The sequence below is a fragment of the Cupressus sempervirens genome, chromosome 2, assembly GCF_028749045.1.
Source record: "Cupressus sempervirens isolate cs-2001-9-10 chromosome 2, ASM2874904v1, whole genome shotgun sequence".
Taxonomy (NCBI): domain Eukaryota; kingdom Viridiplantae; phylum Streptophyta; class Pinopsida; order Cupressales; family Cupressaceae; genus Cupressus; species Cupressus sempervirens.
The window spans coordinates 377,403,472-377,537,049 of record NC_143119.1 but is presented as its reverse complement, the minus strand read 5'-3'; the positions used below and the strand labels follow the sequence as shown (position 1 = coordinate 377,537,049).

Genomic DNA, 133,578 nt, shown 5'->3' with positions numbered 1-133,578 from the left:
TTACATCATTTCCTAGTCTATAGAGATCAAGTTTACCTACACTTGTAATCATTGACAAGGATGGAAATGAAGAAGCAAAGAGTAAGGAAGCTAGTCCTACATCTAGCTTACTGAAACTCATTGAAGATCAAGAGAAGGATGATCAAACAAAAGAGCATAATAAAACTATTGAGATAGAGGAATAGGTAGCTATATAGACATTGGTCACTTTACCAGTCTCTATACTGATTCTCAATAGCCAAACTCTTTAGAGGTTGAGTACATAAGAGACTCCATTGTAGATATCAAGGTCGGGCACTAGCACACCACCAAGTGTTGAAAATACATCGTTTGGATTGTTTTACCCAACTTTGATCTAACAACAATCACCCTTGAAGAAATGAGTTTTCTTCAACAGGCCCTACAAAGGAAGAAAACACAAGAAATTCGAAGGAGGGAGCACAAGAAAAAGTAGGTTCTACATGAAATTAGAGATATTTTTGTAGATGCTTTTGATATTTCAGATTTGATTTCCAATAAGCCTATTATAGAAAAAGTTGTACATATAGTTTATAAGATAAATGATGAGGACTTAGAGTCAAATGTTAAATTATTGGAATGATCTGAGAGAAAATTTCACACTAAGGTTATGGACAATATATCTAGTGCCATTGCACTAAGACAAGTTGATTTGTCAACTAAGATGGAGAGCATGAAGAAATTTTTGGAGAACATTTACTCTTTGTACAGTAAATTATGCAATGTTGAATTACTTACTCAAGAAACTCAATGGTAAATTAATTTTTTCAAGGAGATCTTATGTCTACAGGATCTCAATTAAAGACATCTCTTGGCACCAATCAAACACATTTTCAAAAGTTATTGCATACACAGAGTGGGCTTGCCAAGTTGCAATCAAAGGATGCTAATATAAGATCAACTTTGATTAGTATATAGTCCATGTTGACCCCTCACATAGAAGTTTTGCATAAGGAACTAACCTTTTCCGAGACATTGTTAAAGAAAGATTCTCATCTTTCTACACAAGAAGGTCTAGTAGATATGGCAGCAAATCTTGAAATACAGATTCACTCTTTAAATGCAGCCAGTGATAATTGGGATTTTGCATTGGGAATCATACTAGAATTACATAAGCCATTTTTGGATAAATACACTATAAGTGTACCACCCAAATGACATAAGTGTCAAAAAAGGGGGATATTGAAGATTTTGGAAAATTTTGTCAAGGCAAATCCACTTAGGAGTCATAGAAATGAAATGAAGAATTTACTTGGGGGAGAAACATGTTAAGGTAATAACATCATTTTTCCAAATTTTGAAGATTTTGAAATTTTGTATTGAAGCCAAGCTAAGATGATATATTGTCTGACTTATGCATGAGATAAGATTGTATATGCCATGACAAAAAAATTTTGCCTCTCATGTCAAAGGGGAAGATTGTTTATCTCATTTTGGTTTTGACAAGGCAGTGATAAAACACTTAGTCATTATCTAGCAAAGAATGGTGCAAGCCAAGTGCATAGCATATGCTGAGCATAATCCCCCAGACAATGCATGCCAAGTAATATGACAACCAGTGTCGAGCACTAGTTAGTACGGAGCAATCAGTGTGTGTAGTGTCACTCTAGTGTCGAGTAAACAGTATGTGTCAAGTGATTCAAGTGTCAAGTAGAGTAAGTGTTGAGCTATTTAGAAGCCGAATATCAGTATAAAGAGCACAGTGAAGGTCAAGCATCAAATTCTATTGATGTCAAGTTACCAGTCTTTGACATAGATGTTCGTTATGGCACAAACTTCTATGTAAACCATTTTTGGTCAACATAAACGTGATTTTTTGATATTAAGAGATAAAGAGCCAGTCATATTACACATCCCTATGCAATGCATGTAGCCAATCAAATTAAGGGAAGCATTAGGCGGCAGTAGGGATCAACCACAATCGTTGATTATGACCTAGCCCATTTCCACAATTTCCTATTTAAAGAGGTAAAGCCTAAGGGGTAGGTAGAGATTGTGAAGGAGATGAATTCTAAGAGTATAGAGGGCATTCATTGTGGAAATGATGGCTAAGTTGTGGAACTACAATGCAGAATCAATTTGATAAGAGCAAAGTAAGCAGTGAAAGGATAGAGAAGATAGATCTGGTCAGGAGGATCAAGAAGATCAAGTGATAACCAATAAAGAGGATATCTAACATCAAGCAGCAAGGTACTAATCAAAGGATTAGGGGTTAAATCAGTTTAACAAATGATACAAAGTAAATCTCTTAACAGAGTACTCCTAATAGATTGTTGTAAATCTCCTAATAGAGTTCTTACTTAATTGTGAGTTTGAAATCCTTTAGTCAAGGTGAGACCTAACAGTCTTGTAACCCTTTAATAGGACAGACCTTTCATAGGGTAGATCATAGTATATGATCAAAAAAAATTAGCCATAATAGGCCACACTTTATAACTGTAGTATTGAAGATTTGTGAGTGTCATCCCACCCTAGTTTTACCCTCTCTTTGGAGGGTTTATGGGTAACCAAAATCTTATGTGTTATGTGTTGATTTACATTATTCCTTAGTGTGATGCATGGTTACTTACTTTACTTTACATGTTAAGTTATGAGATGGATGTATGATGAATTATGTTTATGGTAAAAATTTTAAGTGTTGATTCACCCCCTCCCACCCACCCCTCTCTCATAACTTACTTTCCCATTTACATTTCCAACGGAAGATGTTAGTAATCTAGATAGAGAGAGAGGTTAGCATAGACTAAGTTGAAGGGTCGTGTTGTCTTATGATGGAAAGAACTAGAGACAAATATGTAAGATTAATGGTGAACCTAAGATAACTAGATGGAGGGTTAAGGTTTCTAGACTTAAAATTAAGCTTATATCAGAGGATTGTGAACTTTTTTATGAGGTTAGAGAATCTAAAGAAAAAAGATTTGACACTTAAGGAGTATATCAAGGATTTCTACAAGATGACATTTAGTTTCCAGCACCAAGAGACATCCAAGGAAAAGGTGGCTAGATATGTTAATGGTATAAGAATCAACATTTAGGATATTAGTACATTTGAAGATGCTTATTAGTATGCTCCGAAGGAAGAAGATAATTCGAAGAGAAAATAAGGGGTTAAGGATAAATCAATGGTTGATAAAGGGAAATATCATCTTGTGAGTGAAGATGAACTTGATCATAAGATTCAGGCAAGAAGTAGAAGCAATGGAGATTCAAAGGCACTTCTATCAAATTTGGGAATGTTGGTCATAAAGATTTCTAATGTTCAATTGGTTTCAAAAAAGGAAAACAGAACATAGTGGCACACGGAAAACAAGCAAAGAAGGATGAACTTGTTTAGAGAGATGCACCTGAAATGGGAGAATCTCTAATGTTCAGAAGACTTATGTTAATTAAAAAGGAACCATCCTATGCATAGAAGGAAATTATTTTGAACTATTTTCAAGTCTGGTGAAAAATTTTGCAAAGTGGTAATGGATGGTGGAAGTTTGTATAACCTTGTATCTAAGGAAATGTTACAAAAGTTGGGACGAAGAAGGCTCAAGCATCCTTGTCTTTATTGGGTAAGATGGTTTTAGGATGATTGCATGATGAAAGTGAAATAACAGTGTTGGATTATTTTCAACATTGAACCTTTACTAAGATAAGATACTTTGTGATGTGGTTAATATGAGCACTTACCATTTTTGGGGGGTAGATCTTGGCAATACAATGTTAATTATATTTATTATTGTTGAAGTTATTTTCTTTCTATCATCAAAGATGGAAATTTATTTACTTTACTTCCTTTGAAGGATGGAGTGAAAGCTAAGAACTTAAGTATGAGGACTTATGCATTAGTTGATTAGGTTGTTTTGGATCAGAAGGTGATTGATCAACTTGGTAGAGTTGTTATTCACAATATGCCTCGAATTTGATAACCCTAAGAACTTTTTTAATCATTTTAGCGTATAAATTGACATGCAATATTTTTTGTAAAGCCATAAATATTACACTTCAAATTATTAATAATTCATTAAAATTGATTATAGATGATATTATTTTTAAACTATATAATATTATATATATTTATATATTTATAATAAAATATAAATTTATTTAGATATTTTAAAATGGTACATATGAATGTTTCAAAATTTTATAGTTTTAACATTTAAAATTTCCTATTATTAATCATTATTTAATATTAATATATAATATATATGTTTCTATTTTGTTCATTATATATTCTTATTATTTTTCCTTTTTTAAATATATTATATAATTTTCAAAAAAAAAATTAGTAAATTTAAGATTTATGAATATATTACTAACATGTGATTATCGATATTGTAATATTTCATTATTGTTTATTATATATTTATATTAATTTTTAAAAATAAAATAAAATAAAACATATAAACTTTTAATTATTATTTTTTTAAATGTATATATTAGTAATTTATAATTGAGGACATTATTATTAATTTAGAATTTTTTAATTTCAAAACTATCATAAATTATTAGAAAATAATATCAAAATAACAAGACATCATAAAAAAAAAATTATGTCAAATATAGGTAAAAATTTTGACCAAAAATTTCTAAAACTAATTCAAATTGAAATTTCTACCGATCTACTAGTAAAATTGAAAAGTAACAAGGCTCCAAAATCAAAAAAGGGATGAAATGAAGATCATGCCCCAAGTGAATTTGGCATAATATATAGCCCTTACTCCTTAGCGCTTAACCGAAGAGGTTGAACCATCATGAATGACCTCCATTAAAAAATAACCTACTACCCATTGTGGTTATTTTTTTGTCCTTCAGAAATTAAGTAATTATATTTACTTTCTTGAGAATATTTGTCCAAAAGGCAATTGGTTTTTCCATTTATATTATATTGTTTTGAGATGTACAACCTTTTGTCATCTAGATTTTGATCTATAGGGTGAGTGTAATATCCCCACCCTATAGGCATAATTAGTTCATATGGGTTGGGAAAGTTCATATGAACAGGCAAGCTCTATAATAATTCCTTATGATAATCTTAAATAGAGATTCTATGCGCATCTCTCTGTGCATGGGATATATGCACAAGAGAGTTAATATAAGGAATCAAAGACAATCCTTACAATGACCATAGAAAAATACAAGAAGATAAGGACAATGCTCAAAAAGATAACACATTTGAATTAAATGAAAAAATTGGTTTGGATGAGAGGATAATTTAATTTAATGTAGTTTCTAAGGTAGCTTAGAACTAGATTTCAAAGGGAATGTAAATGTAGTAAAAGCTTTACTAAACTTGAAGGGATTTTACAGCAACATTATGTGTGTGCGTGTGTGTCTATATATATATGAGAAAATTATTTAGTTCAAAACCTTATAAAATCATATATATATATATATATATATATATATATATATATATATATATATATATATATATATATATATATATATATATATATATATATATATATATATATCAAAAAGAGAAAATCACTCAATTCAAAACCCTATAAAAATAAATATGCATATGAAAAACAATGTTCAAGTCTTGGCATGTATATATTCATTTGATAAGGGCACAAACCCTAAGGGACTGACCATTTTCATGGAGTGAAGTGGGTACCCTCTCCGCATGCAACTAGTATTATCCAATTATAAATAGTTGCAAGCTTTTATACTTGCAACTTTTCAAATTGTTTGAAAAAAGTCAGATAATATAAAATAATTAATTGAAGGAAAGATGATTTAAACAATATATAGTAAAAATATTAAATTAAAATTATTTTTAAAATATAATTTCATGCTAATAAATTAAATTTTTAATTTATGCAAAATACTTTTTAAACCTTATTTTAAATAAACTAAGAAATATCATTTTATATTAAAATTATTATAACCAATTAAAATGATTAAGACTTAATTTTTCTTTTCTCCAAACATTCCACAAATTACAAACTCCTTATTTTGAAACACAATCATAGACTTGTGTCATCAAAGCCCTACATCATGCATCCTAACCCTGTTTCACATTATGATGAACATTATTACAATTTTATTTTAGAATAGATGCGGCTAAATATGTAATTGTCTCCAACTATCTCTCAAGAACAAACCTTTAACAAATGTGACTATGCAATATTTTCAAAGATCTTGACAAAGATAAACATACTTTTATTGCCAATCATTTTAAAAGAATAGAAAGAGAGAAACACAATCTTGAAAAGCAATGTATTGGAAGAAATAAATCAATATACTAAAGCTTAGAATGGAAATTATAGAAAAACAACTTACAAAAAAAATTATGTAAGATAAATGAACAAGCTTGACACCTTCCCAAAAATAAAACTATGCCTATGGATTTAAATTGCCTTAAATATTGTAAAATTCTTTAAACAGTTTATATTAATGTAGAATTAGAAAAACATTTCTTCTCCCCCAACCGAAATTTGAAATTTTCTAATCAGATCATGCATCAAAAGAAACCATCTTATAGTCAATTGGATAATGAGCATAGAGAGACCAAATGTGAGATCTTGTATTTTGTTAGATATTGGTTGTGTCTTAATATTAAAAATAAAAATAAAAAATCCAATAAATTGTCTTTTACAAACAAATTAGTGATTATCATCCAACAATGATACTGCTTGTTAATAGAAATTAGATTAGACATAATGTTGAGTAAGAAAGAACTAAAGATAGAACAGTAAATTTGGTGGATCATTTTTCCTTTCCTATAAAAATAAAAATATTGAAGAACATAACTACAATAATAACTATTTGAGATGAAGGCTAATTTTTGTAAGCAAACCACATTAGACACAATGTTAGGTAACAAAAAAAAAATTAAAGATGTGATTCAACTAAAAATTGTAAATTTCATTAATAAATTTTGTTAGAATACTCATCGACCTTTGATAAATAAGCCTACAACATAGCAATATTCAATATGCTTAAAACAAAGAAGCATCAAAAATTTCAGCCAAGAATAGAGATTTGTGTTTCAAATAAATACAAAGATATAATGAAAAAATATTAATCTACACAATTTTTTGATAACCAACATCCAAAAAAACCATCATCTACATAATTATCAAAAGAACATAATGTTCAAATATCAAGACATCAAAAGGGAATCATAAACAAATAATCCTAAATAAATATATAATTTTGAAAATGTTTTATTTCTTTGAAAAATCTTTATAATATTAGATGTTGCAATTCCTCATATATAAGTTGTTAAGATTGTAGATAAATCATAGACCGCCTAAAAAATAGAGAATACCATAAGGGCAAAAAATTTGAGGTTGCCAAAAAAACAATGAGGATATTGAAGGGAAACAATAAAGTAAAAGGAAACTATGAGAGATATACAGGTTGAAAAATGAGGGAAAAAATAGAACAAAAAAGAATGTGTACTAAAGGGGAAAAAAATCAAAATAACCAAAAATATATTTTTACACCTGGGTATTCAGAAAAAATAAAGTAAATAATATTCTAAATAGGCTAGGCATGCGGAAAACATCTTAATAATCAAAATGTGTTCCCCTCAACCCCTAGACCATATTTAGTTGTTATACTTTAATCCTCCAAAAATGCTTTAATATAATCACACAAACTACAAGAGAATACTCTTAGTGAATATTTATTGTTCAACACTAATTTGATACACTTTAGCTGGAATTGTATACTTCATAAATAGATTAGATCCTAGATTTAAAGCCTCTATGTACAATTTAGAGGCTAAATATATATTATTGAGTTAATTTTGGGCATATGATAGAAAATTTTGACAATTTGCAAATCGAGTGGAGCTCACTAAATTGAAATTATTTTCTATGGTGTTCTTTCCATATAGAATATTGTCTTAGGTTACTTTATTGGCACATTACATCTTTGGAGCCAAAGAGTTTCTACTGAAAATTATCATGATAGAATTGATTCATAATCAGTTAGAAGGATACATAGGATATGAGGAGGATAAGTACATTACTTTATAGTAGCATAGGGACACATCGCTGGCATTTTTTTCTCGTCACACCTGAGACGGGGATGCACTCGAGACAGGGGAACAACATTACCTCGTCCCTAGCGGTGCCACCAATTTGTCACCAGCAAGGGAATGTCCCCACTAGGGGGGACGAGAATGCACCCTCAACCCAGTTGGGGACAACCGATAGTCCCCCTTTTTGGGACATTAAAAAATACAAAAACTAATAAAAAGAAATAAAGGTTTTATTATATTGTTTGTTAACCGTAGGGTATGTGGCACTAATTTAGAGGTTGAAAACCCATTAAACCTCTATGTTTTCTCAATTTCTATTCATTTCATAATTTTCCATTTTTTGCAATAGCAGCAGCAAGAAAAGTGAAGAGCTCATAAAAGGGTGATTATTTGAGTGAAGACAATGTGTGGAAGGAAAAGAGCAGTAACAAGGAGCAAGAAGAAGAGAAGAAGGAATGCTTTTCAGCTTATTCAAGAGATTTTTGAAGCAAAAGGTAAGGTTTTTCATGGTTTTTTTAATTTTATTTTATGATTTTTCAAATCAAGGTCATTGATATTTTGTTTCTAGTTTGTAGTTTTAGTTTCTAGTTGAATTTTATTTATAGACTTTAGTAGATGTTTCTTGTTCCATTTCCAATTTTTTGTTTCCTAAATTTTAATTTTAAAAATTTTTGATTTTGAAGAAGGGCATCAACTAAAAGTGTGTATTTATTTTATATATTTTTCATTTTGTGAAAATTCCAATGTGGAAATGAGCTCCCAAGGTCATGACTCAAATGGATCAAATCACAATAATAATGAGATGGATTTAGAGGCCCATTCACGTAGCAGCCAAGAAGATTATAACCCTAAGGCTAAGCATGATGAAATGAATGAGGAAACAAATTCACTATTAGCAAATAATTGGCCACCCAGTCCATAGCTACAGATTGCCCCTCCACTCTTTTGGTAAAGTGGGCAAGGGGAAATTATGACCCTAAATATCCTCTTGCACAGTTTTCAATAAGGATAACTGCATGAACAACTACAGGTGGTGGTACAAGAAAGTGGAAATGCAATATTTTTGGGATAGAATGGTTTGGCAGCATCACTACAATGTGCACATTTCCTCTTTTGGGTAGGAAAAAGTGTGGGTTCATGCAAGTTCTTGATGAGAGAAATATTTGCATTACATGATTGAGTTCACCAAGCTTTGCGGTGTTCCATATGACTTGGGAGTTGAGGTACCTACCAACTTGACCTCATACTCAATATGTATAGAGTCTTCAACAGGCTTATGAGCAAGGGAAGCCACATTTTTCTACTCCTAGATCATAGCAAAGAGCTACATCATTTGGAGGGGCACCCTCAAGCCCTCTTTCTACATCTAGTGCTATGCCTAAAGCACAATCGAATAGGGGAAAAGAAAGGTGTCATCTAAAAGTAACCCCATTGTTGATATATTTAATGCTTGTCTAAGAGAGGAGATAGAGGATGTCATTAGTGGATTTCTTTTTTCCAATGGCATACCTCTTCATGTAACGTTCTAATTATTATAAGGAGATGATGTAGCTAGTGACAAGGGGAGCAGGATCGTCATCTATGCCACCAGGTGAGCACAAATTACAGACTACAATCTTGGATAAAGAGTATGCCAAGAATGGTATAGAGAATGAGAACTTGAGGCCACTTTCAAAGGAGTATGGCTATAGCATCATCATGGATGGGTGGACAGACATTAGGAAACGTCCACTCATCAAAAGGGGCCATTTTTTCTCGAGATGCATCAAAAGGACATTGATTTTCAATTTAATGTACTTTGGGATGTTATTGAGGAGGTTGGGCCACAAAATGTGGTCCAAGTAGTGACAAATGTAGCACTTGTGTGTACAGCTATAAGGAGACTTGTTGAGACAGCTTACAGACATGTTGTGTCCATGTCATGAACAATGCACTAAAGGACATGGGGAAGATACTCTGGAATAAGGGAGTAGTGAGAGATGCTAGAGATGTGCAATTTTTTACCTGTAATCACCACACATCACACGCCCTTTTTAGGAATTTTGAAAGGAAGGAGTTCTTAAAACGAATTGAGACCTAATATGCATTTGACTTCATTCTTTTGGAGAGAATGATTGAGTTGCAGGAACCATTACAACTCATGGTTATGACGAATAAGTGGAATAGGTGGGATGGGTTCAGGATAGAGTAGGGGATGAGAGTGAAGGAGATAGTGAAGAGCAATGTATTTTGGAGTGATGCAAAATACATTGTCTCTATCATCACTCCAATTTTCCAAGTCATCAAATATGGGGATGGGGATGCACCTACCTTTGGAGAGGTGTATGAGTGCATTGATGTTATGCTTGGCCGGATGAGGGCAGTTGTGCGAGGGACCCCATTTTAGCATTTTACAGTAAGCATATTAAACTTATTATGCAGTGTAGATGGGATATCCTCAACACTCCCTTACTCATGATTGCTTATGCATTAAATCCAAAGTCGGACATGTCTAGGCCTAGGAGAGTTGCACCATTGAATGGTGATGAGGTAACATATTATCAATTTAATAATTTAATAAATTTATCAATTATCATGAAATTGTAATTCCAATCAATGCTTTTGTCTTAGAAATTTAGAACAAAGTTAGAAGTTAGTACACTTGCACTTATGAATGTTTAATTTTTTTAATTTACTAATTTTAAAGTTTGAATTTCAAGTGAAGGAAGGATTCTTCAAGTGCATTGATATGATGCATGACATTAAAAGGGATGGCTCTCACTAAGTGGACCAAATTTGCTACTCTTAGGAGCTATCTAGTTAGAGCAAAGGCCAACATAAAAATAATAGCACAAGAGGATCATATTTTGTGGTGGAACTGTCATGGACCCACATCAACAAGCACCACACTAGCCATATGTCTCCTATCTCAAGTTTCTTAGTCTTCAACTTTAGAACCTTTACTTTTCACTTTCAATTTCACTTATACTTTTACTTATGAATTTCAATTTTCTGATTCTAAAGCAAAGAAGCTAGTGGTTGTACACTATGTCTTGTGTATCAAAGATCACAAACAACATGTGTATAAGGAGGGCTTTGCAGCATGATGGGATGTAGAGCCAAAGGAGCCATCACAAGTGAATGAGGATGTAGATACTTTTGACACAAGGTTGGTTGGTGTTCCTCTTGTCATTCTTACCCTTGAGGAGGTCGAGAGTTCAGATGATGAGTTTGTTGAGTTTGAGCCTCAGCTTGACATGGATGATTAGAGGCCTCTAGGTAGCCTCTACTGCATTTTGGCAACCCTTGGGCCTTGAGTACTTGTAATTTTGCCTTTTGATTTTGTAGTTCATACTTGATTTTTATATTGAGACTTGAATATGTGAAGTTTAAAATATTGAACACTGAATATTGTGATCATATCATGGTTGGTGCTACTTGATGTAATTAAGTTTATGATGACATTGAATGATTGATGAGATAATGATACTCATACTTTTGCTAAATTGATAATAAATATCTATGGCTTTTGAATTTTAATCTTCAACCTTTGATTATTTAATTTACTAGTGTTTTCAATAAAATAACAATTAATTTTTTGAAAAGCAAATATGTTACATTCTAAAGTTGAAAATTTATTTATTTTTAAAAATTGTATATGTTCACTAATTCCTAAATTCTTATTGGTTACTATTATTTTTCCTAGGGTTCAAATTATTTTTCAGACTCAAAAAAAAGGAAAAATACAGATCATCTTTACTTTAGAAGCTTCTCTTGAATTTTAGGAGTTTTATGGCCTCGTGACTGTCCATTCAAGTAAAAACCTCTAGCTTCATGTTTCTTGCTATCTAAGAATTAATAAATTAAAATATTCAAAATATTCAGCCATTCTGTCAGTTGCATAGCCAATTCGTTATCATCCCACTGATTTAAGCGCACGTCAACGCTAGGACGTTGCCCCTGCAAGTACCGTGGGCATTGGAACCAATCTGCAAGTCACCAGAACAAAATTGTCGTAATCTTTAACATTGCTACCAATCCTGCAATAACGCTTCCCTAGTAACCCTCCAGAAGTTAGTTTGTGTTAATGTTACCCAGATACAGAAACCTATTCTTCAATTTCATCAACTTCTGTCGTAACCTAATGTCATGTTTTTCGAAAAGCTTTCATAGTCTTACGAACAAGGCTCCATGTTAGAGATGATGGTGCTACAATACGGAAGGATTCAATGAAAGGGATTCCGGATTCGGTGGAAGAGTATCTATGAAGATTGCAGCCAAAAGATTCCAAAACCTTGTTAAAATGTTGTTCGCAGAAGTAATTTTTTCAAATATTCATGAATTTCCAAAATATTAGTTCAACTTAAATAGCTTATCAGAAACTTGAGAAATTCAATGAAAAACAAATAACAAAAGCTATGAAAGATAGTTGATTTGCCTTGTCCATGCTTATCTCACAATTTTTTTTAAAAGGAAAGTAGTCTCATGAATTAGTCATTTTTGTACCATACAATTATCTTTAACATTTTAAAATTATATAATTTATTATTTTCATGTTTGTACCATTTAGTTATTTTAATATTTTAAAAATATCTAATGTAATATTTTAAAACAAATGAACTTGTAGATAGAAATTTCTATAGAATACATTAAATTGGATTTATAACCAATCTTAGGTTTCCATTATTTTTGTGTAGCATTAATTAATTAGAATACAAAATTAATTTGTATTATTTTTTTTTTAAACTTTTGATATTTCGAAAACAATTATTGAATATAAATAATAAGATTAGCGTTATAACTTCACAAATTACTTCAAAACGAATAATACAATGATTATTAAGACTTAATAAATCAAATAATATTCTAACATAAAACATAATTTTAAAAATAATATATTTAGTAAAAAATAATATTTTTATAAGAACAAATATCTAAATTTAAATTTTACTAATAATATAGGAAAGCGATTTCCATCAATTAGTATAATTATTCTTAACAAACAAAGCAATTCAATTATCCTAATTCTTATTTTACATTATGAATGCAACTATTAAATATTGATGAATAATTATGTAATTAAAAAATATATTTAGAAATTTTAAAATATTATAATCACAATCTAATTTGATTTTATCACTTAATCAAATATTCAAATTCCTTCTCAGTATTACATACTAGATTTCCACTATCAAATATTATTTCAATAATTTAGGTTGTGTAGTATAAATGGCTTATAATAATTATATTTTTTTACAATTCAGTAAAACAATAGATTTCTAACAATCAGACATCAACTATAAGATATAATTGATTTAATATAATATTTATAATAGAATTAAGTATCATTTATTATTATTTTGGACTATACTTTGAAATGACCACTTTTTAGATTTAGACATAATTTCAACCTTATCTAAGTGACTAAACCATTGATGATCAGAATTGTGTTATTGTCCCATATTCTTTTAACTATTTAAAAGTTATGATTTAACCATTACACCAAATCTATCTTTCATTTTTAACAAAAGGCAGGGACTCAAGCTCTATCAAAGTTCCTGTTCAATGTTCAATGCAAATGTAAAACTAAACTAACAATAGTGGTCTTGACGAACTTATACGTAATATTTTTGTCTTACATTGTTATACGTCTTTTCATAATTAGCATTTTAAGTATTATATGTATAGTATATACTATATACACCCCCAAAATTGAGGCCCCTTTGTCCCCCATCCTGGAAACTTGTCCTCCCACCCCCGACCCCCTTAAAAGGAATAATGGGGAATATGAATAAGAAGGCATAAATTTAAAACACTGTATTGAAGTGTATCTATAATGGGACGTCAATGCAGGAACAGATGAAATCCCAGACATGGGTTTAAATCAGAAAGTGAACACCTTCTTTGAGGATAATTAATCATCAACTCGAACTCTTCCTTCGAAAATTTAGATATTAACATAGTCAAATTCTAATAAATGATATTACATATTGATGCACTGCAGAAACACCAAATATAAAGTTACAATTTCTACCTGTAAAATAAATCAATGCTGAGTTTGGACAGCAAGCTTGTGATTCATTTAAGAACTATACAAAATCATAAGCTTGCTGCAAAACTGCCTTTCTGTTACAAGTACAATGGGATTTTTAAAAATTAATATTTGGCTTTGAATCCCACCTGTATCACTCTTCAAAAAAATTGCTTGACCTTTCATTTCAAGGAAGAAAAATGAATGATGCTTCTATTTCAGTGCTATTTTATTAGGAAACCACCAAATATGTTGTGGAAATACAGTGACATCTATTTATAATACATGTGAAGATGAAGGATATGGATGCAGCTTTTCTATCATATCTCCTTATCCAATATATCATCTGATATAGCATTTTCCTCAGGTTCTTGTTCCAGTTCATTAATTAATTGTTCCATCATCCTCTTGTAAACAGGCATGTAGTGATCATTAATCATTGTCCGAGATAACCGCAGTTTACCATAGAGAGCTCTTGACGTAAGGTATATGCCAACCTTTGCCTTGTGCACATCAATGCCATCAGGAACAGTATCAGATGGCAATGTAGCCACAATATGCATTATTTTTCCAGGAGGATAAAAACGAATAGTTTCATTCTCATCAGATACACCAAGGTCAACATCAGTGTTACCATGGCCAGCATTTTCAGCAGCTGCGGCCACAACAGTCTCCTCTTCTTGAATAATTTCCTTTGCTGCTGCAGCCTCCTCTTCACGCTCCTGTTGATTCTCTTCTTTTCGCTTGAGTTCTTGCTCAAGCCGATGCCATATATCGTCTTCACTTATATCTTGGTCTTCAGAATGATCAATAATTGAATCAGAATGAATTATATCGTCTTCTTCCACTTCGTCTAGCTCATGATCTCTGTATTCTTCATCTGTAGCAGAAGAATATGAAATATCTATTCCTCTTCCCCATGTTGATTCTATGTTGCCTTCCCCACTGGATATAGGTAATGTTGGACTTTCCAAATTTGTTACATTGCTTGTGTTCTCACTACTAGACTCAATAAACTTACTGCATTCACCAATAAGAGTCTTCGACTCAGCTTCAACTGATGTGGTGGATGTTACTGCAGATACTGTGCGACGCCGAGCACCCATGCATGACCATCCAGAGATTCCAAGAGATGGTCTTGTCCGAACAACAGCTTGAGCCATAGTTTGAGCTTGTTTCATAACAACCTGCAGCCAACAATAGAAATGTAAAATATTTTAACACTCAATTTAATTTGCCTGAAAATAACAACTTGAATTTTATTACTCATCATACTACTCCTTTGTAGTAAGGTACATGTCCATTTCCACATGACCTAGTTAAAGAATCTTAATATTGTCCAGTACTTAAATGCCTTACTGGTTCAAGATAAAAAGTCTGCTGTCTGAGCACTTTGATGCCTTATCAAAAGATCTGCAGTCTTAACTGCTTTACATAAAAAGCACAATTGCCAATATAATGTTTTAATAATTTTGGATGAAAACTTTATTTGCAGGTGGATTGGATAAGAGAATTGTAAGCAAAAATTTATTTGTACATCAGCATTGGTATCATTATTTCCCCTAAAATGTGACCATTATTTTCACAATTAATTGCACTTACATCATGAAAAACAAACATCTGAAATACACTGGGTATGTCATTTTGAGTACTTCCGACAATTTTTTGACTATCCACAATTTGTTTTGGCACTAGGGTATTAAACACCTTGTAACATTTGTTGAGGGATTCTACTACATTTATTTCACATTTGGAAGCATGTTTCATGTGAAAAGTTTACTATGTTGCCTCTTCTTGCACCAATTTTACCAACACTTTACTGTTACTTCATATGGTGTGACACATTTGCATTTGACCACCACTTCAAAACTACCAAATAACTTAGTTTTTCTTTCATTTTTGCCAAACTGGTCTTTATTTGACTTGTATATGCTTGCCTTTGTTTTTATTGTTAAGTACTGTCATCATGCTACATCAGAAAGTTTGTGTGGCCACAGTGCACATTATTCTTGGATACAACCAAAGGTCAAATGCAGTTTTTGTTTGAAAAATGTTAGGGAGGTATATATTTCTTCAAATGGCATTTGGCAGAGGGGCCAAGACATAACACCACTACTTAATGTACTCTACAAATGTCACACATCAAGCAAAACAAACTCTTCAAACAATTTCTGGTGATAAGGCTAAAGGCTAACTAGGCAAGAACTAGGATTAAAGTAGCTTTAAATTTTCTAAATGATAGCGGGAATCATTTGGATAAGGCAACTATAGCCCAAAACATGTAGAAAAAGCATTAATAGTTTCTTTGCACCTCGTACTACACCAAGATCACAAACCACTTAGAAAAGTACGTGTTAGAAGGCTTAGCGTTTAAGTACACTAGACAATAAACAATATTAAGCATGATGCAGAATAAAAGTGGCAAATTTAACAATTCACAATAATGCACAATTTTAACATGGTACACCCAGTGCGCGCTACATCCCACAGAAAGAGCCGCCCTGTTTCATTTTATTATCCAGCAAAGGGAAAATTACGATCCAATGATTTTTAACATTACACAGCCACTTATTTATCAAGCCCTTCTTAGTGATTTTCGATGGTCACTTACTACCAAAATAATAGCCAACTCATTTATAAATAATGAAAAAAAAATGCTTCAGGAGTGTTGCCCACAGCAACCCCCACACCTCCATTAATTGATTATGGGGCGTGGTCATCAAAGCCACCGCTTAGTAGGCCAGCAGCATGATCAATACCACATACTGACAGGAAAAGCATCCATCACCAAGAAAAGAAGGTAACTAAGATTGTTTGGTTCTACTCTAGTTTGTCCTTCCATGTTTTAGGTCTCCATGTTAGCAAGATATGGTGGATACTACTGTGCTACAATCCCTAGGTTCAAAGCATTGTCATGTGAAAAGTTGAGCGCTGGTATATCCAATGATGCAACAAAGGATTTTCACAGTGTTAACAAACATCAATTAGAGCAGGGAAAGACTAAATGCACCATAATGCCAGACTGGTGTCATAGAACGAACTGAACTCTCATCAACTTCCTTGTCCCTTGATATTGATACAATTATTTTAAAATTTGAGGATGCATCCTATAGATCAAATTTACAACTACACTACTCAAGCAGTTCGAAAAAATGATCTTAGATAAAGGGCCACCAATTGTGGCCCAATTTATTATAGGAAATGCTACTATTTGTCTTACTAATAAGAGACTTCACATTGAAAAGTAACTCTATTGTTTAGCCAATGCACAACACTACCTTGATCTAACCCTATTGAAAATTTTGGATTGGTTAGGGTATTGTGAAAGGCTCCCACTATTACCAAATTCATCTAAATTGCACAAGGTATCATGTATGATGTGTTCAATCGAGGTTGACAAGGACTTCTTGTGGAGGTGAAAAAAAAATCTTTGCACTTCCTTCCATTTTTTAGTAGAGTACTTTTTTCCTATAATTTTCTTTATTTTTTAGGATGCAGAGGCAAACAGTTTGTTGAGTTTTCGAAGCCCCCATGTAAATTTTTGAGTCTTGTCGATGGGGAGAAATCCTCGACATGCAATTTGTATAAATACATGAGTGAGCTCAAGGAGGAGATGAATGGTATAATGACAAAGATCAAGGACAAGTACATGCTGTCGTGTGGCATACTAATTAGGAGATGGGATCAACAATTGCACTCACCTCTCCACATCACTAGATAGTAAATGAAACCAATATTGTTCTATAGCTCCCCATTCAAAGATAATATTGTAGTCACACAAGGCTTCCTTACACGTGTGGAGAGAAAATGTTCAATCGAGGTTGACAAGGACTTCTCATGGAGGTGAAAAAAAATTCTTTGCACTTCCTTCCATTTTTTAGTAGAGTACTTTTTCCCTATAATTTTCTTTATTTTTTAGGATGCAGAGGCAAACAGTTTGTTGAGTTTTTGAAGCCCCCGTGTAAATTTTTGAGTCTTGTCGATGGGGAGAAATCCCCGACATGCAATTTGTATACATGAGTAAGCTCAAGGAGGAGATGAATGGTATAATGACAAAGATCAAGGACAAGTACATGCTGTCGTGTGGCATACTAATTAGGAGATGGGATCAACAACTGCACTCACCTCTCCACATCACTAGATAGTAAATGAAACCAATATTGTTCTATAGCTCCCCATTCAAAGATAATATTGTAGTCACACAAGGCTTCCTTACACGTATGGAGAGAAAATGGTCCGTACCAAATTATGGCAAAGCTGCCAATATACAACCAAGCAAAGAATTTTTCTCTCAAGAATTGTTATCGTGCAAACTAGGAAAACCTTCAAACTAAGTAGACTCCATTAATATTGGACAATCGCTATCTTGAAGACATGCAACAATATTAAATTTTTGACAGATCTTACATGATATCATCTCGAAATTATTTTTGTGTTTTAGCACTATGCTGGCTTTTTGTGGCCAAAAGTATCAAATTCATTAACAGATAGCAATGTGCATATTGAGCCCAATATGTAGCTCATATGCATGCTAGCACACTTGGGAGTGTTTTTGAGCACATACATTCCAAGAAACATAACTAACCAATAGAATAAGGAAAACATGACTTAGTTTTCATTCACTGCAACTTTTTCTTGAAGCCAAAGAAAGCTGAAGGTTATGAAACAGTAGCAAAGGTAACCATTTTTTTAATACACTTTGACTTTGCCAAACCTAATTTCTATGTGGAAAAAACAAAGAATCATCAAAGAACATCAACCAATTGATGCATTTTCAATCTAAATTTGAGTGGATTGCAAAAGACGACATCCTTAATGAGTGCAACTATTTGAAAATGATATGATTGAATGAGAGGCTCTAACCTAGAAGCTTTGTCATTTGGATGTGCAGCCCGCTAGTGTAACTTTCTTCATAGCAACAAGAGTCATTGGCTACGTATGTTTTATTTTTTGAACTAAGTGCTTAGTTTGTATGTTGAATTTGAATGGATTAAATAGTAATTGAAATTTTGTAAAATACTAGCATCTAGTTATCATTTCTGCACTACACAATATGTGCATTGTGCAATGCAATCAGTGATATGGACATAAATGAGAAAACCCTGACATTTTGGAAAACTATGCTTTGGTTTTGCCTATTTAATCCCCAAAAAAAATTGCCGCTATGGGTAAGAGCATAGGACAGTAGTAGGCATTAAAGATTGGAGTCCTTACGCCTTCTAATCCCCTGCATCATGTAGAGAATATAATACAAACAATTTGAAGAATCAAAATATTCATTTGTTATTAAGTCAAATGGATTGAATTCTTTTAAACTTTAATAGGCAGCTGATGCTCACTCTTTTTGTACTTTTTCCAACATAAATACAATTGACAAAAAGAAACTACAAGCTAAAGGAGAAAACCCCTCATTGTACATCTGCTAATATAATGCATCTTAAATATCTATTTCCATATAATGGGAACTACTGTGCAATATATCTAGTTTCCAAGAGACAACTCTGTAATTACAAAGCAGATGTTTCAGGTTAAAATAAAGAAATTATTGATAACGGCAATATAACATTTACTTCACTGACTAATATTTAAAATCACCATACAACTTTGATAGAATGTTTGTATGTGTAACAGATCTACCTGAATTGGAATAATCGCTCTGAAATGGAAGCATATGAAATCATAGAACAAATAAGTTAAAAACCCCAATGGCACATATTTGTCTGTGCACAACTATCATCTACTACATTATTTTGTAAAACGTTTAAAATTAGCATTATTTATCGTGTAACAATCTTTGTCAAGTAAGGTGACACAATACCTAAATGACTTCTCAAGAAAAGTAGAAAGCAGGCAGAATTGAGAGACGGACATATCCTACCACACACATAACCACTTCCCATAAGCCAAAAATTATTTCATGGCTGCCATCTTTGTCATTCCAATCCTTAGATCTCTCTCAGATATAAACCAGATGCCAAAAAGTCTATGAAAAAAACATCATGACATACCTGAGTGCTATTTGAAACTGGACGCAAGATTGCACCAGCCCTTGCAACTTTGTCCCTGGCATTTGCAATTGATGGCAACCGAGATCCCAAGGCAGATGCAGAACGATAAACAGTACTCAGAAATCTTGTCCGTTCAATCTGTTCCCTGAAATCATTGACCCATGCTGATGCTGTAACCTGTCAGAATGCAATTTATGAAAAACTTGCGGTTAAAAGCAGAATTATTAATGCTTCAAATGCCAGAACATGCACCAATATGTACTAATTAGTGCATAACAGAAATGCTGTGAAGAACCAACGTCATCATATGCACTAAAATGTATTCTGTTAACAATATAAACTTCTGTTTATAAATGGATTGTCCATTACTGGTTTTAGTAAACAAAACATGGGTGATATTTCAAAATTTAGTAATATATTATCGAAAATGATTGACAGGCAATGACTGGAGTCCAAGTCTATTAATTCGGAGCTAAATTTAGAATAGTTTCAAAAAAGTCTCATTGCAACCAGCAAACAGCCAATCGTGTTCAATTGGAAAACCAAACTACTACAACAGTAAAATTGCATCTCTATTTTATGAAATTACAACTGAATATGGGTATACTTATGCATCCAAATAAATCAATCTTCTCTAATCTAAAAGTCCACATTCACCTCCAAGTTCATGGATCAGAACAATTCATGAGACATCATACTTTGAGCATATAATTGAAAAAATGCAGTCAATCAAAATCACTGGAAAAGTATGTCGTGTGCATTTTCAAATAGAAATGTCAGAAACCAAATCTTAAGACCACTTGCACATTCTATAACTCAATATTATGGGATGGTCGTAAGTCTGAACAAAAGCTAAGCCTCCTGGGTTTCTAAGAAAAAACAGTAAAATGATATGAAACTATGGGAGAGTCAGTCTTCTCAAATGTGAGACAGAACTTCAGATTGACCATTCACGTCTGTAAATAATATTATGTGTAGATTGCTGCAGTTTCTCCTCAAGGGCAAATGATGTATTCAATGAATTCTTCAGCATGTATAATGTATAGAAAATCATTCTGCAAGAATTAACAAATACAGAAATTGATATATAAAATCCAGAGTAACGAGAATCGCGCTGAAATCGCGTGAATCGCCGATTCAGCGATCAGATTCATGCACCCCGATTTTTTTAGAGTCGGAAATCGTGATCGGCGATTTCATCGGGTGAATCGCCTGAATCACATGTATCGGCGATTCACTCAAAAAATCGCCTGAATCACCATTAGAAATCGCCAAAAATCGGCTGGCAACAGCATGCATGTCAAGTTGGAAATAATAAAAAAATCACTTATGTTTTTTGCTTTCTTTTTTACCTTTCCTCTTTGTTATAACCCTAAAGGGCCTTCTAATTGTTAAGCATGACTAGAAGAGAGGAGAAGAGAAAAGAAGAACCATAGGTTATAAAAAATTTTAAAAAAAAAAAAACGACGACAAATACAAAATGTTTAGAATGCATAACGGATGATGCCCAAGGGAAGGGAAAGACATAATCAGGTAGTAAAACATCAGCGGTTCCTAGAAAGAGTGGGATCAGAAGAAAATCACAAAAACACTGTGTTCCATATAGTTTTGTGTGGGTTTCAGAGTGCAAATTTGGTTTTGGCGACGGGGGCGCTGCCCCTCGACCCCGGCCTGTATCGCGACAGGGAGCGCGCCCGGGGCGCTGCCCCAAGACCCCGCGAGGGCGCTGCCCCTCGACCCCGCTGGGGGCGTTGCCCCCTAGACCCCCAGTCGCTGCGGTTATCAGTCGTGGGAAGTCTCACCAGTTGATGAGACCTGAAGCTGTTGCAGGCATGGAGTGTCTGTGGTGGAGAGAACAATAGAGCAAGCCTTTCGAGAGGGGTGATATGCTTTGAAGCACTTGGAGTAGGTGTTGGATGTGAAGCTGTCTTATAAAAACTCTTTACCCCATGTGGTAAACACAAACTTCCATGTTTATATATGTTAAGTTTCAACTTCTATTTGATGATGTTATAGTGTGTTTAAGTTATATTCAATAAAGGGTGCATGAAATAAGTCTTAAATTGTTAAAATCTCTACATTTAAAGGGTTTTTTCAAATTTGCCGATTCATCGCCAATTCACCGACGATTCACCCCCGATTCACGATTCGATTCGGCCGTGCCGATTCCGATACGATTCCGATTCTCGTTACTTTGATAAAATCCAATAAATTAGGATGCTATAACATTTCCTGCGACTAAATCACATTACAAAGATTGTACACCCTTATTTCCAATTTCTGAAGTCATTGTGACATAGGATTTTACCACTGGTACTTAGAATTATTGTCTTCTGTGTGTAAAAAAATGGACTCCTGAGACAGGGTTGCCTTAAAGCCTCAACGAGGACTGTGACAGGTTTTCGAAAATAACTATAAAGATATCGGTAAAGATAATGTGTCTGATGAAGATAAGAACGTTTCAAATAATACTGATAAAGTTTCTGACTAGATTGCGGGGTTTGAACCCTGCCAGACAGGTCTGGGTGCGGGTTCTCAATGGGTCCAGATTCACACTGGATCACGGACCCTGCGAGGACCTGCCATGGACCCAAGGGTTTTGGCAGGGGCACAGGAGGACCCAGGCCGGCCCTGCACGACCCATGCCATGGGGCCAAAAAGTTTAGAAAAAAAACACACATTAAATAACATTTTTTTATTATTTATTTTTCTTCTAACCCTAAAAGGAGCCTATTAGAATTCATCGCACTCATTTTATTTCTCATTTGGCTCTCTCATTTTGGTGTGTCCATTTTGCAGGCTTGAAGAGAAGGTGCAAGAGATTGATTGTGGAGTCACAAATTCTTGCAAGAATCATATTTGACTGTTCTGGGTATGCATTTGATAATTTTGATCCTTTCTTTTAGTTCCTTGATAGCTTGTTTTATGTTTTCTTAAAGATCTTGAGTTCTTTCAAATTTTTGTATAAGTTTTGAATTTTTTTATTTTCTTTTTTCCTTTTTGTTATATATTCCACTATGTTACCCCGAGTTTCCGGGACGAGGAGACGGGGGGGTGAGGAAACGGATTTCCGAGATGGTTTTTTTTGGCTGAAATAGGGGACGGCTATATATATATTAATATATGCATGAATTTCCGAATTACATAACATTGTCACATTCATTATAGCAACATAGTTTAAAATTATCAATTTCATTCATCAAATCAGCATAGAACATAGCATCAAATCGAACCATTGTCTAAGAATTGGAACATAGGATGACATCAAATGAGAGAATCAATCTGACATAGATTAGACTTTAGAGCCCTTTCTTGTGGGTTTTGGAGGAAAACCGAATTTGTTGTGCCAAATCTTCCTAGGTGGGTAGCAGCCATCTTGTTTGGGCAGTAATCAGCTACAACAATTTATTTCTGGGCAATTATTGCTGCTATTAGAGCATTATCAAAAGGTGAAAACAATCTAAGTATTCCTCAACCCAGCAGCAATCATTTCCACGTCTGCAATATGAATATCGAATAGAAGTTTTCAGATCTAGTTTGTTGAACAAAAGTTGAAGTTTCAATTTTCAGTCATAGTTGGATTCTAAGTTGTAATGGCTTCCAAAAAAAAAAAAATTCTTTCAACATGGGTTATATTAACATATTTTATTATTTTAATGTGGAGCCAGCGAATGGTAGAAAATCACCATTTATTAATGTTTTTTTTTTTTTAAGTTGAGTTTTATTTTAAAATTGGAAACTTCAAGCAATCCCCAGGACGGATGGGAAACGGCTACAAAGTCCCCGAGATGGTCAGCACCCTTTGGAAATGCATTGACCATTTCCGAAGTTTCAATGATGGGTTTCTGATTTTCTTGCTTGGGTGGGAACGGCTTGGAAACATTTCCGACCCTCCCCAAGTCCCCAAAACGAGGACGGTTTCTGAAACTCAAGGCTTGGGGCTGGAAACGAGTCCCCGGGTAACATAGATATTCCAACAATGAGTAATTAAAGCTTAGTGGGTTGGGAGTGGTCCAAAAAATATTAAATTGAAAAAGGTTCTCCTTTGTGCAAGTATACAACAAGACTTCAACAATGTCCTAGGTACGGGGATCTAGCTATGTTGCTACCGCCGGTTCCACTACCCCAATCAAGCTATAACCACCAACGTGTTGAGCATTATTATAATACCCCAACCCCCTAACCCCCACATCATGATGGTTCATAAGAAACATGAGTTGAAGCCTACCCCTGTAGTTAGTGAAGGAATCGACCAAGCGAAGACGCCCCCTACCATTCTATAGTTGGATGGGTGGGAAACTATAGTTCTAGGTGGGTATATGGAAATGCATTTTTTACAGTACCCAATATAGATATTCTTATTACTAAGTAAAACTTCATTTTCTAGGCCCTGGAGATAAAGGGATCAATGTGTGTGAGGGCCCAAAGACAGAAAAGAACGGGTTGTCAGCTTCTCAAATAGCAACAATGTTAAAAGCACAAGATGCTGATAGGTTAGCTTCAATGGGGAACAAGAAAAATCAAAAAACAAAGCACCACCACCACACCCACTCAAATAACCACTAGACATCATCCCTTCTTACCTATGGCTTCTAGGGATGAAGAAGATGTAGAAGCACCCGAAAACACCACTTGCAAGAGAGGCCCACTAGATAGGGCATTTCAAAATAAATTAAGAGACATTGTTGATGCAAAGATTGAATGTTGCCACTTTGTGAATGGTTTTCCATTCAATCTAATTAGATCACCTTATTTGAGAGAGATGGTGCAAGCAATAAATCAAGCGCCTAATGGTTACCAAGGTCCTAGATATGAAAAGGTGAGAACTACCTTATTACATAATGAGAAAAAATGTAGACAACCTTCTCAAACCAATAAGAAATTCTTGGATCCAAACGGGAGTGACTATTATCTTTTATGGATGAAAAGATTGCAAAAACCATCCACTAATAAATGTGATCGTTCTCTCCCCTATGGAGGCAATGTTTTTAAAGGCGGTTGCCTATGAAGGGGAGGTAAAAGATACTAAATTTATTGCCCAGATTTTCACTAAATCCATAGCTCATGGGTGTTGATAATGTTATCCAAGTAGTAACAGAAAATTCAACAGTTTGTAAGGCTGCAGGTGCTTTGGTAGACGCACGATTGGATCACATCTTTTGGACATCTTACGTCGTCCACTACTTAAATTTGGTGATGAAAGCAATTGGCACCCAAATTGAATGGGTGAAATAAGTATATGTGGAGGGTGAGGAGATCCAAATGTTTGTGACAAACCACCACATGTCACAACAATTTTCAGAACTTTCTTCAATATAGAATTATTGAAGGTAAATTTTAAAGTTTAATTTATTTAATTTCATTTATCATTTTGTGTAATGTTTACATAATTGAATAAAATATTTTGTGTTGTTTACATATTTAAAATGTCTTATTAACTTACAATTAACATGTTATTAGGTGGTTGATACTTTCTTTGCTTCACACACAATCGTCGTTAGACGACTTGTGAGGGTGAACAATGCATTGTCCTAGATGCTTATTCGCAACCAATGAGGTGTTTGGAAGCAATCGAATATAACAAAGGCTCGAAAGGTAAATGGCAATGATCTTTTATGATAATTAGTGGGGTCAAGTGGATCTTGCATTAGAATTCACCGAGCTCATCATGTCTATGCTTTTCGGTTTGCTAACATTAATGTGCTAACATTAATGGGCCTTGTTTGGGGAACATCTATGATGCCATGGGCACCATGCCAAAGAGAATAAAATCAGTAAGTTTAATACAAATTATACAATCCTCTATCCTTATTTATTGAGAGATTTAAATTTTTTATTTTATTGTTAACATTACATCAAGATAACTTGCCTGATCTTTTGACATCCCAAGTCATTCATAGGAGAGAGCATGATCCTAAGAACACCTAGTACAAAAAGTGGAGTCAATTGTTCATCACTGGAACAAAATGCCTATACCTTCACACCTCTTGACATGTGCTCTATCTCTCAAGTATCATAGCGCTGAGATACTTGCTATTCTTGGTAGAGTGCCACTACATAGATCCTGAGGTTGCTAGTGGGTATAAGAAGGCGATCAGTAGGCTCTTTAATGATCCTAATGCGGCATCAAATATTAGGAGAGAGACTGCAAAGTTTGTCTGAGGAAAAGATGCAAACCTTGATGATATTAATGACCAAAGTAGAATGGATGGTATTAGATGGTGGTACCTACACAAGCAAGACTATATCTACCTCCAACCTCTTGCCACTAAGATCCTATCACAAGTTTTCAAGTTTTTTTTGTTTTCGCCTAAGGCTGCTCAGCTTGTAGAATTAACACACTTAAGTTATATTGTATTTTTATTTTATTTTTTTATTTTTTGTCAATTGTCTCTTTAGGTTGCGAGCTCTTTTTCTGCTGAGCGCAATCGGAGTACATACTCCTATATCCACTTAGTGAATTGGAACCTGTTGGGTTCCAAGAAAGAAAAGAGCTTGGTATTCCTCCACAACTTGTCCCTCCTGTCATGTAAGGATCTGATATACAAGATGGGGGCAAAGTGTTAGATTTTATTGATCTCTGATAGACAAAACCATTACAATAAATATGAATAACAATAGATATTCTTACTTGAATAACTGCAGAACTAAATTGTTCTTCAAATGGTGAATGGTCTTGAATTGCTGAGATCTAGAATATCCTCCAATGTATGTTGTTGATGACACTTAATGTAGTAGGAATATGGTGATTGTCTTTCAATAAGATTGTAGAGGAGAATGTTGAGAATTTATCCTACAAGATTCATGTGCAGATCATTGGGTCTGTAATGCCTTGTATTGATTACTTTCCCATCGGTCAGCACTTGTTTATATATACATAAGAAGGTTCATGCCCCCATAGAGTCATGACTCTACGTGGCCTTTGGCCATTTATTCAGGGTCATGCCTCTACGGAGGCATAACTAACCAATTGTTAGTTAATCTAATCCAACATGATCGGTAGTAACACAAGACCCCCAATGACATATGTGTTAAGGTGTCCGCCAATAATCTATACATAACACTGCCTGTCGATAATATAATCAAATGTATGTTAAGACAATCATCTAAACATATATGTATGTATGTATGTATGTATGTATGTAAGATACATCAATGAATATAATCAGATGAACTTGGTATAGATTTTGCAAATGTCTAATAAACATAATTTACATAAAAACATCACTTCTACTGATGCTAAACATTAACACTCCCTCTTAGCGAGGTTGTAGTAATACACGTTTAGATTTCAAAATAGAATATTTGAACACTTTATCTGATCTTAACACTCTGAAACAGTGACTAGTCAAATAATTTAAAATCACGATGCTATGACCACTATCATAACATATATTATGATCTCTAATTGTCTGAAACAATATCTAGAGTAATCATAATAAATTCTTATCTATGATCTCTAATTGTCCGAAACAATATCTAGAGATGTCCATGATAACAAGCCTATCATTTGCAAGATCATCACCTTACAAATGATTACCTTCTGAATATATATATGTCAACGAAAAATCGTCACCTTTCATTACATATCTAATGCGGCTAAATAACAATAGAAGCATAAACTCGCATGAATTGAAAACTTAAATTCAATATTCAATATTACAATTTAATCATACCAAGTTTTCCTCTGAAGTAATTCAACTTTACTTTAGCAAGAGGTTTAATAAAGATATCTGTTGTTTGCTCATTAGTACTAATGTACTCCAGTTGAATGACTCATCGATCCACCATATCTTTAATGTAGTGGTAAGGGATTTCAATATGTTTGGATCAATTGTGGAAAAACAGATTAGCTGAAAGCTTGATGCAACTTTGATTATCACAATGAATCACAGTGGGCTTCAAAGGTCTTTTGAACAAATCTACTATCAACTTTCATAGTCATACCGCTTCTCTAGCACCCAAGGAAGAGGCAATGTGTTCTGCTTCGGTAGAACTTAAGGCAACTGAAGATTGTTTTCTGCTAAACCAAGAAACCATTCCAAACCCTAGACTAAAGCAACATCCAGAAGTACTCTTACGTTCAATAGGACTTCCTGCCCAATTGGAATTAGAATATCCATGAAGGTTGATATTGACTTGATCATATTTGATTCCCATGCCAATAATACCTTTTAGATATCTCATAATGTATTTAGTTGCATGTAGATGTATCTTCTTTGGTGTACACATGAACTGACTCAAGGTGTTAGTTGCATAACATATGTCAGAACGAGTATTCACCAAAGACATTAAAGATCCAATGATCTGCCTGTAGTAAGTAGAATTTGTAGGTTCTGATTTGATCATATCATCCTTCAACTTGGGTAGATTGACTTCCATAGGAGTAGAAGTTGGTTTACATTCCATCATTCCAAATTTTGTTAGAATATCGACTGTATATTTTCCTTAATTCAAAAAAATGTAGTTATCTTGTTGCCAGACTTCCAATCCAAGAAAGGAGTGTAGAAGACCTAAATCTTTCATTTCAAACTCTGTTGTAGTTCTTGTTTGCACTTCTTTATGAGATGTTCTTCACCTGTTATTAACAAATCATCAACGTATAACACAAGAATAATCATATCATCACCATCTATTTTGAAGTAAAGTTAGGATCAGCTTAGTTTTTAGAATATCCTAACTTTATTAGATAGTTGTCTATCCTTTCATACCACGCTCTGGAAGCCTATTTGAGACCATATAGTGCTTTCTTTAATTTACAAACATGAATTTTGCTGTCATGAGTGTTGAATCCTTCTGGTTGTTCGATATACACTTCCTCAGTTTTGCCATTTAGGAATGTTGTTTTGACATCCATTTTATGAACCATCCATCCTTTGGATGTTGCAATAGCCAAGATGGTTCTGAGGTATATCTAGCAACTGGTGCAAATGTTTCTCAATAATTGATGCCTTCTTTCTGTGAGAAACCCCGTGCTACAAATCTGGCTTTGTACTTTTCAATGCTGCCATTAGATGCATGCTTAATTTTAAACAACCATTTAGAAGAAACAACTGATTTGTTTTTAGGCCTTGGTACAACATCCCATACATCATTTTTTAGTATGAAATTATATTCTTCAATCATTGCCTCTTTCCAAGACTGACTTGAAAGTGCTTCTTTAACATTTGAAGGTGTTGTTTTTATAAGTGCAGTTAATAATGCAACATAACATGATTGATTTCTCGTTCTTTTACTTTCTCGGATCACTTCATTAGGTTCAACCTGATTTTCTTCTATCATTTTCCTAGCCCAAAGTGGCCTCTTTTAGTTGTTGACATTTTCAGAATCTTCATGATTAAATGTAGCAGTAGAGGATGGTTCAATATCATTATCCCTCTCAATTTCTGCTCGGTGATTTTCATCTACTTCAGGAATAAATTCATCAACATTTCTAGAAATATTAAAGGCGATATCTTCTTAGAATTTCACATCTCTACTAATCTCAATTGTTCTTTAACCTGGAATAAAGACCTTGTAGCCTTTGGTTGTTTCACTATATCCAATGAGTATCCCCTTCTTTCCAGATGGTTCTAGTTTTGTTCTTTTTCTCTTTAGGAATGTGGATATAAACAGGACATCCAAATATTCTTAGATAACTTAGATTTGGTTTAATACCCATAAATACTTCTTCAGGAGTGGTGTTCTCTAATACTGAGTGTGGACATCTATTTTGAATATAGACTACAGTGTTAGATGCTTCAGCCCAAAAGGAAGCATAAAGATTTTTATCGTGCATCATTGCTTTAGCTGACTCAACAATTAATCTATTTTTACGTTTTGCAACTCCATTCTGTTGAGGATTATATGGTACAAAAAACTCCCTCTTAATCCCAACAGCAATGCAAAAAAATTTAAAAATCTCAGAGATGTATTCACCTCCATTGTCTGAACATAGCGTTTTTATTTTCTGTCCTGACTGATTTTCAACTAGGGTTTTGAATTCTTTGAATTTTGATAATACTTCAGCTAATTCTTTCTATTTTAGAGAGTAGATCCAAGTTCTTCTAGAGTAGTCATCAATAAAAATTACATAAAAAGAGGCACCCGTTAAGAGAAGGTACATAGGGCCGCAAAGATCAGTGTGAATCAGTTCAATAATGGATTTTGATTTGTGAACACATTTAGGAAATGATTGTTTTATGTTTTTACCTAGAGCACATCCTTTGCAAATGCTTAAGTGATCAATTATGAGATTAGGTAGACCTTTTAAAATTTCTCCTATAGATGATAATGCACAATAGTGGAGGTGACCTAGCCTCCTATGCCAAATTTCAGTAGAGTTTGATGTTTCAAGACTTAGTGCTAAGTTTTGTTTGTTACATAATTTATACAGACTTTCGTCTCTAAATCCATAATAGAAATGGCTTTCTTGATATTAAAGTTCTTTAGCCAAGATAGAACTTTGTCCTCTTCAAAAGTGATTCTAAATCCTTGATCAGCGAGACCAGAAATAAAGACTAGATTTCTTTTTATTCGAGGTACATATAAAACATTTTTTAGTTGGAGAGTAATTCCTAAATTTAGATAAATTGAACAAGAGCCAATACCTTTGATAGGATGAGTGGATTTATCTCCAATGGTAACTTCTTCTGAGGAGTGTTCTGAGAAGGTTTCAAATTTGTCTCTAAAACCAGTGATGTGTCGAGATACTCCACTGTCTATGATCCAAGTGTTGTTGTTTGAGTTTAATTCACTTGAAAGGGCTAAATAAAATGCATAGTTTTCTTTTTCTTCTTTCTCTACATCTTCTCCTTTGATTTTTGCTAATGTTGCTTGAATTTTCTTCTGTTCAGGGCTGAAGATATGGGAATGGCCAATTTTATCACACTTGAAACATCTAACTTTGGACCAATCACGTTTCTTATATGATTTGTCAGATTCCCTTCTATTGTGCTTGAATTTTCTTTTCTTGTTTGAATTTGCATGAAGTGCTTGAATATGTCCCTCTTGATTTATACTTAGTCCTCTTGAGACTAATCTTGATTCTTCTTGTGTGCATTCATTTTTTAGTAAATCAAATTTAGGAAGTTCAGGTTGGGAGCTTAATCCTTTAATAAATGTTTCCCAAGATAGAGGAAGTCCTCTTTATGCTATCATGCTAAGTTCTTTGTCATCAACTCTTCCATTGTTGCAAGTTGATCTTCTAATTTTGAAATCCTTAGAAAGTAGGATGTAATAGATTCTTCATTTTTCATCTTTATATATAGTAGATCTTGTTTTAGAGTTAACAATCTACTAGTATTGTTGATTTCAAATGTATCCTTGACAGTAGAGAACATTTCAAATGCAATCTTGAGACTGGATATGGATGGAAGAATATGATCTTTTACAAAATCTATTATAATTTTCATTGCTTTGTTATTGTATCTTTTCCAAGTTACTTTCTCTGGATCATTTTCACGCATGGATATGTCTGTTTCTATATACTCCTCTAATTCTATTTATCTTAATATTATCATGACTTGAATTTTCCATGATGAAAAATTTGATGCTCCCTTAAGCCTATCCTCTAGTCTTACATGATTCCCCATTTTGATTTAAGAATATAATTTAACTTTTGTAAATCTGAGACTTCAGATTTTAATTCTGAGTAATAGATTTTCTTATCAGAATGGCTCTGATACCATGTTAGATTTTAGTGATCTCTGATAGACAAAACTATTACAGTAAATATGAATAACAATAGATATTCTTACTTGAATAACTGCAGAACAGAATTGTTCTTCAAATGGTGAATGATCTTGAATTGCTGAGATCCAGAATATCCTCCAATGTATCTTGCTGATGACAGGTAATGTGGAAGGAATATGGTGATTGTCTTTCAATAAGATCGCAGAGGAGAATGCTGAGAATTCATCCTGCAAGATTAATGTGCAGATCGCTGGGTCTGTAATGCCTTGTATTGATTACTTTCCCATCGGTCAGCACTTGTTTATATATACATAAGAAGGGTCATGCCCCCATAGAGTCATGGCTCTATGTGGCCTTTGGCCACGTAGGATCATGCCTCTACAGAGGCATAACTAACCAATTGTTAGTTAATCTAATCCAACATGATTGGTAGTAACACAAGACCCCCGATGACATGTGTTGAGGTAGACGCCAATAATCTGTACATAACACTGCTTGCCGATATAATCAAACGTATGTTAAGACAATCATACATACATATATATATATATATATATATATATATAACATCAATGAATATAATCAGATAAACCTGGTACAGATTTTGCATTTGTCTGATAAACATAATTTGCATAACATTATTACTTCTATTGATGCTAAACATTAACACAGAGAAGCTATGGGATGTAGCACCAGCGTCTCCTGACTTGGATATGACCATCTAGGATCTAGCTAGAACTACCTTGTTGGATGTTGATGATATAGCACCATCTAGGGGTAGTGGAACCGGTTTGGGTTCCAATGATGAGGATCTTGATTTGGTTGCAGCTGGGGATAAACCGATTGATCCCTCATTATTCGATGACCCATTTGACCCTTAAAGGGCCTTGATACAATGGTAATTGATAAACTATTAAACACTTGTCACTATTAGTATTATCATTAGCTTTCAAACTTTATTATTTGATGAAATAGCCTATGTTTTGAAAATTCATTTTGCAATTCAGAATTCAATGTAGGTTTATCTTTACAATCGTGAACATAGATTACCGAACATTGATTTCTCACATCTTCCACTATTGTTTCGGAATATGCCCATGCCAAGGGTCCCAAACTAGGAAGTTAATCTCATACCAGAGACGTCTGCTGCTCAGACACTCAATATTCTGTGTTCAAATATTTTGGCTCCAGTCAACCTGATAGCATCAAGCGAGAGCTATGGGAATATAGCCCAGTCATATAAATATTCACTCTTTCGATTTTGGACCAATATATTGCACCGAACAGATAAGCCTTAGGGTAACCATAATATATATAAGCCGCCCAAATACAAACGTTTGTCAGGCCTCAAATAGCTATAGGTAATTGCAACTTTCCCATCATATGGGTTTATTAGGATAGATACCAACAAATAACAAGAACTCCCAAGAATTGACAGATTGCCTATGGACCCAGTCTACCAATTTTAGTTCATACAGAAGAAGAAAGAAGTCATCCACAAGCTTTAACCAGTCTTCATTTCAAATTCACACAGAGAAGTGAGGTCTCATCTGCAATATTATACTGTATCTACCAATCCGATGGTGGACTTGCTAGTTCAAACACATGTTTGTAATCTTCTTCCTCACAGTAAGGTAATCATGAATGAACCCATAAATCTCAATAAATTAATAATGGCAGAAGAAGCTTTGGAAATCTCCAGCACAGAAATTCATCTGTCTTAAGAGAATATGAAACGTCTTTGATGAAGAAAGTCTAACCCATTCATGCAATCCTCCTATGTTCAATTGAATGGTTCACATCCTGTAAAACACCATTTCAACTTCTGCCTCCGCAAATATGACTACAGTCAACCTTAAGCTTCCCAAGGTGACACGGGAGAAGTACTTATAATGCCTCCAAAAAAAATTATTGCTGAGATAAATACTCTGTCAATCCAAGAATGCTACAGTAAATTAATAAACCACACAGCAAAACTACATTAATAAAATGTCACTGTCCGTAATGATGGTTTCACCCTAAGTCACAAGGTTCGAATTCAAATTCAAGTTCATCAATCATCAAATTCAGATGGAATTCAGCAAGGGTAAAAAATTCAAAGAAAAATCATCATTAAATTTACCGTATGATTTTATTTATTTTTAAATATAAGTAATATATCCACAAAATTGTCAAAATAGTTAAACTTGTTAAATAATTAAACCAAACAAATCAATACTATATTAAAATAAAATAATATATATATAAAATAATTTTATATTAGTTATCATAAAATTCAGATTAAGTTCACAAAGGGTAAAAATTTGCTGAAATTCAAGTTTCACAGATGAAATTCAGCGTATCCTATGACTTAGGTTTCACCTGTGGTCTGATTTTCTTTCCAGTTATATGTGTGCTTTTACCGCTGACATTAATTTTTTTGGCTTAACCTGACAGATGAGATATTGTGTTTTAAACTCTATACAGAAAAAGTGAAATGAAGAGGTTTTCAAGCAAACAGGCATTGCCTCACTGAGTTCTGCAGTGAGCTCACCCATCTTAATGTTATTTTGTAGGTATCCACAATTATGGAGATTCCAAGGCAGATCTATGATACTCCTGCACGAGGGCCTGACAATCATTACAAAACAGATATTAAAAGTTCTCATTTATTTACTCGAAGGAGAAACAATCTGAATAAAGAGTGGCCGGAGATTTTAACAAAATTCAAAGATAAACAAAAGATTTGGTAACTGTTGAAATAGAGAAGACCGAAATGGATGCTAGGAACAGGTTCCAACCAACATTGAAGGATGTAGATTCTGATCTGACTGAGCCACCTGTAGGGACATTTCATTGTGATCAGAATGATGTACACAGCAATATAAGAAGCTGCTGGGAGTAGTTTTTGGTTTCCGTCTGGTTGCCTCCTTTTGGTTATGTAATTGTTGCTAAGTGTTACCCTGTGATCCATCACTTTGTCAGATGATCTGTAGTTTGGATTAAGGGAGCTGCAGCTCTTTACGTTGTAAAACTCTGTTTTGATGATAAGCTCTAACAGACAAATTATGTTTTTCAGCATCCTTGTCATTACTTATTTCCCCACAAAGTAGGCTCATTATAACGCAGATTGAGAGAATCTTGGTTGGTAAGAGGCAATATAAGCTTCAAAGCATGGAATAAGTGTTTCAGTAATTGATTGGCAGCCTTTTTTGTTGTCAGGATGACATTTCCCACTTCAACTTCCTTTTCTCTTCTCTTCAAGTTTTCTCTCTTTGAACTACTGGCTACTCCAACTAAGTTTTTCCCTTACTTCTCAATAAAAATCTTACGTATTCTGCAAAATCTTCATCTTCAACACTTTTCTTATGTCCCTCAATATTCACAAGCTCCCTTCATTTTGTAAGATATATGGATGGTGACTTGCCTAAGCAAGGAGATCTGATATTGCCTCAAGCTTGTGATATCCCCGTCAATATTAAAAATTTAAAACCATATAAAATACATAAATATTAAATCAATAAAATACTAAACTATGATTCATTATAATCATACAATAATGTTGCATAATATATTGCTACTAAACTATGAGAATTAAATATAACATAAATATTCAGGTTAATAATATATAAAGTAAATATATTATGCAATAATATTAAAAGATAATATTATTAATATTAAAAATTATAGTATTAATATTAATAAGAAATATAACCGATACAATCTATATTATTAATATAATATATGTTATTATTAATTATATAATCAATATAATATTATTATTATGAAAAGACATGAGTTTTAGAATTAAAACACACACACATATATATAATAAAACTTTTGAGAAAACATCATTCAGAAATTGGGAAATATGGCGATTAGAGGAAATAATCCTACAAGAAGCAATTAGAGAATTATTAAAATTTAAGTCCCAGCAAGGGACATTACAATTGGTATCAGAGCATGATAAAGCCATCATGTGGATGATAATGCAAACTGATCAGCAGTGAAAAATCACAAATATGAAAAAAAACTAAAAAGAAGAGTTACAGAATGAAGGAATAACATATGATCCAGTAACAAAAATATTAACATCATAGTTAGGGCAGCACAAAGGAAGTGAATCGTAGGGGAGAATATTGTACAGGAGATTGCACACAGCATTTAGTAATATCCCAGGAGATCATACCAGACGAAGAAAATCGAGCCAGTTATTATGGAAGGAATATAGGTAATAAAAGAAAGAAGGAATAATATGAAACGTGGGTGCCGAACAAATAAAGGAAATCATTAGCTATTGAAACGGTGATTTTTATCCAGACATTCCAGAACAAATACAATCAGTGGAATTGTTGGAGGAAACAATCCCATCGTCCAAATATTTAGATTAATAATATATAAAGTAAATATATTATGCAATAATATTAAAAAATAATATTATTAATATTAAAAATAATAGTATTAATATTAATAAGAAATATAACTGATACAATCTATATTTTTAATATAATAAATGTTATTATTAATTATATAATCAATATAATATATTATTATGAAAAGAAATGAGTTTTAGAATAAAAACACACACGCATATATAATAAAAACTTTGAGAAAACATCATTCAGAAATTGGGAAATATGGAGAATAGAGGAAATAATCCTACAAGAAGCAAATAGAGAATTATTAAAATTTAAGTCCCGGCAGGGGACATTACAATTGGTATCAGAGCATGATTCTGCCATCATGTGGATGATAATGCAAACTAATCAGCAGTGAAAAATCACAAATATGAAAAAGACCAAAAAGAAGAGTTGCAGAATGAAGGAATAACATATGATCCAGTAACAACAATATTAACATCATAGTTAGGGCAGTGCAAAGGAAGTGAATCGTACGGGAGAATATTGTACAGGAGATTGCACACAGCATTTAGGAATATATTACTGCCAGGAGATTATACCACACGAAGAAAATCGAGCCAATTATTATGGAAGGAGTATAGGTAATAAGAGAAAGAAGGAATAATATGAAACATGGCTGCCAAACAAATAAAGGAAATGATTAGCTATTGAAATGGTGATTCTTATCCAGACATTCCAAAACAAATACAATCAGTGGAATTGTTGGAGGAAACAATCCTGTCATCCAAATCCAAAGCTTAGTGAACAAGTGTTAAGAAGGGATAAGTGTAACCAATATTAATTACAAAAAATGTTATTCCATATGCTTCAACGATTAAATTTAGTATGAGAATTGCACAATATTCTAAATTTGCAACTTAGACTGTGTAAAGTCCAAAACCAAACAATGACAGTTGCAGAGGGAGCTCAGTAATTCCATGAGAATAAGGTAATGATCGGAAGACTAGAGGAAAGAAAATAATTTCAATTTCAAAAGAATATAATAGAGAACTTGCCATCAAATTGAAGATTCATAAATTCACAGCGTTTGGAGGAACTGTCAGGAATAAGAAGTGGAAAATAGAGATGGTTGTCAACACTATGACCACACAAGAAGGAACCTCTGGCAAACTTCCAATCCCACTCCGAATTTATTCCTTTAGGGTAAACAGTAGTAGTTCAAAATAAATGCAATAATTATCAATCTGGTTCAATGAAGAGAAAAATTGTTATAGACTAGTCATCTACAAATGTAAATGAGAAGATATTCATCGAACAATTAATGATTCTTACCCATTACTTGGATGACTCGATGAGCCAGCAGTTTACGGAGGTTACCTATCTATTGCACAGATATCTGACCTCTCAACGAGCCAGGTCAAAATGAACAACAATAAGATAAAGGTATTGCACTATTAATTTTCATTGAATGGAACAGTGTTAAAGTCTTAGTCATATGATAAGACAATAATGAAAAAAAGACGAATATGTATCATCCTTGGCACAAGATCCCTGTATAAGGGGAATGTAAAAAAAACCGTAAGGTGATCGTATACTTTGAAGTTTGAACGGAAAAGACAACAACTCACCAAGAAATACACCCTACAGCATTAGTAAGTGTTGTTGCTAGTCTTAACCTGTGGTCTCATCACTATCAAAGTCTACATAACATGTATCTGTGTCAGATGGCAAAATAAACCATGGGATTGCCTTCACAATTTATACAGTCTTGTAGTGACAACAAACTCTATCAATTAAAAATGGGATGTGCCATTGACAAATCTACCAGACAGAAACTATTGACTTGATGAAGAATTTAGAAAGACATTGATATATCTATAACTCCAAGTGAGGTTACCCTGTTAAATATACAAGACTTATGCAACTCCAAGGTAATTATGTTTTCCATTATAATGATTAGAATTAATTTATTCATATAAATTCATGCTCAGTCTCATTATAAATCTAATCTAGAAAGAATAGGCAGGGATACAATATGGGAAAGGCCTGTATAAATCCAGCCAACGAGTTATCTCAAGATGGGTAAAGGGTCAGCGTCCCTGTAAGATGCCTTGCAGATTAACCAAGATGGGATCAAGTTGCCTTGAGGTTAATCCAAGATAGGATTAACAGCTTGGATCCACAAAACCTTGAGGGAGACAGTTGAGTTTGGTTTCAAAGTGGCCTGTTGTATCTCATCATTCCTTCTAAGCCAGAGTTATAATCGGAATAACATGACCTTTCAATTTACATATGGTGTATTATTCACCTATAAGGGTAGCCTTAGGAGAGAGATCAAAGGTGTATTTGGGCTAGTCCAACCAATCGGTTATTCCGACATGGGTAGGATCAGCATCCCTATAGTTGCCTTGAGGTTTGTCCAAGATGGGATCAAGTTGCCTTGAGGTCATTCCAAGATGGGATTGTGGGCTTGGATCCATAAAAACCTTGAGGAATATCATTGAGTTTGGGGTCCTAAGCACTTTGTTTACATCCTAAGTGTTCTTCTTAACCAAAGAATGATAATAAGTCCAAAACAAAACAAGCATCCCCCTAAGTAGGCCACCTCATGTGGAAGTATGGGATTGGCTTGGAATAAATTATCTTGACTCACATTTTCTTATATGTACACATATGTACTAATGATCACTTGTGGTTGTAGGATTTAATCAAAGAAGTAAATTTTGTAAACCATCTTCACGATTCTAGTGAACAGTGAGGCATTAATCAAGCATGCATGTATTATGTGTCTACATTGTATATTTCATGTTATCATGCATTCATGTGTCTGCTTCATGTTTTCATGCATTCACATGTCTTCTCTATGTATACTTTATGTTTTCATGCATTGTGATGTATATTAAAATCCTCTTGCATTCAATTATATGCCTTGTATGATGGTTCTACAATAAAGATTATATTTAAATGATTTTCTTGAGGACAAGCAAAATCTAAGAGGGGAGGACTGTGATATCCCTGTCAATATTAGTACCATATAAAATAGATAAAAATAAATTATGATTTATTATAATCATACAATAAAGTTGCATAATATGTTACTACTAAAATAAGAGAATTCAATATAACATACATATTTAGATTAATAATATATAAAATAAATATATTATGCAATAATATTATTACTGTTTATAAGAAACATAACTAATATAATCTATATTATTAATATAATATACATTTATATTTGACTATATAATCAATATAATATAATTACTATGAAAAGACGTGACTCTTAAAATGGGAAAATATATATATATAGAATAAAAACATTGAGAAAACATCATTCAGAAATTGGGAAATATGGAGAATAGAGGAAATAGTCCTGCAAGAAGCAAATAAATAATTATTAAAATTTAAGAACCAGCACAGGACATTACAAAGCTGAATTCACTTATAATGATTCTGTCAACAAAATTACAGGTAGACTCCATTTTTAAATAATTTATGGTTATAATTATCCTCCTTGTTGCTCTTTAAATCATTTCTGGGGTTTTCAGTACCTCTGGGATTCCCTCCTTCATCCAAAGTTTCCTTGTTCTATTGTGCTGCAATCTATTATTACTCACCAAAAAATTTCATCTGTTTTTGTATCGCTCTGATGGTTAGTTTCCATTCTGGATACCCCCAGCACCTTGTGTATTCTCACTGGTTTTTTGTTTAAGAACATTTTTTTGGTAGGTTTGTCACATATTTTGATCCCATCTCTCTTGCCCACACCCATAATCTGCTGTTAATTGGTGCTTCTGTATAGTTTAGCCAGCTTTTCACTTGTTCAAATTTTGAGATGTTCATCAAACCCTCATATAGCTTGTTTTCTGGGTTTGTTGGATGTCTTATTCTTCTGCAGACAAGCTGTGTATAGCATAAACAATCTGCATTTTTTTTTATCGCCACTGGGATACAGCTTTTGAGAATGAGAATCAAGGGCTTCAGGGTAAGGATGAATATATGGTGGCAGTTGAGGAACTGAAAGTGAAATAGTAAGTGCTTATGAAACTAAAATTATTTAAAATATGTAAGTAGCAGCCTGCTCGCTCCTCTAAAGTTCTCTACATAACAGGCTACATGAAAGGAGTGTTTCCAAATTCCAACCGTACTCAACAACATACATGCAGGAGGATAAACGAACATCCCAGACAAGAACACAAAATCAAGGACAAGGACCTTCCAAGAAGGTACATTTGCAAAATTTGAAGAGTTACTCTCAAGTTTTCTTCCTTCCTAATCAAGAGGGGTCCAAACCTGAATTAGCATAAAGCCTTTTTGAGTGAACTATAGATGAACAGCAAGAAAAAGCGTGAAGATAAGAAAGGTTCCGTATAAATGGTCAAAGGGGAAAGTAAAATCTACTGCTGCAAGGATGGGGACTTTAGAAGAGGTTGAAAAAGAGAAACTTGAGGATATAGCACTACTCTGTATCACAAAGGCAGAGGACCTTACGGAAATTCAATTGTGTAAAGAAATCAACAGTTGCAACTAGTAGCAAGATTGTCCAGAATTTGAACTACAATAGTTCTAGTGAAAAAGGTGCCACTTTATAGAACAAAATGACTCGAACCAAAATTTGTGGGAGGCACTATGGACGTAGAGAAGGATAAAATTCCAACTAGGTTCAATGAAACTATATGTTATTAGTCCTATTTGTCAACATTTAACAGTAAAGCCAAAGAAAAAGGTTTGGCAATTTAGGTCATACTGGCAGAGATAATTTAGTCATTTGTTAGCATAACTATTTTTTGGGCAATTGGGTGAATTGACATAACTCCCAATTGCCATAACTACGGAGTTTTCCCTCTTAATTTTATTAATTAATAATGTTATATATAAAAACTTACTATTATACAAAAATATATGCTCAACTGTAATAAGATATCTAGCTAGTTTGTATCTTAGTAGAAAATTGGTTAGATTCAAAATTCTATGATTGAGTGCCTGAGAGTTTCATATGACACTATTCTCTAATGCTACATAGTTATGAGTATACTGGAATTTACCACTCCTATCATCAAAGATGTGTGAGGATCAGTTACGTTCTCTGCCTATAAAGAAAATGTTTTATCACAATTGCATTCTCCAAAGAATGCAAAACACAGTGAAAGGACTCAAAAAACAATGAGATGTGCAAGCACCAGAGTTGTACAGAGATCAGAATGCTGTGGGAAAGGTAGAGAATAAAAAACATACTATTTAGTATTTGAAGGCATAAAATAAATTTCTTGGATGCATGAAAACAAATATCACATAAAATGATAGCATACTTCAACTCGGAGATCATCCACAGAAGTAGCTGAAAATGTAGGCACAAGATCAGAACCATTAATGATAGCTGTGATAAACTGTGTCCCTGACTCTGCCAACTCCCAAGTCATACAGGCAGCTGCATTAACCAAATTTGATGTATTAAGTTAGTAAGAAATTAATAGCATTTTAAAAATGAAGCAGCTAAAAACTCTAGTTTTATAACAATATAAAATTCATCTAACATTATGTTTTAGCATAGTATAACTAAAGGTAACATGTTTACCACCAAAAGGCAGATGTCAAGATGACATAGAGAGTTTTTCACACTTGTCATTACTCAAATGATTAGACAAATACTACTGCTAAAATACAATAGTGACAACAGCATAAATATCACAGTGATTGAACAGTGAACACAGAGATATCATATCCATCATATTATTCCTGAGAAATTGGATTATCACAAGAGCCCATTACAAGCTACGATTTCAAGTACTTGAAATGTATCATAGAATAACATAGAAATTTGATTTCCCTAACTCTAGATATAATTTCACATGCTATTGTTACAAGGCAATTGCCCTGTTCAGTATTGCATTTTATCTTTGAGGCAGTTTTCTAGTAATTTCAATCCAAGCTTTCCATCTGAATCAAGTCAGCCAAACAAGTGAAACCAATATACCTGGAGCAAATGTAATACAATGAGTAGAAGACAACTCTTTGTGTTCCCTGAGTATATATGCCAAAAGAGCTGCAGTGCCTCCACCCAAGGAATGTCCAACTACCTGTTATTTTCATGCAAACATGTTAAAATCCCAGCTGTTAAAGAGAGTTCATGAAAAGTAGAAAATTAAACAGTAATTAGTACCCCTCTTTTGCAAAAACCCTACTTGCAGAATGCCTTTAACCAACATTAAAAATATTGCCTTCCAACCTTAAAGATGGGTTCGAATAACTTGTTTTGGGTTTAGAGCCAAAATTCTAATTCTACTTTAGAAATTTTGGTTGTTGGGTGCCAAAAGAGCGAATTTTAAATTTAAATTTGAGCTACATTAAAAAAATTATAAAATTCTTAAAAAATTTATCCTAATAAACCATAATAGCAGAGTTACTGATCTTGATAGATGGCCGTTAATAAAAAAATGGTTGAAATGACTAGTTTAAGAAGAGAAATAAATGATAGGGAAAATATATGGCAGAAGTACATAGAGGCAATTTCAAAATATTGGAATAAAACGTGCTTTAAATTTCAAAAAATATGGTACTTCAGCAGCTGGAGAATTTAAAGACTAGATAATACATGAAAGAAAAAACAACACAATGTAGGTTTGAAAACTCTGCAAAGAGTAGACATTAATACTAAATACACAGTATTTTCCAGATACACATTATATATATATATATAACAATTGTGATGTATAGTGTCAAGAAGCAAGGTGTGTCCAAAGTTATTAGCAAAACCACACACAATAATGTTTTATATATTACAGCAGTTGCCTTTTGCATCAGGTAATCAGAACCGGCCAATTAAAATTAACATGAAGTGCACTCTCAGTCTGAATAAAATAATGCCTATATCCCATGGCAATTTGGGGATGGGGGACAGGTGAACAACAGGGGAAGCATTTCTGGGATGTTTCCTAGATGTCCAAAAATAGGGGATGGCAGGGGACAGCAGTGTATAAATTATTTTCTGTATATATATGAATTTTTCAAAATAATATAATGTGTCTTAATATTATATAACTTTTAATGACAAAATTACTGTGAAATCACAAAATGTCTTCTCTGAAACACCAAATAAGCCTTCAACTTCAGTACTTTGATGCAGGAATGAAACATAAATACAATTTATGCCAGCTTATAACCATTAGTTAATGTCAAAGCCCACTTGGACTTGTTTCTACTTTACAGTCTTAAAAAAAACATTGACTTACTTGGCTAATAATGTGGCATCTCTAAATAATTGCATTGCGGAAAACATCTCTTATTAAGAAAAATGTTCAGAGTCTGATAAATAAGTTCAAAGTGTTATCCATATTTGGGATTCACAAAATTGGACCTTGCTGGCATTTTATACCACCATTAGCCTATCAAAGATAGCCAATCTGAAACACTTTTATCATGGGCTAAAACTGTCATACAAAAAAGGCCGACACGTCATGTTATCTGACATTAGTTGTTAACACGATATGTTATAATTTTTGTTTACTGGTTGAGCCCATTAATCCACTTAAAGTTGCTGGCTAAAGTCCTTTGTACCCTCTTTATACCGGCCCCTTCTCCTAAGGTCACCCACTGCCCTACCATCCCCACTCAAACTTTTGACACTTATCCTCCCACAATATCCGAAGAGGAGATTTAAGTCGATATGTGTTTGCTTGCAGTTGCAATAAGATGTCATGTGGCATGACAGGCCAGGATCTCTTTCAACAATCTAGCACAATATTGCGGGAATCTATTCTGACATCTTGTCAACACTGCAGGTTTGCACTAGGCCATCTAATCTAAAAGCATCTATGATCAAGGTTCTGTTTTAAATCCACATTGAGGAGATTCCCAACTACATCATGTTCGTCGAATTGCGCATGAAGCTCCTATATCAACGGATGATAATCAAACTAGTGGGTCCGGTTTTGATTTCCAACAGCTACAAAGGGTTTAATCAAGCAGAGGGTTGATACTAAATGCAAAGCCACTTCCAGAGACTTCTCTATGGCTTTTGTTGACTTCAAGTAGTGTTGTAATTACTCCCAATCTCTACATACACAGTCCAAGTGCTGCCCATGCCCATTTATTGTATGCAAATGACTTTTGATCAATCATAGATCACTTCAGACGCCATGTCAGTTGTAGATCTGCTGTTGGGGCATGGCTTTCCTCTCCTCAACTGCAGAGAGCATTGCTTGCGGCCTCTTCCTGTCATTTCTAGAGATCAAGATACACGCCAAAAATCATATTTTGATCTAATTTGAATAATTATCCTTCTACAACCAAAACCTACTCCAATTAGGGTTCCTTGCAATGTCTTTAAGTCCTAACCTTCATATGGTTGTAGGAGATTGACAAAACTGGAATGTTCATAAGTTTGGATAGTTTTTTGATGTCTTGTGCAGTTATAGGCGGAAGGAGATTAATGTTCATATCTAGGTGCATCACCTTCCCCTTATTTTCTGCATTCCTTCTTCTCCTTTTCCCTAAAAAGTTGTTAGGATAGGTCAGCAATAGGTTTTTTGGTGTTAGATTAGTTTAGCACACCATGTTAAGTTGTTTGAACACAATGTGTGTCTAGTTTAACATGTTACTGTGGTATAGGTGTGAATTTTGTGACAACAATTTCTAGCATGCATAGTGGGGCAAACTTCCAAGAAGATGCAAGAAAACCTACTGATTAGATGGTGTCAAAAAAAGAGAATTTCAGTGCTTATGCTAAGAGATCCGTTGCATTTCTTAGCATTCCAGCCTACACGAGGCATATTTTCAAAGCAATTGCCAACACCACTTCCATTTTAGTTTCCAGGCCAGATTTTCTACAGTTAATGACCAAAATAAAAACAAGAGGATCTTTTAGAGGTAATTCTCAATATACATAGCTCTCATTATCAAATTCTAGAATGAAAAGCAGATTTTCATTGTCACTAGTAAGGGGTTTAGAAGCATTTGCTCCATCCCCTAGGTCTCTTTCTAGTCCTCTAATAGCTATATTATCACAACCTATGATTCCATCCATTCATATGAATAGATCACTATTCCATATGGCTGTCCCTCGAAATCAGTTTTCCCCTTCAATGGCAGCAGCCTTCTCACATTAGCTCAAAGGCATGCCATAACAATAGCTGCATTAAAAACTCTATCAGATTTCCTCGGTGAAACCTCTATTGTCCCTATAGAACACATCCAAGAAGTCTCAAATATCTGTAATATTCATGGTATTACAAAGGATGACATTGTCGTTAGACTTCTGGCCTCATCACTAAAAGAAAAAGACGTGCAGTAGCAGAGAGGATTATCCCACAAGTCTATCCATAAATGGGATGGGCTAGGTGAAGGGTTTCGCAAGCATTTTGAAACAAGAGTGGTCATTTGTCAATAGTAGAGGAGTTGACTACAATCGAAAGAGCACCCCATGAGTTCATGACAAATGTCAGCTATAGATTTCAGAAGATAGGGAAAGAATTCTTGCTTGAATGAAGCCACCTCCTGGACTTGTCATTTAACACATATCAAAGCTTTTAACTGTGACATAGCCCAAACAATACAAACAATGGATTGAGATACTCTACCAGCTGCATATGATATAGACATAAGGACTGAAATTTTTTAATACAAGCTGGGAAACTAGCTCTTAGGGCTCCAATGCTTCTGTTTCCAAGAGGCCTACTCAAAAACCCACTATAGCCCCTAATCCAGTTGTTAGCAGGCCAACCCCTCATAGCTACTCCATCACCTTCTACATCTTCTAATGGGTTAGATAAACTCAAAGCCATTATGCAGATCATGGACAAGAAATTTTAGGATCAAGGTTTAACAATACAAAACTTTAACAATAAGGTTGTAATGCGCAAAAGACAACAGATTCAAAGTCTCATGCCTAATCAAACACAAAACCAAGGCTATCAGCATAATAGACCACCTCCTCAAGGGCAAAATACATGGAACCATGCTAAGCTCTTGAAAAATGCCACCTTACAACTATAAACCCAACAAGAATACTTGGCCCATGTCAAAACAATCTTGCTCACAAGTAGGGTGGTTGTTCAGCTTGCAATCGACCTCATATTCAAACTATGTGTCAAGGTGGGGGTTATCTCAAGCTATGGTTGCTCAAGCTCAACCACCAACTTCAAGACAACAATATGAAACAAATCAATCTAAATTAAATATCAAGCTTAGATGTAAGGAGATTCTTCTTATGCCAATTGCAGGAGACAGATCTTTGTGGTATGAATCAGACAAGTAGTGATGCCATGGCACAAACACGAGAAGTAAAAAGAGGGCTGTGGAGAGTTTCTCACCTTCCATGACAGCTCGAGCTGCAATTTCAAAGGCAGCCTCACATACCACAATCCCAAAGACACCAGACAAAACAATTGTCCCAGATTTAAATTAGAATAAAAATCAAAGCAGCAAAAGGCCAAAGGAGCCTAAAGTGGATCCTACATCAAAACAAGGCCTAAAGATTCATTTCAACATTGTGGAGTAAATGAAGAAGACTAATCTCGATGTGTCTGTATGGAATGGCCTCTTAATCCCATCACAAAGGGATTTGTTGCAAGAAGAGCTAAACCATATAATTAGAAGGCGCTACAACAATAAGTGGATCATCAGCTTCAACCAGCTTGACACTGTAAGAATTTGGTATAGCTCTGATACCATGTAAGAATTTGCCTTAGGGCAAAATAATGCCAAGATCAAGAAGCTCAAGAACAAAGCACAATATGGACCAAATGATTTATGATCATAATAACAATATGAGAATGAAGTGATGTCTAAATCTTTGGATATAAGATCATTCAATAATTGATGTACAAGTACACTAGAAGTGTCTGTATATAAAGGCCTCTAGAATGACTAGGAGTTAGCAAAATGATAGGCCTCACAACTAAGCACATGTCCACCAAGAGTGGATTATCCTAAATTGAACACAGAAGTTAGTGCGATGATGAGAGGATAAGCTTACATACGTGTGTCACATAAAATTATGCTGTAGACACCATGTGTTTATTTAGAGTGCGAACAACTGTGTTGTCTACATGACAAATCAGTTGATTATGCAAACTCCAGTGTTGTAGACACCATGTGCTAAATTAGAGTTGCTAACTCTTGTGTTGTCAACAAGACAACTCATATGAGTACGCATACTCCTAGGTGTCTAACTAATAAATAATAAAATAATGCATTAACCTAAGTAAACTTAAGTAAAGTGTAAATAATAATTAATTATTTACACTAACAGACACAACCCATGAGGGAAAACAACTCAAGCACAATCATTAAGCCACCTCCCTTTTATCTCTCTATGATCATAGGAGATAGATTAGTTCACAATTGCATAATAGATTTAGAAGCTAGTAGCTCAATCGTGCCCAAAAAGATTCCTCGCCTTATTGAACATGAATCTATGAGTAAGGGGATTGTCCAATTTGATGGCACTCTATAAAGACAGTAGAGGTATTGAAAATTTTAAAATTGTCCTTGCATGCATGACCCAGTTGTGCATTGTCTTGCAAGATGTATCAGTCAGAGACCTCCCCGCACACTTTGCCATGTGTATATCAAGAGAATTCACTTCTAAAATACTCAAGTAAATATCCTATGATTGGTCACACATGTTGTTTAGAACTAGGCATGGTACAAAGGTTTGTTGAAAAAATAGCCTCATAGTGAATTGAAGCAAATTCAATAAGTCATATATATATATATATATATATATATATATATATATATATATATATATATATATATATATATATATATATATATATATATATATATATATATATATATATATATATATATATGTTAATAGAAATCAAAGTCTGATATAATATGCACATATATATCTATATATATCTACATATACATTTACATATATACATATATATATACATACATACATACATATATACATACATACATACATACATATAAAATTATCATCAAGATATATTAATATATCATTTAAATTATGGTCAAGTCAGTTTGTTAAAGAATCGATCAAGTTAAGTATCAACTATCATGTAATCGGCAATGCCAACATAGGGTCATGCCCCCATGGGCATGTTTAGCACTCCATTTAATACCTCTCGATGACTGATGGAAAACATCAATACAAGGCAATGTAATACACAGCCATCGATACATTTCAGTTTGCCTTCCGCTCCCATTCGGTCAGTAAATTTTGTGCATATATATATATATATATATATATATATATATATATGATTCATATCATTCAATAGTTTATCAATGATATATATATTCCATTATCTGAAGTTGATCTGCTCTCAAGAGAAGTTTAATGTTCACCATTCGATCATATCATTGAATTGAAAGGAAAGTAATTATTAAAGTTTCAAGAAAGAAATCAGGACAGTATTTCAATCAATATTAGTTAGTTTCTATCTCCACCAAATCGATCTTATAAATTAACATGGTATCAGAGCTAAATTGGTAGAGAGATTGCTAAACTAATTTCTTAAAACAAACATCATGGCAAACAATGTTAGAGTTGAGGATAGGCTTGAAGAAGCAACAAATTTCTTCTCATGGAAAATTCGAATTACAACAATCCTTGAAGAATTGGAATTAGAATCATTAATTGAAACAAACATTTCAATACCTGAAGACGAGACGGAAAAGGCCACTTGGAAAAGGCGAAATAACAATGCAAGGAAAATCATTGTTGATTCAGTAAAAGATCATATTCTTCCTTCCATATCAAATCTCAAGAAAGCATTTGAAGTATTTAATACAATTAAGGATACATTGGATATCAACAACTCAAGTAGATTGCTTACATTAGAAAATCAACTTATGAATATAAATATGAATAAAGAAGAGTCAATCTCATGCTACTTTGGAAGAATATCCAAAATAAAGAATCAACTATCTTCTATTGGAAACAAAGTAGAAGATCAAGAATTATCCATAATAGCACTGAAAGGACTACCTATATCTTGGGAAGCATTCATCCAAGTCGTCAGCAGACTTTCAATACCAGCTTTTGATCAACTTAAAAATGATTACACCTCAGAAGAATCAAGACTAATTTCTAGAGGGATCATTTCAAATCAAGAGGAAGGAAATGAAGCTCTTTTCTCAGTCTCTAATAACAGAGGGAAGAAGAGAAAATTTAAACATAAAGGGAAGATAAATGATCAACTAAAAGGAAACAATAATCACAATATAAACACTTCTCCAAAGTTCAATGTTACAAGTGTGAGAAATTTGGACATAACTTCAAACTTTGTCCAGAAATGGAAAAAATTCTACCCTCCTTAGCCGAAACAAAAAAGGAAGAAAATATATTTTTCTACTCAGCTCTATCAAGTGAGATGAAATCCAACGAAAATGTGTAGACAATAGACAGTGGTGCATCTCGTCACATAACATGATTCAAACATAAGTTTAAAACTTTTGGAAGTTATCTCACTGAAGGAGTCACCATTGGAGATAACTCCATCTTTCCAGTAAAAAGAATTGGGACATGGTCTATACAATCAAGAACTGGGATTACTCTAAAATTGAAAGATGTTCTTTTTGTACCTAGCATAAAAAGGAGTCTAGTATCCATCTTTGGAATTGCAGATGAAGGGTATCAAGTCACCTTTAATGAAGACAAAGTTTTGCACTAGCCTAAAAACTCTAACCTCAAGAATGCTATCACCATAGGGTCTAGAGATGGAACCCTATATAAATTGTGTAACATCCAAAAGCGAGCTCTAAATCATGAAGCAACAAACCCTAATGAAATATGGCATAGAAGGCTTGGGCATATTGGATTCAGTACACTACCAAATATGGAAAAAATCACCATTGGAACACCTAACTTAAATTCAAACCATATAGGCATTTGTCAAGGATGTGCTCTAGAAAGACTGTAAAAAGATCTTTTCCTCCAAGTGAACACAAATCTAAATCAGTTCTAGAACTAGTCCACACTGATTTATGTGAACCTACGCCAACACTTTCTCTAGGAGGATAGTCATACTTCATAATCTTTATTGATGATTTTTCTAGGAAAACCTAGATTTACTTTCTAAAGGTCAAAGAATCAAATGAAGTTCTATTGAAATTTAAAGAGTTCAAAGCAATTGTGGAAAATCAAACGTCAAAAAGAATAACTCTAAGATCAAACAATGGGGGTGCATACACCTTTGAAAATTTCAAAGACTTCTACACCTCTGTTGTGATTAAGAGGGACTGTACCTTATAATCCTCAATAGAATCAGGTGGCAGAATGGAAAACCAGAACCATTGTTGAAGCAACAAAAGCCATGCTACATGATCAAAATTTACAATTCTCATTCTACAGATGCCCACACTCAATCCTAGAAAACAAAACCCCTGAAGAAGCCTTTACAGGAATTAAACCTGACCTAAGTCATCTCAGAATACTTGGTTGCCCCGTTTACATTCACATACCTAAAGAAAAGAGAACCAAGTTGGAACCATCCAAGAAGAAAGGTATATTTGTTGGGTACAATGAAAACACCAAAGGGTATAGGGTCTATATACCTGGGCAGAGATCAATTGAAATCAGCAGAGATGTCAAATTTGAAGAAAAAACTGCCTTAAAACTATCCACTAGTACAAAAAATGAGCTTATCACAGAATTAGATGAAAATCTGCACACTGAAAATCAGAGGGAGAACATATCAGAAGGGAATGAACTATTACCAGACACTGAAAATAGAGACATTTCTAATATCAAGAAAAGGCCATTATGGGCAAAGAAAATGATTGAAGAAAATAATGTTGAACCAAGTGAAATCTCTAGAGAGAGCAAGAAAACCAAAAATAAATCATGTTACACTACACTAGTAACTGAGCTTACAAAATCTGAGCCATCAACTATTGAAGAAGCCCCATCTTGTCAAGCATGGAAAGATGCTATGGTCGAAGAATATCAATCCATATTACAAAATGATGTTTGGGATATTGTACCTAGGCCAAAAGACAAATCAATTGTTTCATCAAAGTGGTTATACAAAATCAAGTATGCTTCAAATGGTAGTATTGAAAAACATAAAGTGAGATTTGTTGCTCGAGGTTTCTCTCAAAAGGCAGGTATTGATTATGAAGAAACATTTGCTCCAGTTGCTCAATATACTTTAGTGAGAACAATTATTACAATTGTAGCATCCAAAGGATGGAAGATACATCAAATGGATGTCAAGACCGCATTTATGAATGGTGTCATTAATGAAAAAGTATATATCAAACAACCTGAAGGTTTGTTATAAAAGATAAGAACCTATATGTATGTAAACTAAAGAATGCTCTTTATGGCCTCAAACAAGCACCATGAGCTTGGTATGAAAGGATAAATAGCTACCTCTCCAAACTAGTGTACTCCAAAAATGAAGTTGATCCTAACATATATTTCAAAATATGTAATGGTGACATGATACATCAAATGGATGTCAAGACCGCATTTATGAATGGTGTCATTAATTAAAAAGTATACATCAAACAACCTAAAGGTTTGTTATAAAAGATAAGAACCTATATGTATGTAAACTAAAGAATGCTCTTTATGGCCTCAAACAAGCACCATGAGCTTGGTATGAAAGGATAGATAGCTACCTCTCCAAACTAGTATACTCCAAAAACAAAGTTGATCCTAACATATATTTCAAAATATGCAATGGTGACATGTTAGTGCTTGTTTAATATGTTGATGACTTATTAATAACAAGTGAAGATCATTTAATTGAAAGATGCAAACAAGATCTTGTAGCTGAATTTGAAATGAAAGATCTAGGCAAAATAAAGATCATATTTTTCTAAATCAAGGGAAGTACACCCATGACATATTAACTAGATTTGGTATGATGGGTTGCAAACCTCTAGCAACTCCGATGGAAACAAATCTACACAAGCTAAAAGAAGACTTTGTGAATTCAGAATCTATTGATCCCACTCTCTATAGACAGATCACTAGATCACTTATGTATTTAGAAAACAATAGGCCTCATATCTGCTATGCCACCAATGTCTTAAAGTCATTTCATATGTGAATTAAAGAAGATTCATTTGATGGCTGCTAAACATATCTTGAGATATCTATGTGGTACTATTGGTCTTGATTTGATGCACAAAAATGTTGAGATTAAACTTGAAGGATATCTAATATACTAATTCCAATTGGGTTGGTTGTTCCATAAATTGCAAAAGTACTACAGGGTGTTGCTTCAGCCTTGGATCAGCAACGATATCTTGGTTCAATGGAAAACAACCAACAGTTGCCTTGAGTTCCACCAAAACTAAATATATGGCAGCCTCCATGGGAGCTCACGAAGCAATATGGTTGAGAAGGACATTATTTGGACTTATTGGAAAGCAACTAAATTCCACAATGACTCATTGTGATAACCAGAGCTGCATCAAACTTTCCACTAATCTTGTCTTCCACAATCGATCAAAGCACATCGAGACTCCATACCATTACATAAGAGACATGGTTGACAGAAATGTCATCAAACCAATTTATATCAGCACTAATGAGCATAATGCTGACATTTTCACCAAGCCTCTTGCAAGGTTGAAAATAGAGTACTTTAGAGGTAAATTTGGCATGACAAGTTTGTAAATACATTTGTAATTTAATATATTTATGAATAATTGAAAATTAGATTGTTTGCAAATTGTGTGTTAAGAAAGGTGACGATCTTTCGTATGTGTGAGGTCACTATTGTAAGATGACGACCTTATTAATAGTTGATCTATCTCCTAACACAAAAATGTGTTGGAGCAAGTGTTATCATGGTTCTTCGGGCCGGATTTTGCCAGACCCCTTGATAACCAACTCATCATGGTTCTTCAGGTTGAATTTTGTCGGACACCATGAAAATCATTTTGTTATGGTTCTTTGGGCCAAATCTTGTCGAACACCATAACTTAAATCTATGATAGACTACACTTAAGGTGGTGTTTAATCTTGTATTATAATTGCTTCAATTTCCTCTTTCCTAAAGAGGGAGTGTTGAGAAATTAGCCTCATAGTGAATTGAAGTAAATTCCAAAAGTAATATATGATAATATATATATATATATATATATATATAGAAATCAAAGTCTGATATAATATGCACATATATATATACATATACATATACATATACATTTATATCTACATATACATATACATATATAATTATCATCAACATATATTAATATATCATTTAAATTATGATCAAGTCAATTTGTTAAAGAATCGATCAAGTATCGACTATCATATAATCGGCAGTGCCAACGTAGGGTCATAACCCTACAAGGCCATGTTTCCCACTCTATTTAATACCTCTCGATGACTAATGGAAAACATCAATACAAGGCACTGTAATATATTTAATACCTCTCGATGACTAATGGAAAACATCAATACAAGGCACTGTAATACATAGGCATCAATGCATTTCAGTCTACCTTCCGCTCTCATTCGATCAGTAAGTTTTGTGCATATATATATGTGTGTGTGTGTGTGTGTGTGTGTGTGTGTGTGTATTCGATCATTTTAAGAGAAGTTTTTTGTTCACCATTCGATCTCATTGAATTGAAAGGAAAGTAATTCTTGGAGTTTTAAGAAAGAAATCAGGACAGTATTTCAATCAATATTAGTTAGTTTCTATCTCCACCAAATCGATCTTATAAATTAACAAGGTTTTCATAAAAGCATAACCCATGGCTAGTAAGCATATGGAACCTTACATACTTTGTCCTGAAAACATGAAATATACTTCTCATGATGAGGAGGAAGAGGGTATAATCCAAGAGCTTAATACCCTTCTTGAAGGTCTTCCAAATCTGATTTTGGATTAGTGGGCAACTGAAAATCATGAATGAAATATCCCAACTGGATATTGGCCCGATTTTATCTCAAAAAAAATTTAAAACATAAACATATGAATATGCATTATAAACCAACAATATAAACCAATAGATTCTCATTAAATACCTTAAAATATGTTATTGCATTATACATCAGCAATACAATAACTAGCATTCAAAAATCCAATCTTAAACATAATTTTATAGTCGGATTGGAAAACTAAGAAAAGAACCTGTAAGCACATGTGAGACACCTGGTGTGACATCTCCACGGACAATGGGTTTGCGTCCATTGTCTACCGACACGAGGGTTTACGTTCTCAAGTTGGATGAAAGTTGAAGCTTTCCAAATAACTCTCTCAAGAGAGAAACTGAAATCTGAATCATAAACCAAGCATCCAAAAATGAGCTTCTCCTCCTTTTAAAGACCCAACCTGTGACCCTTCAACTTTTGTATTCCTGTCCCTATCCCTCATGCCAACTCATCTCTTATTCACTCTTCTTTCATTAAAATTGACTTAATAATCCTGTATTAAGTCCTCAAAGGTCATATATTGGATTGGCCTATCAATTTTTAATGTCCTAGAAAAGGGGACATTGCAGTCCTCCCCTATCGAGATTGTTTGCCCTCAAACAACTACAAGCATGCAACCACAATACCTAGGTCCCATATCAACATCATGAAAAATGTTCTGACAATCCGCTGCACTACTGTGATATGAATGAAGGACTAAGAACTGCAAAGCCATTCACTGTCTTCCCACAATACATCCAACATGCTAATAATGCCAAGATCCCAAACCATGTTCATGACCATCAAAAATGATGAGATAGAAATGTATCAAGGGGCTATGTTGATGTAAGAAACAAGCTACTCAATAGCTGAAATCAACATCATGGGCATATCAAATACCATACTATCATCATCAATCTAGAGAACCCCTAAGTACATAGATGCTATGAGTAAGAATAAGTTGAAAAACCATCCCCTATGATCCAAACATAACTCTCATTAATCCTCCACCAAGATCTATTCAATGGTTAATGTATGAAATCCATCCAACTCATATATACATTGGAATCGGGAACCAAATATGGGTTGATCAAAGGATGAACAACCGTAGTCAATTCACCACACCAATCCTGTGACCAAGATACACCACTAGGAATTGTCTCTGGATCCAAAATTCTGAAGTCAAGATCATCCTCCTCATGACAATCAAAAAGAGTTCCCTCATTTATTTTGAAAAGGGGATTATCAGAAGTCCAATCAGCATCTACTTCAAACAAGGGATTGTCTACAAACTGAATGTGATCTGAAATTTTGGTATTTGGTGTTTTGGGACAACTATCCAAGTCATAAGTCTACTGAATGCTATCAAATTCATTAATGACTTTTTGGAAAAACTCCCGCCTTTCTTTACTCTCATGCTCCCTAGTATGATTTGTGATCCTAACCTGATTTTGTACTTCATGAAGAACAATCTATGTATCATCCAATGCCTCATGAGTATACTTAAGCTCCCTGTTGAGCTCCATAATCTCATTCTTTCCTCTACTCAACTGATCAACATATATTCAGGAATAAAAATGGTGACTGGTATGAAATAATTCATAAGCAAAGTGAGAAAGCAGATCCTATTCCCCAAAAGGTTTGTGAGAAACATGATCAGACGGGAGAGTCCTTTCTTTACCATTTCATTCAAGTGGAATAACTTAGTACAGCTACCACAATGATGGCAGGAAAATGGTTCTTGGGTAAATCAGATGTTTCAAAATGAAGAAAAGGGCAACTACTTTGAAAAGCTGGTTATTGGCATTGTTTGATGTTTTTTCCATGTAAATACTTTACATGGTAGTTTAGTTATTTTTCTTTCCAAGAAGAAAAGAGTGCAAGCTATGCCCCTCCTTGATATAGCAAAATTTTGATCTTTTGGTCTTTTCATGTTGCAATCTTGACTCCATGTCTAATGGACTGTAAAAGTAACTGGTATTATGCTTAGCAAGCAAGAATCCCTTTGAGTAACCAGAAATGTCGGCATTTTGTACCATCATTCGCCCATCAAAGATAATTGGTTTAATGCATCTTCATCATATTTTGGCTAAAACTCTGTCAAACAAGAAAGGCCGACATATGTTGCACCTAATGCTTCAACCATAAACCCTTTCACCTTTCATGCCTTAGCCTCTTTGCCATGTTATAAATTCATGGCTAACCTTGTCAATCCACTTAAAATTACCGGCTCAAGTCCCTTTGTACCACCTATTTACCAGCCCTTTCACCTAAGGTCACTTGCTACCACGAAATCCCATTTATGCTTTTGACATCTATCTTCTCACAACATTGCAAGGGGAGATGACGTCAGCATGTGTCAGCTTGCGGTGCTGTAATATATGTGTCAGCTTGCGGTGCTGTAATATATGTGTCAGCTTGCGGTGCTGTAATATGATGTCACATGGCATTGTAGACTAGGGTCTGCTTCAACAGTTTACTGCAGTATCGCAAGAATCTTTCTTGACATCTTGTCAAAATTGTGAAATTGCACTAGACCATCCGATCTTTAAAAAACCAAGTTTGATCCACGGTTCTATTTTAAACTAATGTAACACAGGCACTGGAGGATATCATGACAGAAAGGGTTTCAGCTTGACAACTGCTAGGAACGTCGACAAGGGGGTGGGGGGGCTCTTGTAATATACTATATATATAGTACTTGAAATGATATATTATAGTATCTCGACAAATAAATTATAATACCAAATATAAAAACATAACAAAATTGCAACATACCCAATACATAATACAGAATACTTGAAAATTGGACATTGAAGTTTTCACTTTGAACATTGAATATTGAACGACCAAATACTAAAAATTTAAAATTTTCAATTTTTTGTTCCTGGATTTGATTGTGTATGTTTTTTTAGCATCAACATTTTGGATCACACTATGTGATCCATCATCAAGATGAGATGAATGCAAGAATAGAATAGTAAAATATTGCATTCTCCCATCCTATGTGATCCATCATAGTAAAATATTTTACTATTCCATTCTTGCATTAACTCATGCTGATGATGGATCACAAAGTGTGTTCCGAAACACTGATGGCAAAAAACATACACAATCAAATCCAAAAACAAAAATTTAACATTCAAATGGATTGAAGAAATCTGATAAGATTAAATGATTCAAATTATCAGCAAATAGAAGAATTTGATTTAAAATTATAACAGTACAAGTAAAATACTAAATACCAAACAGCACAATTGCAAATGACAAATATGAAATACTATGTACTTGAATAATGAACAATGGCACATTGCACGTCAAATTACATATTAGAAATTAGAATACTATATTTATAAATTGGCGAAATGGCAAATGGAGTTCCTATTATATCAGAAATATTTGTATCATAAAGATGATTTCAACGAGTAGCATGATAATATAATGTCAAAACAAGTGCAAAGTTTCAAAATGTTGTGAATGGAGGCCTCTAATCATCCCTCTACGCCTCCCCACATCCATGAGTTCTAGCAACATCCTAGGGGTGAGATGGTGGCACAAAGGCAATGGTGAGGGGACTTGGGAATGCCAACTTCTCATCCTAGGGAATTCCCGAACCAAGTGTATGGGGGTTTAGGGGGCATGTGTCTTGTGTTATATTGTTTGAAATACTTTGAGGAGATTCCCTATTGCATCTTGTTCATTCAATCATGAGCAAAGCTCCAAAATAGATGGTTGATATTCAAACTGATGGTTTGGCTTTGATATCCAACGGTGACGAAGGGTTTAACCATGTAGAAGCTTGCTATTGAATGTGGAGCTACTTCCAACTACTTATCTATGGCTTTTGTTAACTCCACAATATAACTGAGAGCGGTGGGGGGTGGTGAATCAATTATCCAGCTATTACAACAATTATCAACCTTATTAATCCTTAACCATATGAGCAATATATTCAACAACCATAACAAGATACTCATACACAATAACACCAAATATGTTAACTAGGGAAGCCCTTGATCAGAAGGAAAACCCCAGTGGGGATGGTACCACAAAATGATGTACTAATATAAATATTCCTTGTTAGAGGATGGACCCTATTAGGAGTCAATAAAAACATTCAGTACATATCAATCCCTATTAAGAGACTTGGAATCCCTGTTAGGAGATTCCAATCCTGTTAGGAGTTGTAGAAGGTAAACGGACCCACTGTCCAAACAAGCAAGACCAATGAACCCACTATCCAAATGATCTTTATATTATGTCTTGCAGAGTAATAGAAATGAACTATATTGTTACTTCCTCTTTCTCTGTCCTGTCAACCGGACTACTCTTCTTTTGATCTCGATACTAGATCACCAACTTCGCATCCAATAATCCCTTGGATCGCTTACTCGCATTTACCAAATACTTTGCTCTTGTACGCACACTTCGCACTTCACATGCATCCAATTCATACTTCTCAATCAAAGCAAATACTTTCCTTTATACCATGTCCTCAAAACAATTCCTTGAGTCGGCTTTGAGGCTTTCCCAACTAATTATAATAGTACCACATCAAGATAATTAGTTATTTCGCAATTACACAACACTGTCAACTCACAGTCTTTACAAATTTTCACACATGCGACTCCAGACCTTACACACTCGTTGATGTCATCATCAAACTGTCCTCTATTAATGTCTATTCTCGCATATCCTAATTCTATCTCTGTTAGGAGATACAATCCATTCATCATAAACTACTTCTTAGATACTCTGTCTCTATAGTGTTCTCTGTAAATCAAGCATATCTTCTACATATCTTTGCCTTACTTGATGGGCACTTAACCCCACCATCAGGACACAATGTAGAAAACATCCTTTACTGTGCTTGACCTGAACATCAAACCTCTGTCCATATGACCTTGCTCAATGTAAGCTACTCCGCCAGTCTTCCCAAAAACCATACTATGTTGTCATCAATGACAAACACAATCATGAATGCAACATGTCAATCATGCCACTGATCTCCACATGCTCTGGCAATGCTTAGGATACTCCCCGAAGGAATATCATCAGCATTCATGCTAACAGACGTAACAACTACCAGTCTCAACAAATGAAAATCAAGTACTGCTCATGCCTATTTATTGTTTGGAGACAATTTTTGCTCCATCAAATATCATTTTAGACACCATATTAGTTGTTGAGTCAAGCCATTGCTTTCCTCTAACCAAATGCAAGAAGAGTTCATTACGGCCCCTTCCTGTCATTTCCAAAGATCAAGATACACGCCAAATATTAGTGTAGGCACCATAGTCTAGTTAGGGTTTTGTACTTTCCTGCTTAACCTGAGTTACATGGGTTATTAAAAAAGCAACCTTGTATCATATTTTCAAAACTTTTCTCTTTTACAGAATTTTGTGTTTTTGTAAATCTACGCATTGCCTTGCCTTGTGTTAATCAAATTTGTTTTACCTCTTTTTAAGTCCAAATCATCTTGCCTTCTTGTTTGGATGCATTTTCTCTATTTCCAGATTGCATGATTGTGTTAGTATAATTAATAGATTTTATTTGTTAATATTTAGGTTCCTTGTAATGTCTTATTAAACCCTAACCTTCATATAGTCTTAGAAAATTGATAAAACTAGAAAGTGCACAAATTTGAATAGTTTTTTGATGTCTTGTGCAATTGTAGGCAGAAGGAGATCAAATTTTGAATCTAGGTGCACCACCTCCCTTTTATTTTATACATTCCTTCTTCTCCTTTTCCCTATTAAATTCGTAGTAAGGTTTTAGGTGTTAGATTGATTGAACATGTCATGTTGAGTTGTTTTAAGATGATGTGTTGCTCTTGTTTAACAAGACATGTTGGGTTGGTTCAACAATGCACCCTAATTGGAAAGGAAGTCAACTTTCTCCAAAGATTCAAACTCACTTGCTCAAGGCCCCACACTTGGAGGATGTTTACATTTTTCACAAGGTTGCTTGCAAGTCAAACACCAAGCAAGCATGCAAACTTTTGCAACAACGGGTCCTCAAAAAATTTTAACTCAATATTAAATGTTTACAAGTTGTCAAACTTGTTCCAATCCAATTTGTATATGCAACTTTAGTGACAACCTTTTTTACACTTTTGAATGCTAGAAACTTCTCATGTCGTTTGGGGATGATGAATGTTCAAGGTCTAATAAAGAAGTCCAAATTGTGATCCATATTTGAGATTCACAAATTTGGGTCCTCTGAAAATTTAACCCAATATCGAATGTTTACAAGTTGTCAAACTTGTTCCAGTTCAATTTGTGTATGCAAGTTTTAATGAGGAGCTTTTTTATGTCTTTGAATGTTGGAAGCATTTCTTGCCAAGATGGCTAGCCATTTAGAGACAGTGGGCACCGTTTCCCAGCATTTTGGGCAATTTCTTACCATCCACAACAGGGGGACATTCTCTTTGCATCCCACTAACCCAAAAATGCCAAGGAGGCGAGGACCAGGGTTTGGTCACAAGGGACACATCCCCGTGTAACCTTGAATAATATTAAGATATTGTCTCCTTAGTTAAATACTTTCTATAATGGTCAACTACTTGTCTGTAGTCCATCTTTCAGTCTAGATAGGAATGTTTCCTATCCTATCTCTTTTGTCTTGAGTCCAGATAGGAATGTTTCCTATCCTGTCTTCGGTTTAGTTTCTAATTTCGTCTTCAATCTACGTTGTTTCTTTTAGAAACGTCCTTGTAATTCTTTATAAGGAACACATTTGTTCCTCTGTTAATCAATCGATCATCCAAAAATCCGTTAACATGGTATCAGAGCTAAATACTTAAAAAAATTCGAAAAAATTTATAATTTCCTCTTGAAATTATTTGTTTAAATTTTTCCAAAATTATTTCGGCTATTTTTTCCAAAAACCCGCCTAGGGTTTTCTATCTAGAGAAATTCCGAACTGAGGTCTGCAAATCGCATGAAAATTGTGGTCTTTTTTACCATTCTCAACTGGTATCTGAAAATCGCGATTTCTTTTGCCTAATATCCTTTGCAAATCGTGTTTTTTACTGGTATCTTTTAGCACAGATTGTCTGGTCCTTTAGACTCACGACTTTGTGTTTGGTGAAAATCATGGCTTCCATGGTCGGTCTGTATCTGCAAATCACTACCGTTTTTTTTTAAAAAACCACATAACTCGCATTTTTCTAAAGCCGCAAAACATTTGCAAAAAACGCATCTTTTGTATGCCGAAATCACTGTTTTGGTGCTGTGTTTTGTTGAATCCAGCATTCACGACCCTCTTTGACAGCATACCTTCCATTTTCGGGTGTTACTTTCTCAGAAATCCGTCGTTTTTCTGCAACCATTGACCTCCATAGTTGCCGCTTAAGGTTTTCTTCGAAACCCTAGTTTTTTTACCTCGGAAGAAAAAATTTTGATTATAGATTCTTGGTGGGTTTTTCAAGATCTCAAATGGGTCTTCATTAGATTTTTGTGGGTGCCTTGTTTTTCATGCCTCGATTTTTGAGCCTACGAATTTGAAATCTGACTTCAAATTCTTTCTGGGTTTTGTATCAGTTCTTATGGGTACCTGTTATTTTTTTTGGGTCAGCTAGGAATTTGCTTTGAAATGCATGCCTGTTGAATTTCAGTCTCGATGTTTTGTACCTGAATTCTTCGAAATGGCATCTTTGACTAATCTGATGTTGGAAGGCAACCTACGATTCAATGGCCGCAATTATAACCATCGGAAGCAGCGCATGTTAACCATCTTCAAGTATCATCATTTGGATGAGCTTGTTCTAGGCACAAAGACTCGTCCGACCTCCGACCAAGCAGAACAGGACAAGTTTGATGATCGCAATCGAGAGGCTATTATGCTTCTCAAGCTCTCTGTTATCGATGATCAACTACCGTAGATTCCTTCCGGCAAGTCAACTGCAGAAATCTGGAAATATCTGAAGGAGCCGCATGAAACATCTAACAAGAGTCGAGCATTCTTTCTGAAGAATCGGCTGTTCTCCATTATGATGCATGAATGTATGTCCTTGCAAGAGCATCTGACAAAGATTAAGGACATCAGCGATCAGCTCGACGCTATTGGTCGGAAAATGGAGGAAGAGGATATGGTAGTCATCACTCTGAAAAGTCTACCATCGTCCTGATGAGTACTTCATAGAAACACTCAACATTACGTCAACTAATGTTGATCTGAAGTTTCCAGAATTATGCACCAAACTTCTACAGCAGGATTGTTGGAAACAACAGTTTGGCAGCAGTGCTTCTACAGCCTCCTCAGAGTAGGCATTTGCTGCAAAATCCTTTCAACAGAACATCGGCAACCATCAATCTTCTTAGCCTTTCCAGTATCAACCTTCTACTCAATCCCTGGATGGCTCTATGAAACAAAATGTACAGTGTAATTACTATCACAAGTTTGGCCATATGAAGTTCGAGTGTCGGAAACGTTTGGCTGCCCAAGCAAGGCAAACTACTTCCTAGCCAACAACACAAGTTGTCGAGCTTCCTGATCAAGGCAAAGCTACATTTTTCGCTTTCTGAGTCTATTTCTATTTTTTTGAGGTTTGTTGATTTTCTCTTTAAAAATCATTTCATGTTGTCTATAATACACAAGGTTGCATGAGATTCTGGGTTTTACCATTTTTTCCACAAAAATGAAGTTTTGTAATTGCAATCTGTTTTGAGTCACAGCACTCTTCTAACAAAGCTTCTTGGTTTCAGCATTCTGTAGATCCAAGGAGGGTCTCAGTTATTTCAAAATGTTCTAACATCCGTACGTTGACCATTAAGGGAGGGTATTAAAATATTACCTTCTTAGATAAATACTTTCTATAATGATCAACTACTTGTCTATAGTCCGTCTTTCAGTCTAGATAGGAATGTTTTCTATCCTGTCTCTTTTGTCTTCAGTCCAAATAGGAATGTTTCCTATCCTATCTTCAATTTTGTTCCTAATTCCGTCTTCAGTCTACATTGTTTCTTTTAGAAACGTCCTTGTAATTCTTTATAAGGAAAACATTTGTTCCTCTGTTAATCAATCAATCGTCCAGAAATCCATTAATTTGCCAATTCTTGAATCTTGTAACAAATAATGCCAAGTAGATCAATGGTTAATTCATTATAACAACAATTCAATTTCAAGTAAGGTGCATCAAACTGGTTCAAGATAATAATTTTGAGTTTGAGATCCTATATTATTCTCCTTTGGAAGTTGAATCATAACCATAATGTCAGCAAACAATAATGAGTTCTTTAGTAGTACATTAAAAAATTTACTATACTAGAAAAAGTTTCTTCAATGGTCATCTTGTCATCTTTAGTCTGTATAGGAAAGTTTCCTATTGTCTTTTCTCAACATTTGTTTCTTTTAGAAACGTCTTTGTAAATATATATAGCAAATGTTCGTTACTTTGTTTCATGTAACAAGATCATCCCATTATTCTATCATTTTGGATTGTGTAAAATTGTATCAGAGCTAAGAAAAAAAAATTAAAATTAAGAATTTCATTATGAAATCTTACGTTTTTTTATTTTTCTGAAACAAATTTGTTTATCCATTGTCAAGGTTTATGTTCAAAAATCAGTTTGCATTATTTTTGTGGGTCTACTTGTTCTACCTCCGTTCAACCCATCTACAGTTGTCCGCAAATCGCACAGCTAATTGTACCTACAGTTTTGTTTTAAGCTTGCCTACAATTTTTTTGAGTTTTTTTGGCAGAGGGGTGGGTTTCATCCAGAACTTTGTTTCTCCGCGTCGTTTTGAAAAACTAATTGCATATTCTTCATGGGTTTTTCAAGATCTCAACTAGGTCGTCAATTTTTTTTGGGTACCTCAGTTTCCACGCTTCAAGCTTCAAATTCTGTGTTGTCGGTATATTATTTTGATTTCAGATTCTTTCTAGGTTTTTTGAGATCTCTTATGGGTCTTCGTTCTATTTTCTTGGGTCAGCCGAAACATTTTCTTGAAATCCATGCTCATTCGGTTTCGATCAATGTTTTCCACAAAAATCCTATCCAGTCATCTATAATCCGCAATGGTCGCATAAGATTTTGTTATCTGAGTTCGATTATTCCTCAAAAATCCTTTTTCGGGTTCTCTAATACAAACATCAATTTCTAGGTTTTTATGGTTTCTTGCAATTTGCTCCGAGTCATCGTACTCTTCTGCAAAAGTTTTTGGTCTCTAACATTTTGCAAATCCATGGAGTCTCAGCCACTAAAGAATGATCTGAAATCTGTATAATAACCATTTAAGGGAGGGTATTAGAATAATATCTTCCAAGACAGAATGTTTCTTTAATGGTCATCTAGTCGTCTTTAGTCCGTATAAGAAAGTTTCCTATTATGTCTTTTGTCAACAATTGTTTCTTTTAGGAGTGTCTGTGTAAAAAATATATAAGAAACGTTCATTCCTCTGTATAATATAACAAGATCATACCATTATTCTATCATTTTGAACTATGTAAAACATTTAAATAATTTCTCATCTAAATTATAAAACCAAATTGTTGTGGGAGGTGGAAAATAGGCATGGCATTATTTTGAAGACATATACCATTATTCTATCATTTTGGACTATGTAAAACATTTATATAATTTCTCATCTAACTTATAAAACCAAATTGTTATGGGAGGTGACAAATAGCCATGGCATTATTTTGAAGACATATAGTAAAGCATCCCTCTATGGTAGGAATGTTACAGCAAGGGGTAATTCAAGTGTTACTGTGAGTGGTAAACCCAACACCACCTTAAAATTTAAAATAGAAATCTTTTACAAGCCTGAAAATACCACTGGAACCCAACACTTTGCTTTGATGGGTAACAAAAAAATGTGTTTAATTTGTTTCTGTCAACAACAGATGCAAAATGTGAATATACTTAACTTTCTTCATTAACTGGAGAATATTGCCATACCAAAAAACTAATTTTACGTATGTTAAGCTTTAAAAATGAGAGCATGAAGAAGACAGAGATGGTGAACTTAACCCGTCTATGTTTTACATTTTGATGGAAAAAATTGCATGAGTGCAACAGAACTTAAGAAAGGAAATGACCAACAATGGAAGCCTATTTACCTTTATCCTGTAATCGGGATACTTTTCCAAGGCCTCAGTCAGGCAAGGGATTGCAAGCCGTGATATCCAACGTGCAGCAGCAACCATCCCACAGTGTGCATAGCCTAGCACTAAATTGCTTACACCGCCTTCACCAAGAACAGTGTGATGAAAAGGTACAACAGCTCCAGTAACTGCTGTTAATGTATCTTTAATGCTATGAGTCCCTCTAATCAATAGAAGAAAAGAATGTGATTTATCATCGACTAGAATGGTAAACGCAGGCTTCAAAAGCTGCATATCACACAGAAGAAACGAATAGAATTTGTAATGCCATTTATTTTCCAGACATGGATTTGAGAAGTATATGACATATGCTTAAAGAAAATGCATCTCAAAATCTATTGCATTGTTAAATTTGTATATTATAAATTTCTAATATTTTTTAAGGCAATAATTATTCATCTGTTCTGCTATACGAAAATCTAACAAAAATATATCTAAAATTGACTCCAACACAATAAGAAGTAACTTCCTAACAAATTTGCATTTCAAGCATCTTACCCCTGCCTTAGGCTCTTGAAGAAGTACATACTCTTTGGAATAACCAGTTGCCTCCAAAAATAGATGGAATGGCTTCTTAGAGAAATGAATGCACATAGTCAACAAGTTCAGGAGATCCTTCAATTCCGCGACAATACTGGGTCCTGTTAGCTGTTTACTGTCACTTCCCGCATAGACACTTGCAACATGTAGATGTCCCTGAAATCTTACAGTCACTTTATAAGATATATAATTTGAGAATTTTTACCAGCTAAGCTCTAATGAACTTGGTGAAGAAGTAACGACATTAACTTGGTCAATGGCCAATGAAGTGATATGTGCTAAATGCTTAATTTGTGTTGATGAAAAAGAGGGTGCTTTTAGCATTATTCGCATATCTACAACTGACAAATAAAATCATGAACATGGTACATACCAATTGCAGATGTTACAAATATCATTCCATGAAGAAGAAAATAAAAACAAAGAAGCAACAGCTCACAATCAAGTTCTAGATGAACTCTAATGCATCTAAATCCAGATGTCATATCTGCTCAAATAGCACTGCCAATATCTTTAAGCATGTCATGCTGAAAAAATGGATGAGGTGAGTGCAAAATCATAGAAAGTGGTAAGTACTTGCACACATAAAGCTCGGGTTTCTAGGGACAACAGACTTTTATTCTCATCAATACTTAAATTTAAGAAACAACACAACATTGTCAATGTTATTTCTGCCTTATAGTTGGTGATTCTTGCTTCTTGCCTGCCTACTTTCTTGTGCCTGCTAATAAATGTTTTGGAGTCCTACATCAATGGCAGAGCCGAATATTTTGCAAGATTATTAAAAAATAAAAGATACAAGTAAACAGAGTCATAAAGTTAGATTGAAAATTAGCAATTGAAAAATCCTGACGTTGTTTTCTAGAATTCAAGTTTATCTTCATGCAAAGTTTCAAAAATATATCATTAAAATGTCTCTTCTGAATATCAAACTCAAACTTTCACAGTTAGGCACATGCAGTTCTGAGTTCCATTTCCAGTTCAAGTATTTTCTCAGATTTATAATTTGCTCTGCTGTCCATAATTGATGAGCACACCAATAATAGTAACTAGCAATAGGCCGGTAACTGTTTGTCTTTTATCTCAGATAAATTTAGCACTTAAGCTATTACAGAAGCCTATACAAAGGAAATTCCGCAGAGCACTACATTATAGATTGCACCTTAACAGTAGCAATCAGACTCTAGAGTTTTCAGCCAGGATGATGTATTCCACACTCCAGCAAGAAGTGATCGCAGTTATTGCAGGCTAGCCAGTGTATCAGAATTATACCTTAAGATAATGATAATATGAACTACAATCACATACACTTAACTCCACTGCCACAAAATATTTATTCCTTAGTGTTAAGAAGTGCTAAGTATAAATCTTGTGGCAGTAGAGATATATCTGTTCAACCCTTGCAGATTATTCTCCCAACATTAAGCTCATAGAGAATTATGCCCCTTGCATTCTAAGGTCAATATTCGGTCTCTATGCATTCATCGCATTCAGTTTGCCACAGAGAGGGTAAACTTAAGGCCCATATTTACTCTCCGAGGAGCTGCGGTGAAGAATAGTTACCAAACAATAAGCTTGTGCCCAAATAAAAGATACAAATAACAGAATCATCTTGTTAGATTGAAATTTAGCAATTGACAAATCCTGACCTTGTTTTCTTGAATTCAAGTTTACCTTCCCGCAAAGTTTCAAAATTATATCATTAAAATGTCCCTTCTCAAAATCAAACTCAAACTTTCACAGTTAGGCACATATAGTTCTGAGTTCCATTTACAGTTCAAGTATTTGCTCAGATTTATAATTTAATCTGCAGTCCATAACTAATGAGCAGACCAATAATCTCAGATAGCAATTGGCTGGTAGCTACGAGTCTTTTATCTCTGATAGCATTAGCTCTTTAGAAATTACAGAAGCCTATAAAAAGGAAAATCTGCAGAGCAGTAAATAATAGATTGCCTAAACAGTAGCAATCAGACTGTGGAGTTTTTGGCAAGGATGATGCATTCCACATTCGAGCAAGAAATGATCACAGATATTGCAGGCTCGCCAGTATAGCAGAAATATACCTTCAGATAATGACAATATGAACTACAATCACATACATCATACTCCACCGCAGCAAGGAAAATATTTATTCCTTAGTGTTAAGAAGTGCTAAGTATAAATTTTGTGGCAGTACAGATATATCTGTTCAACCTTGCAGATTATTATCCCAACATTAAGTACATGGTGAATGATGCCACTTGCATCGTAAGCTCAATAATTGATCTCTGTGCATTCATCGCATTCAGTTTTCCACAGAGAGGGCAAACCTGACGCCTGTATTTACTCTCCAAGGAGCCACGGTGAAGAATAGTTCCCAAACAATAAGTTTGTGCCCAAAACCTGATTATTCGCGGAAAACTCATATCTAAGGGTATGCTACGTGCCAAGAGAGTCCTGTGCCTAAACAAATAGCTAACCATTCAATGAGACAGTTCTATGACCAAAAACACTAGGAATCGCACCAATATGACTCCACAAAGTTCGCCATAGTCAGAGACTCTGAACTCTTGAGCAAACTAAAAATAGCAAATTGTCTTTGCAAAAAGATAAACAAATACAAATGTCAAGTACAATATAAAAATAGTCTACAGTAGCTCTAGTAAAAACTATGGGAGCAGGAGGGGGTCTGACCCTAGCAGTCCACTGTGATTGTGGTTGTAGTTGTGACTCGATATCCATCCTGGATGCAGCTGGTGTTGGTGCTAGCAATGACTGTTGACGTTTAGTAGCTTCTGTCAGATAAATTTATATATAATTATATATGAGATATAATTTATATATACGTGTTCATCATTTATGAGATATAAGTTTAAATAAGAGAAATTAATATTTTATATATATATATATATATATATATATATATATATATATATATATGATTGAGTTTTATTATATTAATTATCTAATTAATGAATAAACATGTCCCATAAAGGGACATGTTTCTTCATCACTTATTCTCAATTTAAATAAGAGGTCAATGCCATTTGGAAAACACATATCAGACATTTTGGCAGTGCTATTACATCTGCAGTGATCCTTAGAAACTTAACATTGTATCAAAGCCTAATTGCAGATGTAAATCAAAAATAAAGGAAGATAGAAGCATCAAAGTGCCAAGTGTAGGAAATAGGATAGGGGATGGTTTTGATAGCCTTTACTCATGACAAATATATTCTTAAACAAATTATCAGGTACTGCCACAATTTTTCTGAGTATCATCGAAATATATTTGTCTGAAGCTTTATATTAGTTGCGAGATATTGAAGATTCAAATATATTGAATACCCTCAAGTGCTGAGACTTTATTTATGTGGGGGATCACATTATCGGAATAGAAGATGGACAGTTCATTGTGCAAGATAATATCTATCTGCAAATATATGGATCAAATGAACAACTACAATATCTGATTTTACTTTGATAGAAGTGGCATTTATGGAGATTGTCCTGATGAAATCAATGCTAGATATCCACTGATGTAATAAGGATCGATCTAAGAACATAAAGAGATTGTATCTACTATATTGATCCAAACGTGAGAATTTTATATCGATCTGAACATATGGATCAATCTTGGATTTGTAAGAATATCAGATCTGATCTGATATATTTGTGGTGTTATATGAAATTAAATTATAAATATAATCGATATTATAGCGATCTGCAATATTAGTATTGTTGTTCCTGATCTTCATCAGTTTTGTGTATGCAATGATCCAATTTTTATTCAATTGAGCTTCCAAGCAAAGTGACTATTGAGTGCTAACATCTTCAAACAGATGTTTTGATTTGTCTTCATAATCCTACCACTCTAACTCAAATCCCTTCACAAGATCTCTTCCTTCAAAACTCATGTTTTGAAGTTAGGCAATCATTATGCTCAATCAAATGATCATTAACATTAACTATGATGAGGATCATTTACTTCATGCTCTTCTCTCCACACATGAGTGTCCTCCATGCAAGGCTCTTGCGATAACAAAGGACTTCAGGTCAAACTCAAAAAAAATCAGAATCATGTTCCTGATAGTTCTCCTTCAAGGCCTTTCTGTTCCCCTAGAGCTTTACACAATTAATCTGTCATTATCTTATGAGCATCATTGATGTGAGTTAGAGATGTGACAATCATGTCTTCAAGCTCTTCTCTCCACACCCAAGTGTCCTCCATGCAGGGCTCGTGCAATAACAAAAGACTTCAGGTCAAACTCAAAAAATATCAGAATCATGTTCCTGATAGTTCTCCTTCAAGGCCTTTCTGTTCCCCTAGCACTTTACAAAATTAATCTGTCATTATCTTATGAGCATCATTGATGTGAGTTAGAAATGCGATAATCATGTCTGCATTTAAACTCAACTGACCTTCCGAGCAAAGCAACTGTTGAGCGCTAACATCTTCAAACCGACGTTTTGACTTGTCTTCCTAATCGTGCCACTCTAACATAGATCCCTTTCACGAGATCTTTTCCTCAAACTTCAAAACAAATCAAATGATCATCAACATTAACTACGATGAGAATAATTTACCTCATGCTTTTCTTTCCACACATGAATGTCCTCCATGAAAGGCTTGTGTGATAATAAAGGACTGCTGGTCAAACTCAAAGAAATCGGAATCAAGTTCCTACCTCTTCAAAGTGTCTATGTTTTCTTTTAATGCATTTTCTTCAATGGTAAGTTGCTTCTTCATAAGTACTAGCCTATGAGGTATGTTTAGCTGAAAAGTTACATATCCTCTTAGCTGCCTTAGCTGTCAATGAACTGATACATACCTGCACCTCTTTAGCTGTTATGCTTTTTTATCTCCTAACTCCATGGTGAACCATCCATGACAAACCAATCACTATCAAACTAAAGGGCCTTCTTGTTAGGCAATCTCCTAGACACCACAATCAGCTTTCTAAGAAAACATACCTCATTTGATTTGACATGTGTTTCTCCAATCTAATCATGGGTACAAATCAAGGAAAATCAATCTCACTACATAACTAAATTTCTCCAAATGCCTAATCAGTCAATGCTAATTTGGCCAATTCCTATAAAGCATTTTGTTCAACCATGTGGTTGCCGCAAAGACTTGTATATTCTCCAATTGTAAGTGCAATAGCTGATTCTTGATTGATCATACCCTCATATGGCTGATTGTTGTCTTTGCCATGATCATTTGTAAGTTGTAGATAATAAGAAATTAATTCCTCTCTTTTATATTCTTTCTTCAATGGTAACTTCTCAATTTTCTTCTTTCACGAATGCTCCTTTTGGCTTCAGCTGTTTACTCATTCATTTCAGTTTCTCCGCCAACTTGCCTTTAAGACAATACCCTGTACTACCTTAATTTTGAGAATCCTCCTGGAATGAACCCTTGCACTAGCCAAATCAACCTAGTTTTCTTTTCAGCTGAAAGATGCTAAATTTTGCCAACAACTCCTCTCTGTTTCAGAGTTCGATTTAATTCTGATAGACATACTAACATATGTGCATATAAGATGTTGTCATCTTTCTTCTGAAAATGAAAACCTTCTGCAATTCTGAAAATGACCCTCAAGCTGGCAGGATGCATAGCTCTGATACCACTGAAACATCCCTTGTCAATATCAAACTTAAACTTTCAGTGTTAGGCACAATTAGTTCCGAGTTCAATTTACTGTTCAAGTATTTTCTCAGATTTACAGATTTACTCTGATGTCCATAATTAATAAACAGACCAACAATAGCAATTGGCTGGTAACTGTTAGTGTTATATCTCAAATAACATTAGCTCTTTACATATCACAGCAGACTATACAAAGGAAATTCTATAAAGCAGTAAATAATAGGTTGCACTGTAACAGCAGTGTTCAGAATGCAGAATTTTTGGCAAGGATAATGTATTCCACACTTGACCAAGAAATGATCATAGTTATTGCAGGCTAGTCATTATAGCCTAGTCATGCCTTTAGATAATGAAAATGTGAACTACAATCCCATACACCATACTCCAGTACAGCAAAGGATATATTTATTCTTAGCATTAAGAGGCATTAAGTAAAATCTTGTGGCGGTATAGATATATCTGTTTGACCCTTGCAGATTCCCAGCATTCAACACATGGTGAATGATGCCCTTTGCATCCTAAGCTCAATATTCCAACTCTATGCAGTCATTGCATTCAGGCTGAAGAATAGATGGCAAACAATAACTTGGTGCCCAAATCTGATTCTTTACGGAAATCTTGAAGCTAAGGGAATGTTATGTACCAAAAGAAATAACCAACTGTTCAATGAGACAGTTATGTACCAGAATCAAAAGGAAACACACCAAAGCGACTCCTCACAATTTCCTTCATGCAGATTTTTCCTAGAGTCCACACACTAGAAAATATTAATGAAGTGGCAAAGATCTATTAAGTGCTGTGGTAAATTAAAGGAGACCCAATACGAATTATAACCAGCACAGAATAAAGTTTGACCTCCTTCAGCACTCTACTCATTATTAATCCAACAATAATAGAGTCCTTATTTTATTGGATCACCTTTTCCTCTTATTTTCTCACACCAGTCCTCATGACGTCAGATAAAGAATTGGATCCCACATAATGATATTTTATTATTTTATTGTTATTACATTGATTAATATAAAGTCATCAACCTGTTAATGTGCCTTTCTGGATCAATTCAGACAGTCTAGAAGCTCTGGAGGGTGTTTGGAAAAAACCAGAGCCAGCATGGATAAGACTGAATTTTGTCAGGTCATTGAAGGAAAATACTAGCACCTCTAGAGCAGGGTATAAAGCAAGTGATTGACAAGAAAATCTCATTGCCTTTGGGGTAAAGCAACTAACCGATGGAACTAATAATGAAACAAAGGCTCAGGTTCAGTGAATGTGATCTATTTGGCCAAAACTTCACCAATTCCTTGAATCCATTTGGAAGGGAATTCACTAATTGTAGTCAATTCAATAATCAAAGGTTAAGCAATTGCATGGCATTTGAATAAATCCGTCAAAAAAAATCAATATACTTCTAGCCACCTTTGATAATTTCAAAGTGACACGTGAAATGGGGTGATAATATGCTGGCAAACACTCTTTCAAACACTGCCTTGTCATTATTGCCAAATCAATCAGGGAAATTTTTAGAAGATTCCTGATATGTTGAGTGTGAGGATTTAGAGTCCCGGTACACTGCCAAAGAACAAGGGAAGAAGATAATGTGATAGACGCGGTATGTGGAGGGTGTGTTGTTTCCTCACTCATTCGTCACCCACATTGTTTCCTCCTTAGTTCCCAGCTCTAGAGCTTAGACCATGAAGGCTGAGGCAAGTCAATGTTAAAACAGTATTGGTGCTCAGACCACATGAGCTCCTCATCTAGTATGATGTTGATGAGTTAATGCCGTCAAAAGGCAAATGCACTCATTCATCACCCACATTGTCTTCTCCTAGTTCCCATCTCTAGAGCTCAGACCATGAAGGCTGAGGCAAGTCAATGTTTAAACAGCATTGGTGCTCAGACCACATGAGGTCCTCATCTAGTATGACGTTGATGACTTTTGCCAGAACAATAGCTCATCACTTTCAAGCATTTTTTTGGAAATTCAGCCAAGAAAGCATAGTTGATGCTTCTGTGTGATTAGAGAGAAATTTGCTCGCATCACGTACTCCTCACAGTGGCCCCTTACACTCCAAAGGCAAACTAGAATGAAATTTGAAACAATTCTAATGGTGCTTCGGAATGAAACCAGTCCTGATAATGGCAGAATCGGCCAATACCTGCACCCAATAGGGCAACTAGAGACAATTCTTATTGTGCTTTGGAATGAAACCAATACTGGCAATGGCAGAGTCGGGATCACTATCCGCACCCAATACAGCAACTAGCACAACATGGGAGGTGTGGTACCCCCATTGCCCTGATTCATAATCTTGAGTGCAATGAGTAACAGAGAGACATGTCAAGCTGAGGTGAAGATAGGGTGGGGTGCCCTCAAATATTTTATGTGCAACCACAAGATGGAGTGAGCAAAGGAGCTAACAGACCCAAAGAAAAAAGGTGTCAAAAAGATTGAATATGCCCTGGACGATCAATGGTGTAATGGACCCATAGGGAAGACAAAGAAAAAATGATGCCAGTGCAGGTGGGTTTCAATACATTTTGTGGTATTTGGTTACATTTTTGCAGATTAACCTAATATGTGTGGTCTCTGTAGAGTTTGGAGAGGTGCTGGTATGTTGGGAGTAGGCCAATTTTGTAAATTTTCTGCAATGGGGACCAGTAGCAAATGGATGGGTGTGTATCCATTGGGCATAGCCCCATTTCGTAAACTCTCTGTCACAGTAATAGAAAGAGTTGGTTGCTGTAAATTTCTAGTTGTATTTCATGTATAGGAGAACTGTAGTTTTTTTCTAAAGCCAAAGATTGTTGGTTACAGGCACTATAATAGTAGCAATGGCTTCATGAACAACTATGTACATTGAGATGGATAAGCCCCACTTTTTTGTAAATATTCAATAGTTATTTAATAATAATTAATAAAATGACCTATTCACCAATCAAAATAATTAATATTAAGTTGTCGTTTGAATATTCTATTTAGTTTTGGCAAGATAATAAAAATAGATTTAATAAACCATCACTTCAAAATTTGGAGGCATTGTAAAAATTCACCAATTTTTCTATGAAATTTCACTATTGCAATTAGATTTGCTAAACTTTTGAATTTAATATAATTTTCAGTTTTCCCATGTACTAGCATTTAATGCATGCATCCTTTATTTTCTAGCATCATGAAATCAAAAAATTCACGAAGTGTGCTATTTGAAAAGAGTTTCCATCCCTTCAAGTTTTCTATATTTTTCACTGGTTGGTAAAATTTTCAGAAGTACAGCATTAACCATATACATGATATAGAAATGAGGCAAAGATAACCATATTCACCAAATTACGCAATTCATTCCCTATATATTAACCTAATCTAAAATTTGTGAACTCCTTATTTTTATCCAAATTGTGAATCCTCAGTTCCTCAAATCCAAAAAATCAACAACACTGCTGCAATTGTAAAGAACTTACTTTTTAAGTACCTATGTTCATGATCTAATGATGTTTAGTTTGATCTCAATAAAAACTAAATATGTCATATTCACAGCAATTCTTCCCTAGAAGGCTAGGAGCCCGATTTGATTGGCAAGAGCTTTCTATGTTAGGCACAAGGTCATAAGGTCCAGTCTCCCCCAGTCCACATGATACGTGTGTCATGACAACATCACTGGGCACATTAAAAAGTCCACCGAATGCACTGCAGTTTATAGTGGATTCATGCAATCTTAAAAAAAACTTCCCTAGAAGATTTTTCCATTCACATTAAAAATTTTAATCTGAAAAATTTATCTTCTTGGGTATAAATTCCTACTTGACCAATGCATATGGATATAAGATTAAGAAAAAAAATACAACTAACATGTTACTTTAAAATTGACTTTACAACAAGGAAACTTGGCTGCTTGTATTTTCCAGCTTTAACACTAACTTTTTCTATATTAGATATTAGAGCAAATGTTCACTCATTCACCTTTCATCAGGATTCTTCAAAGAGCTACAGAATATGCTGTAAATACGCAGCAAAGCTTATAAATGTGCTATATTCTACAATTAGCTAATTCTCAGCATAACTTTTAAAAACTAGATTTGCAATTTATCAAAATTGTATCAGATGTACATGTACAAAAAATAAAAGTAAATTCTTCATAACATTGATTTTATATTTTTTGTGATCTAATGATATTCACTTTGATATCTATAACTTTAAACATGATTTCTCCTTCCATGTTAACCTATCTTTTAAGGCAAATTCCTATTAAATTGTGCATATGGATGTCAATATAACCTATAACATGCGACTATGTTACTTAGTAATTCATTTTGGAACAAACGGCCTTGACTAGTTATAGTCTCCAAAATCGTGCCCTTGGTGCATAATTGTAAAGTGTAATTGTAAAGCCTTTATGAGGCACAAATACTGATTGAATATTTGAATCCCTGGATTCAATTAATGCAAGAGTAAAGGCACCTCAAATGGCCCAAGGTTGTAAAGCCCAACTAATTAGGACCTCAAAAATGGGGTCCAAGCTAGTATTGATTTCTTTATACCAAAAAGTCATAAACAATCCAGCTTCAATGCACAGTCTATCTATATGAAGTATTAGAACAAATGCTTGCTCATTCAAATTTAGAATGTCAGTTAATGTAAAGCAATGTCTATAAAGACATCAGCAGAATTTAGTATTGTGCCAGTCTTCAATAGGGATAAATTGCCCCACCTCTCCCACCAACCAAATCCCCAGATTATATAGGCCTAAAATTGTGCTTGGTGGCAGGGGATCTGCCACTCAACCTGCTCTGCATCACAAGAAGCTACACACCAAGGGCACTCCACTTGGATCCAATAAGAGGGGTTGTCCCTCAACCCCACCGAGGGTGCTGCCCATTGACCCTGCTTGGAAATTTGCCCCAAATCCCTGCAAGGGGCGCTGCCCCTTGACCCCAACCCCCACAAGGGGCACTATTCCTTGACCTTGAACCTTGACCCACCATTGTTGATGTTAAATGCATGCCATGTTTTAAACATTTATTAGTTTCAACTTTCATATGTTACGTCAACATTTCATTTGTAATTCTTATGCATTATCATAAGTTTTCTCCAAACCTCTACCTGCTATTGTTAATGATCATTGCAATCAATGCCATGTTTTATATATCTATTAGTTTTTCAGTTTAATTAGAATGTCAAATTTTCATTTATAATTCGTATACTTATTCCTTACATCGTCACTATCCCTAAAATGCATCCCCCACCTACCCATCAGAAAACTCCATAGAACTATGAATTGTGCTATATTTCACAATTGCTACGTTATTTAATATTTATTATTACTTACATAAAATTTGATAACTAGATTTACAATTTTTTGCATTGTGTGAAATGTAAAAATACATGTAAATACTTGTTTAATTTCCCATGTTTGTGATCCAATGATGTTCACTTTGATTTCAATAAAATTGACCAGCCCATAAAAACAGCAAATTCTTCCCTAGAAAATCTCTCCTTTTGTGTTTCAGTTTTGAATCTTGGTAACAGGACAAATTCATATAAATTCACAAATATGGATGTAAACATAACCTAAAATTAACAATGTGCTATTTTGAAATTTATTTTAAAACAAGGGCTCTGACTATTTAGAGTTTCCAACTTATAATACCCAGCTTCAATGCAGAGCCTGTCCATATTAGATATTAGATATTAGAACAAAATACTCAACTCATTCACTTTTCATCGGGGAGCTTTGAAAAACTTAGTTTCTGCTATTTAATTTGCACAAAAAAAAACTGTAAAGACACCAGAGTTTATAACTGTGTTATATTTTTTAACTGGCTAATTTTTTAATAAACTTCTAAAAATAGATTTCAAATTTTTCAAACTTCTGTAAAATTTTCAAAAAAAAAAAGTCAATAATTAGATTAGACAATGCAATTTAACAAAACCTTAACAAAGATCTCCAAATTGAGCTTTACGTGATACACTGTAATTATTTTAATTTATGAGCTCTAATAATGTTCATTCAATTTTAAAAAATAGTTAAACCTGTTTTATGCATAGCTGGAAAACTCTCACTTGGCAACAACTCGCCAAGCTGGCCACTTTTTCAAAAAAACTCAGGAATTAACACAAAAAAGGCTTCAATTTAATTAAAAATACAGTTTATTTGCAAAATTCAATGAGAAGATGCATGTAATGAGTTAATTAAAGAGAACAAAAGTGAAACAAGCAGAGTTTAGATAAATATAAATGCATAGTACATACAAAACTGCATTCACATGCGGAATGCTGATGGCAGGAAGCAAAATAGTAAATAGTTTCTGTCAAACTAGAAGTAAATACATCACTACGATCACATCTTCCTCTTCCCAGCTCTACTAGCACACTGTAATTATCTCTATTTTATATAATATATATAGACTTTTAGCCTTCTGTTTTTAACAAAAAAAAAAGAGTTTTTTCCTGAAAAACTTGCCGACTTTTTGCAGAAAATTCAACAATTTTTTCCTTTGCCGAGTTGCGAGTTTTTATAGGAAAAACTCGCTGAGCCGAAAAACTAAGCGAGTTTTCCAACTATTGTTTTATGAATAATAAGCCCTTCTGGTTTATTTGCCCTTCCTTGTAAATACACTAGTTTTAATAATGAACCTGTCAAACTGAGGTTTAATGGGCAACGATAATATGTCATGATCAAGTGGTAAGAAAATAATGCAGTGGCATCAGGACAAGGACCATCGCATTGTGACTGTGTAAGGAAAAGTAAAAATAGAGCCCGCATATATGTTTCTTTTTGACATTAAAAAGTGAAAACTACAGTAGCCAATATATAAGCATTGATAATACAAACAAACATAAATATAACTCTATATATGGAAAAAAGGAGCAAAAAGAAAGAAAATGTAAAAAGGAGCAAAAGAAAATATAGATTGTAGAGACGAATCTTAAAAATCTAGGGGAAATTTTCCTGTTCCTTATGCTTGGTAAATATTTAAATGGTTTGACATTATTTATATTGAAATCTCAAGGATATGACCAAAAGAATAAAACTTCTTAAATTGTTATCTAGAAATTCAAATTCTAGTTTATTAATTTTCAGCAGTGATTGCCAACAGTAAAGAATTTTAAATAATAAAGATATAATACATTATTACATGGAGATATCCATATTTAACTTCAATACAAATTTACCCTTAAATTGCAGTCTACTAATAAGTAATATGCTAATGGATTATGTCACTAAGATCTATATCTTAATTGATAATTTACAATGTAAATCTATCTTACATTAATATTTAACAATCTAAACTATCTGAGATAAGTCCACATAAAGCAAGAGGCATTATACCTATCCTAGAGAAATCTATATCAAAGAGGCAAAGGCCATGAGTACCTGAGGCTGAAAAGGGACAAAACCAGCAATCCAGCCCAAATTAAGATGTGTGTACTACGATAACTGGTCTATAACCTTATATCCAAATTTTGCAAATATGAAATTCCTGTGGATTGGGAATATTTTCAGATGGCATTTCAGTAGGAATGCACTAAATTTGCAGGCAATAAAGATAATGGCATTGGTATTTTTACTCCAAATCATCAGACAAGAGCCAAAAGAACCCGATGATCACTGGATAAAATCAACCTATATCAGAGCCAACTGATGTAAAGCTCAAGATGCAAATGGAGTTGTTTACCATTGTTTGTGTCTCTGAATTTGCAAATTAGTAATTACTTTGATTCCAAACTTGTCAAGAATGCTGGGAAAACCAGAATTTCAATTTGTAAGGCATTGCCTTAATCATAAAATCACTTTCAACACACGTATCTGCATCTTTTGAAATGTAGAGACAAAATGCTTTCGTATCATGAATTTGACAACTTTTACATTTTATATCACATTTGATTGCAGCACTGGCACTGCAAGTCATTTTCCCTCATTAAGTAGTGACAAGTGCGTTAAACCCTATTATGAATTGGATTCACAGATCAGTGGGTAACACAAGCTAACAGTATCATTATATATAGTAGTTGGTAACAAATGAATTTATTAATCGGATTCTATGAGAAAAAGTCATGCACGAACATCTCAAAACACCTCTTTCCATCTTTTATATAGATTTATATAATATAGGCATATACAATTAAACCAGGAAGGCATTATAGATTAAACTTGCATTTGACAAGTTCTTGTTTGTTTCCTCAGAAATAATGTAGGCAAATGTTTTTCTATATGACTCATAAATAGCCGATAGAAAATGAAGTAAACTAGCATAGTCATGTAGTCGATCAAAATTTGCATTTGACAGATCCTTCCACAGCTTTTGAGAAGAAGGCGAGCCAAAGGAATTCTGAGATATATTTAGAATTTGCATTTGGCAAATCCTTTTCTTGATTTTTCGAGACAAAAGGACGATACAACAAATCCAGGATAATCGCATTAAATAATTAGATGAAAATTTACATTTGAGAAATTCCTGCCTGATTTTTAAAGCTAGACGAACAATAGGTTTCGCTCTCCGATTGATTAAAAGGTAATGTAACTCAACCAGAAAACAACATTATCAGATCAAAATTTGCATTCCACAAATCCTCATCAGGTTTGTAAGACTTGAACCCTCAACGACCCATCCAAAATAAGCAAGATATGCACAACACTGAATTCGGTGAAAGGAAAACTACCTGTCTTCTTAAAAGAAAATTTATGCCGAACGCAAGGTCACCGATGGGCCATTTCCCCAGCGTTTCAGAATAAGTAAACCTCAAAGTCTCTGACAGCGTAGATAGTGTCTCGAGCCACGTGGCAGGGGCCTGTGCGGGCCTCACTACGAGTCTTTTCCTCGCGGCGCGCTTCGACCTTGAAACCTTTCGCCTCCCGCCAGTGTTCTCATCCTCAATCTCATTCTCCTCAGAATTCTCGTCTTCATCTTCAGCTGCAGATGATCTGCGATTCAAAGTGTAATACAAAAGTGCCGCTGCTCCTGCCGCCGTAGCCATTGTTGCCGTGGCCATAATTTCTCTTCCTATAATTATCTTTGCCGCACCGACATAAACAACACCGCCCCGAATACACGCACATATGAAAAACCAAAAACAAAAACTCTTTCTTCTGCAGAAATTAGGGCATAACTCCCCTGAAACTAAAGAAATTCACGGCCTCCTACTAAAGAATTTAGGCAAGTCCTTTGAAACAATTTAAGGACCGCCTAGTTCAAAAGATTGTAATCTGCATTGCGGTGAGTAGAATTGTTCCGAAAAAAAGTGAAAGAATGTGTCAAAAAACCCAGGTTCGAGTGGCAGGCGATGCGCATAAGCATTAAGTACCAGACACGAGTATAAGTAGCCTGTGCAGGTGAAGGCGACTTAGTGGCAAACTCGTGATCTCGCGACTTTGTTTTTTGTTCGTACCGATAGCAACTCGTATCAGAAATTAGCAAAAATATGTCATTTTATAAGATGAAAATGGGAACAGAAGAGAAACTGATGACGATCTCTTTCTTTGAAAAATAAACTTCTTGTAGTGAAACGAAGGATAATAATAAAAAATAATAATAATAATAATAGCAATGCCTCCTCTCCTGTATTTTTATTGAAAGAATTACTTGTATTTGTTGATAATGTACAAGAGAAGGCAAATATGCTGGGAAGATACCTTCCTTGGACCCGCCACGAAAAGAAATGGACCCTCATAAATTCCTATGAATGAAAAAGAAATCAAATAATCGAGATGTTTTTTTTTACCAATACATAGGATATTATTTGGGGGACTATCATCATTAAAATATATATATATATATTGTTCTAAGATAAAACTTTAAAATAGAAAAATAAAAAAAAAGTTCACGTGATAAGTGGTGGGATATCATTTGTATATATTTAATTGAATGATTGATTTGGTGCTTTGATTTTTCAAGTTTGTAACTAATATTATTTGTGTTCTTTATCATGTGTAAGAATTTGCTTTTTAGTATAAAGAGTATGAAAAAATACAAAGATGTGACAAACGAGTATTTGGATCTGCACAATAAAATAATATAGATTCAATATTACATTTTTGTCAAATTTTTTCACTTTTCTTTTCAAAATTGATTACTTACGTTTCAAAAGTTGATTTTAAAGCAATTTTAAGACATATAGTAGAAGAATTTTTCACCATCTTAGTGGTTCATTGGATTGTGTTTTCATTCGATATCAATGTAGTTTTATTACAACAGATTAACATTTAATTAGAAATTGTCTTCCTCTCCTACTTTGGCTAATATTTTTGATTTGTAAGCAATGAGGTCTACTTGATCTTGTTTGGGTTGTGCTATGACAGCGGATTTACAACTATTTCTTTGTTTTTAATGTGTTGTTGATGTGGGTTAGTAGTCTTGATTACAAATCTTTTTTTGCTCTTAGGTCAACACTATTGTTTTGGTTGTTTTTTTATCAAAAATAATTAACTAAGATTTGGTCATTCTAATTTGATTTAATGTGATTTTAGACTATATGGTGTAATGGCATTTATACCAACTCACTAGTTTTGGAGTATTGGGTCTTATGATTTTGGTTCGATGTGTATACATCTAATACAATGCAAGTCACATTAATAAGTGATGCAAGAATGAATTTAGGGTTATCAACTATGAGACTTATGCAAACTTCTTTACTTGCCCTAAGATACATATTGAATTGAAAGGGAAACTAGTAGGATAAGAATAGATTATTGAGGCTACAAGATAACACAACTAAAATCGTCAATTCTTAGGCTAATTTTTTTACCCTAAAGGGTGATGCATGCCTAAGATGCAACAAAAATAAATATGGTTCATCAAGATGGTATTATTGTACTAGATACACTAACAAATAACTTTTAAGCCATTAAAAAGAGCTAAAATGGTTGCGATCACAGTCATAGGGACTATAATGTAACACCCCACCAAGGGATCCAAAAGAATTAACCTAAAGTTTTAACTAAGTTTTCCAAACAAATTTTTTTTAAGAACAAGAAAGAATAACATACAGATTAAACATAAAGTAGCGGAAGTAATAACATACAATCATACAAAAGCAAACATAACATATTACATTCATTAAGAATCCCAAGATGTTAAGTCACATTTAAATTTAATCAATACTAATTCTAACAAAAACCACATCCACATGAAATAATAATTAAAGTCCAAAGTCCATTTAAATAATATACATTTGTTCTGAATGCCACTTGGCAATAAAGTTCTGAATGCTCAATTATCCACTGTACATGTCACAGGGTATGAAAGGCTAAAAGAATATACATTTATAAAACAAGATTACATCATCCTTTTCAGATCCATCATACAAAGTACAATACAATAAATGAAACCATCCATCATAAAGATATAACTATCCATCATAAAGATACAACCATCCATCATAAAGATACAACCATCCATCATAGTACACAAGGATAGAATGAAAGGAAATGCAGACAAGGAACTCCAGCCATGGCATCAACGGACAGATCTCAATGGTAAGAGTAAAAAGCACTACCACTTGACTGTGTGGAACCTAAATGGCCCACTCCCACTGTGATGAGGAGATAGTCTCAAGTGCCAAATAGGATAACAAACCAAATATCAAAAGTAAACTCTAAGTCCAGGAAACCCTAAAAGCAATCTAACTCAAAGGTTCCAAGATAAATTGACTTATACTCCCAAAGGCACACAAAGACACATAGGAAACCTACTATGTAAGTGGGCAAGTGTCATCGCATGAATCACCCTAGAGTTACCCTAGCAGTCTCTAAGGGCCCTGACCCCCTTGTGATCCCTATGTGGCGCTAGTATCCTCTCGTATTGACAAGGCATACTAATGATGCGAGGTCGCAACCAAGTGTTCTCTCTACTCCCATCCTAGTTTGTACTAGCACTCAAGGCATGGGCGAGAACATACAAAGACTCTTATTAGGTTCATTTTATTCCCATTTAGTGTAGTGTTTTCACTTATTAAACAACTTACAATGGGTTACCCTGGTAGCCACTTAGGGCCTCGGCCTCCATTGCAAGCCACTTCCTGACATTACATATAGATAACCTACTCTAGGCTCATAAAAGTATAAATCAAAGAATCATATAAAATCACCATTCACAATAACACATTAGTTCTCTATGAGCAACTAGAAAGCATCCCAAAAGTAAATGATCGAAGACTCAAAATGGTTAAGTCAAATAGGTAATAACATTCACCTCAGCTTCACACAAGAACACTGGAAAGCAATATCAATCAATAGATCAACACACATCATAGAGCATACCAGACACATTACCATGGTTGAGTATAAAAGATCAAAATCAAATCATCATAACGTCACAATCACATAACTCCCAAGCCTCTGATAGACGTCCTAAAATTGGTCAACACTCTAGTCAACCCAGACCCAAAACATAAGATATACTTCATATACAAAACATACAATGTAGCTTTTTTCAATACATTATGTTTTGTAGAAACAAAGGTGTACTATTACTATAGGTTTCAAGTTTACGTTTTCGTATATATCCAACTAGGAAATAAAATCTCAATTTCACCTATTAATTATTCACAACTTACAATTCCAATTTATTTTAATAATGATTTAATTAATGACTCTAATTAAATATTATTAAATATTGATAATCAATTCTTTCATTCCCCAAGAGTATTTTAATAATAGATAATTAAAAACCTTTAATTAATTATTATTAACTTCTTAAATAACTTATTTTTAAATTATTCTAGAATGACCATTATTTTATTAATAATTTTATAAAAACATTAATTAACAATTTAATTTAATTAATCATATTAATTAATTAAATAAGTAAACAATAAAATAATAAAATCTTTATTAAATTACTTATAATTTAACAATTTTAAATATATATTAAATTAAATATAAATATATATAAACTATTATTAAAAAAATTAATAACAAATAACTTTTATTATACATCTGCTTTTTAAGCCTGCACGGCTTTTAAAAAGGTCGTGCGGCCACAAACCTTACTGCTACCACATGCAACAATAGGGTCTACGTACGCAAACAGTTCCACAGCATGTAATTGGGGGGAGGTGGGGGTGTCATGGCCCCGCCTCTCTTTTTTTAATATTAAATTTTATTTATAATTTTTTAAAATTTTATTTTATGTTTTAAATTTTATTTTGTTTAAGTTATAATAAAACAATAACCTCCCAAATAAAATTTAAATATTTTTTTTTAAATAAACAATTTCCATTTTAGTCTAATAGGAGAAATATAAACAACCATTTGAATCTCCAATCTAGAATTTCCATTTTCAAATTCAAACCCTTCCCAAATTAAATTGTAATTTCTTTCATCTATGGAACAAGGGTTTTAATTGAGTTTTTGATCTCTACGCACACAGAAAAATCAACATGCATACCAAAAACTCACAATATTGAAATATTTGTCACAAGAATTCTTTAAATAACCATTCAATAGACACGATGAAGATAGGAAAGAAGAAGAAGCGTAATAAATTGAATGAATAATCTCAATATCTACCTGGACTCTGATGTTAATCGTTATATCGAAAAATATTGTGAGAGAAATTTCTCCTCTCCAAAACCTTCTCTCTTCCAAAAAATTCCTCTTCCAAAATTTGCGGTCCCTCAAAAATGAACCCTCAATTGGTGATAAGGAGTTCTCTCCTAAAATTGGGGCACTAATTGTGCAATCACCTGAGAGGACTCCTTGCTCACTAGACATTAACTATTTATTATCTTGTCTTTATCTTTTAATTTGATTTAATTATAGCAGAAAATCACCACATACCCACAAAATCAAAAATGACAACTTAACTAAAGGCAGAGAACATAATCAAACTCCAAGGTCAAAATCACGATATCACGTCACTTGACGAATTCAAATGGGTAAACTAACTTAGATACTTGTCCTATTTTTCTAAGACAAATGGATTTAAAGGTTAGGATTTGGACTTAAGAATTTATCTCTCCTCTCTTACCATTGAGATAATGCAATAGGGTACGCTCATCCTGGCAATTCAAGGAAGTCAATACCCAATACCTGCAATCTGCATAAAATCCACACATGTACAAACACATATATGCTAAACTAAACAGGTAGTGGCAAGAAGTGGTGCATCGTGTAGATCCCAACTAGCAGGTGACTACGACTCCCTTCCTTAACCACATCAGAAATGACATACATAAAGAAAATATACACACACACCATACACATGCAGTATGGTGTAAGTATCCATAAGAAAACACATATGATAATCCATCTAACTAATCATCATCAATAATTGAAATCACTGCAATAATCATCATAAAATCAATTGAATATGAAACAATATCTGATAATCTAAAAGATAGTGCTTCTAATCAACAAGCATAAACTGGCCTAAAAGAATTTGGTGATAATAATAATATGCAAACTAGGGGTAGGCACTACATATAACTTGACAATGACTCTGAAAGGTGTGATAGATGGTGTTTAATTTTGAGGGAGGTTCAATAAGAATTTCATAATACTTTCTCTACCAACAATGTCATATTTTCTACATGGAGCCTTCAATAATACAACACAATTTTTGTAAAACCATAAGAATAAAAGGGAATAAAGGGGACGATAAGATTGAAAACTAGTTTTATGACAATGGTGGAAATATGAGATGTTGAAAATAAATATCCATATCAAGTACTTTGCATAGCTCAAAATTAAACAATTGTAACATAAAAAATTGGAAGCACCAATATGTAAGGTAACAAACTAATGTGTATATATTGATTAACCCAAATTTTAAATGCCACATTAACAAAATTGAAAGAGGGACCTTCAAGAATAACCTTCCAAAGGATCCAATATTGAACCCAAGTCATTTTTCAAGGAGTGTATTTATATAGGATGTTATTTTTTCTTAACATTATGTTGTTAATCAATTTGATTATGTGTTTATTTAGTGTAATTAGATTGACCAATTGAAATACAAGTAATGAAAGAGCATGTATATTGATAGCTAGACACGTGAAAGGATTAAATCTAATACATCAAAGTAAGGACTATGAAATGAAAAAAAAGAAACCAAACTTACCTTGAGAATCAATATGAGAGATAGTTAGAAAGTAAAGTCCACCAAGATAACTAGGAGGGGGGGGTGAATCAGATATGCAATTAAAACAACTCTCAATATCTTCTTTAATTTTGAAATGTTTAAATAGTAGATGCAACAACCATAGAAAGATAACAGCAATACACAATAACACAAGATTTCTTGACTAGGGAAACCCTTGACCAGAGGGAAAACCTTGGTGGGAATGATGTTCACAAGATGATGTACTAGTATAAATGTTCATTATGAGAGGATGGGCCCTTTTAGGAGTCAATAAATTACAGTTAGTACATATGAGTCCCAATCATGAGACTTTGAATCCTTGTTAGTAGATTTCAACCTTGTTAGGAGTTGAAAGGGAGATAGATAGACCCACTATCCAAAAAACTTCACTAATATAACACTAAATAATACAAGTGTACATCAATAATTGTCCAACATCAACTTATCTTGCCAAATATAGTTCCTTGTAAGCTCATCATGCCTCAACTACACCAAGCTCAAGGAAATAAATTTCCTTTAATCAAATTCCTAAAATAAATTATTGAATCAACCTTGAAGCTTTCCCAACTTACAATAATAATGTAAGACCATTGTAAGAGTAATCTAGGTTCACTCACAGTCTTCATAACTTTTCACTCGTTGATCATCTGGTCATGCATGTTTGATCAATGCTTCTTCAACAAGTCTTCAACCTTTGTCTCATCTTGCTCAACCAAATTCCATCTACGGTAGGAGATAAAATCCAAACAATACTGTCTTCTTTGCAGAAATGTTGTTTGAAAGTTGTCTTCACCAAATTCTTCATAACATTGTCTTGTCTTCATATTTCCTTATGTGTTCTTAGTTGTAGCATCTAGACATACTCTAGAACATAACCCCAAGTGTGCATAAGCTGATCTTCAATCCGTAGACTGCGTGAAGCCAATCTCTATTTACTTCTCTATCATTCTTCATAGAATAACAAGTATGTTGTCATCAATGAAAAACTCTATCATGAATGCAACACATAATCCTTGAATCATGTCTCCAACACTACTAGGATACTTCCCCACAGGAATACAATCAACATTAATGCTAACAATCCCCCCTTTGGCATTGACGACAACATAGATGAAAAATATCTAAGTTCCATGAATACTAAATATACCTCTTATGCATCTACTCCCCCATTCATGATGCTCATGAATGTAACTATTTAGCAACTAGCATGCACAAGGAAGGTGTTAATCTCCCTCATACATCAACATATTTCAAATCATCTCCATCAATCAATATGAATATCTCCCTCGTGGAATGTATTAGGTATAATATACTCATCTCTCTCCCAAATGATGTTTTCATATGTTATTCTCTCCTAGACATATATATCAAGGGATTTTTTTCATGTACATATCCCTCCCTTCTTAACATTAACGACAAAGACATCATTATGCTAATTATCTAAGTATGATATGCAACAAGCTTAGGTGTCCAAAGTCATTGTTTAAATGCTAGTACCAAGAGTCCTTTATGATTTTGCTCAAACATAAATACTCCCCCATAGGAGAAGCATCAAGCATCTAGTCTAGATAAATAAATAGTGCTTTGCTACTACTAGATTGATCCAACCACTTTATCAACTCCTCAAAGTAGTATGGGGCGTAACCCCAAGGATACCTCTCAAGTACACAAATGTGTCCTTAGTCAAAGGTTTCATATATATGTCTTCTATCTGCTCCTTTGTGCTAACATTATCTAGTATGATCTCTTTCTCAGCAACTTTTCTCTCAAAAAGTGATACTTAATTGATATATGTTTTGTCTTTGAATGTAAAACTAGATTCTTTGACACACTCACTATACTTGTGTTATCACAATGTATGATAACAGACTCTATAAACTCAATCCCAATGTCTTTGAACATTTGCTTCATCTAAATAATGTGATTATAATTGTTTTCTACTACTACATTCTCTACTTATGTCATACTCTATGAAATGCAATATTGTTTCTTGCTTTTCCAAGAAACCACTCTTCATCCCAAGAGGAATGCTCCACCACTAGTGCTCTTTTTGTCATCTATACTTCCTGTCCAATCTGCATCAGTGTCCACACATAGAGTAAAATCATGTGATCTTTCATACCATAATCAATTATCATGTGTGCCTTTCAAATATTTGAAAATTCTTTTTAATACTACATATTATGTCTCTTTAAGATCTACTTGAAATCTTGCCACAGTTCTAATTGCACTAATTATATTAGGTCTAGTGTGTGTCAAATATTGCAATCCACCAATCATAGATATGTATTTTTTTTGTTCAACAGTAGGGGATTCATCTTTGCTAGATAATTTACATCCACTTTTCATAGGTGTTCCAATAGGTTTACAACTTTCCAAACCAAACCTCTTCAATAGATCTCTAAGATACTTAGCTTGTGATATAAAGATACCATCTTTGTTTTGTACAATCTACAATCCCAAGAAGTATTTCATCTCACCAATTATACTCATCTCAAACTCTTTCTTCATTTCCTCTAAAAATACTTTACTTGCTTCACCATTACCTCTAAAAATAATGTCATCCACAAATACTTCAACAATTGGTAAGCCACTATCATTCTTTCTCAAATACAAATTTCTATCAGCACTACCTTTCATAAATCCCAAACTTGTTAAAATACTTATCCAATCTTGCATATCATGCTCTAGGTGCTTGTTTTAGCCCATACAATGCATTTTCAATTTGTAAACCATATCCTCTTCACCTGTCAAATGAAAACCATTACGCTTCTCAATGTATACCTCTTCTTCTACTTCATTGTTTAGAAAATCTTATTTGACATCCATTTGATAAACTATAAATTTATTGTTAGCTATATATGTCAACAACACTCTTATTGCTTCTAATCTAGTAACAATTGCAAAATTTCCTTCAAAATCAATTCCTTCTTGTTGTGAATAATTTTTCCTCACCAATCTTGCTTTGTTTCTTACAACCTCACCCTGTTCATTCATCTTGTTTCTAAACACCCATTTAGTTCCAACCATGTTCTTATCCTTAGGTCTAGGAACCAATTCTGATGTTTTTTTCTTTTCAATCTGCTCTAGTTATTCTCTCATAACTTTTATCCATTAACCATCAGCATTCTTACATTCAACTTGAGAAATTAAGCATACTTCTTCTTGGGTCTTATTTCTTGCTAGGACTCCTTTATTCTTGCTTCCAATGATCTATTTAGTAGGGTGATTCTTTGCCAAATTTATGTTAGGTGTCACTTTCTTAACTCTGATCTAGGTTCAGATCTAGGTGCTTCTCTCTGAATTTTAGTCTACAAATCAATGTCAGACTCATCAAATAATTCTTGCTCAACATTCTCCTTGTTAGTTTTTGGAGTCTCTTTATCATAATTATAATCAAGTATCCTTTCCAAATTTCTAAACTTTTCATCAACTCTCACATTAGCGCTTTCAACAATACTCTTAGATCTTTAATTAAAACATTTGTATACCTTTATTTTCAATGAATACCCAAGAAACATACCATCATCACTTCTTGAATCTAACTTCCCAATATCATCACCTCTTTTAATGTAGCATTGACTTCCAAAGATTCTAAAATACTTCACAGAAGATGCATGTCTAAACCAAAATTCATAAGGTGTCTTACCTATGCCTTATTTGATATGCACTCTATTCATTGTGTGTGTGTGTGTGTGTGTGTGCGTGTGTGTGTGTGTGTGTGTGTGTGTGTATTTATTTATTTATTTATATTTATTTTACTGCTTCTCTCCAAAATATTTTTGATACATTATTTTCAAACATCATTACCCTTGTTGATTTGTTCCTCCTTTTTTCTATTCCATTATACCCAAGTATCTTAAGGGGTGAAAGCTATCTCTTTATACCATTATCTCCACAAAAAAAATTTAACTCATTTGAAGTAAACTCTCCTCCTCTATCAGATCTCAAGAATTTAATCTTTAAACCATATGCATTCTCAACTCTACTCTTAAATATCATGAATTTCTCAAAAGCTTTAGATTTTTCTCTCAAAAATGCAACCCACATCACTCTAGTGAACTCATCAACAAGAATCATAAAATACCTTTCACTATAAAATGCCCTAGTCTTTGTAGGAATACTCAAATATGTGTGCACAATCTCCAATTTTACCAAAGTGATAAATCTCTTGCTTGGAAATGAACTTTTATTTTTATTTTTCTATTACACATTCTTTACATGTCATGTTAGTAGGTTTCACAATCTTAGGAAAATCCCCAGCTACAAATGTAGTACTTGTATTATCTTAAAATGGACACACTTTGATTTAAGAACTTTTAGCTCCTATTTAGTGTGTTTTCATTTCATATTCACACCTTAAGATCACACCTCACTTCTTTTATCCTCCTTCTCCTAGGTGAAAATGAGGTAGGACCTAACAAATCCTCCTCAACTTCCCTTCTTCTTCACACATCTACTGAATTAGGACTTAATGTGTGAGTATCCTCTCTTCTTAGGACCCCAAATCCCAGATTGGATCTTTGATTGATAGTTTGGGACATCTACTTCACCTCTAACCCCTACTAGTCTGGAACTTGGAACAAGAAGACCTTGAAGGTTGACCTTCTGGACTAGGTTGACCCAGGTCATCCTAGTCTCAGAGCTTCTAGTGATTCTAGGCTTGGTGTTGTTTGACTCCTTTGGTACAATCCTGCTTGTGCAATTGGCCCTTACAAAGTAATTTTGCGAATATTCCAAATATATACAATAAAAAGGCATTCAATCCCTCATTTTTACATGAGAGGAGCAAGGAGAAAGCATGTGTGGACTCCCCCATCTAACTTAGGGTAGTTTCAAGGTGAAAGCAAAGGTTGGTTTCTTATTCTTCATTTCAACGATGAGGTCATCATTCTTCTTCAAGCTTTCAAAGGGGGATATATCAACCATAGAGTTGCAAAGAGATCTCGAAGATGGTTAGAGTACTTTAGCCATGGGGGCTTGGTATGATTTCTAAATCATAAATCAAATCTAGTTATTTGCACCTTCATACATTTACATACATAGATGCACACTTGTATGCTAGGTTTTCACTCACCTAGTAGATTCTTAGCATTTTAGCATATTTGCATTCTAGATCTACACATTTAGGATACACACATACACACAATATTTTTCCCAATGGTTATTTGTGGAGATGGAAATCACCAAAATGGGGGGTTGACTAAGCCAAGCCCTTTTATAGCCACCCACACACAAAACTTGTTACATATTTCTAGGATATTAGTGGGAGGCTTACGTATCTAGAAGCTACTCTTCGAGAGTTTTCTCGAGAATTCAATTGCATATCTCTAGACAAAATCAACCTAGTTGTAGGGTGCCTCTCCAACTCGACCTAGACCTTCAGTGCTCATTTTCGAAGAGATTTCTGGGTTTTATTCATTTTGTCATTTTATTCTCAAGTATGCAGTTGAAAGTTCAAAAATAGTCCAGATCTACAAGTTTTTGAGCTAAAATATATCTTCCTCTACACATTTCAAGGTGAGTACTTGACCATTTATTTTCCCTCGTAGCATACATTTATTTTCAGATATTTATTGGACTATAATTGTCACATCTCTTGCTTTGCATAAAAGGGAACCTTGCTATCATATTTCCTTGATGAGTCTCTGGATTTTGTATTAGCATCCCTCTATCCTCTTTGAGGTTTTTTCTAATCAACTTTAGGGCTAATTAAGAGTTATGCTCAGAAGCCCCTCTTTCTCTTATATTGAGTTGCTTAGGGAGAAAGTGTTGAACTTGCTTAGTCTTGTTTGCATTATTATTATCGACGACATTTTCCCCTTGAACATTGTGGTGAACTCGGTGTGAACTCTCCTTTTGTTTGATATTGGTAGTTAGATCTTTCTTTTATGAATTGCACTCATAAAATTCAAAAATATATTGCATTGTTAGGATTACTTTGCATTTTACATTTTTATGCTCTTGAGTGATATTGGTTTTGTTTCAAGATGTATGATTTCTTTTTATGAGTATTTTGAAGATGTGTCTATTATTAAACCTTTAAAGGTGTCTAGTAGTGAAGGGTTGGATGAAAAGAATGAGATCTTCATTGAATTCATTCATCCTACAAATTCCTCTACATCTTTTATAACTAACCTTTACAATGGGGTTATTACATGTCTTTTTATTTGTGGTATTGTGTGTATTATTGAACATATATGATTTTCTCAACCCCTTATCACTCTTAAAGGATGTTCACCTCAACAATCCATTATCATTCTTAGAGGAGTTCCTCAAGATGTTAAGCCTCTTATAGTCCTTAAAGGGAAACTCAACTAGAATTCAGTTGCTCACACTTATCAGACACAAAATAATCCTCAACCATATATTCTGGTAGTTCCTACACCCTTACCACTTTCTCAATCATGCTTTCTTAAGCACCTCATTTACCTAGTTCCTTTGGATACGAGTATGACTTAGTTGAGTAGTTATGTGTTACTCCCACTAAGATCGCCTTATGGGAACTTCTTCAAACATTCCCTACTTATCATGAAGCTTTACAAAAGGCTTTATCTACTCTTCTTGTACCTCTATATAATTAGGATAACATTAATTATTTCTTAGCGTGTATGCATGCTACGCCTGCTCCTCTTCAAATTTGTGCTTCCAAAAGAAGATTTTCCATCTAAGGAAGTTCAAGATCAGTACAACTCTCTTATGGTTGCAGTCCTTATCAATGGAAATCTTATTCAAAGAACTTTAATTCACAATGGGTTGGGATTAAATGTTTATAGTTTGGATATGTTGAAAGCTATCAATGTTTATATGTCTACTATAAATCCAAATAGTCTCCCTATTAAGGGCTTCGATAAAATTTCTAATAAATTTTTTGGAATACCAACTCTTCTTTTTAAGGTCATCCATGTGGTATTAGACATTCTAATTTATGTGATGTTTGGACCTCTCAACTACAATCTTCTTTTGGGAAGACCATGGTTATATAATATGGATGTTATTCGATCTATTGTACATGGAAAGGTTAAGTTTATTCATAACAATGTGATGTATACTCTTCATGCAAATGATCAATAGGCCTAATAGCTACTATGATGTTGAATCTTCTAAGGTGTTGGGACCTTCGAAAGAAAACAAAAACAAAATATTGAAGCCAAAAATCAATCAAGTAAAGATCCTTCCTCTTTTTTATCTAAAGATGATTGGGGTAATTTATAATCTAATCCAATATTCATTTGAGAATACAAAGTCTCTTATCTTTCTTTCATGAAAATATCTAAACAACTGAAGGACAAAAAAGTTGTTTCAAAACCTTTTTCTGGAGACTTAAGTAACAACTTTATCATTGCTTCATCTAAGGAAACTATTGAAACTATTAAACTAGATTATCAAGAGACAATATCTTATGAGGCTCCTTTGACTATCTCTGATATGGTTGATTGTTATGGTCTTGGATATTATTTACTTGCTAAGCATGAGTTTTATGGTCAAGGATGTGGAAATTTTGAAAAAGGAATACAAGTTCCTTTATTGTATGATGGTTGTGAGCATACCTATGGTTTGGGATTTAATCCGTATAAGAAACTTTCCTTCTTTCTGAATGTAAATCATATTTGCAGTGGTCTATTGAAGTTATCAAACCCACATCTTATCACATTTGATCAATCACCTTCTTTGGATATTTTCTCCTTTGATGATGCTTTGGTCAACTTTTTAGGTGCATATGAGGATTTACCTCATTTCCATCATAATAAGAGAAAACCTTATTTTTTGGATATTTTGGAGAAGAAACTAAAATAGAACCACATATTGATTCTCTTTCTCTTATAGAGCAAGCATAAAAGAGCAATATTTAATCACTAAGATGATACATGTGCCTATTAATCAGGACGATTCTTAAAAGGTTATTAAGATTGGAAAATGTTTGGATGAAATAGAACAAAGATAGCTTACCAAGCTTCTTTTGGAATTTTCTAATACTTTGCTTGGAAATATTCTGATATACTTGGCATTGATTCTAAGATTACCACTCACAACATAGCTTTGATACCCGATGCTAAACTTGTTAAACAAAAAATTTGTAAAATGAATCCTAGCATCGCTCTTCTTGTTAAGGTCGAGATAGAGAAACTATTGGACACTGGTTTTATATGACCTATAGATTAGTCCTCTTGGATTTATAACATTGTGGTTGTTTCTATGTGCGAAAACAAAATAAAGATGTGTACTATTTTTTTTGATTTAGACAAAGCTTCTTTGAATGATGAGTTTCCTTTACCTAACATTGATATGATAACAGACACAACTATTGGACATGTGTTACTATCTTTTATCGATGGATTCTTTGAGTATAATCAGTTTTATTCCTCTTTATGATCAATATAAAATCACTTTCATTACTCCCTAGGGAGCATTTGAGTTGGTAATAATGCCTTTTGGATTAAGAAATAAGGGTACTACTTATCAACAAGCTATGACTTTGATTTTCCTTGAATACATACACACGATTCTTGAATTTTATGTGAATGACATTCTATAAAAGTTTGTGAAACATGAAGAACATGTTCCTATTCTTAGACAGATTTTTGAGAGAATAACAAGGTATAATATGCATTTGAATGCACAAAAATGTGCCTTTGGGGTTGATAGTGGAAAGATCCTATGGTTTATCATATCTAATAGAGGTTTTTGTGTTACTCCCATAAATTATTATATTGTCAATTAGTGACAAAAAGTCAAGTGGAAGTATGCATAACACCTGAGTCACCATATTTCCTGAGCAATGAATGAGTAAATGAAAGAGTGTTACAGTTATACCCGACCTTGGTATTTATTGAGTGACAATACACCTACCAAGCTGAATTGAGTATATCGATTAAAGACTACACCGAGCAAGTTAGAGGTCATCGAGAAAAGAATATACTGAGTAACAATATGTATGGACATTGCATCTAATGAGTGATACAAAGACTACATAATTGTTTGTATTGGCACAAAATTTGATGAGATGTGATTATGGTGAGTGAATAAAATAATTTACATAGTTTGATACAAAGATTTGGCACAATTTCTTGAAGAATGTGCATTGATTATGTTATGAGTTCAAGGCAGAACGTCCAACACAAATAAATATGGAAAAGAAAGGAAATTATGGGTGATTCTAGGAGCATTGATTTAGAACTTGATAAGTATTAAAGAAAGATCCAAAACCCTAACTAGGTCAGATCATCAAGAGGTGAATAAAAGCTATAAAAGAAGTAATATATATCAGTTTCAAAAGTCAAAAGGTTGGTTTATCATTGTTGTCAACGAGGAAACTAAGGTGTTGATGTGAAGTAAATTATTAAAGTAGAGACAAGAGAGAGGGAAAAATTTATAAGAGATCAAAGATCAAAATTCGAGTAGTAAAGAGAGAAAATGCAAATCTATCACAAAGGATGATAACTAGTGAGCAGAAGATGGATCTAATCAAGCAAAGTAAGTTGCTATTGAAAGATCATTTTTTGCTACTTTATCATCAGTATAGTAGTTTTAAATCCTTGTAAAAGGTAGAACTAACAATAGTAGTTTTAGATCCTTGTAAAAGGTAGAACTAATAGTCTGTTGTAAATCTCTTAATCGATTACACACTTGAAGGGTGTTGTGAAATCCTTGAAAAAGGTAGATCCTTGTAGATCTTATGGTAAGTCACTAGAAGTGAAAAAACAATATAAGCCCTAATAAGGTAACCTCTTACTACATTAACGAAGGATTTGTGGATACCATCCCCATCATTATTTTCCCTATGACCAAGGGTTTCTACGATACAAAATAAAAGAGTTATATGTTGTGATTTTATAGTTATAAGTTTACATTTTAATGGTTGAGAAGAGTTAGAGTAGACATAGTTACTTTCATTCACATAAGTACTATTATGAATGTTATGTGATTACCAAGATACAGAAGAAAAAGAGAAGTACTAAAAGTTTTTTGAAGTGAAAAGTTTTGAGGATACTAATTCCCCCCCCCCCCCCCCCCCTCAACAACCTACTTCTCCTAACATTCCAACCATTGAGGTAGATAGAGAAAAAATTGGAGCTATTATCAATATGCCTCCTCCTTGAAATATATCACAACTTTGTAGCTTATAAGGAAAGCCATAAACTATTTGTAGGTTCATTTCTAACCTAACAGATTGTACTATTCCTTTCACTTTCTTAAAAAAATATTATACTTTCTCTCGGAATGAAGATTCTAAGCTCTCATTTGAACAATTCAAGGCTTACCTCATTAATCCTCCTATCTTGTAGCCAACTCAACCTAATAAGTTGTTCTTTCTTTACACTTCTACCTCTTCTAAAGCATTAAGTGTTGTCTTGTCTAATCCTGATCAAGATGACAATGAATATTGTGTTTATTACATAAGTCATACATTGATTGATTATGAAATGCATTACATTACATTAGAAAAATAATGGCCTACTTCAATATTGGAATTTATTAAGTTTCCTAACGAATTTGTCTTACATACTTATATAGATGAGACATGGTAGTTATACTTTGACAGATCTAGATGTCGAACTAGATCCAAAGTTGCTTATATATTAATACCCTATCTAGAAAGCCTATTCCTTTGTCTTACAAGCTCACCTTCTCATGTGCTAACAATGTTGCTGAGTATGAAGCCCTTTATCAATGGTTTATAGGCATCTTTATCCTTACACATTCAACATATTAAAATCTTTGGTGACAACATATTAATGACACATATCAAGCTAAGAATGTTAAATTGACCAGGTATCAAGAATTAGCTATAAACCTTCTTGGAAAATTTTCTTCCTTTTCTATTTAGAACCTACCTTAGAAGGATAATCGATATGTTGATGCTATGGCTAGTGCAACATCCTTTATTACTTTAGAGGAAGGTGTGTTTGATTTTCAATTCACGATTCATACTTTGTCTAAACCTATGATGTCACATGATACCCTATTAAATGTAACAGACAACTTAATTTACATTTAGATGAGTGGTATTATCACATTTATCAATACCTTAAAGATGGATCATTCTTTGAGTTAATGACTAGGAATTCTAGGAGTAAAATTTGGAAGCTTGTGGCTCGTTAAATCATTCTTATTGATGTTCTCTATAAGAGATCTTATGATGGTCTTCTCCTTAGATTCCTTACAAAAGCTGAAATCCTTGTAGCTTTACAAGAAGCTCATGGCGGATCATATGAGGGGCACTTTGGCATAAAATCCTTAGTTAAAAAATGCCTTTGGATAGTATATTACTAGAAAACAATGGAACAAGATTCATTCACTTTTGTCAAAAAGTGTTCTCAGTGTCAAAAGTGTTCTCAGTGTCAGCACTGTAATAACCTTATTCATGCTTTGCATCCTGAAGTTCCACAATGGCCTTTTAGTGTGTGGGCTTTTGATCTTATTTGTAAGATCTCTCCTCCCTTTTCTCAATGGCATACATATATTCTCACCATTGTAGATTACTTCACTAAGTATGTAGAAGTTGTACCTATTCATTTTACCATTGTGGATGTAATTTGTGATTACATCCTTCAAAATATTATTGGTAGATTTGGTATTCCTATGTCTATCATTTCAGTTAATGGAGCTCAATTTTAAAACAAGGAAGTTAAGGCCTTCTTGGAGAAATATTATATTCATCATTATTTCTCTTCTCCTTACTTCCCCCATTCTAATGGATAAGTGAAGCTTCTAATAAGGTTATCAAATAGATCCTTTAGAAGACAATTAATAAATGTACTAAGGAGTGGCACACTCAACTAGTTTATGCTTTATGGACTTATAGAACTAGTCTCCAAATGACAACTAGAACATTTCCTTATAACTTAGTGTATGTGATAGATGTGGTAATGCCTTTAGAATTAGGAATTCCTTCTTTGAGAGTTTCTTTCAAAGGTATAATTGACAAGGATACTTTTCAAGAATAATGTTTATAAGAGCTTAAGATGTTGGATGAATAATAAATCAATGCTCTAGAACACATCATGGCTTATCATATGATGGTGAACAAAAGATATAATGGTAAAGTGATTGAACACTCTTTTTTGGCAGTTGATTTAGTTCTTATTGAGAATGAAAATAGTGTGTTAGATTAATTAGATATTTTCTAATTAACTCTATTTTACTTAAGCTAAACTTTAGGCATATAATAGTTTGTTATTATCATGTAACCTAGGCTAGATTCCTTTGAGAATTTTTTTTTATCTCTCTTTATAAGGATTGATCTCTTTGTGTACACATTGATTCATTCAATATGATTAGCAAATTTTTTTTGTACACCAAGAATGTCTCACCTTCTGTGGATCTTTGACTTCGAGCCTCCATAGCTTTGCTCCTTTCTTTCTATGACACATGTTTGCATGCAGTGATTATTTGTAGCTACGAGGTTGATCTTTCATCAAATTCAACATTGTATTAGGACTCCAAATCTTCATGCCTTTGTTTTGTTTAATAGAGTCTTGGCTTGGTTTTTAGATCTACACTTTCTCTTTTAGATGGTTTTAGTTTTCAAAAGTGTTTTGCATTGGATCTGGGGGGACCTATTGTTTGGAGCACTTTGAGCTCAAATAGACATCATTGTTGAGGTTAGAGTGCTTGAAAATCCCTATTTCCATATAAATTTTCTCTAGTTTTGGATGTTGTTAAAATCAGAGGCAATATTTTTTTAGCCCAAGGTCCTACAGCCTTAGGCTTGAAAATTGAGGTGACTATTTATTATAATTTAAAACAAGTTATAATTTTTTTTTCAAAAATAATTTTCATTATTGTAAAAAGTGTTTCAATCAAACACATGGTGGAAGGAGTGCATGATGTGTTTTTTACAACTAATTTATTTATTTTAAAAACCCATAAGTCTTGTTACTTGGGCATTGTGGGTATTTTTTGGTGGTATCGCTAACATTTTTAGCACATGGACATCTAATTTTTGGGATGTATGATTTGATTTGACTCCCCTTGTGCACTCTCTACCCGAGGTGGCTCCACTCTTTACATGCAACCAAGCACAAGCCCCTTATCTAACATTGTCATTAGCACACATAGGCGTCCTTTCTGGCTTCTAGTACATGGGGAGGAGAATTTGTTGAAGTATGTTTATTTGGGAGTGGTGTGATATAAGGTCAACGCCCAAATTTTTATTGGTCTCGATGGTGTTTAAGGCATGTTTATCTCCTTTTTGCACCTTAGATTTTGGAGGTTGTGTTGATTTGACATCAATTTTTGTGGTTTGTATGCCCTGATCTGACCTTTGTTTGTCATGCCCCATGTAAAAATATTTTTGCATGCATCTATTTGATGGAGGAACCCTTTTTGCATATGGTGGCGTGCGACTTTATTAGTGTACATGTGCCTCATATAGGGGTTTGGAGAGTTGACCTCGAGTTTTACTTCTAACAAACCTTGCCCTTATTATTTGGTGAACCACGAGACATCCCATGCTCATGAGTCCTTACTTAGCCTATCCCACATATCATGTGCTTTGATAGGTATGGATAAAGGAGTGTGTGGAGTCTTTTTTTTTTGGGATAACTCATTTTTTCAGTCAAGGGCCCAATCAACGACGTGATGTTTGTGCCATAAGAAGGAACCTACAACGTGGTGCATTTTCAACACCACACCTTTTTTACCAGTTCTTGCAAACCAAGGTGGTATTTTGGTCCCCTTTTTGGTATGACTCCAATTTTTGCATGGGAGTTTTCTAGTATTTGACCAGTGATAATTGGCATTCATTAGTCATTTGTGAAATTTTTTTACACATGCACATTTCATGGGCACCAATAATTTTTTCAGCACTGCCTATCATTTTTTGACATTATTTTTTTGGTATCTCTCTCATTTTTCTAGTGATCTGGTGTTTTTTTCAAGCATTTTTCTACCATGACGACCATTTATCTGTCAAACTTGGGCTCGTCCCATTGATGTCAACACTACATCAACATACATTGCAAGCCCTTCTAGCTTTATTTGGACCTACCTTTAGTTTTTTTTCATATCTTAGGCATATAGACTTCGTTTTTTGCAAAAATGAGATACCACTAAAAAGTTAGTTCTGAGCCCGTCATATTGGTGTAGGTGATTTTTAGATTTGATGTTTTTTTATGGCTTTTTATGTTTATTTTATCAAAGTCCATAGCTCTTTTTTGTACTTCAAGAGACATATCTCGAGCATCTGATCTCTTATTTGTGAATTCTTTATATTATTGGAAAGGTCTTTCAAAGATCTTTCTAGTGATGCTTGTTGTTTTTCCAAATTCTTCTCCAGGCATATTCTATTTAGTTTTTTGAATTTCTACATTATGGTGGATATCTTAGTTGTTTTAGGTTTGGGGATTGATTTTTTTGCTTCAAATGATTCATCAGAGGTTGTACTATGTATTGTATTATCCTCATGTCTCTTCTAGTATTTGTAAACATCATTTGTAAACATTATTGCAAATGCATTGAGATAAAGTACCATATTCCTTCTGTATTTTTGTTTTAGTTGCTCAACGTTGTTTTTCTTTCTGATTCAAGTAGTGCCACCTAAGAACACTCATGTAGATTATTGTATTCTTGGGATTCATCGTATCTCGTGTCATATTGTACATGCACTACTTTGATTAAAATGCCATGGGGGGTTGATGTTTTGCCTTTGTTTGTCATCTTCCTTTGTCTAGTGAGTTTCCCTTATGTGACATTAGACTCATGATGTGTCTGAGATTGATCACCCAAGCACACACATATGTATTATTTTGTGCATCTTGATTGTAGGTTCCTAGACATGCAGTTCTTTTGGCCCACTTTTCTAGTTTCCTTTCACCTCATCCCTTTCTACATTGGGGGGGTTCTTCTGCTAGTGCTAATGCTTCCTTGGTTCGATGGAGTGAGTTATGTATTTAATATTTGTTCCTATGTACTAGGTGGATACAATGGCTAGGTACCTATGCATTTTGGTGAGATGGATCATTTACCATATAGACACTTCTTTATGTTCCTACTTTGGTTGTAACCTTCCATGTTTGATTGATTAACCCTTGAGGCTTTGGTGTTTCATGCCATATGTATCTTTCAGTTTAGTTGTTTGCCTTTGCATGTCTCCTGATTCGAGTAGTGTCTTCTGAGAGTACTCATGCAAATTATAGTCTTCTCTATCTAGTTAGGTTCTATTAGTGTAGAGGTTCTTTAGATTAATAGTTACTTTTGATAGAGCTTTGCAACTCCTATATGCTTCAGTGGTATTCTCTGTGATCATCTCTTTTGTTCCTATCTTCTAGGACGTTCTCTAGTTTGGAGGCTTCTCAGTTCTTTAGTAGTTCTTTCAACATTCTTTCCATCTCTTTTTGGACTAGGGTTTTTCCCATCTGGTTTTCTATATTTCTCTTCTTTTTTGAGATTTGGTTGTGCTTGGGTACCTCACCAGGCTTTATTGTTGGGACCTAAATCTACTTTCAGAAGTAGTTTCTAGGTTTTTAGCTACTCCCTAAGTTTATCTTAAAGGGGGGTGTTAGAGTAATTAGATATTTTTTAATTAACTCTATTTTACTTAATCTAAAGTTTAGGCATACAATAATTAATTATTTTATTAATTATTATCATGCAACCTAGATTAGATTCCTTGCAGGATTTTTGATCTCCTTTTATAAGGATTGATCTATCTTTGCACACACTAATTCATTCAATATAATTTTTAATTCTTTTTTGCACATCAAGAATGTCTCATCTTACATGGATCTCTAAATTCAAGCCTTTATTGCTTTGCTCCTCTCTTTCTATGATAGGTGTTTGCATGGAATGATTCTTGGGAGATGTGGAACTGATCTTTCTTTAAATTCAACATAATGCAAACACCTTACTAGGTGAAAAAGGGAAGCTTAGTCCTAACTAGATAGGTCCTTATATTATTATAGAGATATATCAATCTAGTGCATATAAAATAGAAATGTATGCTAGGATTTCCCTTGCAAAGGATGTCCACTCCTTCACATGAGTTGCAAAAGTTACATTTTTATTAGTCAGTCATCATGTATCATTATTTGTTCATATATTAGTTCTGCATCATTTTGTTATACCTGGATCTCCTTCTTGGAAATTGAGCTATATATCTTGGATATGGGTAGCTAGTGGTGGTTGACTCGACTCTCCACACTCTTCTTGTTTAGTCCTAGAAGGATGGGTCTCGATTTGATCTCGTGGTGTATAGGCTTGTAGTAGTCTGGCTACTATAGGAGATGACATCCTCTCCTCTATTCTCCCACCTACTATTAGTTTATCCTCCTCAACCTCAACCTCCATTATCTCTCCCTTTGGTGGAGGCTCATCATTATCATCTATGTCATCCTCATCCTCTCCTCATGATACTCTAAAATATGGACCCAAATTGGCCATCGGGTAGTTATCTAGGAATATGGGTCTCACACCCTCAACACTGAAATATTGTAGGAAGTCTCTGGATACTCCTACATCTTCTAATATAGGAGGTACCTTGGTGTCATCTAGGCCCTTAGTATCTATTAGTGACACATCATCTACTATCAAATGGTATCTGGTCTTGGGGATATCTTTGTATTTAATAGGGGCATAGATGGAGGAGGACCTTTTGAAGAACAAACTATTGTATCACTCCATCAGAATAGTAGGGCACCACTATGTTCTCATGCCTTCCCTCTAAAACCCTTTGCCTCTGCATTCATCTCATCTACAGTGTTATCATGATATGGTAGGGTCTCCAAGTAACATCAGTAAACAATAGTCAGTTGAATCTAATCCTCTAGTATAATATATCTCTAAAGTACTAGGGTTGGCTCAATACATAAGCATACACTCTCAATGACTTTGCTGGTATCTTGATCAGGAACCCATATGGTATAGTGCATGTGAATTTCTCAAAGGCCCACACCTATAAGAGTGTACATGTTGGAAGACTCTATTGTTGGTACCTCAAAAAATTCCCTAATGCATAATACAAATGTGCTATTATGCTCCATCCCAATGCATACAATGTAAACTCTCTCTCCATACGTCTGACTCTATGCGCTAGAGGAGTAGGGAATATTGTACCCTTTGTGTTACGTATGACAGTAGTAGCAACAATTCATAGAATAATCTTCCTAAGAAGAGGCTCCTACCCAAGGATGATGCTCTTTAGGTGTACCTAGTCTGGTCTTTGCCTCTCTCTATATGGCATACCCATGCAGTACTCAAAATCTATCTTGATCTTTGTACATGATCTATGTCTTTGTGGTCTCAATATCGATCCACAAACTGGTCAACACAAGATTCAGTACACATCCTCTAAAATGACTATCATCTCTCCAACTAGTAAGTGGAACAAGCATGTAGTCTCATCCCATCTCTCCATCAATGCTAGTAGCATACCCCTATGGAAACCTCACCTTTGGTTGTTGTGCTACCCAATACAAACATGCATCCTTGAGTAAATGGATATCTATTGCTCCCCAATCTTGGATGTAATCTTAGTTGTATATCATCACATCTAACATGTAGTACTCTCTCATAACTGGTGGATCCTATACAAGCATCAAATAAGAGATCTATCAGTCCAACATACCAAAACTCTGAAATCCACCTAGTCCAAATCTAGACTAGGTTTTACCTCCTAGGGACAAAGTCAACTTCCCTAGGACTAGGTTGACCTCCCCATAAAATGTTGATTCAGTTACCTAACCTTCCAAGACCCTCTTAAATCATTCATAGTTCATCTAGTAGTATTTTGAGGGCCTCTTGTTGTCATCTTTTATCTATAGTTCATTGCATTTAGCATGATCCCTTGTTTCACCTTTTCTAAATAAGCAAGCCGAAACAAAGGGGGAATGGTTATCCATGAGCTTCACCATCCTTCTATAGTAAATCCTAGGTGATTTTTTATTTATCCCTAACTTGTGTTTTTGTAGGATGTGGTTATTAATGTTTTCTTGCATAAATTGGACATATGGACTTTGCTATATCCTTTTTACGAGTTATGATTATGTTTTCTTACTTTAGCTGGCATATGAACATAGTGTCATATCTTGCTAAAGTGGGGGATTAATGTATCATCTTAAATTGGATACACTTTAATTAAAAACCTTTTAGCTCCTCTTTAGTATGTTTGTATTTCATATTCATGCCTTAAGCACACACTATTGGCTCCTAAATTAATTGTTTTTTAATAACCCGGTGATAAGAACACATACACCTAGGGGCAACTAATTCCCATGTTCAATGCACCTATTTTGTCACTAGGGCCAACTATAAGGCTATTTACTCTCCTTCCACTTCAAGCTTTGCAAGACCTAGGTGGGTGCACCTTGGATTCTTTATATGGTACCAGTGGCATATAGCTGAATCTATATAATAGATAAAACCCCCTAATCTTCTATGTTTATGCAAATATTCATGGACATGAAATAGCTAATAACAGGACATGTGAATTTGATAAACTAAGTGAGGTTAACTCTTTTCAACTCCTAAACATAAAGGGAAAAGATATTCAATTAATGATTGAATCAACATAACCCAGGTATGCAACAACAACAACATATAATTTCCAAGCTGATCAATGCTTTATCTATAGGGAAATTTCACAACTTACAAACATGCATCCCTAGAAATCATTGACACATATCATGTATCAAGACCCCAGATCTATGCTATCACCTTGTGAATCAGACATCAATGTTCATGAAAATTCTCATACTTATGCAATATCCTTCTGATGAAACCTGTAATCCTATCAAGATAACTAGCATTTACTTGGCTCTTTGTTCCAATAGAAAAACCTAACAAGACATACAACTTTAAGGGGCTGTAAACGGGTTTACTTTCTTTGTTCTGAAACTACAAAACATTGCAAATAATACAGGAAGGAGACAAGAATCAAAATGAAACTAAGAAATTAGTTGTTCATTGTATTCATCTCTTTGAAATAATACACTTAAGATGCATGTAAATAACTAAGAAACAACTCAAAATACTAGGACTATATATAAAAATTTGCTACTGTTGTTCATATATAGAGAAAAACAGAAAAACATGGTATCATAGTCATAAAACTAGAACCAACTATGGTATCACAAGAGTGAGAAAGTTTCTCTAGAATTGGAACCCTTACAATGAGGAAAACAGAGGCACATATAAACAAGGAAAAGGCTCCCAAATTGGATCTGCTACTGTCAAGTGTACAGCTAAAACTCTTCCTACTGTTGTTGTTGTAGAACTGTGTTTTCCCTCATCTACCAACAATCAAATCTCATTAGAAATGTTGTTGAAATATCATATGAGAAAAACCCTTTTTTGAAGGAACTGATATGCATCAAAGGTACAGGAGCTTCAATTTGATTTTTCTTGCATTCATCTACCCTTTCCACGAATCTCCAACTACCTCTACCAACAAAACACTTATCACTTCCAACTGCTTTTAAAAATGCTTACTTCATTCTTTTTGGCCACTCAGTGCATCAAATATTATTTAAATATCATCCAAATTATATTGTATTCCAATTGAAAACAACAAATATACATAAATACTGAGGATGCCTCAAAAACACATAACTGCTTGTAACTTCTATCATTGAAGACCTGTGCAAAATTTGACTACAAAAATGGAAAATTCAGATTCTCCCAGTTTCAACTGTATATTGCACTACATATTTCTGACAAAAATTGCCCCTCTGGCATGTGTTTGAAATTTCTAGGCCCAACTGATGAACAGAGTATAAAATGAAAATTTTCAAAACCTCTATAGTTGAAACAATAGAAAATTCCTTAAAACATATAAATTTTTCATTTAAGAGCTTGCATGTTCAAATTTTGGACAAAAATAATAAAAATTATATTTTTTTGAAATTCATATTTCCCCCCTTTTTTAATCTAGGTCAACCCTCTCTTGACCACTTGGGCACCACATGGCAGCCTCCTATTGGCTGGACTTGTCACCTCATCGCTTCCCACAGTCATTCCCTTAACTCTTAAGGGCACTTTAACTCTAGCGACTGAGTGACTAACCTCACATCACAACTTCACGGATCCATTTTCTTAATTGTAGTTAAGACCTGTGATTGGGCGAAATGAGGCATTTCACGCAGTTGTAGCACTTCCTCAGAATTAGCACTCCATGCTGGCGACCTGATGACTACAGTTAGTTAACCATTTCCATGTCATGTCATTGTATAGTTTCATCCTAGCCACATAATTATCTCCTTGAGTGCGTGACTGGGAGGCACCTATCCATTTGTTAATGTCATCATGGGGTCCACTTCCTCACCAACTCACTACTGTAGCTTCAGTCAAAATTTTCTTTATGTTAACAACTAGCTGGCAATCCAGAAAAGACAGACATCTTTTAAGACACTTACTATGTTAGCGCAAATGTATTTAAACATTTAAACAAATCTTTGCCCACTCATTGTGGGATCAAAGACTTTCAATGGATATCCCATGTGTGTGATTCAACTCCAGGTATTCATTATATGATACCCAATATTTCCAAATTATATTTTGGCGGCTAGCTTTATGGTGTTACACTACTTGCAGTAACATGTCCTGGTGCAAATTACAACTAATTGATTGCCTTAGCCCCTCTTGACAATGGAGTCTTTAATCTATGTGACTTCCTCTTTGGGCTATAAGGGGAAAACATGGAGTGTTTATTTGATGATTCAACCCTTTTTATGTAGAATTTGCCACCCTTGAAGCCCAACATGAATCATATGGAGAGTCGGATAAACATCTCCTCATGAGTTTGAAAAGCACGATGCATTTTTTTTAAATGGATAAATCTCCTTGGTTTGGATACAATGCCTACAACATTTCAAATAAATAAGCATCCTCCTGATGATGTGCCCTATTCTGCAGTCTCCATGCCTTGATCCCATTTTCTTCACTCTTGTGCCATCAAATCCTTGCATTCCAGTCACCTTCCTTTGAGATGTCTGTAACACTTCTCCACACAAACTTGAGAAAAGATTTACCTTATTATACCAAGAGATGGTCTTCACCAAAACCTTGTATAGCAAGGATGTGAAAAGAAATCACCAAGTAACGATAATCTCAGAGCAATTTTAAGGTAGCACAACTCAATGTTTTAAAATGTAAAGGATTCAGCAAGCGATAGAACTTGTTAGCAAGGCTCTAAGGGTGTTAGATGAGATTTATATTCTCAAAATTTGTGCCGCACCATCAATCTTTCTACCCTCTCACCCTTCTTATGGCTTGTAGCCTCCATATTGATTTCAATGTTGCTGTAGGTTCTTCCACTCACATGCCAAGTCCTCATGCCAAAAACCTTGCATTTAATTTTAACTGTCATGGATGATTGTGTTTTACAACAAGTCTTGGGGGGGCACCATATCTCTAAATCAGGATGACTGCGTTTCACAACAAGTCTTGGCAGGACACCATATCTCTAAATTAGGATGACTGTGTTTTACAACAAGTCTTGGAGGTGGCACCATATCTCTAAATCATACGCCCAAGCAAAGAGAAAAACAATTCAATCATGGACTACATGGGAAGGCTATGTTGGTTTCCAAAATGCACAAGCATTAACAACATGGTGGAGGACAATTAAAAGGTCTATTCATTTTACATACATGGAAAAGATTCCAAATGTAGAGACTTTTAACCTTGATTGTTGCTGCATCATGCATAAGAGTCTTAAAATATATGGCTAAAACGACAATCCTTTAAGAAAGTATCTTAAGAGAATATATTCGTGAAGTGGATATCAAGACTTTCGTGGACAACCGTTATCCTTATGTTTACTAGGTGCATATTCCCACAACGGTTTAACCTCAAAAGATGATAAATGCATGCTTATGACTTACAATAATTATAGCCATTGTATTATCTTCAATTGCCTAAAATTCCATCAGTCTCAACGGTATTAGTTGGGCCCCAAAGTGGGTCCAAATAATTTTTTTTTTCTTGCTTTGAAATGCTTGATCCTTCAAATTAACTCACTAAAAACTTGGTGCTGATCAAAATCAAAATTCATCATTGAAATACCAATTAAAGCTCATTTTACCACTTATCTACAAACTGCCAATGTCGTGCCAAGAGGTCCTTTGACTAGCTTTAAAAAATTACCAAAACACCTAATTGAGCTCTAAAAAATGACATGTTGATTCTTTGTTCCACATCCTCTTACCCTATCAGATCTCATGTCATGATGACTCTTGGGTCAAAAGATATTGACTGTCAAAGTTGCCTTCTCATAATTGTCTACAAGCAAACATGTTAGAAAACAATAGATTGAATTTAGTTTTGGCTTTAAAGATAGGTCAAACTGATACTTGGGGGAAAAAAAACTAAGGTACTGGTTCACTATCATGAGGAGAGTATAAATCTATGATTTGGGCTCATGAAAAATAATTGGGAAAATTTGGCAAGCTTGTGAAGTGAGATACTCAAAATTGCAAAACTAGGAACAGTGGCAGAAAAATGATTTTTGCAAATAGAATGGACCTGGGAAAGTGTGCAGATAGATTTGTCAATATTTGAAAATTGACAAACTTAAAGTATTTTTAGAGTAGAACATAGTGGTACAATCTGTATAGTTTAGACAATCATAGATTTAGAATTACAACATCCCAAGCAAGGGTACCAATCAATCTGCATTCCTTGACACTAGTATAACTTCACAAGTTACATTTGGGATCACGTTTGAAAATTGATCAAATAGATTCATCATAGGCTCAAATCTAGAACATAGAAAGTGTATGACTTCTAGGAAACAATGCAAAAGGAATCTTCTTAGTATGCTCAACTAGGTCAAAATTATAATTGGTCAAACAGGATCTCCTAAAATTTAGGGCAATTATGCATCAGCATGACAATAGTAAACAATTTTTTTTGAGGGATTTAAAACCTAGTCAAAACATGTTGAAATAAATCAAAAATTGAAACATAGGCTCTCTGATATACGTACTAAATACTCCCAAAGTGATGAGTCATGAAACATAATTGGGTGCAAGATATTCAAACACAAACTAGGCTTCCTCACTATTTGACACTTGGGCAAAAATGTAGATCTGAACATTGCTCGAAATGAAACTTGACGAAATGACTTGGAATGGCAATTTGTCATTGTAGGACACATGGATATACTAAATGCAAGGTTTTAGAAACATAAAACATCTTTTAGACCTTAAAATGATAACCAAGTACACAAGCATTAAAATGTGCTTATAGTGCTCAAAAGTTTGGAATGGTATTCAAAATGGGAAGGCAATTTTGAGTCCCATCATACACCTCACTTCTTTTCTCTTTCTTCTCCTAGATGAAACTTAGGTAGGACCTCACAAATCCTCCTTGATTTCCATTCTTCTTCACACATTCATTTAACTAGGACTTAATATATGAGTATCCTCTCTTAATAGGACCCCAAATACTAGATTGGGTCTTTGGTTGACAGTTTGAGACTATACACTAGAATTGTGCACTCCTCTAAAACCTTCTATCCAAGATATCCCATGAATTGGAATTCTTGAATGGTGGCCTAGAGCTACCTATCTATGGAGTGCAAAGATGTGTGTTTGTGCATATGATAAGCTCTCAGCTAATCCTTAGAGACACATCCCTTTCTAGTAGACCATGCAATGGGAGATTTCTTAGACAAGAGCAAGAATGCAAGTGTCCAAAAGAAGTTCTTAAGTATGCAATGCAAGTATGATCTATGCTAGGATGAGATGCATAATGCAACTAGAATAAGCAAATGAGAGTGTTACAAAATCCATTCTAATTAAACTAGGTGATTTAAGCTATTGAAAAATGAACTAAACTACTTGCGAATGAATCTAATATTGTATGAGAGTGATGATGAGAGAATTTAGATAAGAAGTGAGAAGTTCTCCATAAGATCTAAAAAGATCTATTGAGAAATGAGCAACATAACAATACTAAAAAGTGGGATCCTTTGAGAAGGAGAGAGCTCACTCTTTTAAAAGTACATAGACAATTGAGATCAAGATCGAGAAGTGGATAATTAGGGGTGGGGGTTGACTTTTGGCATGATCCATGTGTAAGAACAAGTCAACTAATGCAAAAGAGTTGACTTTTCATGTGACACAAAAGCTTTTTCTTTTAATTTTTAAATAGAAAAAAGACTTTATGTGTGCACATTGAGTGGGTTAGAAGAATAGGGTCTTTTATTTAATTAAAAGGAGACACATTCTTTTAATCAAATATAGACTTAGGATATTATAGTCAAATTATAGGTTAAGATAAAAAAATGATTTTTAGCAATTTGGCCTAGGCAAGTTATTAATTAATTTAGCTAAAATTTTGAGAAGGGGGCTAATAGTCTAGATGACCATTTCTAGGTGATTAAATTTGCCCCTCTTTGACCAATGTGTGATTGATTTGGGAACACATGATGTCAAAGAATACAAAAGCCAAGTAGGCAACAATAGATAGAGAGATATGATTCTGAAGAACAAAATGCAAAATGAGATAGCAATTCCCAAATGTGCAGCCTCATAGCGACAATAATAAACACTAGGAGAGAGATGACATCATAACTCAATAAGAGCACTAACATCAATCAATGCAGATAGATCAAGAGCAAATGAAAGAATCAAGGCTATGCTTCTGAGAAATAGATAGTTGTAACAAGCAAGCAATGGTAGAGTATTTTTGCCCCAGCAGGATTGAAATCAAAATGAGGTAAAGGGAATGTGAAAATGAGCCAAATATGAGAAAATCAACATATAGGAAAGTTCACGATGATAGATAAGCGATTAGAACCAAAGAGTGACCATAAAGAAGTGATAGAATGCCCCAATTTGACTAGAGTTGACCAAGAAGGATAAAGTATGCAAATTAGGTAAAATCAAGTAGAAAGATGATTTAGAAGAGAGATATGTGAATTAAAGTTGGTATGGAGTGTGGAAATGATGAAGACATGAAGATTCCTTTGCAAAGATTTGAAGATTAGACCTCAAAAGGTCAACTAACTGCTTAAGAGAAGGTAGAATTTTGAAATATGATTGTGACTATCAAGATGAAGTCAAGTTTTTATTTTGATTTAAAAAATGGATCCAGGATGTCGATATTAGCCAAGGGTGTAATTTTTATGAAATTCTGAGGAGTTTGAAAAATGAGCCAAAATGAGGCCAGAGGACTATATAAGGGGTCCAAGGGTCATTTTCAATTCATTTGTCTTCTATGGTTTTAGAGAGATTTTGAACAATTTGGAGAGCGATCATGACACTTATTGGCATTTCAACCTACAAACACCGTTTCGAGTGCAGCCAGCTGCACAATCGACCACCTGGGTACGAGGACCCAGTAAGTCTTCAAAATTTTTACATTTTTTTGAGATTAGATGTGATGACTTAGATTAGCCCCTTGTGATGGTAGGATAGTAAAGAGGTGACATGAAAGATCAATAAAATGAACTTTTCCTTGCCTAGTTTGGAACTAACTCTCGTCTAGGTCTAGGGCGCACACATTGCTTATCTTATTAGGGTCTCTTTGTGCATAGGTGTTTTATTTGGCAACTTTCTCAATAATTTTTTTCAATACTTTCCCTTGAAATTCCCAAGGTGGGTGCTATAAATGTGTGTAAAAATAGTGTCATGCTTCTATAAACCATTATTCTTGAGAATACTATGAATGTGAACATCTTGAGAAGCATCTTATAGCTTCATATCTATGACATGCAAGAGCTATGAGATGGTGGCTCTCAAGTGAACCTAGCAATGAAAACCCTTGCAAGATGCAAGATAGAATGGAAGATTCAAATAGTAGAGGCAAGAGTGCCACTATCCCAAAATCTAGAATGAATGTAATGAAAATGAAAGTTAAATGAGAGAAAGTAGAATGCAAGCTAAACTTGAAAATAAGTATTACAATCCCTATTTAGACTTAGATGATTTAAGCTATAAGTATGGAGAGAAACTATAATGAATGAGAAGTACGAAGAATGAAGAATATAAGATAGAAGAAGAGGAGCTCCACAAGTATGAAATCTTTAATCATGCAATGTAACATTTGTAAAAGAGTGGAGTTGTGAAGTAAGGAGAGAGCTCTCCCTTTTAAAGAGAAATGGGTGATAGAGATCATGAGGCAAGATGCATGTGATCAAGGGAGGAGTTTGAAAGTGGAAGTGATCCATGTGCACAAGCATTTTCGCCAATCATGATGAAGAGTTGACTTTTGTCCCCCATGTGGGACAAAAAATGTCTTTTTTTAAATTCTTAAATCAGGGAAATGATTTTGTGTGTGCAACTTAGGATAAGAGATGATTGGGGAATTTTATTTAATTAAAAGGGGACATGTTATTTTAGTTACATATGAACTTAGGATAAAGTGGTCAAACTATAGGGTAAAATCAAATAAATGGATTTTTGGAAATTTGATCGAGGATAAGCATTAGATAAATTATGCAAAAATGCTAGAAAGGGGACTTATAGTTTAGATGACCATTTTTTGGTGATTACAGGGACATCTATTTCACCTTTGACCCTTGCTAGCATGGAATTTGGAATAGGAAGATTTTGAAGGTTGACCTTTTGGACTAGGTCAACTTTGGTCAACTTGGTCCAAATGAGGTTAACCCAGGTCAATCTAGACTAGACTAGGTCAACCTAGGCAACCTAGTCATAGAGCTTCTAGTGATTTCAAGCTTGGTATTGTTTAACTCCTTTGGTAAAATCCAACTTGTGCACTCGACCCTTGCGGAGTAATTTTGTGGGTATTCTAGAAATCTTCAATGCAAAAGTGAGGTCATCATTCTTCTTCAAGAATTCAAAGGTGAATATATCAAACATGGATTTGCAAAGGGATCTCAAAGATGGTAAGAGTACTTTATCCTTGGGGGTTTGGTATGATTTCTATATCATACTTCAGATCTGATTCTTTGCACCTTCATATGTTTACATGCATACATGCACATCTAGGATATACACATATACATGACATTTTTTCCTAATGGATATTCATGGAGGTTGAAATCACCAAAATGAGGGGTTGACTAAGGAAAACCCCTTTATAGCCACACACACACAAATCTTGTTACGAATTTGCAGGATATCAGTGGAAGGCTTACACATCTAGAATCTCCTCTTTGAGAGTTTTTGGAGAAGTCACTTTAAGATCATTAGAAAACATCAACCTAGTTGTAGGGAACCTTTCTAAGTTAGCCTAGACCTTCAATGCCTATTTTGGGGGAGATTTTTGTGTTTTGTTGCTTTCATCATTTTATTTTGGGTCTGTGGTTGAAAGTTTCGAAACTGTTTAGATATGAAAGTTTTGGACCTAAAATATATCTTCCTCTATAAGTTTTAAGGTGAGTACTTTACCTCTTAATTTCCCTCTCAGCATACAATCATTTTTAGATCTCTATTGAGATATACTTGTCATACATCTTGCTTTGCATGAAAAGGAACCTTGCTAGCAACTTACTTGGTGAGTCTCTAGATTTTGTATTATCATCCCTCTATCTTCTTTATAGTTCTTTATAATCAAATTTAGGGCCTATTGAGAGTCATACTTGGAATCCTCTCTTTCTCTTGTATTGAATGGTTTAGGGAGAAAGTGTTGAACTTGCCTAGTCTTGTTTCCATTATTATCATTGATGTCATTTCCCCCCTAAACAATACTAACCTTCATAATGTTATCAAAGTTAATATGAAAAAATCTCTTATGCCATAGCCAACCATCATTCACCTTTGCAATTACACATGTGATATCACTAGGATTCAACTGAAATACATCATCTCATGTTCTTGTACCAATACCGATTAGTGTGTCATCTTTATTTTTGATAATCTAAGTTTTCTTTGTAAACTACAACTGATATCACTTGTTAACTAGTTTTCCAACACTCAAAAGATTATGTTTCAAACCATAAACAAAATAAACATCATCAGTGTTAGTATTTCCATCAAGTGTAATAGATCATTTTCCTTTTATATGATAGGCTGCATTATTTCCAACTCTAACTCTTCTTCCATCATAGCTATTGATCTTTAAAAACTTATTGATTGTTGACATTATAGTCATGTTTGTTTATTAGTGACACACACACTTAATTAGATGGTTAGCAGCTACCAAGCCTATCTTGCATTCTATAGTGTTAACTAAAGTAATTCAGGCTATACCGAGTTCTATAGTTGCTACCGAGTTCTAGGAACAATATTCAGTTCTCACCGAGTAGTATCTACCAAGTTGGTGATTATCAATGTAAATTGAGTTTCTTAGTGCAAGCCAATTTTTCTTGTGTTATCAAATTTCCAGCTTCAACAATGTGAATCTAGTGTTGATCGAACTACACAGTGTCAACCAAGTGATTCAGTTTATATGTCATTTTTTGCAGTGTTCACCGAGTCACCAATGCAGACCAAGTTCAAACTACTTGGAAGTGATTAGTATGAGATGAGCTTCTATGTCTATTGAGCACATCATGATGCTAAGCATTGACAATGGTTGTTGAGTGTTAGAACCTCATCGAGTTTGTCTTCAGAACTTGTGTACCTTCAATTGGGCCAACTTTGTGTATTTTGGTGAAATTTGTATTATAGCCAACTTTGATGAATTGTAAATTAGATTGGTATATATGTAATGTATTGTATTACATCCAAAATATGAATGAAATATTAATAAGATACACTAAGAGAAGACAGTGTGAAGTAAGAAGGCTACAAGCAGTATAAGGAGAAACAAAGATTTATCCATCACAACAAGGTGATCATTATACTCCAAAGGAATCTCATTCAACAAATCAAAGTTGCAGACTAGAGATCAACCACTGGTTCATCCTAACAGGTGGAATAGTTAAATCCTTTCACAAGGTAGACTTAATAGTCTTTTGTAAATCTCTTTACCAAGTGCATACTTTATTGTATGTTTCTAAATCCTTTTACAAGGTGGACTTAGCAGTCCTTATTTCTCCTAATAGGGCAGATCATTAGAAGTGATCATTATAAGCCTTAATAGGCTAACTTTATACTGCAGTACTAAAGCTTGTGGGTATCATCCCCACTCTAGTTTTACTTTCTATTTGGAAGTTTTCTGGGTTACCATATTATGTGTCAAAGTGTTATGAATGTTTTAACACATTTAGTTTTTCATGTATGTAATTAGATCATAATATATATGAAGGATTAATTAGTGAATTAAGATTAAGTTTTATAGTTCACTAATTCACCCCTCCCCTCTCAGTAACCTAGCCTATCTTATATTTCCAAAATTGGTATTAGAGCTTTGTGGTTCTCAAAGAATAAGTTTAACAACTTGAGCAAAGACCAAAGGCAATGGAAGTAGTCAGACTTGATAAGGTTATTGATAATGAAAAGCTAGATTTGGAATTGGCTATTGGGCAACTTAAGAAAGTAAATGAGAAACTCTCTCAATCCCTAAAAAGAAGAAAAGATCTTGTAGTACAAATGAATGACAAACTCTACACTGAAGAAAGAATTGAAGATATCCATTCAAAAAGTAATTCAGATGAAGCTAATGAAGCAATTAGAGAAATATTAGAAAAGAATGGTGTACTTCAAGAAGAAGTAAGGAAGTTGAAAAGAGAATAAGAAATTTAGTTAGTAAGATTATGCAAATTTATGGAAGAGAAAAGCAAGATAAAAGAAGAATTAGAAGGAAAGATTAATAAAATTCAACATCTGTCCCTTCAATAAGAAGACTTCATTGATCAACTTACTAATGCAAATGAAGAAGTCATGAATCTAAGCTTAGAAAATCAAATATTATAGAATGATGTAAACTCTAAAAAGAAAACCAATGCGAGGATGATAAAATATCAAGTAGACATGAATTGTAGTGCCTCTCCCATTTGACTTTTGTAAGTCGTCCTGATGGATGCAACCTTGATGATCTTTTGTTGTGATGGGATCATGATTGTGACCCTGAGTGGTCTACACCGTCGAGGTGTTTGGATTTATATTTTTGTATCAGTTGCGTTGATTATGCTTTTGACTGATCTTTGAGATTATGATGTGATTTTTGGTTCACTGAGGTTTGTGCCAGTGGTTACCAGGATCGATGTGGTATCATGAGGTTGTTCTGTGATTACCTTGAGATGTGTGCAGAGATTGCACTATGTTCTTTTACCATGCTGCACTGGACTAGGTTCTTGTAGCAGTGGTTAGTCATGTTTATGACTGTGTTCGCTTATGTGTTTTAAGTGCCTTATTAAATGCTTAAGTAATTAGAATGGATTGTTCTTGTTGGATTATTTGGTTATGTGTTGCGGACATTTACCTTGTTACATTTCTGATTAGAGAGATATTTGTTACTCATGTTATGTTTATATTTGAGAGGACCTGAGGATCAGATGTTACTCTTTGATTCCAGTATCATAGATATTAGACTACTATGCTGTTCAGTTAATCATATTGCATGATGATGCCATTTTGAGATGACAGTGTGTTTTATGATGTTATCTGGTTATCTGGTATTTGGACATACCTCTGATTTTGTTATGTGATGGATTTAATGCTATGGTTATTTACTTCTTTCTTGCGTTGCTATGCCTTTTGCGAACGTTAGTGATGTAAATAGATTATTTTAGTATAATTAATTAAATGGTTAATTTAGGTGATTTAATGCATTTATTGCTTCGGCTATGTTATTATATGCAATTGCACTTGATCATGTTGTTTAGTGTGCAGGATTTATATCCCTGGCAGTGGCACATGGAGTTAGTGATTCAGCCTTTCATATTTTACCAATGTCGTCCTTGTATGGTCGACGTATCCTTTATTAAAATGTTTAATTTAAACCTTTCGGTGATTATAAAATTCGAACTCATTTGCATTATGTGATTAGACCAGTAAGTGTGTCTGTGCATTTAGAGTTTCGCTTTGTCGCGAAAGTTGTTCAGGAGATTTATGTGTTTTTGGGTTTTCGGACTTTTAAATTGATTTATTTTAATTTTTGGCAGCTTTGCCATAGATGAATTCATATTTATAGGAATAGCCTATTTTCGTTTGGGTGGATTCGGAGTTTAACTAGGTTGGCTGGTTATTTGCCCTAATCGATTATTCACTCGAAAAGTGAATAAATATCCAAAGAGGAATTTAATTCCTCACTTCTCACTTTCAAATTGGAAAGTTGGAGAGTAAAACCCAAAATCCTCTTCATGAGGATTTACTGTTTTGTTCGTTGTGGGAGCTATGGGCGTGGGATCGTCGCAAGGTTGGGCTCGTTGGATCCAGCTTGGGGAAACCTTGGATTGCCGCGATTTTCAGCTACTTCTGCGAGATATTTATTTTATGGTTCAGATTCCCGTTTTGTCCTTTTGGCTGTGAGGTAGGGCTTTCTCGTTTTATTGAATCTGCTCCGTTTCAGCTTCTATTTCTGGTAGCCATTTTTTTGGAGGCTGAGAACTAGTGTTCCCCTCTGTTTTTGTATGTTAGTTTTACCCGGTTGGGCAGGTATGAACATTTCCCTATTTTTTGGGAAGAGGGTTTGGGATTTTGCACCGTTATGTTGGCCGTTTTTGCATACGGTGTCCGATTCCATTTATTTTTAGATTTTTGGGATTTTTGAACCCAAAGGCCAAATGGGTTTTAATTTTGTAGTTTTCCAATTTTTGGGGTTTTAACCTCGTTTTGCGTGCTGCCCTATTTTCTTGAGTTTTCTTGGCACAATGTGGGTCGTGGACCTTGATGATCTGTTTGGACATCAGTCAGACCACTTTTGCACTTTTATTTTGCATTGGGATGCGTGTTGCATCCGTACTCCCGACGTTGTGTTCGGTTGAGTGATTTTACACTTGTTATGGTTTTTGTTGGACCTTTGCTTTTGTTTCGTGAACGCTCGAATTCGTGTAGAATCCATACTCTCGGATTGAGGCCGATTGAGTGAATTCATGATGTTTGGTCTTGTTGCATCATTGGGATTCGTGTAGAATCCATACTCTCAGATTGAGGCCGATTGAGTGAGTTAATGATGTATGGTTTTATTGGCTTTGGGATTCGTGTAGAATTTGTCGTTCCTGTGTTGCTTTTAGTTGGGTGTTTTCTTTGCATTATGTTCTCATTCCTGTCCTCGTGTTATGATCTTTGTGATGGTGGTGCGTCACACATGAGTACGTGTGCGTACATTTGTTGGGTGACTTGCGAGGCCCGATCTTTTGTGGATTTGCCAGAAGTTATGATCATTGGGGTTGGGATGGGAGTATGCATGCCCACGAGCACTTGTCATAGGATGAGCATGGGTAGGGTAGGGTAGCACATGGAGGGGGCTTCTATCTCGCAGCCTGGTGACCTTAGTCCCATAGGGTTGGCAGAGGAAGTTTTAAATAAGTGATAATTAAAGAAAATGTGTGACTGATAATAAAACTTAAGATAATAAAATGTGTGTGCAGGGCCCTCCGTTGAGGAGTTGAAACGCACGATCCAAGCTTGGGCTTGTCGATGCCAAGCGACTCTCCATGATGTAAGCCCCTACTTAGTAGCCTTTTGAGTGTCTGACCAGGACCTTTACTCCTTGCATTGTCTTAGGTTCTTGGTTGTAGCCATCATACTGTCTGGTGTGAGTGTTAGCCATGGATGTTCTTTTGTGTGTTTTTGGTTGGATCATTATCTCCATCTGCACAGTGGGTGTGGACCTATGGGTGCCACGTGGTTGGGAGGCGTAGCTACCTTCACCACTGCTAGGGATTGGTGTACAGAGACGATCTTTTATCCTAGTGAGACCGTTGTTGGATGTCTTCACTTGGTACTTCGGGTTCCAAAGTATGCTTTCTTGTGATTTATGCTTTCATTGGGATGCTTGTATTTCATGTTTAGATGATGTTATTTTATTTTGCACATTCCCTTATCATGATGTTTAGCATATGATTAGATGATGTTATTTGATTTAGTAGTATATCTGTTGCTTACTGCTGTTTAGCATGTGATAGGTGATGTTATCTACTGTAAGATTATCTTATGCGTTATCACTAGCATGTTAGATTTCCTTATGCTGATATTGTGCATGTTTTTAGTAGTGACGTCCCTATTACGACAGCACCGACGGTCTGGTCAGTGGCTTGGGATGTTACGCGCAGGGGATGGCTAGGACCCACGATGGTCTTATGATGCTATTGACGGTTGGGAGGAACCGCGTACTTAGTTTGGTTGTTTTGTTCCTGAGATGTATTTATGTACATTGCGATGTTGCTTTTGTTCTCTACGATGTTTTTATTTAGTGTGTTCTATGCTGCTATAGTTTAGATGGTTTGATGTTCTTCATTCCGTGTTGTTCTTGCACTCGAGTGTTCATTCCTCGAGCCTTTGTGGTTTCGGTACTCCCCGGTGTGGAGGTTCTTTTGTTGGTTTTTCCCCGTTTTTGAGTTCTGGAAGTGTTTTTACTTTTTATGGGCGACATTTGTTCAGCATTGTGCGACACTGATAAAGTATCACACGCCCATAGAAAGAATGTCGTACGATACTATAAAGTGTCACACGCATTAGTGGAGAAGTGTCGTATGACACTGGAAGAGTGTCGCACGACTTTATGAGAAATGTCTTGAGAAGTGTCGCACTCAGTAAGGGAGAAGTATCGCCCTCCCTTAGTAAAAAGTGTCGCACGGTTTTTGTGAAAAAACCTGCGCGTGCCATCAGCGGGCACTTTTCTTCGTGATCCGATCTTTTTGAGAGTGGATTTGGATACCCTTTTGGGTGTTCTTCGAGCCTATGTTGTTGCATTTTGAATTTAGGAGGTTTCTTTTGAAATTCAGTTTTTGGGTTTCTGTTGTAGTCCTTCGGGGTTTAAAATATATCGTTTAAGTATAAGTTCCTTATACTTAATATATATTTTAATATATGCGACAAATCGTTTGAGATAGGTTTCAGACCTCTCAGAGATAAGTTATGGATTCTAGGAAATTTCAGGGCTTTAGAAATCCAGACTTAGCCAATTTTTAGGGCTTTAGGATTTCAGGCTTAGCCAAATTTTGGGATTCTGCATATTACCCCAGCTTGGTGTTTTGTTGATGAGTGGTTGTTTCTTGTGCCCTCATCTTGGTTGTGGTGGTTGTTGGTTTTGTTTGGGTTTGTCAGTTTGGTAGTGGCATTTGGAGATTCGTTGGTTGCTGGGATTGCGTTGAAGTCTTCCGTTGCGATCGTTGTCATCCTTGTATGATATTGTCATGTGCATTCATACTTGTAAAAATAAAATATCTTGGCTTGATTTGAATCCTTGTTTCCAAGGATCGCTGGGCGGGGCATTACATCTGGTATCAGAGCCCATGTTCAAACATTGGGATCTCTGTGTTTATGTTGCCCTTGTAGTTGTTGTTGCGTTGGTTGAGTGCGAGTGTCTTGGTGAGAACTCGTGATCTTGTTGCTTTTGTATCTACTCATGATGGACTTGCTTGTCCAGTAGAGGCAACTAAAGCAGTGTGTGGAGAAGGAAGTGAGTCTTCCTAGTTTTGTAAGCGGAATCGATGTGCCTTGTTTGGTTGGTTTCTTGTGTGACCCTTTTTGGATGGAACCACTGATTGGTTTCCATGTGTTGGCTTGTGTGCCTCTTCTTGTTTCTCCTTGTGGAGTAGGTGCATTGTGTTGGTGTTTTAAATGGTACTAAAACTACTAAGCGACAAAAAGCTTAATATCAAAATGACAGTACATACACAATCTAAAGACTAGCCTATTCTTATCAACAATTGCATATGTAAGGTATTCGGACCCAACTTCAACAAAACCACAAATGGTTTTCTACTCTCTTGGCTCTGCACAACCAGGGTGGGTATACCCAGGGATGGTTCAAATATGAAACGACTGTATGAGGATTATTCTTAGTTTCATTCTGATTTTCATTTCAAAATCCTCAAATATATACATAATTCTTACTAACTTGCCAAACACATCCCATAAACAAATATGGCCAAGAAGTCTTCTATAGATCTGCAGACGTTTTCAACAACAATGGCTAACTGAAGCTAAAAAGATTTCATGCAGACAAGTGCTGGCCAACTTTGAAGATCTACAGGAAATAAAAGTAAAATTTGATTTGATGATGCATTTGAAAAACCATTTGTAAGATACTTCTCCTTCAGCTGAAATAACTTGATCAATGCCTAATCCATTGGAGGTTCAGAGTCTATAGCAAAATCTAAGATCTAATTTGTTGCCTTACAACAAATTGTATCAGCAATTCTTATCAGAACTTATCATTCAAAATCCTTTTCAATACTTGAGGAATCTTATCACATTCATCAAAGCTTTTACTTAATCCATTGAATTAACAGCAATGATAGATGGATATACAACCTAACTAGATTGCATTCAATTGTACATGCTTTTACTCATACAACATCAGGGTAGCTAAGTATTGAGCAGGAGACAAAATTCAGAAAGAACTGATATGGGGATAGTTCATAGTTTGTATTCATTTCCTTTGAAAATGGTACATCTTTTACAGTAAACTCTAAATAGCCTTCAAAAATAAACACAGTTCATTCTATCTTCATGTATTTTCAGAAAATTTGACAGAGAAACACATTACAAACTTGCCTTCAAAATTTGGACCAAAAACTAGACTAAGCACAATACTTAGAAGAAAAGGAATTCGGACCCTTCTTTAGCCTTGGGATCTCACTTAAATAGTGTGAGATGCAACAAGCTTAGGGCTAAAGAGAGTGACATGTGTCCTTTTACAAAAATTGGGTAAATTACCCCTTTTCAAAAGAGAGCCGAACAAACAAAACCAAAACAAATAAAATGGAAGGCAAATGACAGCTGGAGCATAAAATATTCAATTTTGTCCTTTTCTCTAACTACTCCCAGTTGGTAGCGCTTTGATTTCTGCGATTGCTTCCCAGACAAATATTTCTCTTTTAGTGGGCCAATCACATTCTTTAACTGTTGTTAATTCATCCACTATTTTCTGCCACCTGACATCAGTAATCACCTTTCCTTCTATGATAAACCTATTCACTTCAATTTCAATTTTGAAAAGGGTATCAATTAGTTCATTGAAAAGACATCCATCAATACCATCTTGGAGGACGGACACCATTTGTGGCAAGTCTATAATGTGATCAAAAGAATTAGACCACTCATCAAAATCTTTTAACTTATCATTAGAATTGATAACAGAAGGAATCAAAGAATAGAAACCATTTGTTAGCATTTTTAATTTACTTTGGATTACTGCCAACTTCCCTGTGAAGATTTGCAATAATTCTTTCACTTTGTCCATACCTTCCTTCACAGTAATAACTTTATCTGGGAGATCTGGCTTCTTGGCCAACAAGGGTATCAACCTGTCAAAAAATTGCATATAGGGTCCCCACTATTGAAAAATAGGCTCAAGCCACCTAACTGCACCCATGCATACCTGTTTTGCAGATTGTAAACCGATGAATGTATTATAAGTATCATGAGATATTCTTTTCAGAATGCTGATTCTATGATTTAATACATTCATCAAAACAGTTTTCTTGGTATTATTGTCAACCTGGGAAAATTTTGTTTCCACACTAATCACAGGCACTGACACTGTTGTTTCCATAAGCATTTCTTCTGTTTGGGCCTCTGCTTCTACTTTGTGCCTTCTTTCTTCCTCTTGTCTTGGTGCATGCTCTGCCTCTGCTGCTATCTTGAGCTGTTCTTTGAGGGATTTTATTTCTATTTCCAGAATTTTAATTTTTTCCTCCAACTCCTCTATTCTTTGTTTCTATACATGGCTCATTTTGAGCTCTTCTTCGTATGTTTTCCTGATATCAAGGCATTCATTAAACATTTCAACTAACTTATCCTCAATTTCATCAACCTTTGCCTCATTCATTAGAGCAAAATGTTTTACCAAACTGGAGATTTCCTTCCTATTAGTGCTCTCCAATGTCCACACAATCATATTGCCCTGAGCAATTTATTCTATATCCATCATCTTAGGCTTCTTGGTGTCAGGGGCCACACTCCATACTGCTAGGGTTTTAGTGTCCACATTAAAACCTGACCCTCTTTTAAAACCTTCACTGCTAGTGGCTTCATAACTGATGGCCTTATCTTGTCGTCTCATTTGGTCCAACACAAAAGCTTTCTCAATATCCCAATGTGGTATTAGAATCATACCACTCCTATGTACTAATTCCCTAGCTTCTGCGGCAGTCATTGTTTCACTTTCAGGGTCATAAGCCAATAGTTTTTCAACTAACTCTTTATTTTTTTCTAGATCTTCTCCTGGCATGAGACTCAATGTGAGTTCATTTTGTTTGATTTTATAGAGAAAACTTTTAAATTCTGACGATTTAATAAAATCATCATCTTCCATGAATTTCTCAGATTGAATGAGCCTGTCATCCAACCTTGACGCTGCAATTTGCATGTCAGTAGAAGATTTTCTTGCTTCAGTAGCCCTTTGATGAAAACAATTTTGCCTAATATCAACAAAATACTCAATACTTCCAGACATGACCTATATAGCTATGCTTACCACCTTTTCAGGGATGTGCATTGTCTTTTGTCTTTTATTTCCTTGTGGCATCCAGGCTGAAGTTGATGGCTGCTCTTCTTCCAAATCAATTTCTAATTGTGTATCTGGTTCAGGGGATTCTCTATTTACAACAGCTTCTTCTCCCTCTAGCTCATGAGGCATTTGTAACATAATATGATCAAAATCTTCAATCATTTTCCTCAAATTATTAAGATATGGGATTTCTGTATAAAAACCCTTAACATCAGGTTTGATCCTCTTCAGAGCATTTTCTACTTTCCTTATTTCTTCATATTTCCTCAGTAACTCATCTGCCTCCCCTGTTGCTACTATGTTGGCAATTAGGTCCTCTATAGGGATAGGCTTACTTGGAGGCAGAACAAAACCCCTAATGGTCTTAACCTCGTTTGCAATGTAACCGTCAAGATCATATACCCTATAGGGCCCAGTAGCAAATTTATACTGACCTAAATAGTCACTCAATTCCTCAAAAGCATTCTTGCCGATTTCAAAATCTCCTACCTTAAAGGTTCTACACACAAAAGCAGGCTTATGTAGCGAGGGAGAGATCATTTCTTTATTCATCAACAAGAATTGCCAAAAGAATTCAATAATGGCCAATCTAGGGGGTAGATATTTAGGCAATAGATGAGGAGGCTGTGGGCATGCAAAAACTCTGATTAAAGTACATTCTTTTAAAAAAATATGCTTCCCCAGTTATGATCTAATTTTGTTTTTTCATCTAAGAAAAGGGGCCTAAGAAAAGTATTCAAAACATTGGGTGCTCTAAAGAAAGTATGATCTAGCTGCCTCATAATAACAGAACTGAACAAATTGAAAAAAACTAGAGCATTTGAATAGAAGAAATCTTTGTGCCAGATACGAGTCCAGAGTTGCACAGGTAACTCACCAAATTCATCAGAAGTTTGATCAATGAAGTCTCCATTGATGTACCCAATGTTGCTATACAGGATAAGGTGCATCAATAATGAGTAATGGTGGAACTTGAAGTCTTTCAGTTCTCCTTTCTCAGCGTCATAGATCTGCATGTGCATACTATCAATGATAAAGGCCACATAATCATACTCCTTATGATGAAAAGGATCCTGTATGTCGCATGCCATTAGAAAAAGAGAACCATATACACAATCCTCTGCACCATCACTTCCCAATACTTTGTGCAACCCATAAACTATGTTTTTGAAATAATTTTTGAACCTACTCAGAGGTAAAAAATCTCCCACCTTTCTTGGAATTAACCCTACCTTCTTAACTCTGTAAGGAATGTGCGGCAGCATGACATTGTTTACAAAATAGGTTTTATTCCTAGCGAACTTTCCTTGTAAGTCTGCTATGTCAATAGGTACATCCATTTGTCCCATTACTCCAAAAGCCTCAATAAAAGAAGTTCTATCCAATGTACATAATACACTCCCATTATGCCTGTGAAAAGTCCTGGTTACTAGATTGTATGACTTTATTAGGGCCTTCAATAGGTCAACATCAATGAACACTTGTGGAAAAATTAGTTTTGCCATATTTCTATTCCAAGGGTTACATACTGGCACATTCTCTGTTTTGTTCTGATAAAAGTACATGAAAAGATCATAGCTAGTAATTCTAGGGCATTCAACATCTCAAACAAAAGCATAAGGGTCTCTGAATATTTGATCGTTTGCAAAAATTGCATTTGATGACCCTAGAAGAAGTTTTAACCAGTCTTCTGCATGCTTGTTCATTTTTTTGACCCTTGTCTTCTTTTCTGTTTTGACAATAGTTTTCTTCGTTTTTCCTTCTGGTGTGACTTCTACCACATCATCACCCTCATCTTCGACTTCGAATTCTTCTGCGTGCACTTCTTCAACTTCTTGGTCGGCCATTTTTTTACTTTGAATTCTTCTGCAACTTCACAGGATACACAAAGCTCTGTAGCTTTTAAAACTTTAGAACAACACAGGAACAAGCTTCTTGAGGCTGGTAATTCAAATAAATCCTTGATGTTTTAATTATATATCTGCCAACCTTTTTAATAAATTTAGCATGCATGAGCTTTAAAACTTATGATCGCAAGGTCGTCATCAAGGTATATCAGCCGCAAAATTTGATTCTGATTGTACTTTTCAAAACCTTACTTTGCTTGGTTACAGTAGTTTTGTCCTTTTTGCTTATCTGTCATGATACATCAAAGGTTCTTTCTTGTATGACTACCTTCCATTCTTACGCTGAGTTAAACCTTCAATCTTCGTGATGTGGGAAAAGCTCTTGATGGATCTCTACGCTCACTCGGAGAAAGCTTCAAAATGCCCTAATCGTAGGAACGTAATGATGCTCTTACAATGTTTTACAAATCCCTTTTACGTTCCTACGAAACCTTTTACCCGTAGGATCTCAAGCCCTGTTACTATGTATCTCCGCCTCTACGATTTAATATTCCTCGTGCGAGCGTAAAACCCTCATTCAAGCCGTTCTGGTTGCCTTTATGCTCCTACGTGCACGTATCTGCGGAGAGCTTGGAAATTCCTTCTACGTTGTTTCGCTTACTTCATTTCCTGGAGCAGCGTAAGGCTTCAAAAATTTATCTCTCGCTCTTACGACTCAGCTTTATTCGTATCACCAGAGAGCCCTCTCAATTGCTATTGCGGTCTCACGTCTTCCTTTTGTCGTATGAGCGTAAATCGCTTTTACTGATTTTCCTTCTCGCCTCTTTACGCTTACACGCTAAGATTGGATCCGTAACCATGGAGAAAAGAAAAAATAGCTCTTCGTTCATACGCTTAACCTACAAGCGTAAGGGCGTAATATCAAAAGCTTAAGTCATATGCCACGAGGGATGGGCCCATTTGACATAAATGTCGTGTCTCCATCTGATTTGCTGCAACTGGGCCCTTCTAACACTTCAACAGGTCCCACATGATTCCTTCACCACTAAGAACAAAGCTTTACGGTTGTCTGCAAACCTAAGAATCGTAGACATGTAAACACCATGAAACCTTGCTTCCATGCTTACGAAAAAACCTTTACTCGTAACACCATGATACCCTCGCGTGCCCTTCAGATCATGCTTTACACCTTTACGCTACCCATTGAGGCGCATACGCGTAGGTCACATTGTAGGCTTCCCCGCTCCTTCGCTCAAGGTATTTACTCATAAGCCCGTAATGAGAGCTTTTCCAAGTGCGATAAATCCTTTACGCCTCTTCGCTGTATCAAAAAGCGTGGCCATGAAAAATAAAAACAAAAGGCATTCCGTTGTTACGTGAATCCTCACACCGTAAGAATGTAAAGGACCAACTTAAAACATTTTACAACTCCTTCTGAGAAATTCAAAAAGGATGCCATCAATTTTAGACCTAGGACAATATCATGGGTGTTTTTAGGAGATCAACCTGGAGAAATCAACAGACTCTGATAATATATGGAACAGGGCAAGACTTAGGGCAACCTAAGAATTCAAATGATTTCTCACCATGATTTTAAATTTTTTTTTAGGTTTGAAAATCAGACCAACAGTGGCTCTGTCTGGGGATGATAGACTACTCGAGTCTATGTAAGAAATTTAGAATCTATTGGAAAGCAGACCACACATTTGGTAAGATGACAACTTCTTCAGAGAGCACAAAGCAACACACAAAAACAAAGAACCAAACTGCACAAGGATATTTACAAGGATTTACAGAAAACAAAATGACAGGAAACCCTAAAACTACTGTTCATGGAAGAAAATAAGTATTTTTCAAGAAAAATACCTCTTCAAGAACTGTCCATGAACTGGCAATTCAAGAATATTGTCAGATATATCTTTGATTATATAAGAATCTTCACCGCAAGTATTCTCAATGAGATATGGGCCTAACCAAATAGGATCAAATTTGCCATGTTTTTCTTTATCTTCAATTCTGGCATTCCACATCAAGACTAGATCTCCATTTTCAAATTTTCTGCTTACAGTCCTTTTATCATAGAGTGTCTTGACTTGCAATTGCAACTTTTGGTTCCTCAAAGATGCTTCTCTTCTGGTTTCGGTCAATCCTACCAATTCATCCATTCTTTCTTGCATTTCATCTGTAGTATCTTCATCATATAACTGGATGTAATTGTATAGTCCCATCAAGTTGTTATGAGGCATTCTGGCTTGAATTCCGTACACTAAATCAAATGGAGCTACACCAATTGCTTTCTTTACAGTTACTCTGTCAGCCCATATTGCCAACTGTAACTTGGAATCCCATGCCTTTTTATTATCATCCAAGGTTCTCTTAATGACCTTCAACAAGCTCTTATTTGTGGACTTAGCTTGTCCATTTTCTTGTGGATGATATGGAGCAGATGATGATCTTGTCATTCCATATTTATCACAAAATTTGATGAACTCCTCAGATCTGAAACACATAGTATTATCTGTGACAATTCTCTGTGGACATCCAAATCTAGAAATAATGTTATTCAACAAGAAATTATTTACGACCTTACTTGTCGCATTTCTTTTTGGGATAGCCTCTACCCACTTTGTAAAGTCATCAGTAGCAACCAGAATCCAAGAATAGCCAGTGCTAGACTTGGGGAAAATCTCTCCTATGAAGTCCAGACCCCATTGTTGAAAAGGTGTTTGAGTCTCAACTAGCTTTAATGGAGTATTTCCTGAGAATTTCAGCTTTCTAGCAAACCTCTGACAAGGATCACATTTTCTGACCATAACTTGAGCATCCTTGAATAGAGAAGGCCACCAGAATCCAGCCCTCGTTATCTTATGTGCAGTAGTTTTGGGCATGTAGTGTCCTCCACATACTCCAGCATGCATTTCTTTCAAAATCTCTTTTGCCTTTTCTTTATCCACACACTTCAACAGGATTCCCTCAAAATTTCTCCACCATAAGTTATTTTGGACAATTATGTACCTGATGGCTTGCAATTTAGTATTCCTTTTTTCATTGTCAGGCAGATGGGGAGGAGCTTCCATATGTTGCAAATAATATATGACATTGGTGTACCAATCACATTGGTCCATGTCACATAAGTCAGTTCTGAGATCATCATTTACTAGATTTATCTGATTTGCCTCTAGATTAGTTTCAGCAATGAGTTTGGCCAAACCTTGACCTCTTACTAATTTTGTTATTTGTATATCAATGTTAAATTCCTAGATTCTATTGATCCACCTACACCTCCTGCCTGAAACTTCCTGTTAGGAGAATATATCCTTGACTGCAGCACTAGGTACAAAAGCGATAACAGTAGCACCTACCAAGTAACTTCTGAAAGCTTTTACAGCTTTTACCAAAGCATATGCTTGCTTTTCATTTATCTCATACTTCAATTCAGCAGGTTGTAGTGACTTGCTGAAAAATGCAATAGGCTGCTCATATCCTTCTTGATTTTACTGTAATAAGACTGTAGCTACAGTATGGAATGATGCAAAAGAGAAAATATGCATGGACTTTGCATAATCTAGGGTCCTCAATACTGGAGCATTCTTTATTGCAGTTTTTATATCTTGGAATGCTTTTGAGGGTTCACCATTCCAATCTATAACAGCTCCTTTCTTGAGCATCTTTGAGATGGGTCTACTTATTTCAGCAAAATTGGTAACAAATCTCCTCAGAAAATTGACCTGGCCAAAAAAGGACTGAATTCCTTTCACATTTTTTGGTTTGGGGACTTTGTCAATAGCTACTACCCTCTCAGGATCTATTTTTACCCCATCCTTAGACACTATGTGTCCTAATAACTTTCCTTCTGTGACCCTGAATGTGCATTTCTTTGGGTTTAAAGATACCCCATATTCCAGGGCTTTTATAAAAAAAATTTCCAAGTGTTTGCAGTGATCTTTAGCCTTGTTAGAATACGCTGTAAGATCATCCTGGTACACAACCATAAATCTGTCAATATACTCATGAAATGCTACATCCATGGCTCTTTGGAAGGTAGCTCCTGCATTAATCAAGCCAAAAGGCATCCTCACATACACATATGTTCCCCAAGGGGTTGTGAAGGCTGTCTTGAACTGTTCACTTTCTTTTACTAGAACTTGATTATATCTAGAAAAGCCATCCATCATTGACATCAATTCAGAGCCAGTCACTTGTTGTAACATGGCTTCCATATTAGGTAAGCCATAATTGTCTTTCAGAGATACAATGTTTAAATTTCTAAAATCAACACAAAGCCTAATATCTCCATTCTTCTTCCTAACAGGAACCAAGTTTGAAACCTAGGTGGAATGCCTGATTGGTTTGATTATTCCACCATCTCTCAGTTTTGTCAGTTCTTCTTGCATTTTTGGGGCAAGGGTAGGATTGATTGGTCTCTGTTTTTGCCTAAACGGTCTTACATTTTCCTTCAATGGTATGACATGCTGGAAAAGATCCTCCTTGTAAGCCTTAAGGTCATCATATGACCAAGCAAAAACATGTCTGTATTTTCTAAGTAGGTCAATCAATGTTTTCCTGATTTCAACAGGAAAATGTTGGCCAATATAAACCCTTTTAGGAACTTCATCAGTACCCAAGTTTATTTCTTCTAACTCCTGGGGTTTGGGGTCATTTACTCCGGATTTTACTTTGTCTTGATTATCAAAAATATTTTCCAAGACTACTAACCCCTTTGGCATCTTATTTGTTTTTAATTGCATTATTTCTTGACCAAAAATGGTTTCCTTCCCATTTATGGTTTCAATTAGTCCACTACAATCCATCTCCTGACCGTGATACTTATCTTCATTTAACAAAAAAATTGTAATATCCTTATCATCTTCAAAAATCTGCTAATTTTCAATGTTGTCAGGTATGGAAGGCTTGTTTTGCACCTCAATCTGGGAGATTCCTGCAAATGATATTTCTTTTGGCTTGATGGCTACATTTGCCAATAGATCAGCCATCTTATTTTGTGTTCTATCTCTCCATGTGATCCCAAATGCATCAAAGAATTCTATCTGATCCCAGACTGCATTTCTATATTGTTTCAGCCTCCTATTTTTTGATGAATAGGTTCCTTTGATCTGAGAGATAATTAGTTCAGAATCCCCTATGACATATAATTTCTTAATTTTATGATGTATGGCAACTTTGAGCCCTAGCAGCAATGCTTCATACTCTGCAATATTATTAGTGCAGGCAAACTTCAAGGTGAATGAATACCTAAAAGTGTTATTCTTAGGGGACACAAAGACTACACCTGCCCCTACACCCTCTTTAGAACTAGCCCCATCAAAGAACATTGTCCATAATTTTGGTGAATTCATGCAACATTCAACCTCATTCTCGATGATAGCAGGTAAATTTTCAACTTCCTGAATAATTAATTCAGCCCTGAAAGCATTAATCCCAGTATCTAGGAAACAAGTGGTATCTTTGTCAATTTCTTCACCTAAGATGTGGTTAACCCTTGGTTCCCTATTTACCCTGACAGCTTTGTCCCCTATATGAAAAGTGGCATAAGTAAGATCACATTGTAGGCTTCCCCCCATGGCAGCACTCCATTTTCTAGAGAGTAACATTCCATAATGTGGAGGTATATCTACCACAAGGACAGACATGGTTAATTCTACTTCAGGATATGCAGCCAATTTGAATGGTAGTGCATTTATAGTACCTATGACTAGGACCTCTCTAGCATCCATCCCTCTGCATCTGCCTTGCTTGGTATCTACCTTCAATCCTAAGGCTTCCATTACCTTTAAAGGCATTATAGTGTTGGAAGCTCCTGAGTCTATCATGCAATTTTTTAGGGTTTTCCCTTTTATGATTAGATTGAGGAAAAAAGGATCAATATCTTCTATGAATGCCATTGAGGAATCATCTAGAAACATCTGAGGAATCTGGGATATGATACCACTATCCTCTATTACTAATGGGGTCTTTTGGGGCATAGTTTGGTCAACAATAATATTATTGTTTGCTATTCCACCCAACCATGACAAAGCCTTATTCTTATGTTCTTCAATTCTAAAAAGTTCAGACAAGGGCACTTTTACAGTAATTTGAGATAACATGGATATCATATCAACAGGTTCAACCATAGTAGGTTTTACAATAGTACCTGTAGTCAGAGTCTTTTGAGCAGTAGGCACCACATTTTGCTTTACAACGTCCGGTTCTGATTTCTTTGGTTGCACAACTGATTTTTTTGCTTCACTTATCTGAAATTGAACCTTCTTCTTTGGTTCCCATTTCTTACCCTTGTTCTCCTTGATTTTAGGCACATCTACATGGACTTTCTTGTCTTGATCATTTATCTTATGAGTGATGTCCTTGATGAAGACACTAGATGGCTTTCCTGCATCATTTTTTATTGCTCTATTTCTCAAATTATAATTGCTATGAACTTGTGAAATCATTTCGACTGTAATTCTGTCAATTTCCTCCTTGGAGGGCATTCTTAGACTTGTGAGACCCATATCAAAAAATGTACTGCATACCTTATCTGCATCATGCCCTTCATCATCTGAGAGTACTTGCTGATGATGTAGCTGGTAAGCAATTCTTTGGCTAGTAACATCATTTTCAGGCTCTTCTGAATCAGAATCTATCAAATCATCATACATGCTCACCATATTGCAGCTTATATCATCATGGCTTTTATCTTCAGTTTCTTCTTCAGCTTGCACTCCTTGAGCTTGGGCAAATGATTGAGCAAAAGCACAATAATCAGCAGAATGAGGTGATTGGCATATAATGCACCATGGTACATCATCATTCATATTTACAATGTTCCTTTGTAGGGGGTCTGGAGTACCCTTGTCCTTCACATTTTGGGTCTAGTTAGGAACTGGTTTACCATCTTTCCACTGAGTGGTATAAGGGTAATTCTGCATCCTAGGCTGTCTATTGAAGCTGTTGTTATTCATAGGGGGTCTTTCAGCAACATTTGGCTTATTGAAACTTGTGGGATTCATCTTCTTGAGCATTTCTAAAACCTGGCCTATAGTAGGTTCTTCGAGCTTTTTTCCTATAGGGGTTCTGTCACCCTCCCTTTTATTATTGTTCTTAGAATTATAAATTTTAGGATCATCCCTCCTACCTAGTTTTCCAGATGCCTTTCTATTATTCTCTATATTTACTGCAACTCTATAGGCATCTCTCAAAGTTTTAGGATCTTTATCCCTCAATTGATAAGCCATTTTGCTATCAAAAGCATTGAAATAGGTTGTGAGACAGACGTCTTCATTTAACCTCATGAATTGAAAAAGTTTGTACATACCCTTTTGGAATCTCACATTGAAATCAAATGTGGACTCATTTGGATTCTTCTTGATATTATTGAACTCATTCAACATGAATCCAGCATTGGTATTGTCCCCATACTGCTCTTTAAACAACTTTTCCATATCACTCCATGAGGTAATACTGTCATCAGGCAACCTCCTGAACCAATCCCTTGCATCCTCTGTTAATGAATGCACAAACAATTTCATTACCATGTCTTCGTGTTCAACTTCATAATCATTCAACATGTCAATGAAAGTCGTCAAATGTTCTTCACCAGTAATAGCATTATTTCCAGAAAACTTAACCACTTTATCCCTTAAATCAAATGATATGGGATGGGGGGCACCAGGAATACCAGCAAATGATATATGTCTGTACTTTTCTAGGTATATAGGTTTCTTCTGGAAACCAGGAACATTTGAGGTGCTAGCTATATTAGCTTGACTCAGGGGAGCAGCTTGGGACTGTTGTGGTGGGACAAATGGGACTTGGGTGCCAATATTTGGGGATGAGGTAGGGGCAGATTGGGGTATTCCCTAGGTTGAAATTGTGGGAGCACTAATTGGTGCAGGATTTGCAGGTGGGATAGACAAATTGGGCCATGAAGCCAATGCAGAATTAAACTTTATGAATTGGATTTTCCTTCTAGTTTCTGCAGCTTGAGCTTCATTTTCAACCTTCTCAAGTTCTTTTGCAAGATCTTCCCTCTCTTTTTGAGCCTTCTCAA

At 34.6% G+C, this 133,578-nt stretch overlaps 1 protein-coding gene across 1 annotated transcript; it reads right to left on the bottom strand.

Annotated features, from left to right (window-relative positions):
* Positions 1–13,901: 13,901 nt before the first annotated feature.
* LOC149572714 (uncharacterized) lies at positions 13,902–80,652 on the bottom strand. The gene is made up of 7 exons (XM_089813801.1): positions 79,847–80,652; positions 65,514–65,711; positions 64,971–65,243; positions 42,020–42,122; positions 41,355–41,473; positions 20,027–20,203; positions 13,902–15,205 (listed from the first exon to the last, which is right to left on the bottom strand). The coding sequence occupies exons 1-7, from the start codon at positions 80,174–80,176 to the stop codon at positions 14,339–14,341; spliced, it is 2,067 nt and encodes a 688-aa protein (XP_089669927.1). The 5' UTR covers positions 80,177–80,652; the 3' UTR covers positions 13,902–14,338.
* Between the last annotated feature and the right edge of the window lie 52,926 nt (positions 80,653–133,578).

What these genes read in the sequence shown, in the direction of transcription:
- LOC149572714 (XM_089813801.1), bottom strand. Translation starts at nt 80,176, where the DNA reads ATGGCCACGGCAACAATGGCTACGGCGGCAGGAGCAGCGGCACTTTTG. An exon ending in ATTTTCTTTTAAGAAGACAG is followed by an intron (nt 65,712 to 79,846) that starts GTAGTTTTCCTT and finishes GTAAGATTTCAG; the next exon opens with GGACATCTACATGTTGCAAG. An exon ending in TGGATGATCTCCGAGTTGAA is followed by an intron (nt 20,204 to 41,354) that starts GTATGCTATCAT and finishes GCATTCTGACAG; the next exon opens with GTTACAGCATCAGCATGGGT.